Source organism: Corvus kubaryi, unplaced genomic scaffold (assembly GCF_017639235.1).
Source record: "Corvus kubaryi isolate FWS band 111438036 unplaced genomic scaffold, C.kubaryi_AGA036_p1.0 split3-73, whole genome shotgun sequence".
NCBI classification, from domain to species: domain Eukaryota; kingdom Metazoa; phylum Chordata; class Aves; order Passeriformes; family Corvidae; genus Corvus; species Corvus kubaryi.
Window position 1 is genome coordinate 29,102,316 of NW_024582091.1, and position 144,179 is coordinate 29,246,494.

The 144,179-nt window shown below is 40.5% G+C and overlaps 2 protein-coding genes across 2 annotated transcripts; one reads left to right on the forward strand and one right to left on the reverse strand.

The window, feature by feature from the left end:
* Positions 1-4,518: 4,518 nt before the first annotated feature.
* On the reverse strand, positions 4,519-76,412 carry ROS1 (ROS proto-oncogene 1, receptor tyrosine kinase). Its single transcript, XM_042017300.1, has 44 exons — positions 76,158-76,412; positions 74,432-74,485; positions 72,711-72,770; positions 71,990-72,016; positions 69,104-69,164; positions 68,351-68,499; positions 67,137-67,275; positions 66,455-66,656; positions 65,698-65,774; positions 63,223-63,345; positions 62,083-62,267; positions 60,888-60,985; positions 59,839-60,350; positions 59,012-59,224; positions 58,045-58,155; positions 57,364-57,545; positions 56,186-56,377; positions 50,850-50,950; positions 48,474-48,688; positions 47,956-48,117; positions 47,218-47,379; positions 46,130-46,392; positions 45,252-45,315; positions 44,386-44,585; positions 43,694-43,905; positions 42,901-43,187; positions 41,794-41,970; positions 39,749-39,966; positions 39,192-39,333; positions 34,999-35,231; positions 33,999-34,175; positions 32,811-32,985; positions 32,212-32,329; positions 29,996-30,183; positions 28,843-28,935; positions 28,027-28,162; positions 27,448-27,610; positions 27,114-27,178; positions 24,375-24,504; positions 23,272-23,369; positions 22,454-22,657; positions 21,179-21,313; positions 15,935-16,098; positions 4,519-5,880 (listed from the first exon to the last, which is right to left on the reverse strand). Exons 1-44 carry the CDS (start codon positions 76,275-76,277, stop codon positions 5,735-5,737), a joined length of 6,933 nt encoding a protein of 2,310 aa, XP_041873234.1. The 5' UTR covers positions 76,278-76,412; the 3' UTR covers positions 4,519-5,734.
* A 17,764-nt stretch (positions 76,413-94,176) lies between these two features.
* On the forward strand, positions 94,177-141,497 carry DCBLD1 (discoidin, CUB and LCCL domain containing 1). Its single transcript, XM_042017355.1, has 15 exons — positions 94,177-94,612; positions 109,830-110,042; positions 120,296-120,433; positions 120,997-121,048; positions 121,781-121,853; positions 123,523-123,656; positions 127,695-127,735; positions 128,999-129,214; positions 130,271-130,395; positions 131,963-132,110; positions 132,191-132,307; positions 133,780-133,870; positions 134,902-134,951; positions 136,482-136,601; positions 139,093-141,497. Exons 1-15 carry the CDS (start codon positions 94,192-94,194, stop codon positions 139,608-139,610), a joined length of 2,457 nt encoding a protein of 818 aa, XP_041873289.1. The 5' UTR covers positions 94,177-94,191; the 3' UTR covers positions 139,611-141,497.
* Positions 141,498-144,179: the final 2,682 nt, after the last annotated feature.

The window sequence follows — 144,179 nt, forward strand, 5'->3', positions numbered from 1 at the left end:
AAGGGCTGTCAAGCACTGGAGTGGATTGACAAGGTGGCAGAGTCACTATGCCTGGAAGTGTCCAAGAAATGACTGGACACAGCACTTAGTGCTATGATTTAATTGACAAAGTGGTGATTGTTCAAAAGTTGGACTCCATGATCTTGGAGGTCATTTCCAACCTTGATTCTGTGAATCTTTGAAGGGAATCAGAGCTGATGAAGGGTCTTGAGCACAATTAGCCTGGAGAAAAGGAGTCTCAAGGGTAACCTTATCACTCTCTACCATTACCTGAAGGGAGGTTGTAAGAAGGTGGGAGTCTGTTTCTTCTCTTAAGTAACAGGAGACAGAATGAGAGGAAATAGCCTCAAGTTGCACCAGGGGAGGTTTAGATTGGATTTTATGGGACATTTCTTCTCAAAAAGGGCTGTCAAGCATTGGAACAGGCTTCCCAGGGAAGTGGTGGTGTCACCATCCCAGGAGGTTTTTAAAGGACAAGTAGATGTGGTGCTTAGGGACATGGTTTAGTGGTGCACTTGGCAGTGCTGGGTTGATGGTTGAACTCAATGATCTTAGAAGTCTTTTCCAACCTAAATGATTCTATTCTATTCCAGAAAGAAACCCCAGCTATGTCAACAGAATTGCAAAAGAAATTATTATCCAAACAGGGAGTGGTTATTTTACAGCTCTGTTCTCACAGCAAAAGATAGAAGACAGCGATGAAAATCCTCCAAATGGAAGATGTCACACAAAAAAGTTAATGCATTATATAAAAGGTTATTTATACAGCAGTATCAGTTATGTCAGTGGAAATAATCACAATATTTTGGCATCTTCACTTGGCTTTGATGACTTGAGTTTCTGGCTATTTTTTAGAGTGAAAACATAGTATCAGTTAGATTTGCTAAGTGTCATTAAAAATAGAGCCATAATTGTTTGAAAAATCCAGCTGGTAAGCAAGCTTCTGCAACTCACTCCAGAGGGTGTAACAAAAAATTTCAAGAATGAATTAAAAGAAACAAAAGTGAGTTAGAATTTTTTAGTCACTAACAGACCTGCCAGGGCTATTTTACAGACATTCTTTTCTGTAACATCCTTTTTCAGGTCTGTTATTAATATCAGCTTTGTGTAGAAAGAGGTACATTTGAATCTAGAACAAAGCTTCCCTTCACAGTTACTATTAAAACACATAGTCCTAAACCCAGATTACAAAGGATCAATTTCACCTGATTATGCTCAGTAAAGCGACACCTGAGGACTCAAACCATCACAGACAGCATGCCACAGATGTCAAAAAAAAATTTTTAAAAGAGAAAATAACCTGGAGACATTAGTCAATTCAAATAGATGCTAAAAGTTTCTCTGCTGAAAACCGTCATGGAAGGCAAGGATGCAGTGACTCTGCCATCACGATCTTTGTGTCCTTCTGTACAAGCAGTGAGAGAAGCAAATTTTGAGGGACGTTGTGATCTAGAGGGTGTTAGTAGTCTCTGTTATCTAGGGTACCAGGAAAGCTGAGGAACAACAACTTTAGCCTCAATGCTGGACCCCAGCTTGAGGTTCTCAGATAAGTTAGGCTGAGGTGAACTTAGTTCTTGCTTTTCTTGTCCTCACCACTTCCTAGTTTCTGCAGGTAACAAAGACTAACAGAAAAAAACTTGAGTTAGTGTAGCTGTACAACCTTTTGCCTTTCTGGTGGTCATTTTTAAGTTTCTCAAATCTTCTGATGCTGCTATTGAATGACTGACAGTAAAGTCTCCCAGACCTGAATGTTAAATATAAAAAAGACAAAGAAATCATCTTGTTCCAAATCACCCCAAGTTTTTCTGTCCAACCTGATAAAACCAAAGACGTCTTTTGCCTTTCATATCTTGACAAATCATCCTTTCAAGATGTATAAATTTTCCCTTCAGGGCTCTTGACAGCCACATTCCCATAGCTTATGTCAAACTCCTGGGCACTCCCTCTGTGGCACATGGGGATAACAGAGTGATCCTGCTAGAGCCTGGCATATCTCTCAGCAGCAGCTACATGCACATTTCCATTATTTTATCTTTGATCTAATTATAATGTCATAAAACATTGGTTGTACTTTCATAGTATCCTGATCATGGTCCCAAATAGAAAGCATGAGGTACACAGATTTTGGATAGATCTGGTCATCAGTATGTGCCAGCTCAAAAGCCCTTGAAAGCAACCTTGAAAAACAGAAATGCACTGATGGCTGGGTGCTACCACCTGCTGTAGACCTGAAGATGGAAGACTTAGAATTGATGCCACTGAGAATGCTGATTTAGTTAACCAGTAACATCTGCCCTGGCCCTTCATATTTACAAAATAATTTACAAACATTAATTAATCACCACAGCATTTGTGTTGGTTTGTAGTAAATACTAATCACAGGTAGAAGTAGAACATTTGTCATCCATTCGTATGAATGTCAAGTCTGCAGTTGAAGGACTAGACAAACCAGCTACAGACACACAATATGTCCATGTCTATCCAAGCACAGCTCAGAGTTCAGCCATGGCCATTTGAGAGACCAGCACTTGTGGGTTGTGTGTGTGGCATCATGTGTGCAGTGTGTTCACCAGTGCTGCTCAGTGTCTGTGCTGGCAGCGAGGAACAAGGAAGAGCCTGAGACAGGAACTGGCTGTGGCCCAGAAACTCACCTGGGGCATCCCCTGATCAGCGCCTGGGGCACACCTCTCCTCTTCCCCAGCAGATTAGACACTGTACTGGGTTGGAGTGTATTTTCTTCACAGCAGCTTGTCTTGTGTTGTATTTTAGATTTGCAACCAAAACAGTACTGATAACACAATAATATTTTACTTATTGCTGAAAAGTGCCTGCACAGAATCAAAGCCACCTCTGCTTCTAACTCCGTGCCCCCTCCCCAGTGAATAGACTGAGAGTGCACAAGATATTGGGAGGGGACACAACCAGGCAGATGACTCAAATTAACCAAACAGATATTCCATGCCATGTAATGTCATGCTCAACAATAAAATGGAGAAAAGGAGACTTAAAGAGATTAGCCCTCCTTTTTCAGGAGCTGGGTGGGCATAGGTCTACCTGTCTCAGGACAAAATTCAAGCTAAACACTTGGAGACAGTTTTTATACTGCTGTACATCAGCTTAGCTTAACATATCTAGCCTGATTTACAGCAGTTGAAAATTGGGTCCACATGCCTTATACTACCCTTATCTCACATATAACCTTTCTGATATGTCAGGATTCTTTTCTCCCCTAAATATCTCTTTCCTTTAAATGACATTATCACCCTTAAATCCATCTATACTTATTTAAAATCTGTAGCCTTGAAAATCAAGACATTTGAACTCAAGGATTTCTTGACTCTTTCCCGTGATCTGCCATAGGAGGATGCAAAAACAGGCAAACACAGGCCAGGTTAGCACCCATTTCCCTGCCCAAGAGAGAATGTGCTTAAGAGGTCTTTCATTCACATCACCTCTTACAGATGTGTCTTCCCTACTGTGTCCAAAAGTAGCATGAAAATTGCCATCAGGCCCTGTCTGCTGGAAAGCAAGAGGTGACCCCCTGATAGTGAATAAGCATTGATGAGAAAAACACAAATCATCAAGAAGAGTTTGAATGAAGAGAGAAAGCAACACTTCAGTAAGGCAGAGATGAGTAGGGCCATGCTCAGAGCTCATACTGTATCACTGAGCATGACTCAGGTGACTGCAATTACTGGGGAGGTTTGGTATTGTGTCTTCCACTGAATTCAACAAGTTATAGATTAGGATCCTCAAATTTGGATCAGTAAGTTAATTTTTTATCCTGTCCAATACATTTTTCATACTATAAGGTACAAAAGGCATAGGTCACTGCTCAATATCCTAAGGTTTCATTTATTGGCAATGTATTAAACTTGACACTTTGTTCTCATCATGCTATGATAAATCTTTCATTAAAACTAGGCTCATCTTGCAACACTTACAAAAGGCAAACACAGCAAGAATTATCTTCCCTCTTTTCCTTTTGTGCTGCTTTGTATATTTGTGACTGTTTCAAGACCTGAAGGGCATTACTCCTGACTGCTCTCTGTCACTGATGCTCATCCTGCCCACTAACCCAGTTTACACATGTTGGTTAGGCTCCCACTATTCTTTTCCAATGCAGACCTACACAAAACTGAATTGACTTGGGATATAACATCACAGATGCTAGCAAGACCTGGGAAAGGTGTTGTCTTGGCAGAATTTTGGGAGGCTTCTCCTACTAAAGAAAAAGACTCATATGGAGTCCTGTGGTTGTTCAAAACCTTTGTCTGTGGCTTGCTGACTGAGCAAGCTTCTTTGACTTAAATGGAACTATGCACACAGAACACATTCAGGTGTGGTGCCTACAGAACTGGGATCCTCCTGGTTTCTGGCCAGCACATGACATAGGTTAGCAAACATTACTAATTTTTAAATTACTGAAATGGAAGGAATGGCTGTACAATCAATCAAGCAGCACTCGAAGAGGAAGGAAACATAATACAATATTTATTTGTTTATCTGTTGCTCAGAGTCTGGTAAGCACAGTGAAGTACTGCAATTGTTTTTATTAGCAAATCTGTCTTTTACACTGATCTGTAGATGGAGAAAAATATTTATATAATGATTGAATGGGCTTTTTCAGGGACTTTGAAGAATCCTAATTCAAAATATCTCAATTTCTATTTCATTTCAGTAAAATGTTCAGACTCCAAATTTCTTGTTCATCTGTGTTGAATCTCCATTTAAGAAACTTTTGAAGCTTGACTGCAGTGGAGTTGCTTCTTGTAAATGTATATGTTCTGACATCAGATAGAGCCTTTACTACTCTCCAGTGTGCCTCATTATCAAATATTTGCATAAAATTACAGAATGTTTCTAGCTTCCTGAAAGATGTCAGTGAATAACTCTGTATAATTTGCAAACTACTGCTCATGATGAAAGGCTAGAAAAAGCTTATTGCTGTCTTTTAGTCAATAATTATTTGTATAAAATTTTATTATATACTTCGAGTTGATCTGTAAACACACCAAGGAAGAGTTCCTCCATACACCCAGTCTGATAAAAAATAAACGAGGATGATGAACATTCAAAAAGTAAAGGGGAAGAAATGTAAGAAAACAGGACTGTCCAGACTCACAGATCAATTGCTGTGCAACTTAATATGCAAGGTGATTGCAAACATTTGTTTAAATTAAATAGGGAAACAGACCACCCGCAGCAGTGGAGAACCTGGTCACCCTTTTTCAATTGCTTTCTGATTAGGAGTCTGGTATTGATGTTGTTTTTTCAATTTGTAAAACCTTGTTTGTGCACAGTGAAGCTAGACTTCAGCTGTTTGGTTTTATTCATGAACAAGCTGGTCTGTCCTTTGAAGCAGCATACCAGCAATCCCTTTTTAGAAGGACTGCCTTGTGCCTGAGGCATATGTGATTGCATAAGTTTAATCAATACCACAGTAAAAATCCCTGACTGTCTGATACATGTTTTTTTACTTTAAACTATCTCCTGTGGTGCACCCAAACCATAACATGTAGAAAATCAAAGGATATGTAATCACTGTCTTGTCCTGACACACACCATTCAGAACCTTATTGTGTTTTCTGGTAGTTTTATTAAAGAGTTGGGTTTTTTTTTTAAGATACCTCTGTAAGTATGATGATGAGCAGAATATTTTCCTTGACTTATGTCTTCTTTGAAGAGTTTTTTCTCCTCTTTCACTGTCTCTTTTAAACGGTGGTAACCAGACTTAACTAATTTCGGCAGAATTGATGCATTCTTCATCTTGGTTGCCTTCTTTGACTACTACCAAATAATTTAAGCCCTCTTGATTCCTTGTTTCCATTAGTGTGGCTGAAAGAACACTGTCTGAATCTGCACATGGAATATCATTATCTGCATTAGAAGAAAAAGAAGGAAAAAGAAAAGGGGAAAAAAATTAAAAACTAAAATAAATTTAAAAAAAGAAAATACAACAGCCCAGTAATATACATGTAGTATTAGAAAGCAAACAAAATCAGACAACTGTTGGAGAAAGTTGGTCTAGTGACCTTGTAAGAATGACTGATGATTCAAATTTATTTTCTGCTATTGTCTGCATGGACCAAAACTTTAAGCAAATCACTTGGGGAAGGTTGCTTATCCGTCATATCTCCAGAAGCAGCAATACAGTCATGAATACATGACTTGCTTCTTTTCCTTGTAAAGAGGAGTAAAGCTAAAGTGATTTTACTCTGAACCTTTGCAGTAATCCTGCTAATAATACTGCTAAACAGTCCTGTAATATTGGCACATTTCTATCTACGAAACCATTATATACTCTCTCTCTAGAGGCCTAGTCTAGACTTCTGTCTCTCTAGTATTCTGTCCTTCTAGAAACTTAAATTTGGCAATTCATTCTGTTTTTCACTTTTTTAAAAACTTCTATTTTTCCCTAATTTGATGCATACATGTATACATAGTTTCTTGAAATCTATTGCAGGGGATATATATTTTTAAAAATATAAAAATTGTTAACTAAACGCTCAAGTTATAACTGCTACTATTTTTTGCGTTTGTTTTTGTAATGTATACCTTCTTTTATTACACTCCCTCCTTATTTTACTTCATAACTGAAAAATTAAGCATGTGACAGTCAGGGTTATCTGTTCAAAGGAATCACAAGCACTGTGCCGTTCCACCAGGCAACACATAATTTGTTATGTCACTATAATCACACATCTCCCCAAGCTATAAAGCCAGAAATTTATTCCACATGCTAGAGTCCATTAGGAAATTTTATCAGGAAAAGTCTGAAAGAAAATTTTGATTTTAGAAACCTGTTAGCAAGATGGGATTTGGGACACAGAGCAAACTGTGGTCACATACCACAGTGACTGACAGCAATGAAAAATCATTTGGTACTCACTATGTCAGTTCAGGGCTATTATGGTCATATTTAGTAATTCAGCTCCAACTAAGCCTTTACCAACCAATTCAGCTCTTCTTTGTAGTTGTTTTTTTGTTTAATTTAATGGCAACCTTCAGGGGCAAGTTGCTTTTGAAAAGGCACACAGGCAAATGCTGAGGGGATGTTTGCAGCAAACTCTTAAGAGGGAAACCTTAAAATAAGGACCCAAGTAAAACTGGGTATTTACAGACCAGACATATGCCGGCTGACCTGCCTAAGTATAGAACACTAGAGGAGCATTCAGATTTGTTTCCTGTATAAGTATCTGGAACTGATGAGGTGATGTTTACACAAATGTGAGTATGAGGTCACTGAGATATTTTTACCAGATATATAGATACATTACTAATTCTTTCCCCAACAGGTCTGAAGAACTACAGAACATATAAAATTTTATAATCCTTTTTCAGCTTATGCGCCACTGTGTTTCTCATTACAGAAAAAAAAAGCTAAAAAATCAAACACCTTGCCTTGGTTTTACTTTTTGAGCTTTGGGAACGCAATAAGGAAGAAATACTAGTTTTGCAGAATATTCTTATCATATCCAGTGATGGAGGAAGAATATAATAGAGATGACCTTTCTCCTATGACATGACGTGTAAGATACATGGCCACTTTCACAGTGACATTTTTGACTGTAAGTGCCCTTTCCTTCACTGTTGAGTCATCTCTTAGTGCAGTGTTCAGCGCTGATGAAAGTTTAGCACCATTCTGCTGTACGAGGCAAAGAAGCGACACAAAGATTTCAAGCTGTGTAGCACAATGCTTGACTGTTATGTAAGTCAGCAAAGCAAGCAAATAATTTTTGCTCATTTAGTTGGAGCAGAAGAATGGATAGAGACAGAAAATACTAAAAATGAGAAACTGAAGAGAAAAATCCATGATATGTTGTGAAATTCCCCCAGAAATGTGAGGACTAGAAGCACGACCAGCACTCTGAGAAGCCATAAGTCAATTCAGAGAATTATGAATAATCTTTGGAAGGCCCTCCCAAAAAAATGTTAAGAAAATGAAGGAAGACAGCAACCAGATTGGAGAGGCAGGTCAGTATATTTATGAGATATCATTATTTTCTTTTCAGTTTTAACATCGCTAAAATTAGTTGATTGATGTACAGTCATGCTGGGTTATACGTGAGTAAATGCAGGATAAACCATGTGATGTGACCCCCTCAGATTTCACAAGCAAAGCCGGGCTGAGTCAACAAAACACCTCAAGAGGAGACGTCCAAGGAACACCTTCATGAAATCTGAAGTCGTGCTGGAGAGTCAACTCTAAAGGCTTAAATTGTGAGGGGTTGTCTACACTGTGAGCTGCTGCATAGTGTAGAGTTACCCACATTTGCTTTAAACAGTCTGTCTCAGGGCACGAGGCAGGCTAGCTCTGTCAGTCCAGAGCTTTGTACACGCCTAGAGGAGTACCCCACTGAGAAGCAGGTTCCCACTGAGCTCTGTGCTGTCCCAGGTAGACTGCTTCCAATAGTTAAAATAGCAAGTTCAAAGCTCAGCATTGTGCTTGCACAGACACGTCTCAGGTCCTAAATTCATGCGGCTTTGACCTTGCTGGACACTTTTCCTAGTAGAGCTGTGCTTAAAGCTTGTGCTTAGAGCTTGTATGTAAAGCACATCTGAGCCAAACCGCAGGTAAATTAATTACACCTCTCTCCGGGGATAGGGAGAAGTTTACTCTAGAGGGCCCCACAGTAATTGACACAAGAAACAATGATCGCCTGACTCATACTAATGAGGAATAGGGTTTGCTTGCTTAGCCTCCTCTGAGAAGAGCAGCCCCGACCTGATAAAATCTGTGCTTCCCCCTTCCCAATCCCAGCATCTCAGTCGGCTGCTTCCTGCCGCAGGGCAGCCACAGTGCCGAGCCGGGCCATGGATCCTGCCTCACGATCACAGAGTGCCTTTCCTTGCCTTCTTCGTAAACTCTGGGGGCTCGCAACATGTTCTGAAGTCCTCCCTGGAAAGGTGCAAATTTTTGTGATGTCTTGATAAGCAGATGAGGGGTTTTTGGCGTTTAAATTCAAGAAGGTGACAACATTTAAGAAGAAAAAGAATGTCAGTAGAAAAGCTGATTGATTGAGACTGAATAAACTGATCTAGAGATGCTGATCTTATATTACAGCTATTTCAGGGCCAGATCCTCAGCTAGCATAAATTAATGAAGTTCCATTGAAACCAGTGGGGTGCCACCAATTTACACCAGCTAAGTAGCCAGCCTGAGACGTTACTAATTCTGGGTGACATAATCTCATATGATGCTTAGCACCTTCAGTATGGTAAGGTATTTAGAAGTCCAGCCACATTTGCTTTTTCTCAGTAATACCCTCCTGTTTTTCACATACGTACTCTGTCCTTTCTCACTGCTACACAATGTATGTGGCAGTAAACAAGAGACTGGCTGACTTACGGGCATGGAGGAAAGATATACCCCACAGCAAACACATTCGAGAGAAACACTTGATGACATGTCTTTGCTAAGGGTGAAAAAGGTGGCTACTGAACCTTGACTTTTTTACCTCAGCCACGTTGGTTAGCTCCACGTGATAGTTCCTGTGTAGAGAGTATTTTCCTGATATCTGATGGCCACCTGGAGCTGGAGGTGCTGTGTTTCTGTTTCTGCACATAGCCAGTAAGAATATAAATAGAACAAATATATATCCATTTTAAAAGTCCACTCTGTATTATGTATCAGTGGAGATATATCTGTGTTTCCTGCCTAATGAGCCATATGATCTTGCATGGTTTGAGGGTGACTCACTGAGCTTTGCTATTCTGTCAGACACTAAAGGCGCTAAAAGTGAGAATTTTGTTCACCCTACATTTCCCCTGCACTAATCTGCCTGAAGAATTGCCTTTCTTTTTATTTTAATATATTTTTTAGAGAACTGTGGACTGAAATCTCTATGTGCAAGAAGCTGTCCTCGTAATTACAGATATAAACTACTTCTTACCTAGTTTATTAAAATTTATAATATAAATGTACAAAAAAAAAAAATCAACAGTTCCATATTTGCTGTAATGCGGTAAGGCTATGTAAATAGGAAAGCACTCCCTTTCTCCAGATTACAAAACAGGATTAATTTTACCCAGTTTTAACCACCAAGGTCTTACATGTCCAATTTAAGCTCCTTGCCTAGGCTGTCTTTACAGTCAACAGAGAAAGGAGGAATGAATAGCTTTGTGGAGATGCTTAATCCACATCCTTGCCTTTACACATTAACATCCCCTGAATATGCCTACGAGTCTCTGGTGACTGTCAAACAGCCTAGACACCCAGTGTAAATGCAGTTTTTATGTTTTAGTTGCCTATATCTGTCCACATCTGTCTACACAAATGTCAGCTCTTACAGTCTTATACCATCTGATTTTTTCCCGTGGTCCACAGCAAAGTATTGGCATGAGTTCACTTGCAGAGTCTTACGGCTCATGTGAATTCTCTGGAATCAAACACCATTTGTCTGGAGTACAAATAAGAAATTGCTACACCACCAAGTTCCCCTTTGCTTGCAGTGTTGTAACCACTCACTCTTTTTTGGAAGAAGCCTTTCCTCTGACCTCTGCTGGCTTTGGGTCAGCCACTCACTAAGCTAAGTGGGGAAGGGGATTACTGAATTTCAGAAAAATACAAAGGAGACTAGATACAATGTTCTAAAAATGTCTCTTATCAACACATCTTCTTTAGAGAAGCTTCCGTTTGTCTAAGTGATTACGTTCAGAGAGGGGTCTGGAATAGTTTTTAAAAGGCAGTTGGGTTTAGGAAAATAAACTGATGACTCTTACACAGGGAACAGAAAACAGGTGCTCAGCCAGTAGAGAATGCAAACATAATTAATGATGAAGTCGCTGATTCTAGCTTTTAATATCAAGTCCTCTCTGTGCAAAATTTTGCACAGAGATTTAAAAAAAATACAAGTGACAGTTTTAGCAAGTACTTGAACTGCTAAGAAAATAAATACACTGGCTTTGGAAAGAAAAATGAAAAAAAGAAATATTACAAAATTCTAACTCTTGTATCTTCCCACATTTTTCAAGCAGTATCTCCAGTTTAGGGATTTAAAAATCATAGTTTTTAGACCAAATGTGTTTCCTTTCAGTCTTTAGTCTTTTATCCTGGATTTTCTCCAACTGCCTGGCATCTCCTCTTGCCAGAGGAGCCTCTTTTTCTGAGCAATTAGAGTTCTTTTCCATATGGGTCCAAAAGGCATTGTGAGGAACAGCCCTGATAAGAATAGTCCTTCTGGGTCATAAAGGCAAGAAGTTGCTCCAGCTGCTTAATGCCCAGTTGTCTGATGTCAGGAAAGGCGTTTGCCAAATCAAACAGGTGTTTCCATCTGTAAAGGGGCACTCATGGGACCTGAAAAGCTATAGTGCTGTCTTATATGTGCAAATGTAAAAACTGATGTCTGAAAATAGATGGTCCAGTTATTTTTGCAGCAATGCAGGGACGTCCTTCTAGCATGCTGCACTTCTCGGATCAGAGGGAAGAACAGACTACCTTTCAGCAATTAATGGGAACCCCAGTGACAGGGCCTGTGCTCAGTAAATTTCCATTGAATTCAAAACCCACTGGTGTCTCAGTCCTCCAGCTGGGTAGTGCTGCCCTCACTCAAATAAATATTGTTACTGCTACTTTAAGCCCACAAACAATGTCTTGGGAAAGCCTGTAAGACCAAGAAGGAAAAAACACTAAACTGGTAGACCCTGGTCCTGAGTTTGCTTCCCTCCCTTCCAACGCAGCAGTGCCAGGAGGTGCTGGTATTGCTCAGGCATGTTTATTGACACTTGATGCCTGCTTTAGAAGGGTAACTTGCAATAACACAGCATGTGCCCCTTTTGCCATCCCCATGCTACCCTGTTAGCATGCTGTCCCCTAACAGACTGTCTGTATTGGTTTACCCACACTTGCCATCTCTGTGTCATACTGCACTGGCGTTAAGATTATTGAGAAAATCTAAAGTTTTTCAGCTCTCCCACCTATGAAAGTCACCAACAGCATGTATGGACCTGCTAAAAGTGTGGCTACCCATAGGTAGGTAAGACTTAACAGAGTTTGGAAGATGTATGATTCCCTGAAAGGCTAAGTATCTTAGTTATTTTGAGGCATGTCATTTCACTTTGCTTGACATTTGTCTCTTTCTTTTGGAACTAGGTCACCTGGTGAGAGCAAGAATTTCTTGGCAGGAGGCTCATGACTGGAGTTTCATTACACACAAAGGCCAATGACCGTGTAGCATTTTTGGAAAATGTTGTCCAGGACAATCCATCATGGAACAGTCTTTTGGATTATTTGTTTTGGCTGTCATCTTTCTACTACTACTACGAACACAAGAAATACTTCACTTAGTCTCAGCTAGAAATGAATACACATTTTAAAAATCACTAACTTATTATACAATGTGTTACAAATTACAGACTGAGACATATTCCATGCCCCAAACTGTTTTCGACAGGGTCGTAGTGGAGCACATATTTTAGTCTGGAAACACAACTAGAACCTGAATGGCCTTTTCTTGCTTAAATCAATCTCACTTCTGGAGCCCACATTTCACTGAATTCCACTGCATGAGAATTACATGGCAGGCAGAAAAATTGTCAAATTAATTCAAGGCTGGAGAGCTACAGAAACCTGACATGCATGTGTCCCTGATCAGATAATCCAGCAACATTAAGACATCATGAGGACTCTAGGCCTTCAGTCAAATATACAGCATAACATTTTAATGGGCTTTTTAAGGCTGTGCTTGGGGAAAGAGGGAGATAACCTACAGGTGAGCTATAAACATACAGGAAAATAAGTATGTGCATTAAAGAGACATGTAAAGAGCTAATAAAGTGTTTAGTCTTTTAAGTACATTTAAATGGAAGGATGAAATGTAGATGAATAAAATTCAAGCTACCCTGTTTCCCAATGGGTATCTCCTATATGAGAATCATGAAATGAACCTGGGGAGAAGTTAAGGACTTTTGAGAATTGAAGCATGAAAACACTGAATGGAAACATGAAAATAGTTGCTTTGTCGTCTCCTCCCAATGCAGATCCAGCAATTGGTCTGTGGCAACACCAGCTGGGCAGAACCTATGGAAAGGGAAGAATGGGGGGAAGCCAGAAGAGGGAACATGGCAGCTGGTGGGGAAGGGTACAAGGCTCAGGAAGAGAGTGTGCCAAGCAGAAGCTCTGAGGGCCAAAGCTGTGCCTACACTGAATTGCCCTGCTTACCACAGTAGGCCAGATTTTACTAAGTTATTATAAACAGGTTTAATGGAGTCTGATTTTAAAAGTGACTGCCATCAACACATTCTCTGATTAAAATGTACATTATAGAGTACTGCTATTTTTAAGACCACCCTTAAAGTCCATTATACTACCACATTTTCTGCAGTAAATGGATTTTTTTCAAATTTTTATCCTTCAAACTGCCACTTTTCATGGAAGCTTCAATCCATGTTTTCCTTTTCAACTTGCTAATTTCCAATAAAGCAACTTTTGTTCCTGGCAAACAAACAAAACAATGGCTTTTTCTCTGTGACCTCTGCTGTGTGGCAGAACCTGAAATTTTGGCAAAATTTTGTTTCTTACATTAAGAATATGCATTTATCATCCCAGTGAAAGCAAATATTTGCTTAGATTGAGCAAGTTAGCAGCTGGAGAAAGACCAGGCTTATCTGACACATACTAAGCAGACACTTGCACTGAAACTAAAACTCTTTCATGTTACATCAGTGCCAGGCCTGCTCCACCACAAACACAGTAACCTATATTCCAGCCTCTTTTCCCAACTCCAAGCAGCAGAAGGGCAAACTTCTCTAGAAATTTCAGCCCTTATAAAGATTTGACAGATATTGATGTATTGGCTTCTTAACTCCATTAGTTTTCATGTCTCTATTGCCTCTGGAGTTAGGGACACAAAGAAGAGATGTCTAAGCTAGGAAACCAAACTAGTTCAGGAGTAGGTGCAAGCAGCTGAATCAGTAGAGACCTGTGTCAAGTGGATGTTGTGTTCCTGTAGTCATCTGAAAATTAAACATCTGAGATCCTATAGCTGAGATGTTGTATTTTGGACACTATACTGAGTAACGTGTTTGGGGGGCATCCTGCTTGAGCAGGGATGTTGGACTGGGTGACTTGCAGTGGCCCCTTCCAATCTCACCCACCCTGTGATTCTATGTGAACCAAATTAAATATGGAAAACCACCTAGATGCCAGCCATCATCAGTGAAGAGTAAAGCAAGAGGTGACTCCTTTCCTGCTATGAAACATGCCTAAAAACCAGGAGTTGTCACTTTCTGGAGGTGTCTGTTTCTGCTTCTGACTACAGAGCTACCTAGAAGAGTATCCTAGATGAGAGTCCTAGCTTGTAGACAGGTGCATGTAGGTGAGACAAAGTCCATCCAAAATGTAAGGCCTATTAGCTTGGGCATAATGCCTAATTAATTGGCTGTACTCCTTTCCTGAGCCAATGCCAGGCTTACATTTGTGCCAGACTAAGTATCTCTTTCCTGAATGTCATTATTGAGAGCTAAAATACCCTTAAAGAAACTAAGGAATTACACTGTATGCAAATAGCTTTTCATTATAGCATAAGGGTGAAAAGTCAGCTGTTAAGAAAGCATGAAATTAAGATTATCAATGCAGGTCCCATCATGTCTTTGTAAAGTTTTTAGTCTTATAATGACATGTAAACATGTAATGAACAGACTGGATTTGACATAAAGAAATAAACTGACATTTGTAAAGCTTCACAATGAATAAAGATTTGCAAAATATCAAATAGACTACTATCAAGTGACCATTGGACAATGCCAGTGAATTGAACATAGGTAGTATCCTGAAGAAAAATGTCTATGTAGGTGTGTAATTGAGTACTGTGTCATTCCTGGAATGGATTAGGAAGTTTTTAGGAAAACATGAAGTACTGAAGTATCAAAACTGTTTGTTAATCAGGGTGAGTTCCTAGTTCACCAACAATTTTTGAAGGGGAAAAAAAAAAAAAACCACAAAAAATCCCCACCAAAACTAAGCCTTTAGATATTTTAGAAACAGTCAGGTTTGGTTTTTCTAGAATGGAAAGTAGTTCTCTTACCATTCAATATTTTTCATTATGAAACCATAGCATGCAAACAGATTAAATGAAAAAATAAAACTGTGAAACAAAAGTGAAATATTTCAACTGAAAAAATATTTCTTTTTGTAGAATTCAGATCACATTGTGTACTAATATTGTTCACTTTTTCTCAATATTTAGTTAGTCAGGAATTACTGCAGGGTGCGAATAGATTGCTGTTCTGGCTCAGTCAGGATGTTCATTTCCATATTTAGATGATTTACACCACAGTTGCACAGACGACTTCAAATCTAGTATTACCTTTTTTCAATTCCTGTCTTCACAGCTTTAATCATGTCAACTGAGCTTTGTTGTGTCCCATATCTTAAGTATGTCTTCCCTAATATCACTTAGTTTATTCATTCACAGTGTGCAGAGCATAAGCAAGACCTGAATCTATCAGGGTTTGGGCTTGGATAAAGGCTACCTTAGTAGGGTGCCTAAATTATGCCTCACTTTCAGGGGTCAGTGCTGAATCAGTACTCCTATAAGAAATGTCCAATGGCCATGTTTAGCTCACGGAGAGGGCATAGATGTCTTTGAAATTGGAACAGACTTCCACATGGCTCTGCAAGGAATTTAGGCATCTATTTTAGTGTAACAGGGTTGTGAAGTACCAAGAGTTTAGAGGCAAGTTGGATGTCTCTGAGAGTCAGGCTTAATTACCTCATTAGGGCCTTTTTGCTTGGTAAACTTACACATCCTTTATCTAATGCATTGTACCTAGCAGACACATAACAAATCTTTACAAGTTCAGTACAACAGAGGTAAATCTTTGCTGTTTCCATTTAGCAGCCAGAGAATGTGAGGCAGTGACAAATGTAATGAAAAGCACTTTGCTTACCGGGAAGAGGCCACAAGAATAGCAGGTGCTGGCCCAGACTCACCTTCAAAAGCTTCATTGATGACTCCAGTTGATGCCTCTTTGTCTTCAAGGCAGTGGATGAAGGACAGTGGAGAGTGTCTTATCTCTTGCAGTTTGTCATGAATATAAGAGAAAGTAGGTCTGTTGTGAGGTTCTTGGGACCAGCATCTTGTCATTAAATCACATCTGGAAAAAAAAATTAAATTCAAACAGTAATGATAATAGAATAATTCATCTCAACACTTACCAATAAACATCTGAGAAGCAAGTTTGGCCTGAAAACTTTCTGTGTGGTACAAAGATTATCACCAGCTGCTGAGGGAAGGAAAAACAAATTGAAGATCAAATTAAAGTCAGGAAAAATCCCTGTGAAACATTTTAGTTTTTCAAAGATGGATATTTTTGAGATTGGGAGCAGATAGAACACTGAAAAAAAGAGACATATTTGCCATTAGCATCCACTCTCAGTGAAGAAGTCAGGAATACTTTCTAAGAAAGCAGACAAGAAGGAAATTCTGTCACAGAAAAAAAATTTTTTAAAAAGGAAGTGTAAAACCAGAAATGAACCTGAAGTTCTCAACTTATTTAAACCTCCTTCAACTCAAGCTACCTCAAATTTAGGGGAAGGTCAAGGCAAACCATCCAGCACAGGGAGGGTTAATTTAGACTTCTACCTCCAGACCAAAACAAATAGGAATAGGTTTTCCCATCAAAGGCAAAAATGGTATGAATTTCCTGTGGGAGCAGGGATTCCAGCCCACCCTGTACAGCACTATTGCTACCATTTAGTGGAAAACTTCACCTCCTGTTTGTCTAAATGATAGGGTTGGTTTTTATTCCTCGCTCAAGGTGAGTTTATGCTACACAAAACCAAATCCTACAAAAGCCAGGGGGAGACAGCTTGAAAACCAAAACACAGCCAACACCTGGACATGCTAAGTGTTGGGAGTGGAAAGAGGTCTTAGAGTCTCAAAACCAGAGAGCAGCCAGTGAAAGGCTGGTTCAGAAAGCTGCATCTGGAATGTGGAGCATTTACCTCTAAGCCTTAAGTTCAAACCCTCCCCTGACAAATATCTTCCCAGACCTGCTGCTACGCGATACCAGGCATTAATCTGCTATGGAAAATGAATTGGCTTGCTCAGATCCTTGCTTATCCATCCTAAAAAGATGACTGCTCTCCTTCACCACAACTGGGCATCTTAATTTTACAATCTTGATTTTACAATTATACTTTTCTTTAAAATATTAGTCACGTGAGAATGTGAGTAGAAAAATCGTTTCAAAACCACTTTTCATCAACCTGTATTCTTGTGGTTTTCAAGTTGAATAGAGTAATTTTTTTTTCAAAAAGATTCCATGAAATTTTGAAAATCCGTTTTAAGAATTTATAGAGTGGTAGTGGCTTCTTAACACTCTGGATCACTTCATCTGCTTACTTTCAGGTGTACTGGTTACTGATGACATTGGAAATACAGAAGGAAAAGGACTGAATAGGACTCAAGGTTAAATAATTGGTTTTCCTTCTGCTGCCAGAAAAGTGTCTGTCATGCTGAATTCCAGCCTTGGATGCTGGAAACCAAACAATCTGCTTTCTGGTCATGCTTGCTATCCAGACAAAAAACATGAGTTCAGGTGCTGTGCTTCATCAGGTTTGCACTTGGGCTCTCATGAACAGAGCCTTGTGGAAGAAACAACCAGTCACAGAGGAAGAAAAACCAGGAAATGATACATAAGTCACAGACTCATAGAATGTTTTGGGTTGGAAGGGACCTTCAAGGATCATCTAGTCCAACCCGCCAGCCATGCACAGGGACATCTTCCACTACATCAGGTTGCTCAAAGCCCCACACAACCTGGTCTTGAACAGTTCCAGGGATGGGGTATCCACAGCTTCTCTGGGCAATCTTTAGCAGTGTTTCACCACTCTTATTGTAAAAGAATTCTTTCTTATAAACAATCTAAATTTACCCTCTTTTCATTTATGAAACAAGAACATCGTGAGCGTGGATTATGAATATTTTTGTTTTGTTTCGTTTCCTATGACCAATCTCTTTCTAAATAACTATTTTTTTTTATTGGACAATCTGCTTTATACAGCCATTCAGTTTTGCTTTGGAGGAAGGCGATTTCTGCCAAAACTGTAATTCAGTACTGTAATTTTGTTATTTTAATTATATTCCATATTTTTATTGCCTAAATCAAGTTACTTGGTGATTGGCTTAAAATATCAGTACTGGTATTTTTCACTAAGTATTTAATTCAGATAGGCTTCAGGTTTCTAATGATAAAAACTTTCATGCTTTCTCAGAATACATCTGCAAATTTTACATGTACAGCTATTTGTGGCATGACATTTAGCTTTCGGGGCATCTGTGACATCCAAAGTTTTAAGTCATAAGGCACAAACTTTCACTAGCTCAGAAATGCGTGACTATGAGACAAGTCAAGAGGGTGAAAGCCAGCTTAACATGCCAAAATACATCTAAGTGACAGATTGAGCATATTCCTATGTTTTTGGGGAGCCAAACATGGGCTAGCAAATAGTGCATCACTTCAGCATGAGAAAGAGACCCAAAGGATTCCCCTACTTCATAGGGAAAGCCTTTCAGGAAAGAAATGAAAAATGACAATTCCAAACACATCATCAGCTAAAGGTTTGTGTTAGGTTTAAGAACTAACATTTACCCTAGATGTACACCTACACACCTACACTTCACACCTGAGTTTTTTCTGGGGGCAACAACCATATGTCCAACAGAGCTGCTTATGTGGGACTAGTTAGAATTTGAGAGCCTGGAAAAGTGAAGAACCAATATTCAGTATCTGATATTGCAGGCAGAAAGTGAACATTCCTGAAATGCACTGTAGTGCACAGAAGCTACAGGCATTACCAATTTTTTCTCGCATGAAAAGGAATATACAACTGATGTGTGATTTTCTTAGAAAAGGAGAAAATATATTGTGATGAAGAGCCCCTGATTTCATCTGATACATTCTGTGCAAGGCCGCCTTCTGTCTCACTCTCTTAATCCCTCCAAGGGATCACTCCCAGAAACAAATAGCAAAAAGCTTTTAGTTACCAAACTAAAATTTCTTCATCAAAGTCTGTTGTATAAGTTTGCATAGGACTGAGCATTTGATGAAACTGCAACTTCAAGTCAGCAAATGTCCTGGTCCTTGTACAAATTCTCTAGACTGTAATCTGTGGCCTTTGAGGATCTATATTAAATTAGCTCAGTTCAGTCCAAACCTTGGCATTCTCTTGTGTGAAAACCTCATACCCAGTTGGCTGTGCCAGATGTGGATTTCTGACTGCAAATATAGCTCCATTCATAGACCTACTTCATGTTTCAACAAATGTGTCTCATTTATACATACCCAAGCCCCTTCTTCAATTCATTACCAAGCTTTACTGAGCCACAGTTCTCTGTGGAAAAGTAGATGATTAGTCCCTGGAGTAACAACTTGTGGAGGCAAGGGGAAGAATTTCTCCCCCTGCAAACAAAAAAACCAAACCAACCAAACTAAACAAACAATCCCACTTCTTTCGTGCTTTTACACCCCAAGGTTTCTGTGCCAGCCCTACTTGCACTTGCAGTGTAAGCCTACCACAGATTCCTAAACACTTCTCAGCTGAAGTACTTTGGCCTTTGAACTCTCTTCCTATCAGTGATGGTTTGTTTTGTCAAATGACAATGAGCAAGCCAAAGTGCAGAGGAGACAATTACTGACTGCTGATGTCCTGATGCAGGTTCAAAACCACAAGGAGGGAAGCAGGAATGTCAAGAATCCCAGCATGCCATTAATGACCTAGCAAAGCAGCAAAAAGCTGTTTATGCTACTGACAGAAGCTGCATGCAGGTGCTGAGTGTTCACCAAATGAGATAAAAGATGGTACAAGAGTCTAAGCTCTTCAGCTCTTTGGCTGTCAAAAACTACTCTCAGGCACCGATCCTACAAGTTACAACAGGAAGACCAGTATTTAAGCTGTATCTGCTATGCTAAATTCAAGATCTGGGACCTTAAAATTATTTCAAGAAAAGTTTTCTTGATTTTTCTGATGATCTGATCACTCGTTTTAAGGCAATTTATGAGCCTTTGCTTAAGTTTGAATTTCAGAGTAGTACATGGATATAGCTTTCTCCTGTGCTTTTTTGTTCACAGGACAGCTGTCAGAAATTTTTTGAGGAAACCTTTCTCAGCAGAAAATATTGAAATTAAAATCTCTTTGGGCTTTCATTAGTTCTGTGACTTCGAGTTCTCCCTCTGTTATTAAATCAAAATTCTAATCTCTTCAGTTTTTCAGTTCCTTCAAGTGCTAAACCTTGTTTTGGGGGGTTTTGTGTTTCCTATTGCTAATATGGTATTTCAGCTATATCTACATAATGATAAATAATCACCTTCTCTTAAACTCCGAGCATGGTAATTGGTCTAACATCTATCACAGAGATATTAGCTTGCCGAACACAGAATTATTCTCAAGCCTTTTCCTCAGCCCCAGGAGTCAGAATTGTTCACTTTTAGTAGCCTCTCCCTCTATTTGCAGCTGTCATGTGCATTGCTGTGACTGCTTATGCAGAGTGGGGGATAAAGAAATTGAGACTTGAAATTAAACAATACTGAGTGATTGTTAAGCTCATGTTCTGGTTCCTCCTTTGTACACCTCTGGTCAGTATGGGTTTGATCCACTTGATGTATTTATTTTACTGTGCTAATTGCAAGAATTTTGCAATTAAACCTGAATTTTATGCTCAAGACACAAACAGGAATTGAAGGATTTACTTATCCAGTCTGGCTGAAGGCTAACCAGAAGTGCAGACTTCCCTTTTCCTGCACTGCTTCAGCTTTTCTTATTGGCTTTTTGGAGTTCTCTCTACAAAGGGCAGAGTTTATTTTTCACATAGGTTCTAATATTAGCCTAATTCCTGCAGCTACCATTGAGAAAGAGAGTTTTATCCACAATTGCAGACACATGGTGTACAGAGACTGGTAAAATCTTTCTCAGAGCCATCTTAACTTCTAACCAATACCTTCAGGTACTCTCAGTCTGTTGTCACAGGACTACCAGATCCATGCCTTAAATTCTTATTCATAGGCTGGACTACTGGATGAATTAGTAGCAGGTTGGCCAGTTTTATTGGAAACAAAAGTGGAGGATGTTGGGCTCTGCATGGGCATGATTAACCTTCAAAATTATGACAAACTAGCAAAAAGCCTCTTGCTTCTTATAAATATTATCAACAACATTTAAACAAAATTAACTTACAGGTCACCAGGACAATTGTTTGGAGATTCCAGCCTTCCCCCTGATCGTACATGGTGTACAACTTCTGTATTGGAGAAACCTGGATATGGCTGTTGACCCAAAGTTAATGTTTCCCACACTAGTACTCCAAAAGCCCTAAGAAACACCATGAAAAAAGAGAAAAATTAATAACCATAGTTATATAACCATAATGAAATCTCCCTATTAACAGTTAGATCATGCCTAACCAAAGAGTAAGACTCAGAAAAATTAGGAGTAAGAGGACTTAATTTGGTTTTGTCCCTAAGCCAGCCTCTGGAATAGCTAAAATAAATAATAGTGTGTAGAACTGAGACACTTTCCCAGACTCACTGAGATGCAGATCAGAAGACACTGAGTGTCCATATCTTCTCCGGGCAACACTCCAGCTGAGCATGTCCTCATATAAACAAGTGTTTAGAAATCTCTAGAGGTGTGGTTTAAAATGGAGAGAGACAAGTTCTGAGCACCACTTGTGGAGCAATCAGCACCTCATTTGGTTTGGCACAGAGTACTAAACTACTTTCTTAGATAAGTGCAAGAGTAGCAGTCAAATAGATGGGTGCAGGAGCTGGGGACTTGGAAAAGACCTGTGGGCTAAGTACCTGTGGCCACTAAAATCTAAACTTGTGTGAATATCCATGGACATTCATGGATCTGATTTAGTCTGGGGATTTTTTTCTATGTCTCCTGACAGCGGGTCTCTGCTTCTTCACCATAAACTCAAAGCCACTCAAATACACTTTTAGCAAACCTCCACAGCAAAGTATTGTGACCTTCCCCTGATGATGCTGCAAAGTCTGGTCTTTGAAGTAAAGAAGTCTCTAGAAGAGGGTGAAACTGCAAGGGCAAAGTATTTGGCTGTAGGAAGGAAATGTCAATAAGCCTAATGGAAAGCAACATGGAACAGCATGCAGGCAGTCAATTCACTGCCCAATCAAGCAAAAATCACATTGTGTGCCTGGTATAATTGTAAAATTGTTTGAGTGACACTACTTCCTTCCCGCCAGAATCCAAAGCTAGAGCTCAAAGCATAAAGAAATATATCTATGAAATATACTTTGTGGTATAAATAATTTGTGGTAATAAAATTTCTCATTAGATCCTTAAAATTTTGCTTAGGAGGAAATCTGCTCAAGCCTAAAAATTATTAGAGATGACAACATACAACCCTGTAATTTCTCCTATAAACCAATATTTTCTTGCTGTGGGATTTAGTATGGTTATCTCCACAGCTGTGTGGCTCCTGTAACTCACCAGACATCAGAGTGACTTGTAAAGACACCATCAATAAGGCTTTCAGGAGCCATCCATCTGACAGGGAGTAGACCCTCTCCTCTTTTCCTGTAATAATCATTTTTATAGATATCTCTGGCAAGTCCAAAATCACCGATCTTTACTATCCGGGATGAGCTCTCATATTCCTTCTCTGACACAAGGCAGTTGCGAGCAGCCAAGTCCCTGATTTGTAAGGCAGAGAAAAGAGGATGGAGTTACCATTGCAGAGTAATTCAGGTCTATATGTCACCTGGTTCAACACTCTCTTCAGAGCAGTGCCAACCCCAAATTTGGATCAAGTAATTTAGGGTCTCACCCAGTTAGGTTTGGCATATCTTCAAGACTGGAGATGACACAGCCCCTCTGGACAACCTGTTTCAGTGATTGATCTTGGATGTTGTGAACAATATTATCTAATTTCCTTTTCTGTAAGTTGTGCCTGTTGCTTCTCATCTTTTCCCTGTACCTCTCTGAGAAAAGTCTGGCTCTGTGTCCTCTAAAGCTACCCATTAGGCAGACAAAGACAGTACATGAATCTTGCCCTTCTCTCTGTTGCACAGGGTAAGATTCTTGTCTAGGGTGCAGTAAGTCCTTGGTTCAGATCTTAGAGTAGCCCACCATTTTGTGAGAGAACTGTGAGTGATATTTAGCAGAAAAGCATAGCATTAGATTTTACTCCAGTGCTCTCTCCTTTCTTGTTCCATTGTGACTTCTTTCTAGACATTTTTTCCTGGGTAAGATAATCAGTCCTGATACTGTGGGTAAACCTGGGAGGACTAAGGAAATAAGTTCTGTACCTGTGTATAAAATGCATTTTCTCTAAATAGACACAGCCTTTGCAAACATCCAAACATATATCCAAGAGGTCAGTGACTCTCAGTAAAGGGCTCTGGAGCTACAAGAAAGAAAGACAGAAGTTAGCTATGTCTTCCAACTTTACCAACTCAGAATGACAACCTCCCTATGCAAGATTTCCCCATCGAAATGTATACGATTTTTCCAAAACAGTCAAAGTACAGGTGCAAAATCTCTGTATGTCAATGGAGTGAATGCTAATTTGAAGCAGGGTAAATTGCCAAATCACTGCACTGTAAGGAATATGCAAATGATATCATCCTGCTTGATTTGCAGCTAAGAATACCCTAGGGTCTTCAGAATTGTGGAAGAAATGGGACCTTGAAAATTTCCTCCCACTATCAGATCAGGTTTGTTTGTTGCTATATAAATCAGTGTAATATGTTATTCTAGTAGAACACGTGTATATGCATTTCAGTAGGATTCAATACTGACTGTGGATTTGATCTGATTAAGTAAATGAACAATACAATTGCTATAATGCTATAAAATTTCATTGTTGAGTCCTTTTGACCTCCAGTCCTACCATCCATATTCCTAATCTGCACACTAACTAGAGAGAAATTTACTTGAAGTTGTTTATTCTTTGTTCTTTTCTCTTCTTTCCTTCTAAAGAATTCAAGGACACAGGCACAAGGATAGTAAATTCTTATATGCTTGGACTATGCTTCTCACATAAAGGATACTGTTGTTATTCAAAGACAAAAAAAGACCTCTATGATGCCTAGTAGACCACATACATGACCATCATTATTTATTATCACTTTCAAAGGGACAGTTTATGATTTTCACAGTGAGAAATCCAGCCGACATCTCATGACTGAAACCACAATTTTGGTCAGTGATCTAATGACATTCAATCTCCTTCACAGCATCACTGAATGCAAGTCAGCACCCAACACTGAGGTCCCAGGGTATTAAGGAAAATCCAGGTCAGACCTTGCAAGTACAGAAACAGCTGAACATCAGCATAGGCTTTTAGAAAGGGAAAAACTGAGAAATTGTGGGCAGTTAAGGTTAAAAATGTGAGTCTCATGTTCTTTACCTTTTTCTTCCTGGCTCCTCGTAAATAGCCAAGTAGATCCCCTCCTTCCATCAGCTCCAGTATAAGATACTGAGGTTCATTTAAAAGACACACACCAAGTAACTTCAGAATATGGGGATGATCAAATTTACTAAAGAGAAGGAAACAACTGTAAGATTACATATGAGAAATCCAGCTGGTTGATAGCTAATGGAGTGTTTATAGTTGCAAGCAATGAATGAGCAGTTTGGCCTTTACAATCCTGCCTCTATGAACAACATGATTCAGTAGCTCACAGTGCCTGGATTTGCTCAGTCATGGGGAGAGTTCAGGGACATCCTTCCAAAACACAGGCTTACACTGTCTTTGACAGGCACTTTAATGCATGCACACTTCATCATTTTTCCAGGAAGAAAAGAAACGTAGTCAAATGGCAATTTCTTCTAGGAATAAGAAGCTTCGTCACCTGTACATTGAAGGTGTCTATATTATTTTAATAGAGTATTTTTACTACTATATTCACAGTAGAATGGCTGATTCAGAGACATACACAAAGGCAAAAGCACAAGGTGCAATATACTATTTTCACAGTTCAGAGGGGAACAGTTTTTCACAGTACATTTTCAAAAGAAACAAAATACATATGAGGAATACTTCTAAGTATACTAGCAATTGTCTCTGTGTGTCTAAGACAGGGATTACCACAGAGAAATCGGTACTCTCAGTACTGCAAGTATTCTTTGAAGAATGAAGAATATTTATTGCCTCTGTCAGTGCCTGCATTTTTTCAATCACTTCACTTGTGTTAGAAAATGGTTTTCCCTTCTCACTGCTGTGTGAAAGCACTTGCACAAGCAGTCAGAGAAACTTAACTCTATTGGGAGAATTGATGGTGTCCAAAATGCTGTCAAATGCGGCAGTGTAAACAAACAAATAAGAGAGGGACAATTTCCTTCTAATCTCTTTCAGTTCACCTAATCTCATGTGTGGGCATAGACTCTTGCAAAAAGTGTGATTTAGAATTTGACAGTTCCCCCCTGGCCCCTAGCACACACCTCTCAATCAGACAAACTTTGGCACTTTCAGGAACAAAAAGAGGGGAAGGAGCACCTGGCACTTTCCTTGCACCCAGTGCAGACCTTTCTTCACTGAACTGTCATTCCTTACTTCCCAAGGGGAAGACACAAGAATTTCCTACATGTATTTGCACACAAATGACTCACCAATAACCAATATCAAATGACTTTTTGAAATAGAGGCAACTCAATTTTCCCTTTGCTGCATAGCAATAAGAAGGAACAAATAGTTCTGGCTTAACTGAGCCAGCATGCATAATATTACAATCCAAATTTTAATGAACATCCAAAAAGGTAAGCAAAATAAAAGTTGCTCTTATGTATCTTATCTGTTTGTAAGTACTCAGATGCAATTTTTCTCCTTTCTACCCTTTTTTTCATTTGTGAGACCTTATAGATGAACATCAAGTAAAATCATTAAACCCTCCATGAGGTAATTAAATAATTCTTTTTTTATATTAAAATATGAAATATTCAAATAATACAAAATATACATTGTTGTTGTTGTTGCTGTTTTTGCTGTTGTTTAATGACTACTGAGATTATAATACTGAAATTTTCTGTTCTCTTAATTTCTGATTCATTATATTGGTGTACATATGGGCCCATATCAGTGTTTACATTTAAATGCAAAAATATTTCAATTATGTACTCTTCCAAGATTTCTGGGTTTGGATTATTATCTGCAACAAGAATTGGGGGAGCTTCAGAAACTTTAACTATGGCTTCATATAATTTCCATACTACACAGGAAAAAAAAAGACTTTAACTGGGTTTATGACTGCTAGGTAGACTAAAGATAGATTATAAGGAGTTTACATACAACTCTTACTCTTTGTCATTAATTTGCATTTTAATGACATGGTTGAATTTTGGTTTTAACAAGCCTTTTACCTCATTCAGTTACAGTGTGTCAAAAAGGGCAAAAAATGCAAGATTTTTTTTTAATGTGTAACAAAAAAAAAGAATGCTGCAGAAATCAATTTCAAATTTAATAACACCATGTTTTCTGTGCAGAAATAAATCTTTCATTTTTAAAAAAATTGCTTCTACTTCTGCACTCATGAGATAAAGTCAAAGTGCAAAAGTGAATCTGAAAACTAAACTACGCTCTCAATCTTATGCCACCAGCTGAAAATTTCAGTTGAACTTCTACTTATTTCTGGGGACACTCTAGAAAACCAGATTTCTAGCTGAAACACAAACCTTATTATGTGAAATTCTTGCACTGGTGACAGATGCATAATTTAACACTACCTCAATAGAAGAGGCATGTGGCAGCCCCTAGTGGCACACTTTAAAAAATATTTTCCACTGTAAATTGTAACTTTAAAGCATCAGTTTGGTCTGATTTGTTTCTTTCAGTAAAACAGGATTAGCCAAATGATGTCCAACTGCCTTTAGTAACTAACTTGGTTTTAGAGGAGCAAAGATACTGAAACACACCGGTACAAACCCAAATAAATCCATGATATGAGCATACTGAACTTGCAGTCTATAGCTTAAATTTTGCTTATCAGATTTATGGCTTTAGTTCCATGATATTCATCAGTAGTGATTTACTGGTTTGGCAGATACACAAGGACACCCCAAAAATGCCAGGAAAGTGCTGCTTTCGTTCCTCTGGAAGGCCAGCACCCTCACACCAGCTTTGAAGGGTGCCCAGCGACAAAGCTGTCCCTACCTCATTAAGTGTGCCTCCTTCAAGAATTCACTCTTCTCATGGTCTGTCGCACCCTTCTTCAAAGTCTATTCAACAGAAAGCAGAAGTGTAGTAATACTTTGGCCATCATCACCATTATCACATGGCACTTAAGTAAAACAATCAGACATAGATGTGGCCTTAAATACATATTATTTTTTACAAATCACTACAAGGCTAAATGTTAAGAGATTTGCAAGAAACACTGCAAGGAAATACCCAGATCAGCCATTTATCATTTCTCAGGTAAAACCTCTGAGACAGATCTCTCTGCCCATCCCATTCTCTTGCCAAAGAAATACACAGCTGTGATTACCTTGACTGCTACTTTGGATTCTCCACTTCCATCTGCCAGGATATCTACTGCAGTCCCTTCATATACCTCTCCAAATGCTCCACTTCCTAACAATTTGTGTAAGTTGAGTTTGTCCCGAGGGAAAGCTGGCAGTGATTCAATTTCTGCTTGAGAAGGAAGAGTGCTACAAAACAGCAATACTAGTCACTTGTTCATACCTAAGGATGTCTGAAATTTTATTAAAATTCTTCTTCAAATGAAGCTGGTACTATTTGTCTCATCAGGTACATTTAAGGGGAGCTCAGGTGAGGCCTGGATGTTTTGGAAGTTATTGGAAAACACCAGGTCTTCTTCCTTCCCTGTGCACTTGTGTTTCTTGCCAGAGTGACATGAAGGATGGGCTGGGGGCGATCCAGGCAGGGCTGTGTGCCAGGGGGGCAACATGGCAAGGCATCCTTTGGAGCAGACCTGCCCTGCAGCACACATGCAGCCCTTAACTCTACCTTGAGGTTTTAGGGATGAGTGCCCTAAGGAAAACTGGTCCAGGGAAGACCTCTTAGATGTTTTTGTCCTGAAAATACATTTGCTCTGACGACATACCGTACAGCATAACAGGCATTGGCTAGTCCCACTGTCTCAGCCATCTCCCTGAGTCGAGCTAGTTCTTTATCTTCCTTGATAAACACTATTTGTCCAGGCAAGGCCCGTTTTCCAGATTTCAGTCTTCGCTTCCATGCTGGAATAGGAAAGGAGGCCATTAGCTGCTTCACTTTGAGAGCACCCCAGTGTGTGAGCAGGCTGAAAGGCTGCAGGTTTTATGTTATTCTGTTCAACATCACCTCCCAACAGCTCATGTAAGTAAGAAATTTTTATCTGGCCATTTTTTTCCCACAAAACACAGACAACTGTTCATTGAGCTGAGAACTCAGTCAGGTATCCATTTCTGTGTGTGACAAGACTCCAGGGAAAGGATGAGGAATGAGAGGATAGGACCATCACATGTGGGCATTTGCATCTCAGGGTAATCATTACAGCCTTTCTTCAGGGACAAAGCTTAAGTGAAAGAAAATGGGACCCTTTTGTGAATAAATGTAGTACCAAACTTGAGAATTGTAAGGTACAAGGATACACACAAGCATTAGAGTTCCTTAAGCACTCCGGTGCTCTCCCTGCACGTAACCAACAGCAAGAAATGCCTGAGGATGGAGTGAATTTCTATCCTGTCCTTGATACCAAAAATATAATCAGCCATCTCTAGAGCCTCAAAGAATGAGAATATACAAATTCCTGCCAGTTCCCATCCTAGGGGTTGTTCAGCATTTCCCTAAATCTGGAGGCCAACCATTTCCCACCTTCTGAACTGCCTTTCACTGAGGCCTGGCAAACCAAGGGTAAACAAAAAACTCAGTCACATACCAAAACCAAATAGCATGATCACAGCCAAACACAGCACAACAACTCCAATCACAGAAGCAATGGCAATGATGGTGCCCATGGAGATCATATTATCTGTTAAAGAGAAAGGGAGAATTGCTTAATTACTGTGTATGCCTGCAATGTCAATCCCACAGAGAGGAGCACACCTGAGACAACCCTTCAGCTACCTGCTATGTAAAAGCCTTCCACTGCACAAAGCTCTCTTGTAGGCTATATGTGGATGTGCATTTGGTCAGACTAATCCTTCTCCCCCAGACCTGGGCCATTCCTCTAGTAATGACCTAATGTATATGCAGAAATAGAAAATGCTGATCTGTTTGGCTGCTCAAGGTGGGATTTCCAAAAGCACCCACAAAGCGTAAGTCTAACACTCTGGCTGAAGGCAAGAAGTAATTCTGATATCTTTACCCAGTGTGTGAGCTTGCCTGTTTTCAAGAATCACATCATAAAGCAGAGTGGCAGAACCACAGAGACAAACTGGTATAAATGAGCAGAAGCATTTTTTCAGGCCCACTGTTCTGAGCAAAAGAGCCTGGATGACCACTACCAGCAGGAGTCACCATATAAACATCACCATTTATTACTCTACCTTTGGAGGAATATTGTTATTAAAATAGCCAGTTTCTGTTCATAAATTGGTATGACTATATAGAATAACAAGGAAAAGACTAACAGAATACAGAAGTGTGATGTTGTATTGTCCACTGATTCATTTATTAAATGCCCTTCACATTGTTCCCCCCTCACGTTCCCCTGCTCCTAGCCCTGGCCACTCCCTCGGGTCCTCCCTATTGGTTCCTGTTCCCCAACTCCGCCCATGTACCGCCCCTGAGATCTGACAAAACCCCCCTGCACCCAGATCACAAGGGCTCTCTGCCTCTGGGGATTGCTGGGACAAGATGTAAGATTAGAGATCTTCTTAAACCTTCATGGAGAGACCCTTCTCGCCTCCTTTGCCATCACTGGTTGTAGGGCTGATAGCTGCCAGAGCAAAAACCGCGGGGCCGTCCGAAATGGACTACGGGAGGGTGACCATGGTCATACTGCCCCTAAGCAGCCCCACTGAGCTCTCAGGAAAGCTGCAGCCTGCTAAACTAAACCTAGCATTACAACACAGAAGTACAAGACATACCTTCACTCAAAATTATATCCACACTGATGTCACTGTATTCACCAAGTCCTAGCACATTTGCAGCTGCTGCTCTGAACTGGAAAGTTCCTTTTACGTTCTTGGCCTTCCATGTGCAAATACTGCCACAAGAGCCATTGTAAACCACCTCCCACGTGGACTTCACATCGCTGCTGTTGCCAGACTGTTTCCTGCAACATGTGCAGCACGACACAGGAATGTCATTAATGCCACGAGGGTAGTTTGCTACTTTACCCTCCCTCCATTTTTTGCTTCAGTTCCATGGTTTTCACAGCATTTCTCTGCCTGCAGGAAAGCTCAATCTGGTCATGGGATTTTGGCTACAGAGAAGAAGATTGTGTCATGCCATTTCAGCAGTGCTAAGAATCAAACATCTTTATCTTGGCATTGTAAATGAAATACTAGAACATTTTAGACATGAAAACTGTTTGGTATATGCCTGATTCACCTGTTTCAGTATATGCCTCACAGCCAAGACTTCAAAACTTTCTTATTTAGCTTCCTGAAAATAAAAAAAACCCACCATTTATTTTTTTTTCTGCTGTGTTTGATCTTTTTGCTCTCCCAGACCCAGAGTAATTCAGTGTCTCTTGTGAATCAGGTTTCACAAGCTAAACAGGAAGCAAGTCATTGGCAGGGAAGATACCATTCTTTAGCTAGCCACTTTCCCATAGTATCTGCTGACTGCTGGGTATATTTCTTCATTTCCCCATTGGACTGAGATTGACTGCTCACAATAAATTCAGAGCTGATTATTCACCAACCAAAATAAGACCATGTACTTAAACTTGAAAGGCCGTATCTGAAATATCATTTCATGTCACACAACACCGTAATACATCATGTGAAATGACCTTCATGAGCATGTCACTCATTCTCCCAACACGCTATAATGAAGAAAAAAAGGCAAAAACTTTTAAAACAGAAAGACATGGGAAAACAATATGTTCATGTCCTTGGTGTGTCCATGTTGCCACTAGAGCTGTAGGGAAATGGAGGTTGCTTAAAAGGGTTAGGCAAACACTTTCTAGAATGCTGTACAACTGACCTAACATTTTTCTACCTGATGTGAAATTCAGTCAAAAATATCTGCATGTGTACATTCCAACTGCAAGAGAAAATCTTATTTCATTAAAAGACCACCTCAATGATGCATTATGATTCCAGAGACTAATAAGAAGCTAGAGTCTGGAGAACAGAGCAGCTAATGCACAGCCCTGGCACAGGCCAAGGGACTGACCTTTCCTTACCCATCTGCAAAACGCCAGGTACAGACTGTCTGTTGACATATCAAAATTATTGTTTTCTCAGAGCATGCGGGTCAGTGCTCCTGCATGCTCACAGAACTGTAGGAAGCTTACAGCACTGGGAAAATATGTCTGGGTGAAAACTTATACAGGTAAAGCATTTCCTGCTCCAGAGTGCTGTCGTCCTCAGCTTTCATAAGCAGAGAGAAAGACATAATGGCTGAGTTTAGAAAATTGCTTCCCTCCATCAGTAATGACTTCAAACAATCACTGGAATATCTCAGAAGATGGACTTTCCTAATTTTTAAATAATACATTAATTAAGCTTTGCACGGACTGCTTTAAAGAAATCTCTCCAGAGTCACGGTCAAAAAATTAGAATTTCAAAGTCACTGCCCACAGCAACATACTCTAACCTGCCCAGTCAGCCCTTCCAATGCCAGTGCAGAAATAAGTGTGAGCTGGCACTCTAGTGCGACATGTATAGCCCAGGCAATCAGTATGTGATGACAGAGCACTTTAAAAATTATACAGTCATCCCACGTGGAAGGGAATATTTTATTTCTGGCAAAGTTACAACACCTTCTTTGAGTCCTCTGAACACCAATATATTTATACATATATTTTAGCCAAAAATACATACTACATGTAAGCTGAGATTGGTGGTTTGAAATTATCTCTAGATCTTCTAATTCACTGACATATATCCAAATATATAATTGTATTTCAAGATGGCTCTGAAAATGTTGTTAGTGTATATTTCCTTCTATGTTTTCCCGGAATTTCTGGAAATTATGGGTACTTGATTTATCTAGGAAAGAGATCCCAATGGCAAGGGCCTTTTGCATCGTATATTTCATTCTTCCCATCGGAGCCAACCTGAAAACCCCTGCACAGCCGGGTTTTTTCTGGGCTGCTACCTATGGGAAGAGTGCATCATGCATTGCTTACCTGCTTTCTAAGACGTAGTAGTTCAGTTTGCTTCCATTGTCATCAGCCTTTTCCCACTGTAGAGAGTTTTTAGAGTCTTCTGCTTTTTTAGGAGCTCCTGGCTTACTGGGAACACCAGCTTAAGCCAAGCAGGGGAAGAAACAGAACCCTTAAAATGTATTTGTAGCATGACAAAGGGCTAACAGATACAGAGAAAAATCTGATGTGCACATGGGTGTTTACACATACAAAAGGGAGGAGGATCTACATTAACAATCCTCATAGAGAATGAATCCTTGGCCTTTTCTTTGTGATAGATAAATTCCAAAATTTTTACTCACATGCAGCTTTTCACCAGTAATGAGTTCATTTGCATTATAGGCGTTTCATTTCAATTCCCCTCACTCTTTCCTCTGCTCCACTTGGAAATGAACCCCATTTCTTTCCCCCTATTACTTTTGAAGGTATGGTATTGTGTTATCCATTTTTCAAACACACAGAACAGAACTATTGGGTCTTAGTGTAAGAAAGTTGCCTGCTAAATTCTAGAAAGTATTACATTTAATATTCACAACCTGAAAATAGTCTTAAAATCTTGTTATCCTGCATTAAGTTCTTACCTGTAGTTTTAAAGCTTGTTGAAGAGGAAGTGCTTTTCACTCCTGTAACATAAACTACTGTTACTCTTACAAAGTAGTTGGTCCAAGGAAGAGTTCCTGTGAGGTTGCACGTGTAAACAAGATTTCCTGTGCACAAAGTGTTTGCAGGAGAAAACCAGTCACTTTTTGTTGGCCACTAGGAAAATAAAATATCATTATGGTCAACTTTCTTGCTCTGCTGAAAGTGTGTCACAGTTCTGTTCCTGGGTGGATTAACTACTTTGCCACCTCTTAATATCATAGTGGAAATCTGACGCAGGTGCTGTTTCAACCATGGGACTTTGTCCTCTCAGAGACCAAGGACATAAACCCTAATTTTCTTCTTTGTTTTCAGGAGACCTACAAGCCTTGGCAGTAACAAAGAACAACAGATTAAGTGCCTGCTTTACGCAGCCAAAAGGAGCCTTCCCCTTATATTTCTGGATCATCATGACATGCCCATGAGTTCAGCTTGCCATGATGCAATTGAAAGGAGGTGGGTTAGTGGAATTGTGATGTGACATTTGTTTTAGGCCAGGGAAATGTTTGGTGTAGGCCTAATGAATCTGATTCTCTATAGTAAAGAATCTGCATGATCCAGTTTAGCTCATGACTTTTTGTGCGTCCAGTGGTTCAAGCGTTGAAGTCTGAAGTTTCCACGCATGCTGCTCTCACTGCAGCACTTACTTCCTACTCCTTGGATCCGGTCTTCTCTCCGACATTTTCTCCTAACCTCTATCACAGCAAAATAAAATCCAGATACTAGGCTGTATCTAATATTTATTGCTGAAAACCCTTTTCTTCTTTTTGTTGTGCAAGGCAGACATAGGATTTGCAACTGCAAACCCAGTTGGGGCAGGGCAGTGAGGAAACAGGGATAGGACTGCTGAAACAGGAGACTCAGGCGGAATTCTGGTGAGGTCATCCAGGATGTCCTTTGGCACTATGGAGTACTAAATGCTACAGCTGCACTCCTCCTTGTTCCTGGCAAACACTGACTCCATCCTGCCCCTGCTGAGCAGCTAAGACTGACATCACCATGCCCAAATTATCCACTGAGACTCTTCATGTACATCCTGCCACCCACCCTGTCCTGCTTACCAGGACAGGGTAGGTTAAAGTTTCTCTGATCTGAAAAAAACCCACCCCAAAATTTAGAGGTATTTTTACCTTACGCAGCTCAAACCAGAAGCTGGTTTCATTGACGTGCAGAGGAGCTCTCCATTCTAGCTGGAAACTGGTATTTCTGGGAATTATGTTGATAGGTGCAGGTGGAGTCTCAAAAGTTTTTGCAATGACAGGGACACTTTCAGAAAACCAGTTCTCATCAGGATGAAAAGCAAGAACCTAGTAAGGAACGGATGAACTGTACAACACCAGAGCAGTTGGAAAGGCAGCTTTGCTTTAGCAACACCACGTGTTTGGAAGACTAACTTTTCGAACAAGACAGTATTCAGGCAATACAGATATAGCTGTAGAAAGATTTTGAGCCTCATAGCTGCAGGGTTATACACCTTCAGGCTGAAAGTTTGTATCCAGGAGTACCCTTCATCAGAGACTCTTCTTAGTTTCTCATCTCAGCTTTCTACCAAGTCCCTTCTCTGTCTAGACCTTTTTAAAATGCCACACACTCTTACACAGACATGCAGATGTCACACCGCATGTTAGGCAGTGTTTTAGAACCACAGAAACACAAAGCCGAGAGGTGCCTCAGCACATTGCTTTTCACTAAGCCACAGGCAAATATAACCTGTGTTTGGGTATGCATACTTGCATACACACATACAGGTATTTAGGTATGTGTGTGTATATATGTTCCCCATTATACCATCCAAATCATTAACAAAAGCCCAAAGTCAAATTAATACCTACAGATCCCCTCCTGCCATCATCTGAATGTTCTCCCAACTGTGTAAATCACTTTATTTTTGATACCCAGTGCACATTCTGCAGACATGTTTACTTGGTTACTTTTGAAAATGTCACTCTGATCATAGACCTGCTGTCCAAATACATCATTTACTACTTTTTTTTAAGCCTTCATCTGTAAAGGGTGAAGCAGTACATTTTGTTCTTATGAATCCACATTGGACACTTTTGTCTGCTTTACAGAAGAGCAGTCTAAAGATTTTCAGGTTGAATAAACCAGTAAAACTACTTGCTATTATACCTTGAATAAATTATTTGTTCCAGGATGGAGCCCACTGACAGACCAGGCAAGCATCCCATTTGAAAATTCACTTTTTCGTAAAGGTGTTGCTGGGACAGGAGGCAATAAATTGACAGAGATTTGATAGCGGATGGATTCAAGAGGTCCATTTGGCTCCAGAGATTCACTCCAAGATATGTTGATGGTGGTGTCAGATAAAACTAATGTTTTAATAGTGTCAACTGCCTCTGGTACTGAAACAGAAGGAAAAATTAATTGCCCTCTTAGAGAAGTCAAAAAATGTAACCAAGGAAAGAAAAGAAGATTATAAATGTATGAATATTATTCATTTACAGGACTGAAACTCTACACATGTAAAACTCATGTTCTTGTATAGTCAGTCACCTGCAGAGAAGTTCAAAATATTTTTAGTATCTTCTTGGCTGTCCTACCACGCAAGCAGACAAAAAACCCCAACAACAACAGAAAAACAGCTGCTCTCATATACCTCTACATTTATAGTCATATCACTGAATTCCTGCATTCTCTTAGTTTCCTAATCAGGGTCTCAGATGTGAGTTTACTATGGTGCTTACTTGGATATACACACACACAAAAAATAATACCTGCACTATTCCAATTGGAAAGTCTTTTCTTGAACAGAAAAGTATGAAGGAAGAAAATCCAAAATTAAGCGTTATTTCCGATAATTTACAATTTTGCTTAGAAATACACAGTTTGGCTGAGCTGCATATGGAAGAAACTGGGTTGCTGGTCAGATGTCCATACCAGCTGATTATTCACTAGTTGTTCTGGAAAAATCAACCCTTCCTTTGAAGCTTTAAGATCACAGACTTTGTAATGGTATATGGTATGTCCCTACTCTGCATAAAAAAATTCTTTATTTCCTATGGAGCTGTCCAGACAGGTAAAAAGTTAACAAGTCATTACACTATTTATGTTCCAAACATATCAGAATGATGAGTCCGTATGTTCTAATTCATATCCTAGTAGAAAGACTACAGATTAATTAATGCAAAATACAGAAACTAGACTAGGAAAGAAGACAAATTTCTCATTTGTCTAGCTAAAATGTGTGGAGTAAGAGTGACACTCTGTGGCAAGAGCAATGCATTAATTGTCTTCCTCTTTTTTTCATTCCCTCTATCTTGCTATTTGATGGAAAGCACAAATTATTCCAAGCTTCTTTCACTTCATTAGAGAATGAGAGAAAGGCAGAGGGAATTCACACAGCTTCAGAGGTGTTAAATAGTGTACACACTTCAAGAGGCTCTAGCAGCATCTGATTACAATTTAAACTAGCAGTTACATTCATGAAATTGAGAACATAAGTGTCAGGACACACATACCTTCTATTTACAGCTGGCTGGAAGTTTTTCAACAAATTGTGTAAAGCTCTGAATGTTGATACAGACATTTATTCTCAGGGTTTGTAGGCTGGGGTGGGGTGAGGAGTTTTTTTGTTGGTTTGGTTTGCTTTTTGTCTAAGACTTGATTTTCATCCAGATTTTTTGTTTTGTCCCGACTAGAGAGGCCTGTTCTGAGTTTCGTGTTTCATTTTATCATGAGACTGAAAAATTCCATTTGACTGGAGCAATCCAGTCTCCCATTTCAGGTGCTCCCTTTATGTTTCATCACTGAAAGAGTGTTTGTTGCTGCACAGTTTACCTGACAAAGAAGTAATTGTGTCAATTCTTGCCACATCCCAATAGTATTTAATCATATTCAGTCAATGTGCCACACAAATTTTGTATTACAGATGTGGAATCCTGTGCAAAGAATTGAAATCTACTGATCGAAGGCTAGAGTTGTTGGGTGTTTTTTGGGGGTGGGTTTTTTTGTTTGTTTTTCTCCATAGAATCTGTAGGAAGGTAGAATCATCAAGGTCGGAAGAGACCTTTCAGATCATTAAGTCCAACCATCAAGCAGCACTACCACTGTAATCCCTAAACCACTAAACCACATCACCCAACATCAGGTGCCTCTTAAACACCTCCAGGGATGGTGACTCCACCACCTCTCTGGGAAACCTATTCCAGTGCCTGACCACTCAAAAGTGTAAACATTTTTTCTAATATCTAATCTGACTCTGCCATCTCAGCTAAAGCCCATTGCCTCCAGTCGTCTTACTGCAGGCATGGTAGAAGAGACCGGCTCACAATATTCAGAGATCCACATAGGATGGGAGCCTATTTGCTTGATGGTGCAGATGCTGAGATCTGACTGTTGAGAGAAAAAACCAGCATAGTTGAACCAGAGACCTTCCAAAGTATTGCATATCTGGATTCCACAAGAAGGCTGCCAATATGCCTGCACATCTTGTTTCACTTTCATTTGAAAGATGAAAAGAAGTTCACCTTAAACAGAGGGGTTTTAAGGAAAAAATGTGACTGTTTCCAGGACAAAAAATGGGGAATGATATGTGCATAAGAGAAGCCACTTGGCAGCATCACTGGTGATTCTCTCCTCTGGACAGTGGCAGCAAAAAGAGAAGCTGATTGTTCTGTGAATGAACCTTTAAAGAAACCACAGAGTGCATCCCTAAGGAAAGAAGAAAGGAAATCAGGACTCCTGGCACGTACTTGTTGCCAGGTATTCTGGATGAAGTGTTTTCTTGGGCACAGTTGATCACTAGGGGGAAAGGACATTGAGGAAAGTAAGAAAAACCCAGCGGTGGCTGTCCTTACTTCAATTCCAGTTATTTCACCACCTTCTGAAGCAGCTAAAAACCAAGGAGAGGTAAAAAGAGGTAAGGGAAAACCTTAGGAGTCCTGCTGTGGCTCCCTCACTGCATGTCACGGCAATATCTGCATGCACAGGTGTGCAGCGTGCAGTGCTCTGTGTCAGCCACAGCCAGCCCTGATGCAGCTGGGCTAGGGGAGCCAGTGTCCAAGGGCCAGGGGCTGCTGTGCCTCTCAGTTTCACTCCCTTACCCTCCTCTCAAAGAAGAACTGCTTCCACTCTGCAGGACAAGAGCCAGGCAGGAAAACTAGCGAGGACTGGGGCCATAGCATTCCCACATCCCAGTGAGTTCAACACCAAGTATCCCAAAGTACCACCTCCCCAGTCTTTCTGCAAAACACAGACATGCTGTCATGTAGACTTGGCTGTAATTCTGACTGCTGACTTAGGAATTAACAGAGGTGCCTTATGGCCTTGCAAGTAAAGAGTTTATGTGGATCTAGCTGATGCTGGCTGGTGACACCAGGCACAACAGAGAAATACTGACATGACAGAAGAGCAAGCACTATGTATACTATGGGGAATAGCTACCTCTTGTAATGGCTTCCCATGTTTTCAGCAAGTGAGTTAAGCAGAAGCACTGAGAAAATTATCTGAAGAAAAGCACAAGGGCAGCTCCTCGTGAAGACAAGTGTGCATGTACAAAAATACACATGCGAAACAAGAAAAAGCACTGAGCAAGGTAGTTCTATTGGGTTGGGTTGCAACACGTGCAAAAGCATAACATGCACCTTTTGCATGATCCTTTCCTTTCTGGAAGATGTCAAGAGCTTCAAGGAAGCTGGCACACTAGCTGCCCCACAGCTGCAAATGGGTAGAATGAAGCAGGGAATGAGTAGAAGCATCTTCCTGCCCTAATTGAGGTATTTACAAGCACAGGAGGCATCTAGCTCATTTAGCTCTGTAGTATTCTCAAAGAACAAGGACTGAAAGGGCACATCAAAATTCTTGAAATTAACTGAAAATGGGCTGTTGTCATTCAGGCCAAAAGTAAAAACAAAGCATTGTCTTTTCAGCCTGGTTCACAACAAAACAAATTTGCATTACCCTTAGAAACAGCAATTATGAAAATGACATCAAGCCAAGGGAAAAAAATCTGAATGCTGAATGAATACATAACACAGATATTTAAACATACAGAACCACATATACATTCAAATACAATTTATTTAAAGATGTGGTCCAAGGCAGAAACTGCAACTGTTTAGTCACTTTCAGCCATTATTTATCTTTCCTCAGGAAGCCAGTAAGCCAAAGCATTAAAGAATATATATATGTCTTATGAATCTTAGAAATTCATCAAGTCTGTTTGCCAAAACCTTGTGAAGATCTACACAGGTTACATTTTAAGCAGACTATTTGTCTGCTTTCTGATTTACAGCCCAAACTTGCACACACCTTTCTCTGAGATGAGAACTCTGTTCAAAATCAGAATAAAATATGAAACAAACCTCCGTATAGAGTTGTGCCAACTGTGCCTTCTCCCACAGGCAGTGCTTCCTCATCTGAATAGTAGTTTTTCACTGCAACTTGTATGGCATAACTCGAAAATGGCTGTAGGTTGCCTAAGACAGCAATAGGACCCTGATATTCCTGTAAGTCAAAATCAGATAATAAACATGCATTCTTAGAGAAGAGTCATATGGTAACCCAGAAACGTCAATGAAATGTGTGTTAAAAAAATAATATAGTAGTGTTTTTGCATTGTAATACACTTTAGTGTTTAAAAAGAGATCCTTAAAATCACAGTTTCAGTAATATGTCCCTACAGAAAAGAAAGCACATACTAAAAAACAAGCCAAAAAGTAGAGGGGTACTTGCACAAAGGAAAACTGAGGTATCTACCACTTAGCAAATACAAGAGAGAAAAGACAGTTACTTTTGGGATGTAGAAATGGAAAAACTCATGACAGAAAGCTACAAAATGGTTCATGAAATTACTAGAAGTGATATCCCATTCCCTGTTTATATATGATACCCCACGCGTTTCAGTGTGAAATAGCCATACCAATGTTTTTTGCTGTGGAGCAAACAAACAGTATCCTGAGTTCCTACAGTTGTTTGTCATTTGTCTGGAGAATACCAGGTGTGTCGGGGTAGGCTGGGATATGCCAGGGCATAGCTGCTGTGGTGTGACAGATGGCAAGCTTAATGTAAAACTGGTGTTAGTTGCAGCAAGGATAGTAGGTTTCTCAGTGGCTGGCAAGAGAATCAGGCATCTTTTATCTAGGAAAGACAACAAAAGATTAAAAAAAAGTTAATTATGGCTGGACCAATTCAAACTTGCTTGGGATTCTACCACCATTCTTATGAGAAAACATAGCTACAAAGTATTCTTTCTGCTTTCACAAAGAGAAACAGAAGAAAATCCCACCTGAAAGTACTTTATTTGATTACTTTCATGGACACAAAAATAGTGGCCCTCAAAGAAACTCTCATTTATCTTTGGTAAGATACAACTTTAATAAAGAAATTAGGTTCTTCTTGAAGTAGAAGATGGAAATGCAAATTGAAGTTGCTGTGTTGTAAAGGGCAGTACATACTGACGAGCCCAAACTTGCCTATTACAGAAAAGACAGATCTGTTGAATAGACAGTGCCTTTCTCTAGCAATTAAATGTTATCTGCTTTTTGCTCCAAAAAGGTTTCCATGTGTAACGTGGTAAGGAGAGATAAATTTGGGAGGTAGAAAAGGAGTCTGTAGGGAGAAAACAATGGAAAACTACACTAACAGTTACCAAAAAGTAACAAAAGAAAATTCCTCATCACTCGAAGTACTTCCAAAACCAAAATAAAAATATATTAAATAGACTTCCTGCTAAGAAGGAAGAAGTTTAGGCATGTGCACAGGGAAGAAGGTACAAGGATGAATGCTTGCCCTTAGGCCAGAACAACTGACCTCATAGTCAAGATCTTTTCTCCCAAAGTGAGAAACCCTGCCATTCCTACCAAAGTCAGGTTCATGCATATTCCTCCAAATATATTTGCAGCAGACAATGTAAATTAGAAAGTCTCTGTGGGGATCTCTGGGTAGAAATAATCCGTTTGGACTGAAATTTGGTTCTTCCCTTTCTGCACCAGCTAAACCTGCAGCTCTTGCAGGAAACCCTGTCCCTGGGGATAGGGATTGGCACATTCTGTACCAGGGCCAAACCAAGCTCCTGCATCAATGCCAAGCCCACACAGATCTCATGAGAACAAACATGCCCAAAGTGCTGGCAAGGATAGCCTGAGCACTGGTCAGAGCAGCTGCAGGCAGGCATGACTGTACCGGCTACTCGAAAGAATGTGAAATTTTTTTATTCCAAAGAAGTCCATCTTGTTAGAACATTCTCTTGTATATTTGCCAGTTCTTTTATGCAAAACTGGAGTTCAAGAATTATTTTGTATATATTCATCATGCTAGTAGCTGTTCTAAACCTCTGCATTTACAAAGATAATCCTTATAGGTACCATGAATCCTAATTTTCTATTAAAACTAATGTTTTATTTCTTTCATTATCATTCTACAATGGTTTGTTTAAAATATTATGAGTTCTAAGTGAAGCCTGGGTCTACTATAACATAACCTGTAATTGTCTCTTGAGTACTTCTTTATAAATCACTTTAATAAGCAGATTTCATATCTCTTTGTCTTTAGAAGGACAGATTTTTTTCAGTTTTATGTACTTGTGAACAAACTCAGAAATCTGTGTCATAACAGGGATCACTATCAAACTCTTGCTACAACGCTGTGGAACATATTTGCTCTTTTTCTGTGCTGTAATGTGCACCACCTTTTCCACATCTCCAGGTCTGACACAACTTTGAAAATAGGCATAGTCTGGCATTTAACAAACAGGGGCAATATTCATCATCATGGCCTTCCATTATATCCAACAGAAGGCCAGTCCTTATATTCATCCTTTTAAAAATGTGCAAATTGTTTCTCTGTAGAAGGTACCTGAATCCATGAAGCATGCTTTACACAAATACACGTAGCACAATCTGCAACGTAAATACATGCTCTGAAATAAATTGGTTACATTTACAAAACAAGCCAGATCCCCTCTACCTGGATATGATTGTGCTGCTGAGCTGTAAGCTAAGATTTTCAGTGCATGGTTTACTCTCTTGTGAAGAAAGTGTCTTCTACTTTCTTTATTTGCTAGCCAAATTTCAGTGTATTCCTTTGTTTCAGCAGTCCAGTATATAAATTTGTTATCTGCAGTCAAGCTGCCAATTTTATTACCTGTAGGAAAACATTGCACAGTTAAGTTTTAAAATCAACCCTGAGCAGATGATTTTACAAGAGCAGATGGGTGCTTGTATTCACAGTTTGTCAATATAGGTATCTTGGCCATACTGTATCCTCGAAGACCTCCCCTTGAGAAGAGACTTCTGATATTTTCCGGTGGGTCTCGTAAACCTGAGACACTGTTATTACAGTTTAGAAATGTAGATCTGAAGGCGTTTTATTTTCCATAACTATGAGAACTGCTATTCAATTAACAAACACAAGAAGTAAAACACAAAAGCAAGACCTGTTTAAAGAAACTTTGCTCTTTTGTCCAAGATGAAAACCACCATGATCTGTCGTCTCCAGAAACAATTAAGACAGCTCCTCTGGTAACAGAGCAGCTTTACCAGCACGCCTCCAGAACGGAGCTGAAAACCGAGTAACCAAGAGTGAATGTTATCATCACAAGAAGTGAAACATGGATAATTTGTCATATGAGACCCTACCTGCGTGACGGACCTTCCCCACATACTGAAGTCTGCAATGCCATTTTCAGGTGTAAGTCATTATTGTATCTTTTCATTGAGATAAACTGCAATAGGTGTAGCTAATACGAAACCCTAGCAAAATAATGTGTTAATATTCTAAGTGAAATCTATTGACAAGTAGCACTTGAGGTCGTAGCATCTCTTTTGATTTACATCTTACTAGAATACATACTTGCATCAGTAAATATCCTCACACTGCTCTTTCTCCTCATTTGTATAACAGGGTACACAACTGGAAACACAGAACACAAACATTTTGTCCAGATTGACTATAGAGGAATTAGTTTTATTTTAAAAAGTGCTTCATGAATGCTATTTTCAGAAATGAATGTTGTTTGAGGTAAGAGACAGCAAGAATCACAAACTACCTAGAAAAATAAAAGAGTTCTCAGACCTTGAATAGTTGGTATTTTGGTAATTCTCCAGCAGTGGCAACCATCCACATCTGAGGCCCATATTTCATCTCTCCCTCTGATAAAAAGCAGCTGGGGATTTTTGGAGTCAGACAAATCTATACTCAGAGGTCTTCCTAGCTCTGCTTCTGTGACATTACAGGTGCAGTAGTTCCTCATCTGTTTTTCTACCAACCCGTGCCCCAAGATGTGGTGCACGGTGTTATTCTGAGTATCATAATAAAGGATGCAGCTGCCATTATCAAGCTCTTCCATCCAGTACAAGCGGCTAGCAAAGAAAATGCATTGCTTTCAGTAGAAAAACTTCAACCCAACCAATCTAAATGCACTTCTAGTCTGAGTAACTAGTCACAAATCTCCCAAACATTTAAGATCAGGTAACTAGAGCAACATAATTGCAAAGTGATTTCAGATGCCAAATGATTCTTTTTGTATAGAAGGTCACAGTAACTGACTATTCTGGATAAAATGGTTACTGTAAAAAAAAATGTTGTCTGGTGCAGAGTTTCATTTGCATTACTTACATAGAAGAACCTATCAGTATTTAAGCATAATTTGAAATCTTTACTCAAACACAGACATCTTTTTGAAATTAGATATGCCAAGACCAATTAGCAGTACCAAAGTGGTACTACATCCAGAAATTTCTGAGTTTTACATAATGCCAAAACTCATCTACTTTGAAAGTCCTTTTTGGTCCTTAACAGTTCAAGTTTTGATGAAAATCATGTCTAAAATTTGCTTTAAAAGAGTTATTAGTAATATGCATCTTACCTTAAGAAAGGATAGGACAACAGAGATGATACAGTTGAATTACTTTTGCCCAGATGCACGTTCAAGGCTTTTAGAGATTTTTTCTTGAGCTCAAGATCAATAACAAATATTTGAGTTCTATTCTGTGGCGTTTTCAGGGCAACAAAGAGATGCCTTGCAATCCAGTCAACTGTGATGGCTGTGACATTGTGAAGATATGCATCTTTGAAAAACTTAAGAAAAAAAATAAAAAAGGACAGAACTTTCCAACCTGATATTAGGACATTATGAAGTTCAATTTGTTTCTGAAAGAAAAATTTCTGCTTGGGAAGTAGAAGTCAAAATATAAAGATGTGTCATGGATTGGCAATATTTTTAGACAAATCAAAACTATTGTTCCACAACATATCAATTGTTGCTTCCACATTCTTGAAATTAGAATGAAGTAACTTAAATTAAATTAAATTAAATTAAATGTGATACAAATATAAACTTCTTTTATTTACTAGTCTAAATTTCAAATTAAACATCTGATAAAATATCAGCAAGGAAGATGTCAGTATAAACGTTTATGATTGATAAGACTACTTTAACAATGGTATACTCTGGTCATTCTTACTTTTTCAAAAAACACAGTTGGCCATAAAATAATGACAATAATGGCCACGTACTTTCCTAGATTCTCTCAAGTAAGGGAGTGAATAAAGGAATACCTGAGACATTGAAGTATTCTGTATATTCAGAATAAAAAGAGAATCCTCAATGATATGGTATGCTTTGTCATCATTAGCAGTATAACAGATGCCCTTTACATTCTTTGCTGAAAGTTCCCATATTGTACGACCACTGTCTGTGTCAGTAAGAAACAACTTGTTGGCAGAAATAGTTATTAGAGTTGGGACAGGGAAAAGATCTGGAAGGAAAAGGGCACAGAAGAATTTACAAAAAACCTCCATCCTAGATAATCACAGTCAATGATAAGAAAAGCAAGTACAAGATACAAATAAATGTATTATAAATGTATACAAATAAATGTCTGAACTTACTGTATTTGGGTGTATGTCACAGTAAATAAATAAGGAGATGCCCTATTGTCATCACAGTCAAACTACTAAGATATTTTCAGTGGCATTATGAATGCTTACCTAACAGATTTAAGCATAGTAAAAGAGATTTGCTCATTTAATTACCTTTAACAGCCAAACTAGAAATAGCCTATGATCTCTAGTGAATCTCTAACTCTCTTGGTAAACTTTGACAGTCTAATTAGAAATATTTTATGATCTCTAGCAGTATGCAGGCTACAGGTGAAAACCTACTGTTCCATGCTAGCCTGAAGTTGCACAAAAAAGCTAATTAAGCATAGTTTTGAGGAAAGGCTTGACAATCCCAAAATTTAATCTAATGATAAGGAATGTGTTAATCCTTCATATCAGAGGATGTAACCATTTCCTCCATTGTGTCTGCTGTATGTCACATAAAATGTTGGAGGCTGTTTATCAGGTTGCCAAATTCTTGTACTGACGTTTTCACCAGCTATTGCACACAAACCATGAGATGGCAACTAAATCATCCATACCTGATGAATTCCTCTCTGCCACATCAGATAAGGGTCCTGGACCTACAGAGGTGAAGGCCTGCACCTGTGGGACAGGAGATTGATACTTATGTTAAATAACAGAATAAAGGACTGCATTTGAGAGCCTGTAGAGTCAATAGAGACACCACCCCTCTCTGTTCATCTTGGAACATAAGTGTGTGCTCTGTTTGACATAGGGCTGTGTTGGTCAGTTTAAGGTCTACATTCAGGTTGGGACTGTGGCTATGAAGAGCATTTTAAGCAGTGGCCCAGAGATTGACAATCCATGCTGCATCTAACAATTAGAGCTCAAAGGACTCCAGACAGTCTTTTGGTTTCCTTTCCCAGCCTGGAACAATTCCTACTATTTGTTGCCCTTGCAACCAACATGGTGTTCTCCCCTATTAGTATCTGGTCTATTACATGCTCTCATGCTTTTAATTTGTCTTTCAAGCACACTTTCTGTATGTTCCAAAACTTCTATCACAATGAAAATATGACTTCTTCACAAGTTTTGAACTGGAAGCCTCTTTCCATGGAAGGCATGTGAGTCCTTGCGTTTCTCAAACCGTGGCTCTGTTCAAAAGCCCTGTCATTCTCCACCAGATCAGTTGAATCTGTGTTCAACTTGCAGGTTTTAGCAGCGGCTTGGGGAAACCTCTAGAAAAGTTTCTTTTGGGCTTCTCCATTTAGTAAACAATATGATACAAAAAAGGTTAAGCCAGGTATCCACGGGTGAGTCAGCAAATCAGCAGTTCTACAAGCAGAAACCACAAGCTCTTGCCCCAAGCCAAAAAAACATCTCCCAGGCAAACATATCAGATGGCACAGATAGCATCTACCATCTAGCACGAGACAAGCTTAGTAATTTTTCATACCTGAAACCTTACTGTGAGGCTGGGAAGCACATCCTTGAGGGAAAACTGCATCTGGGTGGGTTTAACATGGCTTTCAGTCCACTCTGTGAAAGTGCCAGCAGTGCTGCTCTGATTCAACAGTTGGTAGTAAATCCTGAACTGAGTTAATATTCCATTGTCCCTCTCAGGTCTGTCCCACCTGAACTCCACAAGGACTTTCCCATCACTGTCATGTAGATTATTTTGTAACACATATATTCTAGGGTTCCTAGGTGCTGAAGGAACTGTATAAAAAAATAAAATCCACAGAACAAAATACTCCTATTAAAACACAAACTCTACCTCATAACTAACTCTTTTAGTTTTGAGCCTGAGCTTTACATCCCCAGTGATGACAGAGACATATAGCAATTGGTGACGTGTAAACTACAGAAGATTTTCTAAAACTTCATGGTAATTCCTTTCTATTTTTCATTGGTGTGTGGATATCTGATCTTAACTTGCCTAACCAAAAGAAAGAGCTGTATAAACAGAGAAAAAATGCACTCCTTTACTGAGATTGGGACATATCTATTTAGCCAAGTCCTGTATGTAACTATGGGGGTGTAAAAATTTTCACAACACAGACCATATTCTATGCCCTCTCCTATTCACTTTAAAATCTACTGCACCTCATAAACTTTCTCAGTGGTTGTCACTCAACACTATATTTTAGCTAACTTAATTTTGATGTGCATAAGAGCAAAAATACTGAAGCAAGAGTAAAATGTTCATAACATTTATTAAAAATCTAGTAAGTAGTTAAGATATTAAATGCAGCCTTTGGTGTTCATAGTAATGAATTCAGTTTCTCTTTCTTGCTTGTAGTCACAGGCACATGGGGGATATATTGTCCTGCATTTTCTGTTTTGAGTTCTATTACTTCAATTGTCTGCATTTGTGTTTGCAACAGATAATCGCCAAAGATTCTCAGAAACATGTCCTCGCAACTCTGCCTGCAGCTGACTAGCTCTGAAAGCTGCTCATCCCTCTCCAGGGTTTCACTTGCTGACATTGAGATGCTCCCAGTACCCATTACACGTGAGGAACAAGATTTAAAATTTCAGTACCTCCTTCAGGGGCTCGAAGGGCTACAGATGTCACTGGTGCCTTGCTCCAGTATGTGTATGGAGTGACAGAAAAAATAAAGAGTGTAAATGGTTCCAGCCAATCCACTCGGTAGGATGGCACTGTCAGGTTATGGGGATGGAGGCATCTTTCACTCTCCAGAGACTGCAAATGGAATAAAATAGAACAAAATAAAGAAAGACTCTTTTCCTGCTCAGAAAGGCCTTCAGTTTCCCAAAATTCCCTCATCAAACTGGTCAACTAAATCAAAACACAGCTTCTCTTCTGTGAATGGTCATTGTTTCACCAACTCCTGTGGCACTGTAGTGACGTGTAGCAATGTGCCAGCAATCTGCTCTTTGAATTTAAAGTAAAGCTTGCCAAATGCACTAAAGTTAAGGGTGGATGAAGGCTAGATTTCACATTCAGGCAAAGGCTATCCCACTGTAATCTCAGAGGACCCTTCTGTCTCTGAGTTACTGTGAGAGGCCTTCTCATGAATCTTTGATCACCGTGAACTCCTCGCCTGGTTCTTCATGCTCCAGCCGCTAGCCCAGAGCCACTGCTGGCTGCAGCGGTGGAGAAACTGGACAGCCTGCACTCTGTTTGCAATTTAGTTTGGTTCTTGACCAATTTGTAAATGCTGGAGAAGAAACAAACTCTATTTCTTTTTAAAAATAGATATATTAGCAAGTAGATGCAGTAATACATGCAGATAATAGGAAGAGATTGCATCAATGTCCTCACTTGCAGAGCCTTTGATCCCACGCAGTAAAAGACAGTTCCCCATTCCACCTTTGTGGGACTCCATGTGATGTGGAAACTAGAGGAATTTCCTTCAATTCTGAAAGAAGACTCTGGCACTGAATCCGGAATCACTTTTGGTGTAGAAGAAAAGTTTCCTGTCCATAAATGGAAGAAATAATAATAATCTAAAAATTTGAGGAATAGGTGGACTATTGAAATGTGACTTAAAACATTAAAGTAAATTCTGTAAACCGTCGTTAAATAGAAACAATAAATAACAACACCATGAATTCTTTTTATCCATATCCGTACCATCAGCTTTTATAATTGCACATTATGCTGATATATTTATCAGGTGATGTATGTATCTCAGGTGTATCCTGATATATTTATTAATAAGTTCCTCTTGTCCTCATCTTTTGTCAAATGACTAAAGAATTTCAAGAATGAAGAATTGCAGGCTGACAATGAATACCTTTATTGAGGAGTTTAGAAAAAGAAAATAATGTACCTGGCAACGGTTTAAGTGATGTGTGAACAAGGGTAAAGGCTGTAAACTCTGCTGGTTGTGAGAAGGGAATGCTAAGGCTCTGATTGACTTCCTGGGTTGTAATGAACCGAAGCCTATTAATCCAGAACAGACGACCGCTGTAGTATTCCAGTGCACCCTGAGATATTTCTGAAGTACTCCATGCTGCAAATTCTGTGACAATGGCATTACCACAACTGTGGAAACATGAAATTAGCAAAATGATCGCACACATGTAGGGAACAGATTTATGCAATGTTTGACATATTGGTAAGTTTCTTATAATTCAAATTCTTAGTACTCATGTACGGGGCAGGAAGACAAAGCAAAAAGTTTTCTTTATCCTCTTTAAAGCAGAACATTTTTCAGAATATGAAACATTGTAGAAAGGACAGAAAGGCCTTCATTCCCTTTATTTTATTGGTAAACAATTATAAAATAGTTTAGTATTCTGCTGCATAGATGCAGAAAAATGAGTATTTTGAAAAATCAGCCCACCTTCTCTCAGCAATTCCACTGAGACAGTGAAGTCTACTTCAGCGCATGAGATTCATTCTACTTCATTACATCAGGAATCCGGAGTTATTTGACCCTGCTAGTTTCCTTCCATTATTTATTAAGCTCTATTAACATTTTTCTTCACTGGGATCACTGGTGATTTAATCTGCCTTGTATATTGTATGTCAAAACTTACAGGCCTTTTTAGATCCCAATTTATTTTCTGGGTAGGAGATTAAGTATATTGTGAGAGGCATCATTTTGCCATCTCAGAAATGTCTTTGAGCTTAGACACATGCCATCCAAAACAAATTTGGAAAAGCTTTGACACACCATCAGGTTCATTAGGCTGGATTACTTCTAATCTCTGTATTGTGGCATGCCAGGGACAATGATTTATGGCTGCCAATTGGTTCACAATGGAGTTGTATGTTCCAGCTAAAACTAATCAACATATTTTGATTCTTTAAGTGTTTACTATTAGTCATAGCAAGTCTAAAATCAGTCAGAAAATTCAGCTGTTTCCACACAAATCCAGCCTGCCACATTATGTGCACATGTAAATACAGATGCTACTCAATTAAGTTTAAGAAGTTTAATCTGATGCTTGAAAAAAAAAAAGGCATTCTGCACATGGAAAGGAGCAAAAACATAATTTCACAAACTACTATGCATTGTACACTTTGCACTTAGAGAGCTGTCTTAGGGTGACTTTATGATGTGTATCCCATATCACTGCCCTATGCCCAGAAATTAATTTTTGTGCTTTTCTATGCCTTTAAACTAAGCCTGAGAGGGGGAAGGAAAATCTGAGCAAAACTTTTCCAAAGCAGTTTTCAGCTTGTTCAAGGTCACACAGAGATAGCGACCTTTTTTTTCCAGCTGTGGCAGGGGAGTGAGGAAGCACCCATCTTGCTGCTTCCTGGTCATCTTCTGGCCAGTTTCAGCTTCTTTTTCTCTGAAGAGAGACTGAGAGTTGAACTTTTTTCCCTTCCCTGGAATTTCGGATTTTCTCCCTTTTCCACTGGACTGCTTCAATATCAGAACACATTGGGAGAACTTTCCACTGAGCACAGAGGGCCTGGCCCTGGGCCAAGCCCCAGCTCCGAGGAGACCGAAGGGAGGACTCTGACACTTTCCCAGGTTTTTTCTCCACAGTGAAAGATTTTATTATTTAGCATTATTTTCTTTTTCCTGTGTGTTTGTTAAGTAGTTTTTATCTCCTTCACTTTCCTTTGAGGAAAATTTATTCTTTCCCGAACCTGGTGGGGGAGGGGTGGTGACCTGCCTTCTCTCAGAGGATATATTTCTAAATTTGGCCAAACTGGCACAAGAACAAAACATCATTTTTCTCAAGGTTTTAGTATATAATCAAGCACCATAAACATAATTTGTTACGTTTTGTCTTTTCAAACTTTGCCTTTCAGGAATAATGCAGCCATTTCATGTTCAGAATGATCAAGAGGAAAGCCTGCCCAGGTGAGAAAGTGGTGTCAGTTCAAGTCCTGAGCTTCATGAAAGATGAGCAAGTTACAGAGGTTCAGGCACTTGGAAGCTGTCAAGTGTTGTAAATCCCAAGATAAAATAGACAATAAGCAGTAATTATTCCCTAAAGCTAAGCCTAAAAATTGATGAGCACGACCTCAGTTCAGCTGAGGTTCCACACTATGTTTCTCTCACTGTAAAACTGTGTTACCAACCATCACAATGTGCAGTTTGTTATCAGCTAGCCATGATCATTAGCTCTTATTTTTGTTAAATTAGTAGATAGTGTGCCCAGTGCTGGACATTTTTTTCTTAAAGAATATTCCAAAACCTAGCAAATGCAGACTTCCTTACCTCTGCTATATATTTACTTACCCTTCTTTGCAGAGGGAAGTTCTGTATAGGTTTAGACATAGACCATCTTGCACAAGCCAGTAAAGAAAACCATAGGTGAGATCCAAAGTTACACCAACCACCTAGAAAAAAACGGTCCAAACAGCAATTTGAACACATCTTCACTTCTGAGGTAAGAGCCCTTAGGCATAACAGTTGTCTGGACAACATCAGAGTAGCTCATTATTGGCAAAAATAACATTACTACCATGAATGTTCATTCTAACACAAAAAGAGATAGCACTAGAAAATAATGAGGTACTTGGTGGACACCTATTTATAGCAGCTGATGATTTTCTAGATAGCATTTTATTAACACCTGTCACAGTGTTCAGCCCTGGAATATCTGAGTACCTCAGATATGATGGCAATAGTATATCAAGTGATTAGTGGAACTACTTATCAAAATCTCTGGAACACTCCTGGTATTTTAACATTCTTTATCTGAAACAGATGGGTGATACCCAGTCTGAAAGTCCTAATAACCTTTTGAAAAAAGTATTTCAAATCTTTTGTCTTTGTTTTCCAGCTTTGATTTTATACAAAAAGCATTTAATGTGTTGCATTACTTATGGAAAATAGATGCAAAATTTTAATTCATTTATTTGACTAAGCAGGAAATTTGAATATTTAAATTTTTGTAAATAATTTATCATTAAATAAAGGGGGCAGGAAATTAAACAATCTTCCTGCTCATTACTTCAATGTTTCATCTTCCTTTAAGTGAGGTGAAAGATTTGTTGTTTCTTTTTAATAGGATCTAATGTTCAAAATAGATTTTCCTTGTTTCTGCAGTAAACAACAGATTCAGTACCATATGCAACAGTAATAAAAATCAGACATTTAATAATCTGTTCTATGAATAAAAAAGAATTTGCTTCTATAAGTTAGTCGGCTAAATGTTATCAAGTTTAGTCTATTTTATATCATTAGCACAGCTTACAAGTTGTTTGGGGCCTCTCTGAACATGTTTTCCAGCAGCTCTCAAACTTCTCATGCAAACACTAGTCGTAACTATTCTTTTATAAGCTTAAATTTCCATTATGTATGTAAGTGGAACAGCCTCTTTTTTTCCTAGCTCTTCATTAATAAACTGCAGAAGATGATGACAGGAAAGCAAATGCTATATCACTTAGTTGTCTGTTGCTCCTTATGTAATCACATTCTTGACATATTTCTGTTGACATTGTATGTCAGAAAAGCAAGGTTTGAATGATTGCTCCTGTAGGTTGTCCTGTTAAAAATATCTCACAGCGTGTATGTGCCCAAGTGTATATTTAGTGAGCTGTACTATATTTTATCCCATTTACCTATTCTCCCTCCCATGCTCAACACCAAAAGACATCTTCCTGAATTTATGTTGCTTTTTTAAACATTTGGGTCCTTCTTCCTTGCCCCACTTTTTTTTCTGCATCTATTACATTGTCCTATAGATGTGCCCATCTTCTTTCTCCTGATCCCTGTATCACCATTATTAAAAGGCAAATAAATATTTGTACAATTCATTTTCAGGAGTTAGACAGAAATTTAACACCTCCCTTCTGTTATGCTTCAAAAACAGGCAAACATTTCCCAGTTCATGAGAGGTATTAGTCTCTGGGCACGACATGTATCTGTGATGGTGCAATGTAACTGAACATCATAAGATGCAGGATAAGCTTAGCTATTTGAAATACCTTTTGACTAGAGACAGAAACCACATCTAAAGGGTCCTGGCCCCACTTCCATATAATGCACTTTGCTGCTCCCCTATAAATTACTTTTTTTCTAGTCATATTGTACAGTGTAAACAACGTACTAAGGGCTTTGGAAATTCTATGCCAGATTCTAAGTCGGAATAAATCAGAGTAGCTCTGCTAAAATCAATCAAGCTCTGCCAATACACACCAGCTGAGCTAAACAACTGATCAGAAAATAAAATAATTGCCATAAAAGGATCTAGTTCCTGCCAAAGAAATTAGACTTTCAAAGCTCTGCCTTTGTATTTGTTTAGGAAACCTGCCATTTTCACAGTAGTCTCTTCTATTCCTATTCCTAGCATTCAGATTTCAAGCTAAAAGGAGGTACAGATACAAACTGCTGAAGATCCAGCTGAACAGCAATTCTTTATTAGAAAAACAGATGGTAAATACCAGTAAGAACCACTTATGTGGAGAACATGCTTTAACTGCTGGATAACAGCAATTAGCTATTACATCTGTGTTTTAATACAGAGGTAAGATGCATTCTTCTCAGGTAAAGGACTTCATTGTGCAAGGAAGATACATATTAGTACCTGTGCAAACATATTGCCTCTTGGTGTTGAGACAATAACGACCAGCTCAACAATTCCACCATTAAAGAACACTGTGCTGTCCTTTTTTTCTGATAGTTTTATTCTGGGTTTTATTTTAATAAAGAGACACCTGTCAGCTATAACTGGTCACTTCTCAATCTAGACATTTTTACTTGGCTTTTTGCCTGTGTGCATCACAGCAGGAGGCTGAGTTCAGGAAGTCAGTGCATAGATTAGGGCAGCAGAGAAGCAGGAGAGAAGATGTTTGTTTGTAGGAGGTGTGAATAAGTGAATGGTTGAAGGCTGGTATCACTGACATAGGGAAAGGTGCAGAAAAAAAATGACAGGACCAGACAAGCAGTCTTATTGCTGCCAAGGTTCTTGAAAGCAAGAACAAGAAATCTGAGGTTAGCATGAGGCGATCCAGAGAAGCAAGTAGTGAATCAAAAGACGAGGGCAAGGAAGTTGAGGTTTGCCACTTAAAATAAACTGGAACTTGTCAGTCCTTTGCAACAGATCATCCAGAAGATATATGCTGAGTCCAAGTGGGCCACTGAGCTTGGACAGCATATATCTTTCCATGGAGACGGTCCACACCAGCCAGCTTCCACAGAGGTAGGGAGACTAGTACTGGAAGATACACTGATCCTTTGCAACACATAGACTTCTCTCATGTACAAAAGTTTTATAGCTCTCTTCTGTATTCAGGTTTACAAGTACAGTAGGTACCACACCAGAACCTGCCCTCCTTCTTCCCAAGCCCTTATGAATGTAACATACTTGTGAGATTGATGCCTTTTCCTGGTCTTAAAATCAGGAGTCAAACACGGTTAGAAGGGAAAAAGGGATTTTACCTCGGTATTTATTTTAAGGATCCTTAGGTGCACCACATCCAGGTGGAACATGCCAAAATGCACACAATCCATTGGGTATAACATTATAGGTCTTACTAATTAACATATCTATCAAAGATTCTCCAATGAGAGGCTCAAGTGACCCCCCCTCCCCGAGGAACCCTCCCCTGGATGGTTCTATCTCAGTTTACAGAATGTGTTCTGGAGAGGACCTTGGGGTCTGGGGCATTCTGATCCCTAGCTACGAAGCTTCTAAAATGTTTAGTCTCCTAGCTTGACAAATAAGTCTAAGAATGTAGGCTAAAAAAAAATAAGAATACAAAAGTTATAAAAAGGTATATAAAAGGAGTATAAAAGAAAAGGCAAAAAATCATCATGGCATCAAGATTAGCTGGTCTGTCTGAACATTAATTCATTTTCATGTACTAAACTAGGCCTGGCTTTTTTTTTATAATCAGAGAAACACCAAATTCCTTTTTTCGGGAAAGGAAAGTGAAATGTTCTGGGGAATGATGCAAAGATAACCAAGAGAGATAGAATTCTAAAACTGGAAAAGGTCTTTAATAGAGAGGCTTCTGGTGAAATGGGAGCACAATTTGTATGACAGATGGAATAAAAACAAAGGCTTATTTAGCAAGAGCTGTGTTTTAAAGTAAGCTGTTGCAGGAAACAATTTACCTGTGCTGACCTTGTTCTGTGGCAGTCAAATTATGCCTCATTCCAGCACTTGGGACAGAGGGTACAACCCCACACAGGCTGTGCTTTGAGCTGTGGAGCATTCAGCTCTTCTTACAGAGAAACTCCATAGACTAAAAGCAGTCCAATGGATGTCATGGTCCCTCAGCCTGACCTGCTTAGGACACAGCCTGGAAAAAGTTCAGAGGGAGGGAAGGCAGGAAGGCAGAAAGGCAGGAAGGAAGGAAAGCAGGAAGGAAGGCAGGAAGGCAGGAAAGAAGGCAGGAAAGAAGGCAGGAAGGCAGGCATATGCTAAGACCCTGACAGATCTTTTCAGGAGGAGAATACTCAGTGTCAGAGTTCTTCCATTGTGTAGGTAACACCAAATTCCACCTACCAAGAATGAGGTCAAATCTCACATGGTGGCAGAGGCAGGATGGATTTGGAGAAGACAACAATGATCTATGAGGAGCCAGCAGTGAGCCAAGTTTTTAAAAGAGACTTGATAGGACCTCAGAAAGGGGTGAATGGAGAAGAAAGGCAGGGGAGAGGTCAGCAGAGATAGAGAGGTTGTCTGTGCACAACAAAAATGTCTCCAAGTAGGGAAAGGGAGCTAAAGAGCTTCCACATACTACAGGACCTCTGCTATAGGTGAGCCATAGATGGAAATAGCATCTCTATTTTCCCTCTCCTTTCTACTGCTGCATGGGACCCAGTCCCCACCCCAATACAGCTAAACCAATAACCCTCTGTCCATTTTTCCCTCTACACTGTCCAGTGTCTTTACTCACTCTTGCAAGAAGTCCCCTTCTACCTGAGGAGCCACCCTGCTCAGCACCAGCCTCTTCATAGCCTTCTGGAGCTCCCTGTGAGCCTGGAGCAAAGCAAGAGGGGCCAAGCTGGGACCAGGCCTGTGTCTGACTTGGGCGAAGGATAAAGAGAGGATGGGGAAAGGAAGGGGTAAGTTGGGGAAGGAGAGCCTTGACGATCCTCAAGGTGTGGGACTTGCTGTTCCTGCCACCACACGAGGGATAGGATCAGGCAAGATGGAGACGTTCAGTGGCAGATGTGGCACCCTCACCAGCACTGCAGCAGCGGCAGCAGCAACAAGCTGTGCCGGGCTGCAGGAGGGGCAGATGCCATGCCCCCTCTCTCATCACCACAGGTAAAGCCTGTTTCTGCAGCAGCACCTCTGCAACCTGAAGTGCAACTCTGGTGCCCTGGCAAGTGCTAAGCCTCAAAACTGGCCCTGTCAGGTCCTGCAAGCTGGGGAACATCAAAAAAGAGGCTATGAAGCTCTGGTTCCATATTTTGATGTGAAAGCCAGAAGTGACCATTAGACTTCAATCATTTGGAAAAAGGAAGTACCTTTCACGTGGGAGAAGGACCAGCCTTACAACCACAATTTTGTCAACTGTAAACACTGACTATATTCAAGAGATCTAATTACTAAAACACACACCATGTCTCCACCCCATCACTCCAAAAAGAAAGAAAAGTAAAAAATCAGTCACCTGTTTACCAGAAAACTGTAGCTGCTCTTGTAACATGAGATACTCCTCTCCATTCAATCTTGTGCTCTCCACTGAATACGTTGTGGCCCAGTACAAATAGCCATTTACTGAATCCACTGCTAAATCCTTCACTGGGAACACAACATGAGCCACAACATCTATATGGCCTCCCTGTAGTGATTTTCTGTAGATCTGGGGACAAAAGAATTGTTTTTAGCATCACATCTAAATCAGCAGCTATGATCAGCTGAGTGTACATTAGTGACTTCCACAGCTGTTTATCAAAAGACTGTGCAAGCCTTAGGCTTTCAAAGCCTAAACCTTTTGCATTCAAAGTAAAAGGATGAAGACTAATGCAAAATTATTAGTTCATTTTTGCCAGAAAGTAACAAAAGAAAAAAGCTGAAATAGCTTTTTCCCTTAGCTTTCCCAGTTTTGGCAGCCTTCTGTCTGACAGAATTTCTCACCCACTTCATATTCACTATTCACAAGTGTAAATGAGGGTGCAAGGCAGTGTGAAATCTGGCCTCCTAGCTCCAGTTTTTAAAACAGCTTCTGACTTTGCACTTACAAGAAATGAAAGGCATAATTTGACAGCGCTGCATAAATTAGCACTACAATTTTGAAGTCAGATACCTTTTAAATAATTCACATGTCAGTGTTCCTGATATGAGAGTGTACAAAGTGCAATTGTAATTATTTTTTAACTGCAGTGATCTGCAAAATATGACAGGACAGAGGTCAACCTCGAAAATCTCTGTGTAAACAAATAGTGCCAAATTTGATTAAAATAAAGTCCATCTACTTCTTGGCTGAGATCAACAGGCCAGCCTCCATTTTCATGATCTTCATTTATTTTACATAATGACATAATGAATTTTATTCATTATGTTGAATCCAACAAAACTGTTGATAGCAAGTTTGATTTGCCTGTTTTGCACCTGGTGAATTCAGTATCCCGCATTAGTGAATGTTAGTGAATATTTTACCCCAAACTTTTGTATAACTGTGGAAACTCACTTAAGGAAAAAAAGGGCTCTTTGTTCTACACTATAATAGCAAAGGTCCAAATGTATCTCAGGTTGCAAGAAGTAGGCATTATTTTCCCAAATACTGCCTTACAGTCTTTATTGTTGACTTATGGGATTTTTTCTTTTAAGAAGTGCAGCTATACCTACCGTATTTGCTTTACCAGCCCAATACAAGCATTGACCCAACCAATCAAAGGCCAACATCCTTGCATTTCTGATATCAGATACACAAGTGTTCTCAGTGGTGCCCTTTCTTTTGTTCAATGTCCAGGTCTGAACTTCCCCCAAGGAATTAATCCAATAAAGAGTGTTATTATACCAATCGAGGTCTTGAAGAAAAAAAGGAAGACGTTAAGCATTACACAAGCATGTACATTAAAAAAACATTTTTAAAAGAATAAAAAGCATCCAGGAACTTCAGCTTTTTAAAAAGCAATACAAATGCACAGTTAGGCTCAGCTAACGTGAGGGTAGATTGTTCTTCATAGGCAATAATGTACATGTATAGTACATATATAGCCCTGATTACTATAAATACATGACATATATTGAGATGCTGGAGACAGAACTATCTAGTTCAGAGAGTTGGTTTTAGTTTGCTTGACTGTGGTGATGCCAGAAGGGTTCCACTAAGGATTAATTTGACTCATAAAATAGAAGAAGGGGGATGAACCCAAAGGGTTGGCTCAGTGAAGCTGCTGCACTGCACTGCACGACATTGAAGTCTAGAGAACTCTTGTCTTTCAGTTCTGTTGGCGAAATTTATGGAGAGCTAATAAATGCCAAAAAAAGCCTGTAGGAACAGCATGCAATTTGTTTAGTGCATACCTGAAATGTTTCTTATATGAGGATAGAGAGGTTCTCCTGGCCCATAGCTGTCCACTTGCTGCTTCCAGAGACCTTTAGGCCCCACTGCCAACACGTATGGTTCTTCTTTGGCTGTAAAGGAAGAAAACTGCAGTTGTGCACACCAACAAGAAATTAATGTGTAATATTTGTGTTTCAGTAGCAGCAGTTCCTGTTTCTGGAAAGCTACAGAAGCACCTTTAAAACTGCCCTTGTCCTAAGGAATAAAGGACAAAGAAGAAATGCATGAAAATCTCATAATTTGAGAAACTCAGAGATTCAGGGCAGGTTCAGATCCAGAACAATAAGGCAATTTGGAATCCTATTAGATGTTTAAAAAACACTGTGGGTTTGGACCTGCCCTTACCAAAGTCAGGCAAAAGTCACCTCTAAGCCAGTCCAGCACCTTAAGCTGGAAGCTATTTTCCCCTCAGACATTGGTTAATTTAGGTGAATTAGGCTTCAGAAAACATTCCAAAGACATGCAAATCTCAGATGTTTTGCACACATCCATTTCCCCTTATTATCTATGCTCGAACCAAGGATTTTCAGCATTTGGTGAGCTTCACTTTTCCATGAGCTGTCATTAACCCCCAGGGCACTGCACAAACCTATTCATCATAGAAAGTTCTTTACAGAGCAATGGAAAGGGATAACACATCTTGTACTGTATCAAATAATGTTTTTGATAGAATATCTGCATTAGAAAAATGTAGATAAGTACCAATATTAATGCATAAATAATATTTAATGTCATTATTCTAGTTTGAGAATCCTACTACTTTAACTAAAACCAAATTTACTTATCCTGTATTCTTTAATATTTCTAAGAAAAACATGTTTGTGCCCCTTATTTTGCAGTCTTTGCCCAAAGTGTGTGCCTTACCAGGTGGAAAGATTTATACACAATTCATTCTTCATTTTTCCTGTGTGACAAAGCAATTCTCACCTTCTTCTAAAGTTGTACCTCTAAATGACTCTGACCATGGCCCTGCACCAGCTGGAGACACAGCTCTAACTGACACCTCATATGCTGTGAAGCTGGCCAGCCCATTCACTGTAAACCTTGTGTTACTAATATTTGAGACAATCCATTCCTCCTCAAATGGATGCTGAGGTGACACTTTCACATCGTAGGTCCAGTTCTGCCAAGCAGATAAACCTGTGCAAAGCAAATAATCGTGTTATTATGGAGTAGATGGTTGTAACTGGTGATACATATTCTTTGAGAAAGATGTATATTGGAGACTCCTTTCAAAAATGCCAGTGTCAGTGGAATTAGGAAAAAAAATGTACACTCTTCACCTCTGTGACCAACCAAGAGTAGTACTTCAATCCCCCAAGTAGATAATAGAAGAACAAAAATTTTCCCTGGCCAGGTAATTTTCTACTCTTCAAAGACACATGCACAGAGGATAGAAATCATAGCACAGTCACTGATAAAAAGTCATTACATCTCTGCCATGCATTTGTTGTGTGATATCGGCACCCAACACTACTGCTACTCCATACCGTACTCAAGATCAAGCTTTCCTTAAAATCCTTGCAGGGGATGTATGAGTTACCAATATGAACTTGCATTAATTTAGACAGAACATTTAGCTATTTTACTGGCAAACTATGGGCTAAATTTTTCAAACAGAGGGAAAATTCCATAGCTTCCATTAGGATCATCTATTAAAGTCCCTAAAGCCCAAATGAAGAAATGGGAAGTCAAAAAGTTACTTCTCTAGAAAGAAAAGAAGTGGACTTCCAGGGAGAATCAACTGAACTTACTGGTTCCAATAGTGCGTTCAGGTGGTCTCCAGCTGATCACAGCTCGGTCCAATCCAAACAGAGCCGTGACAAGACGAGGAGCAGTTGGTAAAGGAAAAGGCTGAGTTGATGCCCCATAGAAAACCAAGTTGCCAATGCCAAAGTATTCTGGGTACACCAAATTGCAGTCCACAATGTACTCATTGAAGCTAGAACTTCCCGCTGGAGAGACCTCCTCATGGAAAACTGCCGAGCCATCTGTGACTGTAAATGTGTTATCTTCATAAACGAAGCTCTCCATGTCATTAAATGGCACGTGTGATCGCAGCGTGTGAAACTCTGAACCATCAAAAAAACCTGACACAAAGGCCTGTTCTGTTTTGTTGAAGAAAATGAGTCTCTTAGATTGGAAGTTGATCATGAAGACACTCAGAGCACTGGATCTCACCACTGGTGAAGCTGTGGAGGCAGTGCCAGGAAAGAGTGGAAGGTTTGCTCTGTATATGCCATCCTCCAGGAGACAGAAAATATAACTGGCCATAGAGCAAAATAAACCCAAATAACTACAGTGCAAGAAGTCCGCAGATGAGCCACAAATATTTTAGCAGCTAAGAGATGTGCCTGTCTTTATGCACAATAGAAAAATGCTTTTGGCACTATTAATATATATACTGGGAGAAGTAGGCACATCAGTTTTTACCTTCTGGGAATTTGGATAGCAGATTATTGGAGAATATTCTTCCGTAATACTTTAAATGTTAAGCATGAAAATTTAAAATTCATAGAGCTTCCTGTTTATAAGAGCATGAAATTTCTGAAACCCAGATTTCTGTATTGAAAAAACTTTATCTCTTCTGCTAGCGCCCTAAAGAAGAAAATGCAGAAAACAACGCTGCATGGCACCACTTTTGTTCCAATTGTTTTGTAGTTTGTTACTTGTTGCCAATTGCACTTTTGTTTTGTTAACTTAAGTGCTTGAAACAGGAACCTAGATGACCAATGAACTGGAGAAAATTAGAGAGGAGCTTTATAGGACCTTTGACACCAGCTGCTCAAAGAAGTTCACTTACCCATTATAGGGATCAGCTATAACCTTCCTAGGGGATGTCACATAAAGAGGAGTGATGTCTTCAGCTACCGTGCAGTTCTCTAAATGGCAGACATGTATCTGGGGAATGAGAAAAAGGCGGGTGATGCATTCATAGGGTGCTTGCTAATGAGCAGACAAGCTGACCTGAAATTCTTTCAGGGGACTGACACAGTGAAATACCTCTCTCACAGTCCTAGGTCCTTCTGGGCTCCTGAGTTGTCAGTCAGCCAAGTATAACCCTCATACACAAAGCCATGACAGCTTACTCTGAAAGAGCCATCAGCCATACCTCTAAGCTGGAGGGAAAATTGTGTGTATCCAACTGCCTATACTCAGTTTGGAGGGTATAGGCAAACTGTACTTTGAAGATGATCTGGGAGGGAAGGGAAGTGCTTTTCTGGTCCTGGAAGTAATACCTTGGGATTCAGAAATCTCTGCCATCAGTCTGTTCATCTACAACTCATTTGTATCTTTTCATCACTACTGCTTTTCCTGTCCCCCTCTTCCCTGAGCAGTAAGTGAAAAATCAGACATGGCAAGAGAACTAAAGAAAAAAAAAATCCCCCACTAACCATTTAGGGCAAGTTTCTAGTCCTTTGTACATTAGAGGACTACATAGGCACATGCAAAGTCTGACCATTAGTGTAACTCATGTTTCATGAGTAGGAAATCCAGTGTAGGGTTGCCATCTCCATTTTTACTTCATACTGAAGCAGCTGTAATCTGAGATGTTGCCATTGTATGAAACACTTCACATATTTTGTCAATTAGGACAGACATTATAATCACTGTCTAGATATCTGACCACCTCCTGAGGCAGAGTAGGAAATGAACAGGCTAGATGGGTAACTAAGTGAGAAAAGCAGTGTGTCTGCACTGGGTATGAGGAGGGTGTGAAGTCAGTCTCAAAAACCAAAACATTTATGTACTAAGGAGAAAAATAAGGCAAGGAGCCAGAGTTCCATCTAGGGTGTTTACTTTAACTATGACATGATAGTCAAGCCTTCCTTCTTTTTAAAATGATGAAATATGTGAATATTAATTTTATATTAAAATATATTTTTGTAATTATATTTGTGCATACATATCTATACATAAATCATATATTCTCATGTAAAATTAATCACATGATGGTTCAAATGAAGTAAGAAATTAATTAAGCACTAGAGCATTACCTTTTCACTCATGACAAAGTATATCCTCTGGTAAAGCCAGTCTACTGAGATGGATGTAATATTCCCCCAGCCAGCATAAAAGAGCATTAGGTCAGATACATCAGACATATTTGCAACTCCTTTCACCCAGATAGAATTCCCTTCAGAAAAATAGACAACTTGCTGATAAATATTCACAGAAATTCCTAAAAATAGAAAGATATGTGCACACAGATAATAGAAGAAATGTTTCAGCTTTTCAGTTAATTTTTCTACTTGCCTTAAAAATATGTATTTTTCAGTCTGCAACCCATCATCGTCAGAGAAAAGTTAACTGTTTTTTCTCCTCACTTCTAGTCTTCTTTCAGATAATAAGGAAACATTCCCATTTGGTATGTAATTGACATTATTATAGAGAATTGCCCTTCAGAAAGGTAATCAGACAAAGAGAGGACATGTAATATGCAAACCGACACTGATTGCCCCTCTACAGGTCAAACAGATGCAATTGGCATCTCTTCACAAAGCACCATTCACTCTAGAATTCAAGCTTGAGATAATCTGTGCCACCTCTGCACTATCAAAGGCTATTTAGTCAGGGGCAATATTCATTCTCTGGAGTCTTTGTGGCTCCGTGAAATTTGGTAGATAAACTCAGATCTCCACACTGTCGTCAAGGACCAGTATAGATAAGAAACATTAGGGTGGTGAGTAATTCGAGATAACATGGTTGTCCGGTGACTTCAACTACTAAATGCCTCATTAGTATGCTGACATACTAGCACTGTCTTTTAACACATGGCATTATTTTATTCAGAAGTTTGAACCACTTTCCCCATATTCATGTTGAGAAAAAAAATGTATTAATCACAGGGAAACGTGGATTCATCTTACCTCAATTTAGATACCTCAAATGTAAGAGATGAACCAGCTGCCTAGATACAGTGAAGAAAAAGTTGCACTGGGGAGAATGATTAATCTCTTCCTAGTGCCTGTCACTTCAAATAGGTCAAATCATGTCCTGAAAGTTTCTATTTCTCCTGATCAGCTGTAAAGGGAGACTGGATACTGTCTCAAGCTATGTGAGGTACATTCTGTCCTTGGTGAAAAGAGGTCTTAGACACACTTGACAGGAAAGGGGAGAGCCCAATCTGATTTTACCTGTAATGTTGTGGTGTATTGTACCATTTGGCAGGCACTGAGCAGCTTCAAGGAAATGCTCTGTGTGTCTCTTCCTTAAAGACTCTTTTCTGGATAGAAAAAGCCATGCTGCTTTTTCCTTAACTGGGAAACAGAGAAATTCAGAATTTAGATGACCTCAACACGTTATGTTTCCTCAACTCAGATACATCATTAATAGACATGCACATGCGTGTGTACACAAACGTATGTATGCATGAGTATATTCTTACGTTAGCAGTTACAGACCAAAACTTAAAGTCTTTGAGTTTTGAAAGTGTATGGGGTTATTCACCATTACAGTTGATTCTGGCTCCTCCCACAGGGTGAAAACACACCATGTGAATTTCACACCATCATTTCCTGCAACAGTAGTCAGTTCCCTAGTGAGGGAAAGTAAGCTGGAGCACCAAAGCCCCACTCTGACTCAAGGAAATTAAGGCACTAAGATATCCATGTGATTTCAACATGCAGCAGAAATAGGATATTTAACCCCTCTGGACTTCTTTGAAAGCCCCAGTCAAACTAGAATATTATCCCACAGAGCTGGAGAAAAGCAATGCAAGTACGTTTATTCCATGTGTTTCGTTGTAATGCTTAGTGACTTATTCAAGAAACAAGTACCTTTCACAGGTAAAGATGATAATGGGATAATATAATCTGCTTCAAAGTTGATAAACTTAATAATTTTTTCCTCATAGAATTTAATTTCCTCATAGAATATAGTCATAGAATTTAAAGTCAACAAGGATAGTTTTGGTCACATGAATTGACTTCATGCTTATAAAGGCCCAAGCAATTTACATCAGAACCTCTGCAGTAAATCCGCACCTTCTGTCTGGGCTATGCATAGCTCTGGGAAAGATAGCTTGCCTCACTTCCGTATCTCAGGTCCTTGAAAATGCAGCACATGCCCTGCTAAATTGATTGTTACCTTCATTTTAAAGATGGTGTATTATTTCAAGTATGATTTTGACTAATTTCCATCAGCAAACAATCTTTTCCTTTTTTCTTCCACTCCAGTTTAAGCAGCTGTCTGCAATCAGATACCATTTCCTCATATGGGTATCACAAAACTGTGATCAAATGCTGTCTTAATTTATTCCCAGATAATCTGCATAGATTGAGCTGCATGTATTTCTCACATGATGCACACACTGTGAGTAATTTCAATAATGATGCCTTCAGAGCAGAGTACAAGAGGCCAATATTGCCTCTTTATCTCTTTTCAAGTAACATTTCTTGCAATCTACGGCAGCAATCGGATTCTTTCCCCAGCCCTTCTCAGGGCCCAGATCTACACATCTCAGTACCTGATGCAGTAACACCATTTCTGGACATGATAACATGAGGAAGGGTTGTTCCTGTTTGTGTCAGCACAGAGAGAAAACACAGTGCCTGTGCAATTCAGGGGGAAACAACTGAAATTTTAAGTGGTGACTAGTAAGGGGAGTGGGGTCGTTCCCCACCCCCATAAAGTGTGGGTCTTGGGGGCATAGGGTTTGTTTGTTTGTTTTCTACCTTAAATTAATTGCTTGGAAATTGGATTGACATAATTACCACAGTTCAGACTTTTCAAAAACGACACAAATATTTATGTCTCAGGGTCAGCCAACCCTAGAGCAAACCTCTGTGCAGTCATCAAGTAAGGACATGCCGGTTTGTCTGAGCTATTACACAAAATAAAAATTCATATTTTAAAAAGCACTAGAGAAGCAAGTTCAATTTCTTTAACCAATAGCAGAAAACTGGCAATTCAGTCTTGAAGTGTTTTCATAGAGCTGAAGCATTTCCAGGTGTTTGACAACTGAATCTTTTCATGAGAAGGGCAGAGTCTTTTATTTTCTTTTCTAAAAGAACATTTTGGTGACATTGATTTCACTCTTATTTGTGTTCTATCTCAATATGTATCTTTCTCTGCCAATTAATTAATAATTCTGCAATTCTTTGAATAATAGCTATAGTGCACCATTACTTTCAACATTAATTAGTTGATATGGTAAAATAAATACCTCCATGAAAGAGAAAAGAAATTGGTATGATTTCACAGAGTTGGCTTGAGATAACTGAGAATTTTTGACAAAAGAGTTTCATGTTAAGTATTTAATTATTAGAAGAAACACACTTGTTTGACTGCTGTTAAAATCTCATCTAGAAAATGGAATCAGGTTTTGTTCAGTCGCCACCTCAGACCACTGTGGTGTTTTTCATTTGTAATATAATTCAAATCTGTTTGGGCCTACCAGCTTCACAGGCCATTCCCATGCTGTGCAGCCGTATACTGTCTACAGCTGAAGTACAGGACCCTCTCTGATTTGCTGTTGACTCCTCAGCGTACAACTCCTTGACATGTTCAGAGCCTAAATATTCATCTCTTCTGCCAGGTATGGGGCAGGCCGAGGAACACGAGTTTGTCCCCAGGAACAGATGGTGATAAGGACTCTGCTACTCTTGTACCTTTGGATGCCAGGGTTGTGATGTTGGCCTCGGCAGGGGGTCCAGCACCAACCTCATTAACTGCCACAATACTGAACCTATGGGACAACAAAGAGACAGGTTTTGGTTGGCAGGTTTCTTTTGGAAGATTGCTTGAGTAAAATTTTATCAAATAAGGAAGCTGCTACAGAACTGCTTGACTTTCAGAAGATGCCCATTTAAATATAATGCTCTGGGAAAATTTAGAATAAAAACAAAACCAACCAAAGTCTGAATTGCCCAAAGGCAGAACAACAACAGAATCTTCTAAATTTAAATTCAAAATAAATTTTCAGACTCAGAAGAACAAGTCAACTTCATTTCAAAGGAAGATCTGTATTTACCAGTGCAAGCAGAATGCGGACCTTTGCGTTTAATAAAAATGAAGGAATTTTTCCAGATGCTTAAAGTACTAGAGAAGACTGCTCTATCTTTCTCCTGCTATACTAAAAACACAATGCCACACAAGCCAAAAAAAATTTAAAACAGCAGCTAAGAAAATGCAGCCTCCCAGCCCTATATCAAATTGCTTTTCCTTCCTCACCATCTGACTTCTGCAAAAGCAGCCAAATTACTTGGGATAACTCTGCTACTTCAAGGATGGTGCCCTTGCTTTTGGCAAGAACATAAGTAAATAGCATAATTGTGCAGAGGTCATGTTATAAGGCATACTCCATGCTATCTGGGCAAGAAGTGTGACTGCATACTTGGCCACATTGGCTATCTTTTCTTTTTGTACCTGTAAGTGGTGTTTGGGAAGGTAGAGTAGAACTGAAAGCTGTGCCCTCTTGAGGCTCTCAACAATTCGTGATTGTCACTGGTGAGGAGCAAGTTATATCCAATAATCAATCCATTTGGAAAAAGTGGTGGAGACCAACTAACTTCAACAGTGTTTGGACTTGAACTCTGAATATCATTAATGACAGGAGCTGTTGCAGGAACTACAAGACAGAAATATCTGACTCCAATATTTGATTAAAACATTAATTGTTTTTCATTTTAAAATACATTTTTAGGTTTCACACATGTTAATTCATTTATACACCAATAAATATTATTAGGGACAGTTAACATTTCAGCAACAATTCACTTTTTTTTTAATGTCCAGGAAAACGGAACTGTGTTTCAATCAACTACATGTATAATTATGTACAAAAGTATCCCATGTGCCCTCCCAATTTTGACCATGTACTTTTCTGTGCTTGCTTTTAAAACCAAAAGCAGGGAGAAGCCCTAAATCTTCTAGGTTAAACAAAAAGAACCTGTAGTTTGTTAGTTTGGTCTTCTGCAGCTACCCAAGAGACAAAATACACATGATTCTGAAGATTAGGGACCAGTGTTGTCTGCCAAAGAAACAGCAATTAAACCCAAATGTTTCTGTTAAGGTCCTGAAAGATGCAATTAATAGTGCAATTCCTTACCTCCAAAAGCATGTGTCCGATAGCTGGGACTAGGTGGAGAATGGAGCTCCAGCTGAGATGTAATGATCCAAACTACTTGAAACACGTATTCTGTGAAGGCTTGAAGGTCTTTGACTGTATATGCAGTTTCAGATACTACCTAGATAAATGCACAGACACAACTGGGTTTTTCCCTTACTCCAGCTGCAGCTGAAAGTTATTTTCAGCGTAGGCTTTGATTTTCTATCTTTTCAGAACATTTTCTCTTCTCTTTCCTTAGAACCTGGCACCAGATCTCAACAATGAGCAGGTGGATCAAAGGACTAATGCAATACAATAGTAAATTTTAAGAAAAAAGTAAAAAAAAAGCTAGAATAGTAGCATATTACAAGCAATGTATTTTAAACATATACCACAGCTTTAAGATACAAAGGATCCTTGTTACACTGTAATATTTATTGTCTGAAGTAATTGCTCCCTATTATTTCATCAATAATTCATTCAGAAGAACTTCCTGCTTAGCAAATTATCTTTACCTTTGATTTGTGGCACCAACTTGTCATGCCCTGTAAATTGGTCCAATAGAGATGATGGCAAGATAACAAGTGCGCAGCTGACGCAAAAGAACAAATTATGAGAACAACTCTACTGAGCCAGAACAAAGGTCTTTGTAGCTAAGTATTGTGCTTTGATGAGAACCAAAAAAATTTCTTCAAGGAAAGGTATTAAAAAAAAAAAGAAGAAAGCCTACAGCTGTACTTCTCCTGAACATTCTCATTGGCATTTCACAAGCATGGCTCAACATGAAACAATGGGAATATTTGCAATTAGTAGAACTCGAGTTTTTCTTCCACTAATTTTTCCAGTCACTTTTCAAACCCTATTTAGTAATTTTAGCAATTTTAGTATTCAGGAATTTAAATATAGCGATTTAACATCCACATGTGCCAGGAAGCAGATGAACATTTCGATTACCCATTCAGTGAGGAAATACATTTTGCTAGTTTTGAACCTGCTACCTGCTAGTTTTCACGAAGGTCCCTAGTTCCTATGTTGGAGGAAATGGGGAATAATCTACCATTTCTCAGCTTCTCCATGCCACTCATGATTTTGAAAATCTCTTTCATGTACCTAACATATTATCCAATATTTTTCTAAAAACAAAACAAAACAAAAAACTAAGAGCAGAGAAGAGCCAATTTCCTTGCAAAGTAAAAGGAAATGTCCTCCTTTACCTCTGTGTACCTCCAGTCACCAGGGAGCTGATTTAACTTCCACTGGATAATATATTTCACCCCAGAGATGTTAGCTGCCTTCCACCCTAGTGTGACCCTGTGGTTTCCAATGGCAGATGCAAATGGCGCACTAGGTTTGTTCAAGTAGTCTGAGGGGAAAATACAATCCAACAGTAAGAAAAAGTCTTTCATGGCAATCACTGCATCTCGAAGGTACAAACCTCTTGCCTCACACACCTGAAAGCCGTAAAGCCCATAAAAACACATAAAAGAGTATATTGAAAATGTTGCTGAGTAACTTGCATGGCATTTTGAAGACAGTTTGGTAAGTCAGACCGAAATGGGCCAGGTTCAAGTTGAGCAGTTGTGACTACAACTCCATACTTGTGTAAATGCATTTTTAGTTACAGCTACTTAGTAAAATTTTTCTGAATAGAAACATAGAGAAGGCGTGGGAGTCTTCTGAAAAGATTTTCAAGGGGACTATTTCAGTAGATAGTATTGGCCCAAGGTATCCTCTTAAACAGTTGAGACTGGATTCAAAAAGTCTCATGCCCATGAAAGGAAGGGAAAAATGTTTTACTCCAAGATAAATTTCAGTGTATTTGTTAAAAGAAAGAAGAAGGGTGGTAGTTTTCTGATTAATGAAAATCCTCAACGCATTCCTATTTTTTTTAAATAAATCCAGATCATAGAACAAGACTATGAATTTATCAGACTGTCAGTTGGACACAGGATTCTATTCAGACTTACTTAGTACTTCAATTCCATATGCATCCTCTGCACAGCTACAGCCAAACTTACAGGAAACTGTCTGTGTAAGGCACAGAAGTCACTGGTTAGCTTTGTGTAAAGGCAGACTTCCTTCCAGAATCATGCAGACACACTTTAAATACATGCAAACTCTGCGGACATTTTGCATACACATAAACCTTGTGGAAATAATTACATTAAATCTAAAAATTAGCAGTACCATGAATTCACTCCAAAGATTTTCTTGAGAGCTTTTTCATCAATTCACCAGGCCCTGAATTAAAGGTTTCCTCTTTATACACTGTCCCTTTGTGGAAAGCATGAATATGGGTCTACATTAAAGTTGGAAATAACTTCAGTGATGACCATGGAGTTAGGAAGACAAGGTTTTGGACTAGTTAGTAATATATTCCACATGTTACATTTCACCCTTTCCTGCTTCATGTACTCTCTATGAATGAGGCACATTCTTACAATGTATTTCCAGTAAATTTTCAAAATAGCTGAAATCCGCAATTTTCAAGAGCAGCCATGTCTAATTCACACTTCATTTTCAGCAGCTACTCCTTCTGTTACAGTTGTGCCTACAAGCTGCAAACATAACAAATACCCCAGGGCAGTGAGCTCCACACTCACGTCCTAAGAACAGAAAAATCCTGAATTTTCAGTTCGGGTAGGGAAGATAGGTATAGTGTCATCCTGCTTTTTATGTAGAGAACTTAAGAAGAAGCAGAAACATGTTCTAGGTGGGTCTCAGTAGCTTTACAATTACATGCAAGACCGAGTCTCCTGGAAATCCAAAACTTTTGAGAAGTGGTAATTTGAGCTTTTCAAAGTAGGACATTTATTTGGGCTCGTTTTATTCTGCAAGTTCATTAAGCCTTTAAAATCTTGACGTTTGCTCCATACAGCAGTAACTTTTAAAGGGATAATTAACCTTTAGATCATTCAGAAGCAATTCACTATGGCAAGTGAGTAAAGTTTTTTAATCACTCTTCCTATGATTTGAGGAAACACGCTTCCAGCACCCTATGGAAACTGGTAAGACAGGTTATTTCAGACAACACAGTTGCACCCGAGACAGATTTGAAAACTTGCTTAGCAGTGTATTCCTATATACATTATCTCACATCCAGACATCCAATGCCAAGTGCAAGCACTTAAAATTTTTTTCCAATATTTTCACATTCAGAGAAATAAAATACTTCCAGGTAAATTATCATAACTGTTAGCAGGCGAAGATTCAGGTATTAGTACACATAAGTTATCAACTGTACTATCAACTGGAGTTTTCATTTATGACTAACATTTATTTGTTTTAAGGGGTAGTGTCCTCAGATTACATGCTGATTCATAGTGCCTTCTGCCTCATTTAACACACGTATTTCTGAACACTTGGTTTTTGTTGCATTATTCTTTCCTCTGATTTTTATCTGAACCTGAACCATAAATCCAATTTTTGCTTGAGGTAAGAGGATTGTTAAAGCTCCTAGCTTTAAACTTTGAGGGAAATTTGCCATCTGCTCTACTTGGAAAGAATAAATCCTCATATTTTCTCCATTCATCAGCAACGTCCTTGTATAAGCCACGGTCTGACGTCTTTTCTTGTGAATATTCCCATGAAATTCAGTGGCAATCCCCTGTTCCTAGGTGGAAGGAGAAATACTACCAGATTTCAGTTCCAAGGGGTATTCACAAAAGAGAACTGAGCTAAGTCCCACTCTTATGCCCACTCTTTTGCTCTGCAGACTGCGATGAGCTGATCCTCTGCATGCAGTGACACACAGTGCGTGCCTGACATGCGGACAGTCAAATTGGTCAGCTGATCCAGTGGAAAGATAATCCCAAAAAAGACCTTGCAGAGTCAGCAAATTTAACTGGCATATTGAGTGGCCAGACAGGCAAAAAAACAGCTCAACCCAAACCCAAAAGCAATAAAACCCCCACACTAATTTCATATTTCTACAAAAGCAATTTGGTTATTTCTTGGACTGTTCCTACACTCCAAAACCACCATTTAGTGCATTAGTAAACCTTTGTCATCATCACAATTTGATCAACTAAAAAGCATTAAAAAAAAAAAGAAAGAAAATAACAACCCTTTTAATCAAATTCCCAGGCTGCCTATGGGTTTGCATTCTACTCGTAACTCTCTCCAACTCCTCCATCACTTCCTTGAAATATGTTGCCCCCATCTGGGAACAACCTTCATCCTGAGGTCTGAACAGTGCCAAACACAATCTTCCAATCATCTCATCCCCATCCTGTCCTATCCTGCACTCTATGTTCATCCTGAAAGGGGCCATCTCTTTACCAGCACTTTGTTGAACCCATACTCATCACTGTGAACACCAATCCATCCTCAGCACACACAGGCACACCCCACCTGACATCTCTTTCTAAAGGGCCACATGTTGCCCTTTACTGAATTGCATTTTATTTCATTTAGACTGTCTATCCAGTCAAGAGTTTTGTCCTCTAGCTCCCACTCTTTGTTCCACTTCTCGCCAAGCTGGCATAGTACCAGCCTTAACAAATATTCTCTCTGAATAATCTTTGACAGAATTAACTAAAAACTGGATGAACAACACTGTAGTGAGAGCCTAGAACATGGTTTACATAGGTCTGTCCTGTTTCATAATGTGAGATTAGTCTGTTTTCTTTACAGCAGTGTTCTTTGTCACACAGCAGTTTTTAATGCAAACTTGTCCTTAGTCACCATGCTAAAAAGGTACGTAACTCATTCTTCAGCTTTAGGGAGTACAAAACAATTAGACCTGAATTGATAAGTTTTTGTATCTACATCATATTTCTTAGCACTCTGTGGACATAGCAATCACTGAAATAGTGATTTTTTTTATATTGCTCTGATGGCATTCAACTTACCTCACATGCTCTATTGTATGTCTCGTTCTGCCAAGAAGCAAATTAATAAAATGTGGAGTTAGCATAAATATAACCACAGAGTATTTCGAACAGATAATACCAATTAATTAGAATTTCTTACGGTGAAAGTACATTACAAAACATTATCACTGGCAAAAATGAAAGAAGGAAAACCCACACTTGAAAAAACAGAAAGTTGACTTTAGAATGATTGATTTTCTAAAGTCAGCAATGGTTGAATGGCATTCAGGTGTTCAAGAGATGCAGAAAAATGAGCATTTTAAAAGCTATCATGGCAGTTGTCCCAGACCAATGCTAGTTCTCATCCACCTGGTTTAGTAAAAACAAGAAAGCAATCTGCTGAAGGCCATGTGCTTCATTTACATCTGCATGCATCTGAGACAGCCCCGGTAGAGTAAAATCCTGAAAAGCACTAGTGCATTCTCACTGTCTAAAAATCTGTGTTGAGCTTAATGAACTGTAAAATGCCCATACATTCTGACAAATGCAATGAAAACCTTTGATATTACAGGCAATTTGAATAGCAAGAGTTATTAACTTCCCAAAACAGAATTTATGAGGAACTGAGAGAAAATACAGACATTACATCTTTTCATAGAAACACTGCTCTGAGTGGATTTTGAACGTTTGCCATTGGATAAGGTCCTACCTCATGGACTGTAGACAAGCGCTATAGAGCCAAAGCTCAGGTAATACTCACACATTTTAGTGGACAGTGGGTTTGCAGGGCTGCATTCCAAAACTGACATCCCTGTGTACACTGCAAAGACAGAGGATGGCTTTAAAAATGCCTTTGAAAGCAGGGTTCTAGAGGGAAGGGATACTCCAGCACTAGAGCTACATTGTAGGTACATATGGGTATTATAGGTACTCAGATCCTACAGTAAGAGAGTTACCTTGTATAGTGCCCTTCTTAATGTAAAACCAAATAAAGAGCAAAATAAATTCAGTCTTGTTCTGGGAATGAGTTCACTCAGCCAGCTATGATGTGGCCAGCACTCCCACCCTCCCAGCTTTGTTTTACCACTTTTTCTCTGCAGAAGCAGCAATATGCAGTATGCAGGACAACTTTAGAAGCAGAAGACTCTGATACTGAGTTTTGCAAAGCCTAATGAAAAATATTTGAGGACTTGATAACACTGAGCAAAGATACACAGTAACCTTAACAGGTGAGTCAACCTGGCTATGTATTGTCATGACAACACAGACTTTTATGGTCCCAGCATCATAAATGGCCCAGCCTCTCTAGATACCAGGTGCTGAGGGGCTGCTTGCCACTAGTCTCTGTGGAAAATATTGAAGACTGAATTCTCCACCGCTTTTCAAAGAATATGTATAATTACTGATACAGAAATTATCAGGAACAAACTTTCCAACACAATTAGAAGCATTAGAAAGCAGGCATTCTTTATCTGTGCAGGACACACAGGAGGACATCTCCTTATTTTTGTGTATTGTGAGACTTTGCAACAAAGTGTTTATTCACTATAATCATACATATTCATTAAAATGTATTTCTTATCTAATACATAAACATCACCTTCCTATAACTAACTTCCATGTATCTGCCTCCTACTGGAAGTCCTGTTATGGTCCTGAAAGTTTATCAAGAGGGGTCTCTGGCGGCTCTATTCACTGAATGCTTCGATATTAAAGGTGACCTTTCCTTGAACTATTTCTTTGGGCATGTGCTGTTGCTTCTTGTTACATAACTTGCAAAAACCCCACCGTAGTCCTCTTGATATGTTTCTCCACTGGTTGCAGCCATGCTTATCATCCTGCATGCATACCTTTACATCCTTTCATCTTTTCTTTGCCAGTTAGTCTTTAAGCTCTATTCGGCAACTTCAGGGGAGCTGAAAATTTTTATTCACTGTGTTATTCATCACCACCAGCTTAAATTGCATTTGCAATCTGAACTAGGAAATCAGCTAAAGTCCTCCAAGAATGCTCCTATGGAAAGCTCAGGTTAAACCCCCATGACAGACACAACCATTTAAAGTCCTAGAGAACTCTAAATGTTCAACAGATATAAGTTTTCTTATGTTTAATCACTGAGAAAACAAAATAAACAGCTGTACAGAGGTAACTGAATAAGGCAGTCTTAATGATTTGCATGCTGGAGGGAACACTAGTTTTGACTTATTGTCTCAAAAATGAGATACTATGAACTTTGTAGATCACAAATATGAACATGACTCACAGCAGAGATCAACACCATTTCCATATTTTCTTTAAATAAAAAATATAACCATGTCTCTAATAATTTCAACCAAATGTACCCACTCAACTTAGTGACTTGCTAGACAGGTAACTGTGCACATTTACATGAAGTCTTTGAAAATCTGGTCGCTGTACCCATTGTATTCAAATAGCAGGAACATAAAACGTCAGTAATTAACAAAGGAAACCATTACTCACCGCTCCAGTGATGTCACTAACATTGCAAAATTTAGTAATTCCAAGTTCTCCTTCCTATAGGAGAAACACATCATTTTTTAAAAGAATAAAAATATTTCCCCAAAACTCTTTGATTAAAACACTTCTTTGGCTGATGTTTCTTCATCTGGAGAACTTTATTGTTGACATACCAGTAGCTTCTCATTTGAGATTAATTTCAGAGATACCATCAAACAAAGACATGGGCAGAATCAGTTGGTGTTAATCAAATTATCTGAGGTAGGAATTTGGCTCTTACCTCTCCATTCTGGTTCACTGAGTCAACAGCAAATGCTTCACAAATATGCTGGGCTTAAATGACAAAGCCAAGTGGCTTTGACCTCTTGGGAGAGGAAAGACCTTCCTTCAAGCTAAATGCCTTTTGTCTGGCCACCTTTTGAAGGAGTTTTAAGCAGCCATATGGTGATTGCCAGCACCCTTCCTCTTCTGCCAAAAGTGCTCTCCGGTGAACGTACCTGTTTTTTCACATCATTCAAAGTGTGCAAAACCTATCACTATCACTGAAGCATAAAAGATTTCAGGATGTATGCAACAATTTTAGAGAAGCTGAATAGCAGCTCTTAAATTTTTGACCTGAAAAGAGCAGCCTTAATAAAACAATTCTCAGGAAGAAATTTTCAGCACACAGGGCACACCGTGACAATAGTGAGAATCAAAGTTGTCACAAAAAAAAATTGAACACAACAAGGAGAAAAATAAGATTTACAACTCTCAGACTCAAAGATTACACTTTTCTCATCTGAATCAATATATTCAGTATATTCACTGAACATAGATGTGATTTTCCTGTCTTTTAAAGCTGAAAGGAAGAGCAACCTATTTCTTATTCTGAATTAATTTAAACTCAAATCAAAGGATCTCCATTAAGTTTATCATTGTATGATAGGCTTCCATCAGGGAAAGCAATTAACTCTTTCACTGGTGCAAGAGTTCCAAATACTTTTAAAGGAACTGTCAGGCAAGTGCGTGAAATAGAATAGAGCAGGTGAAAGTTCTCTGCAGCAGGTTTCCACAGTTAGCACCAAGACACAAAATGTCCTTTTTACAAAGCAAAGATACACAGTGCTCTAAACCACATCAACATTTCTGGCAAATAGAAGCAAGGAGGCAACTCCTGAAGGCAGAGTAATTGTCTAGATTTCAGAGGTTTTGCTTGTCTTTGTCTTGCACTCGTAGAACAAAAATAATAAATTCCACACACTATTCAAAAGAATATTAAGAAAGTATCAAACTAAGGATCTGACCACTAATTTTAATGCTTACATAAATACCCACAATTTAAACCAACTAACTTAATAATTAAGACACAAGTTCAGGACAACTGTGTGTGTCACAGATTCCCAGAAAATTTCTTGTGACTTTACAGTTTTCCTCAATTATGTAAGAAAAGCCCTGAACCAGAACAAAATTAATAAGTCAAGTGAATAAACGGAAAGAATAAAAGTTTATCTTACCCACCCTCCAGGGTCTTTAGCATTTATAGTAACTGCGTGCAGTCAGAGTAGTGGGATTTGTTCCTTACCCGATTCCACACATTCAAATGTTAAACATTGGTTCTCAAACTCTGATCTTAGTAAAACACATTCTTTAGAATAATTTTGAAAATGCTGATAAGTAATATGAAGTTCTTACAGTGCTAACAACAATCTGTATTTCAAAAGATCAGGTACAGTTTTTGAAAACTTACCAGGTTACTTGTACACAAGTTTTGACAATTCCTTGAGAAAGCAGAGTACACTGCAGAAATCCATAGACAGTAAAAAGTAAGCCTTTTTAGCGGGAAAACCCACAGGCAAACGTTCCCCATAACTTAAATAATTTCATCTGTTAATCTGACTCTTCCCTTGGCTTGCCCATACAAACTCCTTTTAGTCTAGGTGATGGAGATGCAACTGTGAAATTTCTGCATGTCGGATTATTAAAATATTTTTTGAACCCTTGTTTACACTCCACTCCTCCAACAACTTCTCAGCTTCCTGGAGCACTTGTCTCGAACTTACGCAACCCCTATTTCATAGTTTCTTATTAAGCCACTGAAACAAAAGAGCTGACCAATGAAAGTCAGTGTATCTACTTACACAAATATCATTAACGTAAAAAGGAAACTAAGTGCAATGCTCTTAATCAGGTGCTCCAAACAACATGGAAACAGGGAAATGGTGGGGAAAAAACGGCCTAATGTTAATTTTGACTAGATTAAGCTATTTCTAAATATTTTTACATGGATGCTGTGGGAAACACAGAAAGGTGAAAAGGCTCTTAGGTGTGAGAAAAAAGCAGGTTTTAAAAATAAAGAAATGCCTCAGCAATGGCATTGAAGCAATTGGATCAGGTAGGATGTTGGCTGAGTAAACAAACTAATGCCACATCCATTGCAATCAGCGATATGCTGGCTAATGTCAACAGTGTTAGACATGCTACCCTTCAAAATAGAGCAGCAATTGATTTCCTTTTACTGTCACATGGACATGGCTGTGAAGAATTTGAAAGATGATGCTGTATGAACTTGTCTGACCACTCTGAATCCATCCACAAAAGTATACAAAAGCTGTAAGATCTAACGTTTCAAATTCAAAAAGTCAGTGGATCATGGCTAGACAGTTTGTTTGAGGGATGGAGCTCTGCACCTTGGCTAAAGGAGCTTTGCAAGGCAGGTTTATATGTGTTGGTGATTGTAGTGGTGATATTGATAGTTGTGCCTTGTACACTTCAGTGTGTGTGACAAATGATAGCCAAAATTGTTAAGGAAGTTTTTGTCATACAAGAGAATGATGTAGGAAAAAGGGTCACAGAAAGTTCTCAGAATCTTACCCAGGCAGCTATAGATGAAGGCTTTGAATTAAGGCCTTGGAACAGACGAGACTTATTTGAATGGTACAAAACAACTAACGCTGGATTTGACCTTTATTCTTGAAATAGACCCGACCTTTCACAGCATTAAAATCGCCGTGGTGTAAAATAGCACTGCTTAGAGCAAGCAGAAGAAGTGCCCTGATGTAGAAGAGCTATGAAACGCAAGGCAGTCGATAAGCGACAAAGTTAAGAGAGTTTCTTTATGGTTGTACTGAGAGGGGGAATTTGTGGGAAACACAAAAAGGTGAAAAAGCTCTTAGGTGTGAGAAAAAAGCAGGTTTCAGAAATAAAGCAAAAGAATTTAGGAATCAGCTCTAGCTGTGAAAACTTGAAGACAGAAGAAGATACAATTATATAGCAAGCAAGGACATTGACACAATGATTAGAGTTTCCAGGTTTGGCTGAGATAGGTTTTGAAGCTGCAAAAAATATGCTTAGCAAGATAGATAAGTTTAAGCCTAATAATGGAATATTGTGCATTATTATATAAGGCATAACAAGCAAGTATTGTGGACAACAGATGTACATGCATTACTGAAGATTGGTTAAAACAGTTGTCTGTAAATTTTAGAAGCATGCTATTGGCTAAAAAGCTTTCAAGAATGCTTTGTAACAAGGAAGTCTTTGGATACCTGTGACGGCATGAGCTTTGTACCATCTCTGTCTCAACTCTGTATGTGAGACTGATAATGGAATAAAATAATAAAAGTCTCCTGGAACCCCTGTCCAGGCTCCCCGTCCCATTTGCTTGCTGAAAACGCTGACAGATGCAACTAAGAAAATTTGTTGGTGATGATGAATAACCCTGCTAGGGGCTCTCTAGATGAGGAGGCACAATTGTACTAGTAAGTTTGTACCCATATCATGGAAGAAAAATGAAGCTGATAGATAAATCATGTGCCTGATTTAAAGAGTGGTGAAGAGTCTTACATAAAGTTGAAGACTCACATTAAAGAGGTCGTGGAAAGTCAAGCTTAAGACACATCCAGGTCCTGGTCTGTGGCACATCTGTGCTGTACCAGCACAGCCATCCAAAGAGTAATTCCACAGTAGAAAATCAATCCAGCTTACACACACATACACATATATGTATATATAAACAAATGTTATGGCATTTTGTGCATGTGTATTACTTTTTATAAATCCAGTGTGCTACTTAATAAATAATATAGTATTTTGATGATCAGTTGAGGCTGGCACATCCTGTTATTGCTACTTAGAAAGGGTATCTGCTTTTCCACCATACGTTTCCAAGCCCCATTCATTTGTCAAGGTAATATTTCTGCAGTCATGCAGTAAAAGAGGCTGAGAACCTGCTTAGCACTAACCCAGCAACAGCAGAAGTGAATGATTGGCGTTAACCTGATGCTGGTTTTTTCTGGCTCAGGCACTAGTACCATCCCCTGTGCTGTTCTGTCCATTCAGTGAAAGGAGTAAATGCACTAAGGCAGGAAGAAAGGGAAAGCCAGGCTGGAGACAGACAATGAATATTGGGATGCATATGGCTCAAAGGTGGTCCGAGGAAGGAAAACGCTTTTAGGACCAGGTTCTTTCCTTTTCTTCCAGCTGCCCTGGGAAGCATTTGGGTGTTTCTTTGTGCATGATCTCAGTCTCCTTACCACTACTCAAGGAACAACCCAGATGAGAGTAAGGCTCATCTAGGATAAGATTTTCTTTCAACTAAGGGCTTTCAGCTACACAGGTGTGGGGGAATTACTGCCCAGTTTGCTTGTCACTTCTCACCTCCAGAGGAATGCTGCCCCCACTCCAGCCCATGAGCAAAGCTGTTTAAGAGGGAGCTCCTTAGATCCAGCCAAAATAAGCCAGTTTAGTCTGACTGCTTAAATAGTAGCTCTCTGCTAATCCAGCTCATCTTGGCTGAAGAAGTTACATCAGAGCTCACATGACCAGCAACACTGAAGAGGAAGCTGGTGACAAGCAGATGAAGGCTGTAATTTCTTCCTGAGGCAAAGAACTTTGGCTTTGGATAGTTAAGACATTTAGGACCTTTGGGATTTGGTCTCTAGTACTATTAGGTCTATACTACTAAATTCAATGTTCTCACCCCTATACCCAAGCAAGTGGTGCGGGATAACCCACATCCACACTTTAAAATCTCTCATAATCCAAGAGAGGATAGGCACAGCTGAAATACCTATGGGTAATGACTCTTAGATTTACTATATCCCAAACTGTTCCTGGGTATTGTTTGTGCTAGTGCTGATGTGGATCAAAATCAGACAGAGTTCAACCATTGATCTATGTGGTCACTCTGGATTAAGAATGATGGCTGTCATGGATTTAAATTACTAACTTAGATGTACTGCAGGTAAAAAAATATGCCTCAATTCAAACTTTTTGTAAAAAAATCTTTTAATGGCATTTTAATAGCCAACATTTTTTTAAATTTGTTTTGGGGTTTTTTTTAGGGACTGTTTGTTTGTTAGGATGTCTAGGGTCTTTTTTGAGGATGTATGGGGAGCACTGGGAGATGAGAAACACAGAATCATAGAATCATTATAGCTGGAAAAGACTTCCAAGATCACTGAGTTCAACCTTTGACCACACACCACCCACCATGCCAACTAAACCATAGCACTGAATGCCATGTCCTGTGGTTTCTTGAACGCTTCCAGGGACAGTGACTCCACTAGGTTAAGAACGTGGTGAGGAATGTAATCAAGGTGCATCTTAAAGTCTGAAGAAAAATTCCACAGCACCATAACAATAACGTAACAGTATTGGCTTTTTGGACAAGGAAATTTGGTTGCTATCAAATACACATAATGAACCCTGTGTAACTGGAAAGCTTGGCTATTACTGATGAGGATAATTCTTGTCAGTGAGCATTTGCACGCTCGTATAAGGGTTGTGCACACATGCCTCGCACAAATGGGCTCTAACTATTACAATCAGTTAATAAAATAGTAACGTTAAAGACGCTGTTCGAACGAACTACTCAAACGGTCCAGAAATTTTTCTTAAACTTCCAGCACTGCTTTCCACCAGGTGTCACTGTAACATCCCATAAACCACGACTTTCAAAGAAAAAAAGCACTGAAATATCTCCTTTCTTGTTCACCTTCCTTAGAACACATTGGGAGAACAAATACTAACAGTCACTTAAGTCTTTGTATTTTTAACCTGAATTTTAGGATTCTACATGAAGAGAGTACTTATGGGCTTTAGAAGCCGAACTTTAAAAGGACTGTTTGCATTATCTGTATTGATAATAATGACAAATCATTAAGTGTAATTTTTAAGTGTATCCCTTCCATAACACTGCATCCTGACACAGAACCAGGGATCCAAATTTTGTGAGATATCATTAATAAACTTTGTCCTTTATAATACAGATCTCCTTACAGAATATCATTTCCTTTATCCCAAAGACCAGCACAAGGAAGATGTGCCTGCAGACCAGCATATCTGCAAGGGAGAAGACTGTGAATGAGGAGAAAAATAGAGAAAAGAAAACTTGATCACAATTCCCTACCTGAACAGCGGTATATATCAGAGCTCTTTACAAACTATGGATTCATCTTTCAAGTTTGAGTCACTTTTAAGAGAAATAGAACTATGTACAGACATACCTTGAAGAGAAGCATAGACATTATTACTGCCAGTAAAGCAAGTAACCAACACCTTCTTTATACCTGAAATTTTCATCGTCCATAAAGATAAACCTTTCCTGTGTGTGAACATGCACACGACTGTGCATATGTATATATTAAAGGTATAATATAAACAGACTGAGGATGGAAGACACAGAGCTTTAGTGCTTTGCTGCACTTACAGCAGAAGATTAAAATTATTGGCTCAAGGTGAGTTGGCAGCCTCCTCTACCATTCACCCTAGTGCACAGACACAGGCTGTTGCACATACAGCCAGAAAGATCAGCTGGGAAATACCTTCTGGGCTGCCAAAAGGTTACAGCCCAACACATTAACATAAACTGATGGCGACTTCAGCTTATTTTAATAGTACAGGACAAAAGCTCTCGAATGATCAGCTCCCAGCTGACCCCGACCTGGGGGCATGCCATCATCCCTGCCCTTGTGGCAGCAACCTCCATCACAAAGGTAGGCCAGCAATCTAATTTTAATCTCCTCCCACATTCGAGTCAGGCACCTAAAATCTCATCAAATGAAACAATTGTCTACGTGCTGCCACTTAAACACATCTGTGCACAGTTGCACAAAACAGCACACAGCAGGAATCAGCAAGACAATGAAAACTGAACACGGGATGTCTGAGGAGGCAGGCAGGGGAATACCCAAAGCCCATATGTTTGTGTCTAATCTGGGCTGGTTTTGTCCCGGTTACAGAGCACTAAAATTCCTTGAAGATAGACCACCGTTCATGAGTCTTATCTTGACAGGAAGGAAAGTTGGGAGAGGTGAGAAAAGAGAGACTGTCAATCCCTCAACCAGCCTACAGGGCAGAGCAATGAAAAGGAAAATCTCAGCTTTTACTTATCAGTTTCTACCTCCTTTGTTTTGGGGAGGTCATCTTGAAAAGATATGCTGATGTGAATCACTCACTAGTGATGATGGATTTTCACTTTTTTCCAAAGATCATAGATTATTCTCATTTTTCCTGCAGCAATGGGCCCCCATTAGATTTTGAATTTCTTAGTAAAGTAAGTGAACAAGGACCCTAAGGGCAAAAAGCTTCCCTCCACTGCCCTGGCCTCCCTCCTTCCCCTTTATTTTGTTAGTGCAACTGCTAAGACAGCTGTTTGTCTGGCAATAGCATCCAGTCGGTCAGGGAGTGCTGTGCACAGAGGGAAGGCCACACAAGAGAAAGCCCCCAGAGTCTGGCTCAAGATTTATATCTATCTCTGCAGATTAGAGAAGTGGGGTTGGGGAGGGGGGAGAAACAGACTGTTAAACTGGATCAAATTGGAAAGACAGTCATGCATGAGATACTTAGCTGAACCTGTCAGGAGACAGGGATTTGCTTCTATTGATCTGCAGTAATGATGACTGGAGAAATGTCTCATTAAACGATGTACAATGACGGATTTCAGACCAGGCAAATTTGAGCTGTGGAGATTAACAGGAAGAGATGTAAAAGCTAGGCCAGGATGGAAAATATAAGGAATGCTAAAGGGCAACATGGATCTATAAATACATTGATAAAAGATTCAAATTCAAAAGAAAAATAATATATTAGGGCTTATTAAACTATGTTTGTGTAATCATCATACACAACATTGTACTTTTTTTTGTATTGCTTTAAAGAGGATAAGTTAGCAAGGTATTTGCAAAGCCTTTTAGTGATTTGTTCAACTGTGTTATCTATATCTCCTGATTATTACTAATCAAATGTGCTGTCTGAAATATGAAGAAAACTAAATTTCAACATACACAAGTAGCAGGCAGTGCAACAGTGTAAGCATAAAATGGCCTGATGCAGGATGTCTGAAGAGGATTATATGAAAAAGATGTCCAAAGGGTTTTAGAGGGAAACGGAAGGAAAGAAGATTGCATACCACAGAGGGAATGACTTATTGTTCTGAGCATGTAGATCAGTGTATAAGAAGATATTACATCAAGATTAGGAGAAAAAGACAAAAGGGGCAGAAGCAATAGCGCAGGTTACACAATCTTGGCAAAGATCTTCAGAACAGTCAGGTGTTCAGTTTGCATAAACATCTCCCGTAAGTCTCTACCTCTAACACCTCCTGGTTTCCATGGCATTTCCAAATACCTGAACATTTCATCTCCCAGTAGTTCCATAAAAAGAAATTGCTTATCCAGCAATCCAGAAGAGAGCTCATCTGCATGGAGTTTCTTACAGATTAAGAAGCTACAGTGCCCACTATGGAGACAGGAATTAACGGGGACTGGGTTTGACCGTTTCAATCACCAGCCTGGCAAAGTGTGTTGCTGGACTGCTGTACTGCTCGTTAACCTTTTGGTAGGTATCTAGGGTTATAGTCCTTCTCTCCCAGAAATTCCCATCCTGAGCACAGCTTCCTAGCCCCCAGATTCAGATCAACCTGATGAGGGCCAGCCTCTGCTGAGCTCCTCAACCGTGTGCCCAGTCCCCTGTTCTGGGGAACCTGGGTCTTGGTCCCATTCCCTAAATGCAGGTCCCTAGTGATACCCTCCCTGTTTCAGGGTGCCCCACATGTTCACCTGGGGCTGGCAGTGTTTAGGCACCATGGCAGGGGGCTCCCAGGGCAGCCCCCATCCCACCCCCAGACAAGAGCAGGGCAGTCAGGGCCATCACCAGGCACCTTCCTGGGGACAGAAAAGCCAAGTTTGGGATGTGGGCCCAGGGCTAGAGAGTGGCCCTGATGTTGCACCACTGGGGCAGGGGCTGATGTCTTCAGGGGCTGGCATGGGACCCTGGTCCCCGGGTGGATGGGGGAGCCCAGTGGGGCTGGGCAGAGACAGCCAATCCCAGGCATGTCCTCAGGGCCCATCTGGCAGGTGTCACCCCGGAGCAAGAGAGCTCCTGCCCTTCTGGACCAGTAGCTGAGAGCCAGAGGGATCATCCAAGCATCTCAAAACGCCACTGAACTGAGTCTGCCAACTCCACTGACTGCAGCAGCAGTCACTTGAATTTAGATGTATTGATTTTAAATTAATTGCAATGCTTTTAAACAGCCTAAGTATTGTGTGCCCACAGCCATATGTGCCGACCCTCGAGCTGGCACAGACATGCTGTCAGATTCACAGCAAGGTGATGGTTTGGGTGTTAAACCAGCTTTTCATTTTCTTTTGCTGAGGAAATTTCCTTGCAGCTGAGGGAAGTTTCCTTCCTGAGGAAGTTTTCTTCACCGAGAAGTCAGGCAGATGCCAGAGCAAGGAGGGGACAGGCACGCAGAGATACACCTGCACACTACCAGTGAGGGTGCACCCCGATGCCAAGAGGATTTATCACCTGTGAAGGACATCAGCCCTGACATTCCCTGTCATGTTCCCAGGCCTGTTTTCCTGCCCTGTCCTAACAGTGGGGTCACTCCCCCTTGCGCCAGCTCCAGTGCTGTTTTGATCCTCTACTGAGCTAATTCAGGTCCCCAGCACAACAGAAAGCCATTCACATTGTTGTCAAGAGAATGTTCTGCTACCTCAGCAAATTGAATTAGCTCAACACATCAGGTGAGCTCCACGAAGAGGGGAAGTAAGGCAAAGAAAAGAAACCTTTGACCCAGCTGGTTCGAGCCTTCATTCTAACAGCTGCTATTGTTAACTAAATTTAGGTGTGATACATCATTGTCCCTTAATAGAGGGAAGCCTGGGGAGCGGGGTCTGCTGCTCATGACACGTTTGAATGTGATCTTGCACAACAGAGCAGTGACCTCTCTCTGCATTATGATAACACAAATAGTAAGAGGTAGCCTTTAATTTTGAGCGCATCTGGACTCCTAAAAGATTTACAGAACAATGACATGCTTAAGCTGTAATGACAAACTCTACCTCAATGTAAACCAGGCTAAGATAGGAAAAACATTAAACAAGAGATGTCATACAGGTTCATATGCTTATGCTCCCAAGATTAAAGATATAAATTGGTTTATGAAAAGTACATTGTTATTTCCAGTATAACTTACATGCACAAACACAAATACGCCTTTTCTAAGGCTGAAAGGACTCAGTGGAGCTCAGAGAAGAAAGGGATGCACTAAAAAGAGGAAACCTCTATATCAAAATGGATATAAGAGAATTAATTTTAAAACAATAACTAAAGCAATGATTTCTGAGAAATTTTTCTGTCTTGGCTGGGGTTTTTTGTTTGTTTGTATTTTGAAAAATTTATTTTCCAGCCATATTTTGTATTTCTACTAAATTACAAACCAGAGAAAGACTATTCTCTGAACAAAGGTTAATGTGCACTTTTGCGGTAATCCACAGATTAAGTAAAGACTGTATCCTTCAACCTCCCTGGGCATTTGTGTTCTCAGTCCAGTGTACTGGTGGATACCCATCCTAACAGCAATTTAAGTGAAGTTTGAACAGCTGAGGTGCAGACACATGCTTTCTTCCATTGCTCTGAAAGCTGCAGAAGTTGAGGAGACTGAAGAGCTATGGATACATCAGTATCTTGAAATATTACGGCATCAGAATCTAGAAAGCATGGACCCAAAGGAGCACTTGGCCCTGCTGTCAACACAGGCTTCCCCAGTAAATTCAAGGTACTTTAGGCCCAAGAACTAATCTGAAGAGACTCTGCCCAAGAAGGACTACTAAGCAGTAATGTTTCATTTAGTGGAGTTTCCAGGTGCACAAAGAGTGTACTTCAGAGATGTACTTCAATGTCAGTTTATTGCATTTTTCACACAAGTTCTTCAGATAAATATAATACATATGAGAAATTGTCTATAATTGTGTTTTTATAAAACTAGTAAAACAAAACAGTTATAAATATTTCCTTTATGTATTAACAGGTTAACCTTCACTTGGTAGAAGGGCCGTCTGCAAATGTTCAAATGCTATCATTATTTTCTGAGGTATCTCTGTCGTGTTGTTTTTGTTTCCTTTGCTTCAGTGTTTGCTATTTTATTGCATTAATGTAATTCCACAGATCAAAGTAACAACAACAACAAAAAAATCCTCGGACAGTAACACAGAACAAGGAACATCAAGAAAAAATACTATGTGTAAGATGCAAGAAAGTAAGTGAAAGTTCATGGTCCACCCAATCCAGGCTGCAACCAGCAGAAGCCAATGTGAAATTACCTACATGTGCTCCAGAGTGGTTTGTAGCCGAGAGGAGGCTGAAGAGCAGCCAGGCTTCCCACTCCTGCTTGTTTAGAGAATAGGATTTACCTCTCTAGACCCCTAATAATAGGAGCATATTGGTGGGAGTGTGGGAGAGGAATCAGATAATGCCATGAGAATGAGTCAAAATCCATTAGATAGCTCTCTTTTCCATGTAAAAGCTACAGTCAGCCAGAAGGCAGTTGTACATGCTAACACAAATCCTGATGATTGATTAATATACCATGTTCATCTTTATTGAAACAATAAGTCAAATACCTATAAATGCCTAGATGGTACAGTATTCAAATGTGGACAGCAGAAGTCTGAGCCTCAAAGATTATGGTAACCCCTGAAGAGATGCGGAGTCCTCGTAAATCTCTCATGAGCAGGGTGCTGCATGAGAAAATCAGAAACTACAGGGACTCAGGTCTTCTCTCAAGAGAAGAGGTAACTGCAGAACTAGAGCAGGTAATTATCACCAGGGTTAGTTTTGGCCTGGTTGGAGCAGCCAACAGTCTTAGCTGTGGCTGACTGCACCATTACTGTGCTCACCATCTGGCATTCTGGGTGTGCATCCTGCATCCTTTTGTGTCAAAATAATCTGAACTGCCCCAAGGCATCTCCTCTGTGAGGCTGTTTGTTTCTCTGGGCACATGAGGAACTGTGGCTGGGTGCTGGGGATTGTTACAGGAACTTTGGCCACAAACAGGCGTTCTCTGCCATGGTTGGTTGTGCCAGATGAAGGTTTTCTTGTTCCAAGATGTGCAGGGCTGTTCATCCACTGGAGAATGAAGCCATGAAGGGGTCACTCACACTTTTTAAGCTATTGCAGACAAATGTGTATGAAGTAGATAACACAGTGTGGGAACTCAACATGCCCAGGCAGCAGGAGCTAAAATCTAAGGTTAGGCAGCAGAGCTGCTCACACAGCGAATGCTGGCCCTGGCCCTAACATCTCTCACCTGTGATGGTGAGCAGGCCACAGGAGGTGAATGCCTGGGCTGAATCCGCATGGACAACTGATGCCACCCTGCACCAAAAGCATCATCATGCTCAAGGGAAGGAGGGCAAAGAACACCTGATTTTGGTGAAAAGCTGCCATACAGGATATAGAGCAAAAAATTAAAATACAGGCTGAATTTAAGTCTTGGAGGCAGACCTAACTCAAGATCAACTACATATATATAATATCTGGAAAAAGGACTTTAAGACCATTTATGAAGCCCAGGGCCATGAACAACTACCAGTATGCATGTCTGACATAACTAAGAATACAATATCTTTAATGAAAAGAAGTAGACAGAAGAAAGCTAAAAGTTCTTGCTTTGGGAAGGAATATCTGGGAAATTATACCGTCCATACAAACCTAACTTTAGGTGATAATAAATCTCAATTATTGATCTTTTATTGTCTTATGAGGAAGGAATATTCAATATTGATTTGAGTGTTCACCAACATGCTCTATTTACTTTCTGTTCTGCAGTTATCTTTGACAAGGACCCTAAAGCAGGCTCTAATTTTTTGTATTTCGTAAACAGGAACAATAGTACATTAAAATTAATGTAATTAAAGTAATTGAAATATAATAAAATATTCACTCAACCCCACTTTTTATTTAAATTATTTGCAAAAAAAAAAAAAAAGGCAAAAAGGTTTTTACAAAGACAGATTACATTTGATCGGGCTTTTACATTTAATAAATAGCCTGGCTTCAAAAGCAGTTCATTGTGAATCCTTAAACTATATATACAGTTGTAATCCACAGCTGTGACAGTTATGAATTACAAGAATTTGACCTTGTGATTCATTGGTGTAGTGACCCAATGCTATGAAGAAAAGTTGCACAAGAAGCTTTTTCTCCATACACAGCGATTATTGCAGATTTATGAGCTATGCTTCCACTATGCATAACTGGCTTACGTCTGTGCAGACTTCCACAGGGCCTGAACAGAGCACAGGGAGTGGGGAGGAAGCACAGTCCCACACAGCATAATTGCTAAATTAATAAGCATGATTCCCATCCCTCTCTCTTGAAACAAATGAACTGAAGAGAAAGGAGGTCTTACTTTTCAACTCCTGAGACTTTCAGCCTGAGTTCATATCATACCCTGCAAGAAAACTGCAGCCTGCCATGAACACTTGAAATTAGGAAGATGAGCTAGATCTGGAGCAAACTGGAAGCTTTCTTTTAGATCAAGCAGTCGCTCAGCTCATGCTTATATTTGCTTTCAGCTTTCTTACTTATACAGCCAGGGATATAATGATCAATAAACCAGCACATAAACTGCCCTCTCCAGTGTATGTAAGTACCACACTGTCTATATCAGAAATGATCAAGCCCTGCTTACTTGCATTCATCTTCCATTACTCCACACCTTTTGGGAAAGAATATAACTAGATCAATTGCTAACTTTATTTAAAAGACATGTGTTCAAACATAATTGGTTATTCCTGGAAGTGACCACTGGATTGCTTCATATTTTGCACATGTAAGTTCTTAGCTCCTACTTGGATGCAACCTCAAAAACATGAGTAAATAATTAAGACTACTTGTTTCCCAAGGGAAAAAAAATGCAGATTGTGCAAATTGAGCTGTGAACTCCCTCTTGAAAATCCCAAACATGCTACTGTTAAAAATTACATACTACCTATGTATTAATGGACAAATTTTGAAATTTTTTAAAAGTATGGAGACTAATACCTTGCAGAAACATAAAAACTCTTTAAAACACACAAAAAACAATGAGAGCTTTGTCACTGACAATGATCAGGGATGCTGCCAACTAGTAAGTTATAAAACAGTAGGCTCTGTTTTGACAAAGAGTGTCATGAATCTCTAGATCATAATATTTTTCAAGGCAACCCTAAGACAATATGTTTAAATGAAAAGGAACATTCTGCCCTGTATTTCTTGACAGTAGCATAGCATGTTTGGTGGATTGTCTTCAAAATCTAGATGATTAGCAACTTTATTTCTTTCTCCTTGACAGTATGAAAAATTATGACCTAAGACTACCAAGCAGCTGTGAGAAATTGCAAAATAGGTGGCAGTGGGACAAATGATTAGTCTTCAACTTGATCTCATAATTACATCATAATAGGCGACATGATTGGATAGGTTACAGCAATTAAAGTGATGAAAAGTGCACATTCATCCCCTATATGACTCTCATTAGAGTTACACCTAACTGCTGTTGTTGCTGTGAATGAGGCTGCCTATCTCTTAGCATCCAATTATCCTATAGACATTCCCTACCAGTGCCGGCAAGCGACCTGCTATCACTCCCACCCAGACAAGACCTACAGTTCTCTGCTACTGAAAAGACAAAGTCTTGAAGCCTGCTGCAGTTTAGTTTTCTCTCCCAGAATTTATTGCCTGTAATTTCTTCTTCCATGTTCTTAAAGTCCAAGACTATTTATGGTCTCTCCCCCCTGGGGATTTTTGTTACCAGTGTAATTGCATAATGACACTCTATGGTTCCGACTCATCCATATGGGTGCGAGCGGTGACCTGTGCTAGTGCAAGTTAAACTGTTTCTTCTATCAGAAGATTTTTTTCTGCCCAATACTTGCCTCATGTTTATCTTAAAGTACTAAGGAAACACTCGGTCATGGTAGCCTCTCAGCTACTTGCTCAGAACTACTTGAAAACTGGAAAAGTTATTTTATTGACTCCTTCCCTCCTGGGCATTTTCACACCTGGAGAGGGATGCTTACATTAAGCACGAAGGGAAACTGCTAACATGAACTTCACCAGAACCCAGGCTGGCTCTGAGTAGGAGAGCAGAGTCCCACAATCTACTACAAATGGGTAAGGTCTTTTTTGCAACAGTAGTTAGGTGAATATCCAGAGGAGTCCTGGAGGTCAGTCCGTCTCCTGCCGGTTTAATGGTATGCAGACTTTAGTGGAGGGGGGTGTTATACAGGCTGACATGTCTTTGCTGCTCCATGGGCAAGGCCTTAGATTCCAATGATAAAAACAAAGCATACAGCACTGTATCCATAAAATACTCTACAACACAGAATAAGAAATGTGTACTCAAGGAATTTGCTAAACTTCCTCAGCCATGCCACAGCCTTGCGGCAGCACTGACTTTGCTGTAGTCTAATCAGTTTTAACAAAGAGAACTCCTCACATAGCATACACAAATGTTGCATCTAGACACACCTCAGGCTTTTACTTTATATGTTTTATTTTCTGAATTTTTTATATAATCAACACATACCCTTCTGGCAGAACACAGTCTCTGAATACACAGAGATCAGCAACCAGAGCGCTTTGTTCTCAGCTTTATCCTGTAAATCCACTATACCATTTGCTTTTGTCCTAGTGAAAATGCAAAACCTGGCCCATGTATAAAGACTGCTAAAAGGCCTCTCAATTTGCAAGCTATCCTTCTGCTAATGAAGAGATTAACATACCTCTCAATGTCTAGAATTGTTCTTGCGTTTTGCAATTTGTAACCTCGGGTCCTCTCCACCTCATTGTGTTTTCAATTCCTCCCCCTTCTTCTATGCAAAGAAAAAGCTTTCCACTTACTAAGAACGGGGACTTTCCTGTTAGCTGCACAAAAGCAAGACTGCTCCATTAAGATGAAACTTAAACCTCTTTGTATAAATTAAATTTTTGGTTTCTACTTTTTTTATCCTAGGACCCGTACAGAACAAGATGCTTCTGGAAGGAAGAATGTATACAGTGTCAAGCTTGCAAGATAAGCTTAGGTGAACTCTGCGATGTGTTTTTCCTTCCTCCTCTGCCCCTTGCCCCAGACAAACTACCAGTTTAATATCACATTAGGAACACAAGGACCCATCAGATGATCTATGTCTGCTTAGAAGCAGCTCTTTCTGTGTGTGTTATATACAATTATGCAACAGTATATAAAAAAGTACACGTCAAGAAAGTAAATCCATGAAGCTAGAGACTGTACAAGACTACAAATGAAACCTGGGTATGTCCCCATACTGACCCTGCACTTTCTAAAGTGTATTGAGCTGATTTTGGCCTGAAGTCCACTCTCACTATTTGTTCATCCTGAGATCAAAGATCTATGGAATAACAACTCAATCGCTCATTTGCAGGTGCTGCACAGTAAAGGTATCCATACAATGAATGATGAGACACATTGTCTAGCTGTAGGTGACTCAGTTAATACCATTTGCAATACACACACGAAATACTCCTAACTCATACCCTTGGAAAACTACCTGTAAAGGAAAGGCACATGCTTATGCTAAAAAGTAGCTATGTGTTTGGATGAATCAGGTCTCTTCAAAATTAAGTCAGTGTTAGTGACCAAAATCAGCTGCATTAAGCTGTCAGAAGTGGTTTGGCAGGGAGTTTTCCTGTTGTGAAGCTCCCACTGTGTGACAATTTATTGGTCAGGCTCAATGTATGCCTTCTTTCTGAACTAATCTTTCACCTTAAAGCACTTGCCTTTAAAACTATATTTATTGAAAAGCTGGTTTTAACTCTCCTCCTTATAAAGGTAAATTTGGAAAAGTACACATGAACCAGTGTAGCAACGTGACAAGGGTTACACAAGTCCTCCTTGTGAATAACAACTTTGAGAGCTATAAACTACTTCATTCATCTAAATGATTATTTAATCTTGGAAGCTGACAGTAAGTTCTTTGCCTACAGCATATTGAAAGCTGACAGAGAGAGGGCATAGTAATGAGAATTTAATAGCAAAATAAATAATACAGAAGCTACTTCACTGATTGCATTATTATTATCCTGTTGAAGTCAATAGAAAAGCTGTGCTCCCAACACCTGCAAGAGGAGCAGGGCTTCCCCCTGAGCACTACACGTTTGCAACAGGAAACACGTGGCCTTGGACAAGCGACCAGGCTGAACCCAGGGTGGTGAGAAGATTGAAAAGGCAGCCTGCACACCCTTCCCTCCACCAGTACTCTCGTGTACCAGCCATGAATGGAAAACAAATACCACTCCCAGACGTTTTACAGCCCCAGTCTCAAGGGTGTGACTTATCATTTCATTACGAATCATTGAAATAAAAATAACTGTGAATGGAATCATTATCTCTGTCCCAGAGGGCACTGCCAAGCCTCCAGCACCCAGGAGATGAAGAAAGCCTCCTTTCATGGTATCTGCCAACCTACCGTCCCTCTCGTTTTGAGCCTCCTAGAGGTGTGTGACAGGCAAAAACCGTTTTGGCCTTCCAAGGCTGCTAACTTGCCTCTACCAATTACCAACCACCCAAGTTCTGCAGAGAGCTCAGCACTAGTGACATGATCTGCAAGGTCCCTGGCAAAGTGTTTTGCATATTAAATTGCCCAAGGTTACTAAAGCCAGTTTATTGCAGCACTGCTTCCCTAAGATTAGTTGGGATTGACCTGCAGGACTGTTCTGTCAATACTTATGATAACAGTTAACAAATACATCTAGAGCCTCGCACTATTACTAGAGAATATATTCTAGATCTCAGGTGATGGAATATCAGTATAATTCCCAGTACCAACGGACCGGTTTTGATTGCCTGCTGAGACTAATAGACAACAATGCACACTCATATGTTGTTATATTGCTTTTCAACAACTACTACTCTTTCAAAGATGATACATGTTTTACAACATATGTATTGTCCTATTCATTTCTCTCCCTCATGTTTCCATTTATGTTGAGTCTCATTTGTAGGTTTTGAACCAGAATTTGGTATTGGAAAAACTGTATTCTGTGACCACAATATTTTCACCAATTCTGTGGTGTCTTTAAATCCAGTCTTGAGGCTGTTGCAATATTTGACTTTCTGGCTTCTTTGTCTCCATAATCACCCTAATTTGTATGGATTTGTTCCTGAGAGTCTGTGAGACAAGTACAGAAACAGGCCACTTTTATTCACATGGACACAGTCCACACTCCTCTTTAAAAGCCTCTTAGCCTTCAGAGCCTTGACAAGAGTGACCAATTTCAGCCTCCTTCAACCAGAAAGATGTTGGCATTTGTGGGCAAAATCCAGCGAGGATCAGTCTGACCACCAAACTGCTGCACTAACAAGCACTCTTTCTGCCTTACACCAGATCTAACATTCTAGTCTGGATTTCAAACTCTTCTTTGAAAAGAAGGGTAAGTCTCAAATACTAACAACGTGTGTTAAATACATATACCAAGAATATAATGTACTGGGTACATGGCAAAAAATATGCCTGATCACATATGGTGTCTGAAAAGTTAAAAAACAGACATTAACACTTACAAAACAAGAGCTCAATTAGAATAAAGGTTTACTAAACTCGACTTTTTCTAACATAATATAAAATCTAACAGTGTTGTCTCTGACATCCAAGTTAATTCTGTACTTCGTTTTAGCATAGCAGCACAGTGTTCCTGACCTGCTAGCAGTGTGAATCCACCTGCCTCACAGCAACCCATCCCCAAAAAGACTGTACAGAGTCAGACAGGCCACCTTCAATTCTACGGCGTACTTTTAAAAGGCAAATCATTGGGGCCTGCTTAACATGCAGGTCTCCTGCGGCTGCTGGCACTGTTTCCCTACCGTGCGACTGCGACCCTCCCTGTGGCACAAGTTTCTTCAGAGCCGGACAGTCAAGGACCCACCCAGACAGAGAGATGCCCACAGCATACTTTAGAAAAGTCCTGTTTAATTCAGCCCATAATTGTAACACACAAAAGCTGGCGCAGGTTAACCATGTGGTTTGCAACCCTGCTTGGAGATACCCCCTCAGAAGCGGGTTACAGGACCGAGAAGCCCAATCATGACCCCAGCTGTGCTGAAGGGGCTGGACGGGTCAAGCGGGAGTGCCCGGCCCCACTCGTGTCCGCCCCCGCGCAGACACCCTGCGGCGTCCCCGCGCCCCTTCCCGCTGTGGCAGCAGGAGCGACGCCGGGGAATTAGCCTGCAAACGGGAAAATAATCCTCGAGAACATACACGTATATACGAGTGTGTATATCTATATATGTGCGCATGTACACGCCTTGACAACTTCGGGGGCTCGCAGGCGATGCTGGGGGCTGCATGGGTTCGGGGAAATCCCACGACCCCGGTGCAGCACTCCAGAGCGGCGGTGGGTGAGAGAAGCAGCACTCGGCGAGGAGAGGGGGCGGCAGGGCCGCGCCGGCCCCTCGGTCCACGGCAGGAGGAGGAGATACCCCGAGCGGCAGCCCAATGGGAATAGTGGCGCTTCCCCTTCTCCCGTTTCCTCTCTCCACCCCCAGCCCCAGGCCGGGGAGGCGGGAGGCAGCAGCGCTGCAGCCCGGCCACCGGCGGGGCACGGGGCCAGAGGCAGCCCCGCACGGCCCCTTCTCCGCCTCCGCAGAAACACCTGCGGGGGGAAGGATGCCGGGAGGTGGCCGCCCTCCTCCGCGGGAGCGCGGGCTGGCTCCGGAGCCGCCCCAACGAGAAGGAGGAGGAGGAAGAGGAGAGGAAGAGAAAGGAGCAGGAGGGAAGTGGGGAAGTTGTGCCTTGCCCTCCCCGCCGAGAGCTGGAGCCATGGGCCCCGCCGGGGGGGCGCGGGCCGCCCCCTCGCTGCTGCTCTCGCTGCTGCTTGGAGCCTCGGCCCCGCTCTGGCTGCGGGCGGAGACGCTGGGTGAGTCCGGAGCCGGGCGGGGAGGGTCGGCAGCGCGGCCCCGGAGGCTCCCCACGCTGGGGACGAGCCGAGGGGTGCTGCGGGCTGACCCCGCCGGCCTCGCGAGCGTAGCCTGAGCTGCTCTGAGGACTGTATATAGCTGACCTGGTTAATCCTCGCCGGGTTTATCCCTGTGTCTGAGTAGCTGCGAGATTAAAGTGGTAACCAGCCTTACGGCAAATGTATACTATGACTTTCTTGATCTTTGTTAAATAGGAATTTTTTTTTTTTTTTTTTAATTAATAAGTCAGTTAAGCGGCGAAAAAGTCTCCGGCAAGTTGCGTGCAGCAGTCAGGGAGAGGCCACCTGGGCGCCCGGCTGCGGCCGCGCCTCGTCAGCCCCGGCGGGAGCCCCGGGTGCGGCGGGAGGCGCTCGGTCACCGGCAGCACCGCGTCTGCTCCGGCCAGGGCTGGGGCTGGGCCGGCAGCCCCTGTCCCACGGCTGCGTACAGGCAGCTCTGCTCTTCTACTGCCTCGGTGAGAAAGTGAAATGCCCATGCTCGTGCCTTGCCAAAATTTCGTAGGAATCTCAAGGAAATGTTACGAGCCTTTTTGTGATAGTGCAGTTTGTTGCAATTAGGGTGCGGGTATTATTCTCTTTACCCTGTGTTTTTAAGCTTCCTGTGTAAATTACCAGTACAGCTGACATCTCCGACCGCGGAGTTGCAACCTCTTGGCTGTTGCATTGCATGGCCTGATGCATCCGTCTTAGAAGACTTCACTAGCAGCTACAGATAAAATAGTTAATACTGGAAACTAAGTATCATAATGAGCTTGACAATGCATTCAGATAACTTAAAAGTCCCGTATTAATGTTCCGACTTGGCTGCAAATCCCAGAACCCAGTGCTGTGCATTAGCATTGTATACATGCATTGGCAGAAAGTACTTCGGCTGATTTATGCCTGTTCTTCGCATAACCTCCTATTAACAGAGATTTCTGATAAGCATCTCCACAAAAGGGAGAAGCTGGTATGGGTCGTGTTGCCACTTGCCAGCTTCATGGTAGCTTTGCTGTTCTGTCCTCAATGTGCTGGGATTCCAATTTGATGTGTTCCAGGAAACATATGTATCAAAGAAAAAACATTCCCTTAATCCCCTCTTTTCATCGGTATTTTGAGGGGGTTTTGTTTGATTTCTCTTTCACCAATGTTTGTCCCTCACTCAAGGACATCAGGGAGAAGAAAGTCATTTGGGGAATGAATAATAGTAAGTCTGCTGGGGATTTTGGGGGGTTTTGGTGAATACAGTAACACAGTAGTAGTAAGTATGAACATCCCTTCTTGTCTGTATTCCCAAATTAATTAGTAAAAGCCCATTTGTTGTATTCATGTTAAAAATGTTTCTACTATCACATCAACATAATGGAGATATATATATATATATTTTTTTTTTTTTTTTTCTGGTTCTCTTTGGACCAAACTCAGATTTACAAGATAATCTGTCTAGTGTCTAGAGAGAAGAAAAGATGTTGATGCCTTTCATTTCTCCACGGGGGATGTTCTGTGTTTGTTTATTACTGTTACCCTATAAATTAGGGGCTAAGTGTTCTAAAGTCACACCAGAGGAGAAAGGAGATAAGGATAAGTGGATACAAATTTCCTGTTACACAAGCTTCTTGACTTGATTTAAAAGTTGTAATGGAGCAGGAGAAGTGCCAGAGTGAATCAGGCTCGAGTTTCAGATAATTCTGTGTCACCACTGGTGTTTCCCACCAGCTGGTTCAAAGAAAGATGTACTGGTTTAAGTATATTGATTTGAAAATACCTATTTTAAAAAATGAAGCATTATATTTTTCTGACTTCTCGTGAGCTGACTGCACAACATGCAGCCTTTACCTTCCTCTTATCTTTTTCTTGAGGGGTGCTACAGAACAGGGATGAAGCAGCTGTTATAGCTTCTGTTATTTTACTTCAGTTCCGAATTAAGGAAAGACCCCTTTTTTCACTGTAGCTCGGTTATTTCAGAGAATGGCTCATATCTGAGTGTGAGGGTGTTAGGTCCAGGTATCAGCACTCTTTCTGTTCTTGAAAATATGTTAAATGGGTGTGTTGTCTGAGGCCTCTATGAAAATGGAATTTTTATTGTCCATAAAATGATAATAAGAAAAGCTGAGCATTAAGGGAAACTATTTTAATTAAAAAATATTTATAGGCTTAGTAGGTCTCACCTGGAAACAAATGCTACATCTATGACTGTCCATGAGTAATATATAGCCTTGAGATTTATAATAAAAGGTAGTTCTTTTCTCTTTTTATTCTGCTCTGCACTGATCTCTTGGGGTTTCAGTTGCCAGGTCTTTGCTGACAACTACAAAATATACCTTGTTCCCTGTCTGCCAGAGTCACACAGCCAACCCATATCCTGGTATCTCTTCTAAAAACCTCCTCCAGCAGTTAGAACCCAAGGTAGAAAGAAGGCAAACCAGAATGCATTATCTTTGCCTTTCACTATTCCCTGATTTCCATTCTGGTGTTGTTGAGCAAGACCTTGAACCATGTAGTTGTGGGCAGCAGAAATCAGAGTTGAATCTGAGTCTTTCAGGGTTTTGACTCATTTTCTATCAGATTTCTGGCCAGTAGGACTTAAAACTGACCCGAAGGTGGTTTGTTTGTAGAACAGCATAAGAGGAATGGGGATTTTAATCTATTAAGTACAAGACTTAAGCTACTGCTCTTGCTCTACCTCATTTATTTTCACTTCCAATAAAACACAGCTATGAAACTAGTTCATGTGGGATTTGCAGATCAGCATCCAGGAGTGAGCTTTGCTTGCTGTATTCCTGGATCTGTTGACAGTTTCACCCAATGCCCAGTTGGAAGAATCGATGGGGAGTAGACTTTCATATGTTTTGAGGAAAGGCTGTTATTCAATGTGGCAACAGTGTATCCAGTAATTATGAGAGATTATGCCTGCTCTCAGGGGCTTGCACAAAACCCTTGCTGAAGAACACTGGTGTGATCATGCTAATCCAGTTTGTATGCCCATTTCCAGCAGTTTGAAATGCAGATCAAGATTAATCTTTCTTGTACCCAAACCCCCCACCCCCCGCTTCAGTTTCTGAATATAAGTGATTGGTAAATTTTCAGTTTGTTTGCGTTTTGTCCTTATGTCTGTTTCCTTCCTTGGCTCCCTCTCTCTTGCCTTGGGAATGCTGACTAGAATTGGTAAAGAGGGAGGCAACAGTTTTCCAGTTGCAGCTCATAAGCAATGCGTGTACCCACCACAAGAAAACTGCAATGTTTTCAGTCACACAGACTTTGCTATAAATAGCTCTAAGCTCTTCATAAGTACTTCTCTTTAGGTTATCAGGGGATGTATTTCAAACGAAATCAAAGACGGGGAGGCCAGCAGGAGTCTCACTGACAATGCAGGGAGAAAAAATGCTTTGGCAAAGTTGTTACCTGCATGGCTGTTGAATCATATTTCATGAAAATTATTTGTTGATTTGCATATGCAAAAATATATTCATTTATATTTATCAAAACTTTGTCACCTTTAGTCCACCTAAGTTACATAGGTAGCACAGTAAAAATTAGTTGGAAAAAATACCAACTTTGAGGACGGTCATGCTACTGTATAGTGATGCCTAAGGTACCTTTTCAAAAGTAGCTTAGCTACCAGGACTAGTATAGTTTTGAAAACCCATCTGAGCTCTCACACCGTGCCAAGAAGTGTGGTCCTGTGTGGTGGCAGGCACTGAAGTCCTCAGCATAGACATCACTATAGTTCGGGGCTGGCTGCATTGGATCAGATGCTCTCCTGTGGCATGTACTCATCAACATATGGGTTTGCACCATCTGCTAAGAATAAAACAAGCCAGACAAAATCAAAATAAAATCCTTCTGAGTGGATTCAGTGGAATGGTGTTGGATCCCAACTAACTGCAATAAAAAATATTAATAGCAATGCATAAGAATGAGCACACAACTTCCCCAAAAGGTTTAATTAGTGTTACAGCTGGGAATGGGAAACTTCAAACTGGGACAAGCTAATAGTGATGTTTAAATAAAAAAGGATAGTGGTTTGACTAGTTTTAAGAGTATACAGATACCTTCATTTCTGCTTTCAAAATAAATTACAAACTATTTAATTAAACTGATTTTTGTCTGTGAAAATTGTGTGAGTGCTAAAGCCACATTTTTGAGGTTGGCTGTATGCTTGTACATAGAGAGAGGCTGCCAGTAGTTTTGGTTAGGGTTGTTGATCCTGTATAATTAAGCCTGGGAGCTGAGTGTTTTGAGGAGAGGAAGCATTTTGGTCTTTTGTTGCCTCTCTCCCTGTCTCTTCTTTTGACAGAGCCAGGACTTGCCTCTCAGGATTTTCCTCCCAAGTCATGAAGGCTAAGTTTGGTGGTGGTGGTGTTCTCACCCTCTTCAAGCAAGATTTCCAGTCCCAGTGTGAGCATATTCATTATCTCCTGTCTCCTGAGGGGACAGGATTGCTGTCTGGTGGCAGCTCCATTCTGCTCCTGCCCATAGGCACAGAGAAGGATAAGTGCACCCATGCTGAGCAGTATTTGCCCATCTCCAAACAGCTTCAGTAAAGGTGTTTTCAAGCACCATGATGAGGGACAGGAGAATAAATGGGGAAAGAAGAGCAGGGCAAGGCTAGAAACCCAGTCTCCAGGCCTCCTACACTACCAGGGTGTTAATTTTTATATTTAGTATCATGCATTTCAGCCCAAGACACTTCTGTAATTATATTACTGTTCATCAGGCATTTAGTTAAGTTCTAAAACATTGTTTCTTCCCTCAGTTGCTGCAGAAACCTCATATCCATCACAATTTTATTCCATAATGTTCAAGCATCTGGCATTTCCACCACAAATTGTTCAACAATATTGGATTTCAGTCTAATGCTTTGACATTACAGTTGAAGTCATGTTGATGTCATCTTCCAGATGTTCATGTCCTCTGAATAAAAATTTTGTTTGTTTGTTTTATTTCAAATTACAAAAACACATGGGGGATTCTGGATGCGATCCCTCATGCTATACAAAGGCCTGTGTGTGTCCTGTCAGAAATCAAACAAAACTTTTCTTCATGGAGTAGCAGCAGAGACTTCAAAAAGCTGGAAACATAGGTGGATTTCTTCACCCACCCGAACAGAATGGCTTTGTTACATGCCTGAGCCTTGTTGTTGCAGCTGCACTAGCGGTGCAGAAGGGAGATGTGTGGCTTCTGCCTGAAACTTCTTGTATTTTGCTCTGGTGCCATACCAGTTCTGTGTTGGTGTGTTGTTTTGGCTTAATAGTCAGCAGTGCCTCACTTGTAAAATGAACTCATAAAAACAACAAAAAAAGTCCACGCTTTGTCCTCCAGGTATGCAAAAATATATTTTAACTTGTAAAATAAATTCAGGTATCCTGTGGGTCTCCCTCTGCTGGGATGCTTTAGCAGCGAGGTCCATGGCTCCCATTCGAGCTGTTGCCTTCCCTGTTGTCTCAGCTTTCTCCTAAAGGCAGGGGTTTGCATTATCCCATGTTTTTTGTGTCAGCATGCTACTGGGGAATTGAAGTTCAAGTGCCTCTGAGCTACTGAAGGCTTTTTGGGTGGTCGTAAGTGCTAGCACTTTCAAACCCAACGAGTCAGCACTTACTGATCTTGTAGTATTTTAGCACAGACAGAAGAGACATGGTTAAACTCATGGTCCTTGCTAATGCTTGTGTTTTGAAAATTAATCCACTAATTTTTTTTAGATGAAACTTAGTTGCTGTGTTTTGTAGGTGGAAAGCAAAATGAAACTGTATCAAAGTAAATCAAGCAGTTACACTGAGGGACTCACTCTTGGGTTGAGTGAAAAACTGTTCAGACCTTTCTGCTGTATCCTGTTTCAAAAGTTGAGAATATGATTGCTTAATACTACTGCTAATCAAAAAAATCTGGTCAAAATGGAATAATGGAGTTTAATTAATGAAGTGGTATACACAGGGTGGCATAACATATACTCCTCTCTGCTGTTTTCCACATCCATCAGCAAGCACCTTTTATATGTCTCGTTAACGTGTCACAGAAATGATGCTGTGGGTCACATGTGGTGCCACAGCCAACACTGTAGTACTTAAGTAATGATGTAGCTCCTTTCCTTTCCTTTCCTTTCCTTTCCTTTCCTTTCCTTTCCTTTCCTTTCCTTTCCTTTCCTTTCCTTTCCTTTCCTTTCCTTTCCTTTCCTTTCCTTTCCTTTCCTTTCCTTTCCTTTCCTTTCCTTTCCTTTCCTTTCCTTTCCTTTCCTTTCCTTTCCTTTCCTTTCCTTTCCTTTCCTTTCCTTTCCTCTTTCACAGCAACAATATGTAACCACAATGAACTGGGAAGATCACAAAAGTTTATGGAGCTTCTGTACCTTTTTGGTTAGTACTTTGAGGATGAGTATCAAGCAGGCTGGTTGTGTGACAATACTGACAAAAGGCATTTCTTGCTTTCAGTGCATTAGGTCAGAGAAGTTCTTTGATTTTTTCTTCATCTTAGTTCAGTTAAATTTTGCTTCCATTTCTACCAGAGTTGCAAGAAACCATTTGTTGTTAGTTTGCAATAACCATGGAGGAAATAGTTTCTTAGACACTGAGTTCACTGAGTCAAAAGACATTAAAAAAATTTGTTGTGCTGACAAATGACAATTATTGTTTCCCTCACAAATTTGTTTTCTCTTGAGATATTTGTTGCTTTACACCTTGGGGATAATGGGGTGTTTGTATAATTCACTTTGAGAAAAGTAGCATCCTTTCTCTTGTCCTTTCTTATTAATAAATTACATATTCCATCTAGGCGTACAGACATAAAAGGTGGATGCATGATTTTTCAAGTCAGGACAAGTTTGATTTCTAGAAAAAAAGACCATCCTCCATCATTGATAACTGTCTATCTTGCTTGACTTTATCACACTAACAAGGTAATTGCATATTGAAATAAGTGGAGTGTGTTGTTTCATTCTATCATGTTCAGCCATTTCCTTTTGCCCAAATTAAAACTGTTTTGAAATCTTGCCTTCCCACCTGCTACTGTAACTGGAACAGCTCTGCTTCAGCCTCTCCTTACCCTGGTGTCTCCGAATTTCCTGTCCCTGTGGGTTTGTCAGCCCTTAGCACTGCTGTGAATATTCCTATTCCTGTGCAACCCAATATTCGAGTCTGGCCTTGAGCTTGCAGCATATGTTTCCCACACAGTCCAAATTTGGTGCAATATACTGTAAGTTAATCTCCAGTAAAGCATAGCGAAGAGAAAAACCTGGGAAGAAAACAGATGGAGAAAGTAGAGCAAACAATTTGCATATATATGATATGACTCTTAGTTAAGATTAGCATTTCCTACTTTGCCTGAAAAGTCCTTAATAAAAATCCAACTTCATGTTTGCCTCAAATCAGCAGAACTGGAGGAGATGCCCTAATGGCAAAATGTCCCCTCAACCCAGGGACAGCCCAGCACAGGGTGGGAGGGAGCTCTTCTGCTCCAGCCCTGTGTTTTGACATGTTTCTGAGATGCTGTAGGCAGAGGGGCAGGGAAGAAACTGCTATCTGTGGGATATTTGCTTCTCATAGCCTGCATAGCCCTGAACCATCACCAGGGTCCCAAATGTGACTATCTTCCTCTTTATTTGTAGTCCTTCATGGTTCCTTCTGAGCATGCAGTTACAAGAAGTGCTTGGGAATGGACTTGGTGCCTTCTCTGCACTTGAGGTCCATAATATGGACATAATATCTCATAGTAATCATTTATTTATTTAGACGACAAAAAATCAGTTTTTCTTTTGCAAAAATGGGACTCTATGTTTAAGATTCCTCTGGAATTTCCATACGTGTGTAGCTCCATTCTCATATCTGTCCAAACTCACAGAACATTAAGATGTCGAGGTGGTCAATCACAGCAATATGCCACCTTCATGAAAGGAAAGCATTGAAAAATATTTAAATGCAGCTATGCAGTAAATAAAGAAATTACAAATCTCTTTTGTTTCAGCAGTTAAAAAGGCATAGAAGTTTTCTCACACCCACAAGCTCAAGAGTGCTGTATTTAGAGTGCTGAAAAGCAAATTCCAGTACTGAAGCTTGCTTCTCTGGCAGGCTACATTTGGGTATACTGCCTAAGTCCTGGAAGCAGTGACTAAAACATACTTATTTTTGACATGTACTCTGGTACTGTCTGTCTTTTACAGATTGCAATGGAACTAGATGGTGGTTCACATTTGTGTTAGTGTAAGTAAGACTTTACTACTTGTTCAGGTTTCAAACCTGCATGCTGAGTGCAAAGTTCTCTCTTAGTGGACATGCCTTCCTGTTGATAGAAGAAGTTGCTTATAAGGAGATTTCTGCTTTCTCTTGACCTTTTAGCAGCTAAATAAATAAAATCACAGATCTTCTTAGGTTTTTGTCTTTGTGAACTTCTGCAAAGGTGAGAGAGGTTTCTGGGGTAGTAAAGGCTGCTCAGGTCAGTTGTAGAAATCCTGCAAAGTCACTGCCATGTAGGTCAGCACAGCTGGAAAGATTTCCCTGGCTACTCCCAGATGGTTGTGCTGCAATGGCTAAAAACCTCTAACTTTGAGAAATGGTAGTATGGGTGTAAGTTACGTTGCTAGATAAGACATTCAGAAGGGTTGTCAGAATTTTTTTCTATACTTGGTGATGGCAATCCAACTAGTTACCAAAATAACTTTTCGTATGTTTGAGGCAGAGCATCTCCTGAGGCTGGCTGCAGGGGACACCCTGAGGAAAGCCAGTTCCCAGCCACAGCCTGAATGGCTGCGGGGGTGATTGCAGCTGGGCATGTGGTGGGAATTTGTGGTTTATGGAACCACCGCAGAACCAATTGGAGATCATTTGCTTCTTTCTCATTTCTACTTTAAGAGGGACATTACAGTAAATAATGTCTGTGAAGAGGAGGGAAAAACATGCTGTGATTTGTTTGACCTTCTTCTGTTTTTGCATTCCTTTGAAGTTGGTAAGTAAATAATTTGGGCAACAAAATCAGCACTCCACAGTGTTCCTTTGTTTCTTCTGCTGCTCTACCTTCCCTTCCTGCTCTTGGACCTCCTGCCAGACACCACTTGGTTAGCTTGGGCAACAAAATAAGTGTCCTCAGGAACTGCAGCAGCACCGAGGATAAAATGTTTCCTGACTTCTTAATGGAGTTAAATTAAAATACAACTCAAAATGTTTATGTACTATTTGTTTTCCCTTTTGCAATAGGGCATACTGTGAAGTGGGGGACTTCTTCCCTTAAAAAGATATTAATAATAATTTAAAGGCCATGGAAGATGACAATTACTGCTTTTTTTTTTTTTTTTCAGATGATTATAGACTTGCCTTAATTTTTAATGGTTTCTTTCATTATTTGAAAATAGTTTTTTCTGTATCCACAAAATATTGTGAAGGATGTAAAGCTGGACTTCTGAAAAAGTCCTGCTGTGGATTTGTACACTTTTGAAGTGGGGCTCAGCCAGTTACTTGGCTGGTGTAAATGGCCTCTGCCCTGAATCCAGTGGCTTGTGAAATCCCCAAATGCATGGTTATTTCCCCCCTCTGCCTTCCCCGTGTGGCTTTGGGCTCCAGCACTGCTGGGGAGGAGGGCTGGGGGTTCTCACCTGCCCAGCAATGCCTCAGGTCTGTTCTATTGCCCTTTGTTTGAGCTCACTGGCAGGAAAAGCACAAAGTTCTGGCATCTGACATTCTCTGTGGAAGTGACGGGTTTATGTTCCAGTTGCAAGGAGGTGTCCCTTCTGTTATAATGGCACAGTAAAGAGCTGATGCTCTTGACCCAGGTTTGGCAGCAGAGAGGTTACAGATGAAGCACTTAACTCTGCATTTTACTCCATCACCTCAGAAAGCAGTGAAGGCACGAACAGCCCCCCCCCCCCCCAGTTGTGTTTGCAGCATGCATGATTCTGTTAGTGATGAAGGTTAAAGGAGCTGTATGAAAACCTAAAGTGTTTTCAGACCACATCAGTGGATTTGGATGGCACCTGGCAAGTAAACTTGGGTTTTCTCTGTCTTTTCTCCTATCCCATATGAGCAGAGAGGGCACAGGTTTGACTGGAAGGAGTTGATTTCTTTTTTAGATACATATCTTTTCTTATGCATAACTCAAATCTTATTTCAAACACAGATGCAAAACTCCTTGACTCAGTTATTATTGCAGCTTTTAATAAGCTGGAGTTATTACTTCAGTGAAAGCGATGTGGAAGATGAGACAAATCTCTTCTTCTTGTGGGGCTTCTCATCAGAGCTCTCAGAGCCATAGGCTCGACTCAGTGGTATTTTGTTCATTTTGACTGTGCCCATTTGCTGCAGTGGCTCTTCAGAAAATGCTAATTTTTTGGGCTGAATTCAGAATTAGGTATTCAAACTCAGTTTTCTGCTCTCTCCTTGCGAAAGAAGAAGGAATGGAAAGGAAGGACAGGCCACGAGCATCCAGCAGCTCTGCTTTCTGTCCTGCATGTGGAGTAGGGGGAGCTTGCCTCGTCCCAAGAACCCCCATGAAGGTGGCCTTCAAAGGGATGTCAAACTGGGAGAGAGGAGGCGGGGAGGAGAATAAGGGTGCTTTGGGGGACTTCATCCCAGCAGAAAGAGTGGGCAGCCGAGGGACATCAGGTAGCAATACTCTATAACCAGGGAGACCAAGTGGGAAATGCTGGGGCCCCACAGGCCTCACCCAATGGAATGGAAGAGGGCAGCCAGCCACAGGCCGAGTGCGTGATCGTGCCTAGGTATAACACGTATTTAGCACTGGAGTGAGTCCAAGGGTGTTAGAATTGCTTCGTGAGGGTGAATCAGAAGGATGAAAAAGGCAGCTGTTTGCTGCCAGGATATTGTAGCAATGCTTTTGAAAATGCTTTGATGTCATACTCTGTAACTGTTTTGTAGTTGGCCGAATCAACATGTTTCTGAAACTTTTTATATTACTTGTTTCAAAAACTGTAGCCTTTTCCCTATCGCAGAAGGGAATACGCTGAGTGGTTGGATGAAGGCACTGCATGCATCCACATGTGTGTGCAACCAAGGGGTGGAAAAGCCCAGGGAGCAGAGCAGTGAGACACCATGGCCCAGCTTGTGTGCTGGGCCTAGGAAGGGATGGAAGGACAGAGTCGGTCCAGTCAGGTGGTTCTGGGTGACAGTAGGGTACCTGAAGGAACCAGCATCATTTTCAGGGATCTCTGCGCTGCTTCTGGCACCACCACCATTTTGCTAAAGTCCCAGTATCTGTTAGGGGCTGTGTCCCAGGCAGCTCACAGGATGGGGCCAGAGCTTGTTTGTGGGCATTGATTTCATCACCTCTGTCTTTCCTGGGCAGGTTAGATCCTGGAGGGGGCCCTCCTCCCTGTGTGCCAGCAGCCATGGTCAGACCCAGCCCAGACACAGGGATACTTCTCCACCTTGTCCCACACGCATCCATCATACGTGTGTCTGAGCATGGGAATACCTGCCAGCCGCCAGGTATCTCCCCTTGCCCTCTCCACAGGCACATGTGCTGGTGTCTTCTGGTGGGGTCTCAGGTTTGGGTTTACAAACATGCACTGCTCTTGGCGAGCACCATGTGAGAGAGGGCAAGGCGTGAGTAGTGTGCCCACTGCTGTGGCAGAAGGTGCCAGTTGTGGTTCTTGCTTCCTGGGGAGCTGTTTCCATTGTCTGCCATAAGAGATTATTTTTATCTCTGGTAAACAGCCTTAATTCCAGTGCTGTGTGATCTTCGGTACAACCTGCATGTAGGCCTACAGGTGGTCACCCATGATTCAGAGATCATGATCTTGGTCTTGATTCAAATGCCCGTGGGAACTTGTTCTACAAAACATGTATGATGTGTTTTCAATAACTCCTGATGCTGAGGAGAGATTTTATTAAATCTAAGTAGGTTTAGATTCTCTGGTTGTTGAGTACCTTGGGCTCAAATATGTTGCTTTGCTTCTGTCCAGTGAGAAGTGATGAAACGTGGATATCTGAGGCAAGGCTGCCAGCTTCTTGCCAAATGGGGTGATAGAAAACAGTTCTCAGAAGTAATGATAAGTGACAATTTAGTGTCAGCAAGAAATTCTGTGTCAAACTGACTGGTTAAATAAACATGTTTCCATCCAGAAGATCTGTGCCTATAGAAAAGAGTGTGACATCAGGTGTTTAAACCATGGTTTTCATAAGGATGAGGAGTTGTGTTTTCAGCTCCCTGTATTTGAAGTTTGGCCAACACATTTCTACTGAAAATCAAATTTTCCCATGGAAAATAATAAGAACAAAACTAATGGCAGTATTGTTCACATTTTACATTTGAAAATGTGACTAAGGACATGCTTTGAATTCCTTACAAGTTGCCTCCATTTCTGAGCTCATTATATAGTGATATTTGTGAGTTTTTTACTAACATTTAGTCATTAATTCGCTCTTTGAATTGTCAGATCCTGAGCTTTATTCTACCTTCCCTCTATACCTTCTGACTCCTTCCCTAGGGTAAGTTTTCCAGCAAATTTCAGTGTACCAGAGCAAAGAAAAATCTTAATCTTGCTGAGAAACTCAGAATTCAGAGCTGCAGCCAGCCTTCTCTGTAAGAAACAATAGTTACTAGGACTTGGTCTGACTTCTTGGACATCACTTTGGTTCTTGTCGCAAACAAGCTTCTATCATTAGTTTTTCCTTTGTGGCAGGCAGGCAGAACTGAGGCAGCAAGGGATGTTATAGGTGTAGGCTGATACTGAGCATTCCTCTCACCAGCTGCAGTGTTTGGATGGCCATGCTCCACCAGTGAAAAGTCAGAAAATAGCATTTATGCTTTCTTAGCTCAAAAGATGTTCTGGTGTTAATGCTCTTGCTCAAAGACAGATTTAACAAAAAAAAAAAAAAAAAGGAGTTTCCCTGGGAACAAGACCTTGTATAACCTTGAAGGAGGAGGATGGCAGGCTGAGGTCTCAGGCACAGTTTTCCCTGTGCACTTTCTGCAGAAATATAAGGCTCTGTGACCTGGACAGTCATCAAGGTCTTATCATGATAACAGGGTCTTTACAGTTTTTTGAGCAGCATTTTGCACCACAAAAGATCCTTGGCATTGTACAAAGGTGACACAGGCCAGAACATAGCCCAGTAAGATGAAGTCTCTGTGAATACTAGACTTTCCATTTTAAGGAGTTCATCCCCATGTGGTTCTGTAACTTTCCCTTTGTTTTTCCTTTTCTTTCCTAATAAGGATAAGTTGCAAACCAAGCTCAATACCCAGCTAAAATAAATGCTCACAGTTAGAAACGTGCAGTTTAAATTAAAGGCCATGGGCAGTTCTTTTTTTACTGCACAGCAGTTGGCTACACAGGCATCAAGGCTGTCCTGTGTCCTGCTGGAAGTGATCTGGTTTTACACTGCCTGGACCTCTGTGGACCCCTCTCTGTTCAGAAAGTTGACAGCTCATTTACCATAATGTTCTTTATATTTTCATTCCTATTGCCAAAAGTTTCCATTAAAAGGTGATTTGCTGATGATGCCAGCTTGCCTTTCATCTTGAGTATTTTCCTAGGCATCCTAAAATCAAAAGTGCTTGGTTAAAAAACTTGAACAACTGGTGTTTTTTAAAGCATACGGAAAAGGAGATCTGAAGAGAACATATTAAATATGTTTTATGGTGATATGATTTTGGATCTATATCTCCTATTCACCTCTATTCCCAGCATGAACCTACAACAAAAATAAATAGCAGGCAACAAAGCTAGTAGTAATGCCAAAGCTTCAAAATAAATGTGGTTGCTTGTGAAAAAGCAGTTGAGTGAGTTGGATGAAATGGCAGTGTAATTATACGGTAGCAAGTCAAAGTTTGATAGCTTGGAGCTTATCTTAGCACAGCATGCCACTTTCCCCCCCAACCCTTGGTATGCCACATTTCTTTTTCAACACTTCATTTGTAGTTGTTCATTTTTAAATAATCCTATCAAACCTTAAATTTCTTTTTACTGATGATTTTGGAAGGAAATTCAGATAGTAATTAAAATGGTACAGAGCAAAACAGTTTAACCAAAATATCCCCAGAAGTAAAATTTTGGATAGTTAAAGTGTACATTGTGAATTCCCAGCTCTGCAGGGTTCTTTATTTTGTTAACACTTCTTGGATTAGCTTCAGTTTTGCCAAGATAAAGGGTAACAGTATACAAGACTCCTATGGAAAATGTGCCTATGCCCTAACTGACCTGAAAATTAGGACTGCCTGTTACATGTATGTGTATATGACACTAGTCCACCGTCACAAAAGTTTCCATTATTTGGAAGATTGAGCAGAACAAAATGGCTTAAGCTTTAATATAGAAAATTTAAGTTACTAGTACGCTTTTAAGTAGTTCAGTAAAAATTGCTTCCTTTTAGTAGTCAAGGTCATTTATCTGATACCTGCTTCCTTCCCCCTCTGGGGATGCTTCCTGTTTTCCATGTCAGTCCACACATCCGCCCATGTATTTCCATGTGCCTTTTCCTGTTGTCCTCTGATCTGCTGCAGCTGCTCCTCAGATGCCTCTCCACCAAGGAAAGGTTCCAAAGCCGAGCTGGCTCCTATACAGTGCCATGAAGACACACTCTGAGGACACCTGCCCTCAGCTCTTGAGCTAGGAGGCAGCAGCATGTGCATTTCTGGGCGTGCTGCTGCAAAGTGGCCTGTGTACCATTAACAGTGCACACCCCACTTTGGAAGTCCCTCTTGTGTCTTCACCTTGTCCCCTGTGCTGTTTGTATTGTGCGAGGGGCACAAGAAAAACAACAGGAAAATAAGATGTGTCAGGTCTCTGACAGTAAAATCATGTCTGTGTTTTCAGGTATGACTCTGTTACCCTCTGTGATGGCTACTGCTATGGAAATAAAATGCTGACTGATAACTGGGAGAAAATTATTTAAGGAAGGATCCTGCTTTTTACATGTGGAATTGCATCATCAGGGAGTCAGTGGGGTTTGGCTGTAAAGCAGAAAGCCAGAGAGACACTGTACTGTCTGTACATTGCTGTCAAATACACCCTAGCTCATGAGTGTTTCCAACCTTCCTTTCTACTGCTTTGCAGTAGAAATGTGACTATTTATTTCAGTTACCTGTGTTCCAACAATAGCAGAACTGAGGTGGAGTATTAAAAAATACTTACTTGAAAGGGAAAAGCGCATGAGACATGATTAGGTAGCCAGTATTTTCTTACATGTTTTTTATTGAGGAATACATTTTGTTTCTCTTCCTTTTTGTTCTCCTACTGCAGGGGACGGATGTGGGCACACAGTCATGTATCAAGACAGTGGGACGCTGGCATCCAAGAACTATCCTGGGACATACCCAAACTACACTCTTTGTGAAAAGAAAATCCAAGTGCCTCCAGGAAAACGCCTGATCTTGAAAATTGGAGACCTGGATATCGAATCACAGAAGTGCGAGTCCAGCTACCTTACCATTGAGAGCTCTTCAACATCACATGGTATGTAAGAGACAAGGCCATGGTAAAAGTGTGAGTAAAAGGCAGCTTAGCAAAACGCAAGAAATGTCAGTCCTCTCCTCCTCCTTTCTGTATTCAAGTGTGTCGCTCTCTGTGTGGGAAGCCATTGTCCCACTGTGTGCAGTTCTGCCGCTGTGCTGTGCTGCAGAGGGGCTGCTGGGGCTCTGGCACAGCCATCCTGAGGGCTCTGCCTTCAGACCTGCAGAGCTGGACCCATCACCGTTTTGGTACAGCAAGTCTATACATCTATATCAGCCCTGTTCCCTTCTTGTGTAGGGAAAGATATTCCTCACAAACTAGACAAAGATGAGAAACTGGAGTTGATGATCCTGTGTGTCTCTATTCCTAGGCAGTCCATGGCTCAGAGAGGAGATAACCTTTACTATTGCTAGCTGTTAGCCACCTTACTAATGTACAGGCTTTAATGCTTGCAGATACTAAATGCATTCAGCCAGACTGCACTCTTGTAAGAGATTTGCACAGGAAGATAAGTAAATAATCTGCTATAGCTGTGCACTTAAAACAGTCATAACAGCAACAGGATTAGAACCTGAGGTCTTCCTCAAAATGGTTTTCTGAACCAGTTGTCACTGAAACTTGTGATCTGCACTTTTTAGAAGAGTCAAACTGATTTTCAAGTCGTGTGCCCTTTTTCAGAAGTCCAATTTAAATTCAAACCTGCAAGGAGTTCTACAATGTAGGAATAAACTCCTGAATTGACAGTTCATAAAATTTTGCCTCCTGGGAGTGGGCTTTGTAGCCCTTCAGTCAGCTGAGGCTAAATGTGCTGTACTGGACTTAACAAGCAGAATGGATTCAAGGGAAAAATGTGATGAAGATATGAGCTGCACAGAGCCTCTGCAGGTTTTCCACCTCACCACTTGGCTCAGAAAAGTATGTGGTTCTCCAAAGATGAGATCTCATAGGATATCTTAGTAGTAAGGAGGGTTGATTGCCTTTCATTTATCAGCATGATAGGCTTATCACTCATTTGGTAAGAGAAGATCAAGTGAGGTATTAAAGGCTTGCTCACAAAGGGAGGTAAAGGTAATTATTGTTCTCGTGGGGGAGGTATTACGTTTTGAGACAAGCTTCACTAAGAGTGGGCAGTGACATGCTGATATCTAAGCCTGCACAGAGCTTGATTTGAGGCATAAGGAGCTTCATGTTCATGTGTGCTGGGATTTTTTTAATGTTATTTATTTATTTCTTCACTTTGAAAGTGGTGAGGCACTGGAAGAGGTTGCCCAGAGAAGTTGTGGGTGTACCATCCCTGGAAATGTTCAAGGCCAGGTTGGATGGGGACTTGACCAGCCTAATCTAATGGAAGGTCCCTGCCCATGTCAGGGGGGGTTGGAATTAGATGCTCTTTAAGATCCCTTACAACCGAAGCCATTCTATGATTCTGTGATCCGTTTCATAACTAAGTAATGAGTTGTGTTCACCTGAAGCAGTCTGTCTGTACTTGGCAGTAAGAAATAGGTGGTTAATAATGCATTAATGTATCTTTGTATAATTTTTATCGATACTGTCTTGACATTTCTCATCTAAGAATCTTCTCAGAAATAGGGATAAATCAATATATTGTTTTTGAAGTGAAAAATGAAGCTTGGATGTTGATTGAAATTCTGGCTCCTCACAGATCAGCCTGAAAGCATCTTCACATCATTTATCCTGCAGTTATTCAGCCTATAAGCGCAGAATAGCTGTGTATTATGCAATCAAGTCCACATAATTAATTTTTTTAGAGTATTCCCACACCCATTTTCAGATCTGGTTGGTAATGTCTGATGCATGTGGACTATAATTTGCATTCTCAGTAATGAACTGCACAATTAGCAGATTTTGGTCATATCTGATTAAACCAGTTTAATAGTTTAGGCAGACATACCATCTGTAATGATTTTTTGTGGTCTGCAGCTCACTGTAGACTTTCCTACCAGCATACCTACAGAGTCTCTATTCTACATTCAGGCAAATCCATGGAGAATGAATGTGGAAATAGTTCTATAGGCATAAATTCATGATGCTGCTTATGTTTTAAAAGACATATGAATTCTTAGATGAGATTAGATCTTCTCTAAGTCATTTTTTTCAACGGTCTTGCTGTAGCTTTGGGTTTCAATATGCATTTATGCAAGCAAAAGAAACCCTGTGAATAAGCACTGCTACATCTCTTCAGTCTGCTAAGTGTCCTTTTAGACAGCTGTTTCTGAACGCAGATCTCCTCTTTGCAACCCTTCCCTCTTCATGAACATCTACAGGCAGGTCGACATCTTCCCTCTGGCCAAGGAGGTACTGACCTTAGCCATCAAAATTTTTCTCATGGGATGATGGAGAGTTGAAAATATTTTGCAAGCACTGAAAACACCTGAGCAATTAAAAACTAATCTCTGTGTGTTTTCTGTATTTGACCTGGATTTAAAAAGGGAAACCTAAAAAGCAAAGTATGAAAGCTGGCAGTGTGAATACTGCTCATGTTTCAAATTAGGCTGAGCAGTCTTTGCTTTTATTTAGGAGGTTTGCAATTACAAGACAATAAGGTCCAAAGGGAAATATGTTTTAAATATCATGCTGATCTCTTCAGCTCTACAGAAGACAACAGCATGAATGTCAGTATGAGTACAAACATCTGTTGAGGACTACATCTGAAGCTTAGAAAATTGGTCAGAGGCAAAATACTAGATTATGCATACAAATAGAAAATTAGTCTGAAGAAGACTCCAGACGATAAAGTTTTGTTTTCCTTTCAGATTTCTTCCAGCCTTTGCTTTTAACTGTGATTCATTCATCATTATAACCATCTGCAGGGATTCTTGCAATACAGCAAGGGGTAACTCAATTTGTCTGTGGGGTATTTATGTTCCATGCAGTAAAGGGAAGCTGTTAAATACAAATGAACGGATTAATTGATTTATGTTACTTTTGTTAGTTGGTGACTACTTACATGCAAATTTTATTTAAGTTCAGGACATTCCTTGAATTCTGTAGATGGAGAAGAGTACGATTCATTCCTAGAAAAGCATGTAGTATTGTGTATGCTGATCTACTGAAACCTTTCTGAGTCTAAACTAAGACACAAATGTGACACTACAGTTCCTCTCACCTTTGGCACTTCTCAGCTTTGATGGACCTGTGATAGCAGCTATTGAATTTATATTTCTCCAATATTGCAATTAAAGATGATAATTAAATAATCTTAATGGAGCTCTAAAACTGGAGTCATACAGCATCTGAACACTGTATCTCTGAGTTATTACTCTGCAAATTATTTTCTTTAGTGTTCACTGGAGGAAAGAACCTGTAGCGAGCCTTTTCTTTCAAGCTGTTAGCTCTGTATCCAGACGTAGATGTGAAAATATTAATCATCAGTCAGCAAAGGGAGTCTAACACCCGTTTTGGTGAAACTGAGTCACCTTTGTCTGACAAACATTTTAATATTAGCACAGCTTTGCACGTGTTGTCTCTAGGAGAAATAAATAGGTGATCATGTTCTGTTTCAAAGGCACAGTTTTTCACTGGATTAAAATATGGTCGTTTTTGTTCCACAGAAAATTAATATGAACATAAGCTCACAGTGTAGACAAGGTGCAGCCTTTACTGAAATGCTTTTCTTCTCAAGTTAATTGCATTATCTGAGCATATTAAAAATACTGAGCTCTGAAGTAGAGCTTCTGATTTTTTAATTAGTTAAAGGGATATGTGAAAACAAGATTAACCATGTCAGCCCTGTAGTTCTCAAGAACAAAATTTGCACTACTTATGAAGGTGGATCATGTTTTAAAAGTTCAACAGGAACTGCTTTTAGTCTGCTTCTTCTCGTGTCTCTATCAGATTTCTGTACCTCTTTTGACCCCTTTTTCTTGCTTTTTTCTATCTCTTTCCCCATCTAATGGCTTAGTATTTTTTCCCTTAATTTTGTGAGATGATCATCAGTCTTGACTGGAGAGAAAGACGAAAGAAGAGATAAGTGCCTACTTACTTCCTCATTCACTTGCAGTCAGTAGGTGGTTGATGTGTTCCTCTGGGGTGGATGTCAGAGCTGCTGAGTGACTAGTAATAATTTGGAGAGTTAGTGCAGTTGACTTGTTCTTGCATAATTTACAGCTAGTAACTAATGTGAAATAGAGAATTTACTGAAAATGCTTTCTCCTCCCCACACCCCATCACTAAAGGTACAGAGTACCTTCCGATGCCTCCTACCTGTCATTATTACTTGAGGGGATTCATCAAACCAGTCACTCCTTATTATGTATTGAAATAAACATGTTGTTTGAATAAAGGGTGTGTCCAGGTTTCTTTTTCATCCCTCAAAGGAAACTTGTTATTACTGTATTGTTTCTGGTATTTCAGGAAACCCAGAGAAATGCCCAGACAAGTTCTTGCTGAAGATCAAGTTGAGCAGTTTCTTAACAGTCAAAACGCTTTTAGCAGTTGGGTTTCGCCTGAGTGGTTGCAGTATCCTGAATTTTCAGCTTTGGAAGGATTGATGTAACAAAGAATGTCAGCGTTTTGTTTTATCAAGTTGACCTTTTTTCCTGTTAGCTGCATACAGTGTATTCTCTGGTTTTTGTTAAACTACAGTTCTTCACTCATGATTCCTAGTTGTTGCTGTGCTTCTGTCTTTGGATTTGGCTAAAACCACAACAGCGTTAAAAGCGGGGATCTCATCTGAGGTCAAGCAGGCAGACCTACAGCCTGTGCAGGTGACCCAGATGCTCCATTTTTAAACTCTGATTACTTCCCCAGCCTAACTCAGACGTCTTTTTCTTTATTGCAGTCTTTTGCAACCCTTTGGAAATGTTAACTGAAAGTTATATTTGTTTTTCCTGAAACAAGAAGTGCTTACCACTCAGCCTGAGGTCAGACTGTGTTGCACAGAGTTAAGTGTTGAATAACCAGGCTGTCTCATCCTGACTACTCTGTCATCTCATATCTGCCAAGAATTAAACTCCACCTTCCCCGCACCCTGCAAGGAAGGAGCAGCACCTTTTGTCTCCTGGCATGTCCTTGCAGGGTCCTGCTGGTTCCCACTGCACATGTGCATGTCAGGGTTGGAACAAAGAGGACCTCTCTTGGTAAGGGGGAGAGGAATAGTTACTGCTCATCAAAGTACCTGTGTGAATGTGGGATGGAGATGAATTTTGAGAGTGCAGGTGTTTTCATACAACAGATCCTTGCTGGTTTTGTGAGCTGTTTGTGAAAGACTTGCACTCTGGATGAGTTTTTAGCTCTGAAGTGAAACAAGTATAATCTGTGTTCATCATACCCCTGTCTTTCCCCAGATACTGAGGTAATTCCAGATTGATTTATTTGAGAAAAGGCTACAATTTAAAACATTGTTTTCCCCAAACAAATGCATTAAGACATGATAATCCTTTAGAAGCACATTCATGGATTGTTGCTGTACCTTGCCTGCTAACCATGGCTTACTCTGCAAGTAAAGACTGACAAAAGGGAGAAGATTCTCTGTTGAACAGAGGCCATCATGATTTAATATCCGAACCAAGTTTCTTCAAGATCTCTGCAAATGTCAAGCTGCAGATTTCAAATAAAGTTGAGGAATTTGAAAGCAGAATGAGCAAGTGAACTGGCCATTCAATAGCTGAAGAGGGAAATAGTTGCTTCTGAAAGGAAGAAAAAGCCTTATAGAACAGGCAGAAAGTATCAAGAACTAGAGAAACAAACAGCATGTAGGCACTGCCAGCTGGTGTGAAAGAAAACTGTCCTCTGGGCACAGTACTTCTTAAGGGAAGTAGAAAAAATAATGGAACGTAATTCAACAAAGAAAGCTCAGGAGCTGTGCCAGAGCCTGGTTGACAGTAGAAGTAAACTAGACCTCATAAAACCAGACAATGCTGTAAAGATCATCAGATTTGCAAAGCAACACTATTATGAAAAGACAAAAGCAGTAGGCCATTGCTAACGTTTAAAAATAAACAACACGTAAAATAGTCTCTTTAGTCTCCAGAGGGGCCAGCCAAAGGATATCCATGAGACAATTTACTGTGTATCTTTATCTTGCAGGATGTTAATACTGCTTGGAGACAGTGATTCCAAAATAAAAGCGTTTTATTTAAGCCACCTAAACCATACCAACAGATAAAATGTTCTGGATGAAAGGCATTAAAAGTTAGTTTAATTATGGAGAATATTACATTTAGTATACTTGAAATCCTTAGATGCCTAATATCTCTCCTGCAGTATTTTATATATATATATATATATATATATATATATAAAAGGAATCTGGAGTGAACGGACAGAACTACAGTTGGGTCAACTTCTTGTGACAGGGAAAGAAGAAAAGGCCCTGGCATCTAGATATAGTGATGTTGAAATATGGAGAACACCTACTCAGTTTCATCACATGTAACACATCTGTTTATTAAATCAAACTCTTTGCTTTGTTCTTATAAACAAACCAAATAATCCTGACTACTTACCCCAGCAGAGCTCCAGCCAAGTCGCTTTAACAGGAAGCTGAGAGACATCAGCATTCATGACTCGTTTTTCAAGCCGAATATGCAAAACAACCCACCTCACAACTAACATTAGAAGATGAAAAACTGATAACGTGATCTGGCAGTTCTCAAAAGGGATCTTAAAAAACTTCTGGCTAAGTCCCAGGTTTAGGAATTAAATATTTATCCAGAGTCAAGTCCAAATGCTGCAGTAAAAATTAACAGCCTTATAAGCAAGTTTCTTATTCTCGTATGGGGGCTTTCTCCATCATCCCTCATCTTCACTCTGGTTGTACACTATTCATATAGACAGCCCAGGGAAATCAATAAATCCCACGTGGAATGGACAGACAAGATGGGGAGCACATATGAATGAGTTTTAAAAGCAAACAATGAAAGTATTTTTGTCACCTCAATTGCAAATGGAAAATACTGAGAAGTTTAAATGCAGTTTTCAGATGAAGTCTAACGTGCACAGATGCTGACTGGGCACTTAGTCTTCTATGTCTATAAACTCTCACAATATATGTATTTGAGGTAATAGTGGGTCAATGGAGAGCAAACTTACCAGGCACTACTGTGTCTGTAGCAAGGGCATCTAATCTGGCACCCCACAAGCCAAAATGCAGAAACCTTGGGAGACTGTCCTGTCTCTGGATTTACAACATGAAAGGAAATAGAGGACTGATGTGTCGAAGTGCAGGGGAAAGAGTACATAAACCCAAAGATTTTTCTAAAGAAAATTTAAAAACAGATGAAAACATAAAATTCTCTCATCTATCAAAACTGAACCCAAAGAATTGTCTTGACCCTGAATCAGTTTTATTTTCTAAGCATTACTAGTTGTCCCCTTAGTGAGTTTCCTGGAAGACCGTCAATGTAAAATAAATTGATTAGGGGAGAAATTGTAATTTGAAGTTAAAAAGGCCACTCTGCAACGACTTGGCAAAATGGAGAGAGGTGCTGCTTAACCAAACCCAACATTATTAGGTAAATCAAATCACAAATGACACTGGTCATTTTAAACACAGTAAGCACCAGAAAGGGGGGATTAACACCTTTTCCTAAAAACCAGACTGTACACATTTCTAATTCTTTCAGGGAGTAAAGAACCTCTGAGTCAAACTGGTGTCTGGTCAGTTTCCCTAAGAACAGCAATATAGGGGTGAGATAGTGCTTACACTTTTTCCTGAACCCTACCTCTCAGCACTTATTTCTCTGTTGGGTAACATGGAAATAAACTCTGCTAGATCCCAGGCAAGTCTGAGGACCTGACAGTGTAGTGCTGATATGGTCTTACCTGAATTATTGAGAAGAAATACATTGAAGTGTTTTGCAAGGCTTCCTCAGCCGGCAACAAAAGAACAAGTGAATGTTTTGTAGTATTAATGAATTCCACCCCCCAACACACCTTATTTTTTTCTTTCAAATCTTTGCAGAAGACTTATAAACTTTTGGAAAATATTCCTTCCTTGAGTATATACTCTTTCTTGCTTCTATATCCTTTAAGGAATTAATCCTAGGCTCCCTTTATTTTGAGCTACCCATAGGAATCTCTTGGTGCGCCAGAACGGCTCTTGGCAGAAAATAACCATAGCCTGGTAACCTTTTTGGATTTATTACTTAATAGCAGAAACTTGTCTTGAGATATTGAATGTTGGTTTCTTAAGCTGATTGCTTCTGAATTTCCTGCTTTAATTTGGATTATACAGCTCTATGTGTCTAGATTATTTTGTATTTTTTTTTATTTTATTGGTTTTGCCCATGAAGTATGATTTGTTTGTATAATTATCTGGAACGTATGTAGACTTGCTACTGGTGGAGTCACTCATCCCTGATCCAGCTGATGTGTGGTTGAGTGAATCAGCCATCTAAATTATACCTCCAGAGTAGATAGGTCACTGCCAATCGCTGCGAGGGAGAAAGCCAAAGAACACTTGTGAGAAAATATGTAGAGACAATCCTTGAGAGAAGAAAAGGACTAAAGCTTTCTCAGGTGTTCTGTTTTGAAGACGTGCAATGCTCCCTGTCTTTTCCCCCTCTTCTCTCTCTCTCTCAAAAAAAATCTAAGTTAGCACTTTATTTCTCCCACTGCAACCTGACACAAAAGACCTTCTCAAATAAATCACTCGTGCAGTTGTCTGGTATGACACAGTGTCAGATGCTGTCTTTTTGATAAGTTCATTTCCTAAGCAATTTGTTTAACCCTTTTTATAGACATTGTTTTCTCTGACTAAGTCGTGAGTCATTTTTCAACACATGAGTACTCCAGGGAAATGTCACACTCGTCGCTTGTTTCTCTGCCTGCCTGGCTTCACCATATGATTTTTATGAGCCAAAAGGACAAGAGTTCTTCCTTTTGTTTGTCCCATTCTGCTGACAGCTGGCTGTCATTGGCTCCAATTGGGCTACTCTATAGGCTGACCTTTTAGCTGTTATAGGGCAAATTAAGTATTTGGAAAAGAGCCCCTTCCCTAACCCAGAGTATCAAGCAAAATGAAGAAGCTTTTAGGAGCCTGTTACGATGGGTATCACTCATCAAATCTGTGTCATGATGTGAATGTAATTTTTTGTGTCTCAGAAGTCAGTTCCAAGTTGCCCTAAAGTAGCCACCACCACCAAGATGAGGCTGTCTAGGAAAAAGCAAAGTGATCATTTTTCATCCCAAAGACTTGCTTTAGGACACAAAAGCTGTCATTCACCTCAACAGAACAGATGGGCTGAGGGCTTGTAAAGGGTTATTTGTTTTTTTTTTCCTCTGGGGAAAAAAGTCTGTTTGCCATCTTACAAAAACCTCTTCTTTGCAGTTGATATTGTAAACATGCTCATAAATTTGAACAAGTATATCCAAACTGCCTTGAATTTTCTGTATTATCTGTGCCTGAGGGCAGCTAGGGACAAGTGTTTGCACCCAGGTACGGTGACAGAAGGCAAGCGCAAAGACTGTGGCAGTCTCAAAGGAACACTCCCCTTGGGAACTGAGTTTCTGAGGAAGCAAATGTAATTACTAGGAGTCCTGGGCACGCCTGCTGTCACAAGAAAGGCGTGTCCCAAAGACTTTTCCAAGATACTGCAGTTGGCAGCTATAAAACCCTTATCTAATTCACTGTAAGCACAAGGCTGTTGTCTCCCTGTCCCACTCCCTTCTTCTTCCCCTTTCTCTCCCTTTTTTTTGTTAAAAACTCTAGAGACTTGAACTGTACTCTTCTATGGTCTAATGGTGTTTTTAAATGGAAAAAGGTTAAGAAATGTTCTAAGGGAAGCGCTACTGCCTTGTAGTACAATTTGGCTTGTGCAGTGAAGGTCCTTGAAAACCAGGTGTTCTGTTTCTGATCTTAATCCTTCCCGACTGGCTGCTGTGCCACAATGGCATGAGCTGTGTGTGTTTGGAGGGTTTATCTCGGGGACCCTGCCTAGATCCCTTGGATTGCTTTTGAATGTAGTGTCATTTTCTCTAATGAGTTACTGCAGTTGTAAGCATGCTATACTTCAAGGGTCAAAGGGCATTAATCTTTCTCTTAAGGCTTATGCAATGAGAAACGTGGATGTTGGAATTGCTGCCATGGAGAGACAATTGGATCCTGGCCATTCCTTGTCAGGGTAACTTTAGAGCTCATACCCGTAAAGGACTGAAGCCAAAACCCTTTTGTCAACATTTGGATTGGTACTGAAAGAGAATGAGTGTGTTATGAAATTCTTTGCTAATCATGAGAATATTCCAGCCTAATTATGTCATCTAAACTTTTGAAATCTTCTTTGTTCTGTCTGTAGGGCCGTACTGTGGTAACGTGATGCCTGTCCCCAAAGAAATCATTCTAGATAGCAATGAGGCAACTATTCACTTTGAGAGTGGATCCCACGTGTCAGGACGAGGCTTTCTGTTGTCCTATGCCAGCAGTGATCATCCAGGTAAGGTGAAATCCAAAAGTAGTAGAAGATTAGTGGCATAATCCCCCCTATTTAATTATCATCTCTACACACATAGAGCCTTAGCCTAAATGTTTGTTCCTAAATATTTCCAGACTAGAATGAGCCATGGTATTTTTAATAGTACGTGTGCAAGAAACAGTTGTAACATTAACCAGATATAATAGCTGCTGAAATCCTACCTAGACCATTTGGAATACAGGCCCAGTGGAGGGGAAAACAGTGCCTTCTCCTTGAAGCTCTGCTGTGTTTTGAGCTCCAGCATCCATCACACTGTGAGAGAATGGAAGGGTAGGAGAGATTAAAGTTTTCATTCCCACATTTAATGTTCTGGAGGTCTGTTCAGTTTTTAAGGTGTAAAGCATAAGAAGAGTAGAAAAGGGAGTTGGAAAGAATGAGAGAAAACCATAGCTGTTGCTTCCAGTCCAGTAAAATTGCTTAAGTATTATACAGAGAGGTCCTTAAATGTAATTTCATGTTCTCCAAATATTTGTCTGTATTTTTACATCCTACAATGGGAATTGACATTTGCAAACTTTTCACAGATCTAATCACCTGTTTGGAACGAGCAAACCACTACACAAAGGCTGAATTCAGGTAAAGAGGGTTTGCAGCTCTGCATTCTGGTTTGCTCTGCTGTATCTGTCAACTGGTTCAATTGCTACAAAATGTTAAACAGTCTTGTTTTTCTGGAGAGGTGAATTTTTTTGATTTGCAATGCTGTAATGGTCTAATGCCTGGTTGTGAGAAGCAGTAGTGTAGAATGGAAGTCTGTGGCCCAGAAAAATGACGGAATGGAGTTGCAGAGCTCTCAGCAATTCTCATTAAGAGCATACATATACATGGTATATGTAAAAAGAGTTTCCACTTTGAAATTCAAAGTAGCCTCACATTCCAGTGCTTCCTCTGGGAGCAGATCACGTCCCAGCTGATCTAAGATTATCTGAGGACAAGCTATAATTTCTCGGTTCCTTGAACTTTGTGATAGGTTTGAAATGGTAATAAATCGTGCTCTTCTGCCTGCTGTCTGGATGTGCATATAGGCTTCTTATCTTACTCTGAAAACCTGTGTGGTAGCATTTCTAGAACAAGAGAATTAAACAGAAATAAATGCCCTTGAAAAACTGCTTTTCTAGTTCTTTGTGTGCTACTGTGTTCAGTCCACCTATGAACTCAAGGGTCCATTTATTTAGCTCCTAGACTCACAGAGCATCAGCCAGAAATCACGGCTAAAATATTTATTGGTTTGAGGGCATTTCTTTTACAGGAGTTTGTTTGTATTATCACTACAGTTCATGTCATAAACAAGCCTTTCTTCTCTCACTACAGCAGATACTGTCCTGCTGGCTGCAGAGACATAGCAGGTGACATTTCTGGGAACATTGGAGAAGGATACAGAGATGTAAGTACACAGGATAAAGAGGGGAAATTTATAAAGACAAAAGAAACAAGAATAGAAAAACTTGGTTTCAACTTTTGCTGCTTGACTTTTGTCAGTAATTCTTCTGGGCTGTTTTGCTATACCTTTTATTATCAGTATATAAGTAAGTTATCAGTATATAAGCACACAGAGACGCTTTTCAAACAGACAAATCAATTGTGTGAGAACAAAGTCCACTGACTGCCAAATATACCTACTGACCTGTGGTTTCTGGCTTTCTGGAAAAAGCATGCCTAGTGTTTGTCCTTCTTGAGGCAATGCTCATCCATGCATGAAATATTCCTATGATTTTAGCTTTTACTTGTTTGGTGTCCACATGTGAAAAAAATATATTTCAGTAACACATGGGTTTTCTTTAGGATTATGCCTGCACTATCCTAGCATCTGCACTGAAATGAAATAAATATTACACGTTGCCTAATCACATCCCACCGATAACTACCAACCTTTTGGGTTGTTTTAACTTCTTGTTCTTTAAACTCAAAAGTTGAAGTGGTTGCATTTATCCACAGCTCATATCACTCAGAGCTCTGCCCACTCTGTGCCCCTTGCCCTGGACTCTTCTCCTGTCATGCCTGTGAAATCTTTACCTTTCTCGAAGAGAAGTAAGCCTAATCATACCACTGAAGAAAAATGCCACCCTATCACAGTCGCTGAGTTCCCAAAAAGTCAGTGCTCACGTTTAACCTGTTCATCCAGTTATTCAAGTGTGCTGGCTCCAGCCTGGAAAGCAGCAGAGCTGAAGAAACAAAGAAATGCCGCATTACATTCTCATTAGTTGGAGTTATTCTGCCCTTGGTTCCAATGATTAGGGCAGAAAAGCAGCACATGGCATGACCTCATGCAGATTTTATCTGCACTGAGGAATTTGCAAAAGAAATTCTCCCCCCACCATTAAGGAGGATTTTCTGATGGGAAGAACCTGCAGGGCTCCCCTGGAGATGTGCTGCCTTTGTGCCACCACTTTCCCCACCCTTCCCTGGAGGAGACAGTCCAGCACTCCAGCTTGTCCAGTAGCACAGCCCAAACTGGGCCAGTGTGAACCTGACCATCCTGTGCCTGCAGCCCCTAGGACAGTCTCCTTTGTACCTTTCTCTGTCCCTTTCCTGCTTTGCCCTAGCCCAGTGGTGTGTTATTTCCACCTACTTGGCACACAAGTTCTCCTGCCTGTATTTTTCAGCAGTATCCCACCTGAGATACTGGGAAATGGGCTGCACTTAAAACCCAGAAGCAGCTAGGCAACACATAGACAAATCCCCGATGTACACCATGACTCAAACCCTAAGGTGCAGTGATAGATAGGTCTGCCTTCAGGTAAGAACACCAAGGAATTATTGATTTATCTTCCCAAAGAGGTGTTGCCTTGCCTTTGACTTTTTTCCTGAGGAGTGACAATCTTAAAGCATCTTCTCAGAAGCAGGTTATTTGTTTTTTCATTTGAAAAGAAAAATTACTTTGGGAAACATGTATTTGTCAAAGATTACTGCTCTTTCTCCCTTCCCTGACTCTTATTCCTCTTGAGCTTTTGCTGGATTTTATGAGCTGTAACACCTGTATACTGGTGGCTTGGAAGGGAAAGCATTAGCAGTTTGTCAGATTGATTTCCTGAGCCTTGGCTCCTGCCTTTCAGACCTCGCTGCTGTGCAAATCTGCGATCCATGCTGGTGTGGTGGCGGACGAGCTGGGCGGCCAGATCAGCGTCACCCAGCACAAGGGCATCAGCCGCTACGAGGGCGTCATCGCCAACGGTGTCCCCTCACTAGAGTGAGTACCACGGGTGGGGCTGGCACTGGGGCACACCCCGGCACACAGGGCACTGCCCACATCAGCACAAGCAGGTGGGGACACCATTTTGGGGAGCAAAAGATGTTAGGTGTGGGTCTAGGGCTTTATTAAAATAGTGTTGGCGTTGGAGATAGGAAGAGGTTCCAAGTTTTCAGTGGCTCTATACCATGTAGGGTGGTATTTTCTTTTTCCTTCTATTCCTTCCAAAACATACTTGCAAATTACTTTGTTAGCAGATACATGAGAGTACGATGCTCTGGAGCAAACAGCTTTAATCGATGTGCTAATAAATCATGGTAAATTCATGTTGAAGTTTAAAAAAAGCTAGGAAAAATGAGTAAGTAAAAAATGCCATTGAGCCATAGGGGATTTAATGAACAACTTCTTAAACATTGTGTTTTTGACATGTTCAGAGTTTTTCTCTTTTAGAATATTTATAACAAGGGTATTATATTTATTGCTTATCTTCTGACTTTTAATTGTACTGTTGTTGAAGTAGAAATAAATCCTCTAATCTCTATCCAGCACAGTAAGCCCTTCCAGCAACTGCTTCTGTCATTCCAGTTGGTTTATAGTTTTTAATTTTCAAATGTTATCTGGATTTTACATGAGGCCTTTTTTTTTCTTTTGTAAGAAGGGAAATTTCCATCCCATAGCCTATGAGAGCTAAGGCAATATGTATTTTTTATACTATTTTCCTGTTTTCTCCATGATTTCTCACACCTTCCTGACAATTTTACAATCATGGTTTCATTCATGAAAAAAAAAAGGCATTCATGTGTTTTGTTGCTGTGCTTAAACTTCAGCACAGACTGAAATGCTTTATGTGCAATGGCACTGGAGTGTACAAAGCTGGGTAGTGTGTAGATCATAGTCAAAGGATGGAACAGCCTAAATATTTTCTATTTTTCTTGAAAGTTAATTGCCAAAGAAAATTAATATAAACTTGTCTCAAAGCAAATCAAGACTGAGAACTCTGCTCAGGCACCAAGCCCCTCCATAAAACAAATAATACAAATTCTTTCCATCACACATGCCAGCTTAGTGAGACCCTAAATTAAATATTTTGTGCCTTATCTAAAGGTGTTACAGAGCTGTTCACATACATTCGTATGCTTGTGACCCTCAAGAATCCCAGTGGAGTAACTCGGACAGTGGCACATAAAATTTCATAATGAAAGGGAGTTGTGATTCCCGTTCGTATTTTTTTTCATGGTACGAGAGCTAGTGGGCAAAGAATGAAGTGTGTAAGACTGCAAGTGTACACGTGCTGGGGGATTTAGTCCATTTAATGTGAGGTGCCCTGAGAGAGCACCCTAAGGAGGAGCAGAGTCCCTGTAGCTCTCCTGCCTAGAGGGGCAGACAGAGGCACTCCTCGAGCATGATGCACATCTCCGAGGGACGGAGTTGCCCTGAGGAGACAACCTTGCTTTCTACAGGTTGTGCAGGAAGCCACAGGCTCACACTGGGCTGTATGCCTACAAACTAGATGGCATGTACTTTAAGAAAAATGGGAGTGTCAGCACAGCACTTCCCAGGATGCTTCTGCCACACCTGGCAGCTGCGACAGCCTCTAGAACAGACGAACTGTTGGTGTGAGCCCAGGAGAAGGAAATTGGAGCATGTAGGGAAATGCTTTTATTTCAAAACATGAAAAAGTGTTCCTAGAAACAGTAGGCTTGTTTACTAAGAAAAAGAACCAATGCATTTAGTGCTTTAAAAAAGCTTTTATAGGAGCTATCTACAAAGCTGCATGGCTTCCCTGTTCTGCAGTACCTACATGCTGAAAGAAAATCCTGCAGATGAGCCAGTGCCCACAAGAAAAAATTGGTGCTTGAGCACCAATGCCTTAAGAGCTTTTTAGATGCCCTTAAATAAGAGCTTGCACAAGCTTTTAAAATCTCATTTGTAGTGGATTTCAGTATTAAAGATTAAAATTATTTAGTGACTTGAGCTGAAATTGACCTCATCAAAAGCTGCTGCTGGAGTGCATCGAGCTGTTAAGTATCTGTGTTGTTAACGTGGAGTTATGTCTCGCTCACCCACCACCTTGCAAGAGCTGACCTTGGCCTCCCCACTCCATTTTTCAATGTGCTTCTTACACTCCAGCATCTTTGAGGTTTTCACTTCCCATGATCCATGTGCGGACCTGCACCCCCAGATGCTGTAATGAAGCCTGAGTGGCTGGATTTATTGAGCAGTTCTGATACCCCAGTGCAAATACACAGGATGTTGTAACATGGCCCGGCCTGTGACTTATACATCTGCACATGTGGAATCATTTGCCTTTGAAAATGCAAGATTGCATATTGACAAAATGCTTGTCAATAGTGAAAGATGAGATTCAGGGTTAACCTGCACTGCTTAGGAAAAGCTTGCTTGAGACCAGCTCTGGCAAAAAAATAAAAGGCAGGATTCTGAAGGTTGTCAGGCAAATGCGGAGCATGGAGCAATACCCTCCCTTAAAGGACAAAGTGGAACCTGTGTGAAAAATTCCAGCAGTCACATTAGGAAACTGATGAATTACCACTTACTGAATTAGCTTGTTCTCTTTAGTGAATTACAGCAGAAATTTATCAGCTTGATTTCATAGCTTCGTAGACCTTAGGAATGCCAACCTCCTCTATTTGCTAAATTTGCAGCCCTCTATTTGAAAGGGCTCTGGGTGACTTTTTTTCCTTAGCAGTCTTCAAGGAGCACTGTGATTGCTGTTTTGGGTAGGCTTTACTGATTACATAGTTATTTATATTCTACTTTTCTCTTGAAATGGATTGCTTTGCATTCACTAAGAAATCAAAAACTGTTTTGGCTGTGATGTCAAAGTGGTTTGAAGTGAGCAGAGTGCATCTGGTCGCCCCTGAGGATTGCCTGTGGGGAAGATGTGGGAGGGAGGGTTTGTGTTTCCCCTTCTAGCTACTCAGCCACCTACATGCCCAAATAAATCAGCTCCCACCCAGAGCTCTGAAGGGCTTCGTTTGCCTGTAGTCATTAGTTTTCAGTGACAAAAAAAGGCAGTGTTTTTATTGACCTTGACATGGGACTACTCTCCTCTTCCCTGTTTGCAGTGCTCTCAAAACATATAGCCCTACACACCATGGTAAGGCCACAGACAGTACCTCAGGGGAAATTTTCCTGGCCAACAACAAAGAAAGGGCAGCCTGAAAGGGAACTGTCTCCATGCTTAGTGCAGAAGTTGTTTTACTGCTTAGTCATGCTGGCCAAGGCTTTTCAAAAGGGGCCAGTGATGCGTGCAGCTAATCGAAGTGACAGCAGAGGGGGCAGATTTTCAAGAAATCCAAACTAATTTCATGTTAAAACCCTGGCCTTTCTTTTTGTTAGGCAGCCAGTTGGAGTCATTGCTTCTGGAATGAAACCTCAGGGGCATCTCCTTGGGAATTAGAAAGTGGCTCCCTGAAAGGCCAAGGAAAACTCAGCTTTCCCTTAGAGTGGTGATTTTATCTTGTCCTGCATTGTGCAGGGCTGTGTGGAGTGGCCCAAGAAATGGCTTTTCCCCTGGAGCAAAACAGTCTGTGTCAGAAGGAGTAAGAAAAAGGAAGCCATAGATGTGGTTAATGGAGCACAAAGAACCATTCTTGATGGGAGATGCTGACCGTGGCTATAACAGAACTGGTTCCCACCCAGATTAAAATAAGGAGTAGTTTTCATCCAGTTTTCATCCTATGACACACCTGTAGCCCAAGTAGGAATGGCCAGAGCTGGTGTGGTTTAGTCTCCATCAAGTGTAACTCTCACAAGCAGCAGGAGTAGCAGGGTGGTGCAACAGGGAGTCACTTTAAAGCTTTAAAAAATGCTCAAAACCATTAAAAAAATTACCCAAGTACAGTCACAGTAAGAGATGAGCTCGAGTGCTCTTATGGGGGTCGATAACCGGCCAGCGGAGAAAGTGGCTGTCTGGCCAGAGATGTTTTACTGGAAAAACAGTGATTTTGAAGCTTAACCTCAGCACTCCTGTGACCACCTCATGAAAGGCTGAGTTACCTTTTTCTTTTCTTACAGTGGTTCTCTGTCAGATAAGCGGTTTACATTTACTTCGAATGGTAAGAATAATTGCTTTGTTTTTAGCTATTTAAATATTTTCTGTAAAAGTTTTAAAAAATAATCAGGAGAATGTCAGGCTGTGTCTAGGAAGGATATTTTAGGACAGCAGTTTTTTAAAATTGTCAAGTAAATAAAAAAATTGAAGGGATGTGAAGTGAGCTAGAAAAAAAACACAGAATATGTGCGGTCATACGCACATAGACGGGAAACAGAAATAGTATTCTGCTGTTACATTTCTGGTGCCAGCATATGAAAAATGACAATCAGATAAACCCATTTTTATGTACTTTAGGCCACAGAAAATGAAAACAGTTTCTCCTCAGACATTTATAATTTCCATCTTCATCATAAAAGCGGAGAAAGAAAACATAGGAGAAATGAAAATATATTTATATTGCACTGATACAGAAGGAGTTTTTGTTTATGGCTTTCCAAGATGCAAAACCCTCTTTTAATCTGTCAAGACGTCCATTTGCATAAAACACAGCAAAGAGGGGGGGAAAGTTCGCATTCGTTCATTTGAATTATATTCCACTCATTTGAGATAAAGTCATTTACTATTCCACTGGAAACTGTAGAGCATGTATAGGCCTTTGAACCTGCCAAGGAATTATTTTTAACTTCATTGAACCATATTCCACTGGCCTGTTTTCTCTGAAGAACCTTGATGTGCAGAAATTTTGTGGGTTCTTTGGTGGAGTTTGTAATACTTACCTGCAGATATTATCTTCATGATATCACATCTTGGCAGCAGTATCAAGGAGCTTCTCTAACGAGTAACTTTCCTAGCCCTAATTGCAGGTGGGAATCATGAAATGTTTACAGTAAAGTATTCCTTTCAGTACAGTGCCTTCATCTGTGAAATGTTTTGCACAGCAGAATTAGTTAGTGCCAATCTCAAAACATAAATATTATGTTTCAGAAGGAAAAATTTAAAAATAAAAAATGTCTTCACAGGAATGAGACAAAAGTGCAGAGATTAAAAAACTAAATGGCAAAAATAGCAGATGTAGTCAGAAGGTGTCATGTACGTAGGAGTTAGACTGGTAAAGCATTGGGACTGCAGCACTCTGGTACTGGATCATACACTACAAATTGACTGGTAAACACCACAGCTAATGGAGAGCATCAGGCTAGCACTAGATTCAGCAATGTCTGACTTTGCTGTTGTGGGTGGTCTTCAAATGTTGCTAGCCTAATATAAAAATATCCTGTGAAAATGCAAAATAACTCCTTCTGCCTGTCTGTGTGGGGACTCCTAGGCTGCAACAAATCTCTCAGTCTGGAAGAGGGATTCCTCTCCAAGAGCCAGGTTACTGCATCTTCCTACTGGGAGGAGACCGATGAGTTTGGGCAACTACTCCTATGGTCCCCCGACAAGGTTTGGCTTCAAGTCCCGGGATGGTCTTGGGCCTCTAACCACAGCAGCAGCCGTGAATGGCTGGAGATAGACCTGGGGGAGAAGAAGAGAATAACAGGTATGTTGCTCTCTGGTTATTAGAAACGGGTGTTTCAGCTGGAGAAGAAACTGAATGCAGCTGGAAAGCTGATAGTGCACTAATGCAACATTTCTTTTGTTAAACATAATGAAATGTTCTGTGCTGATGAATATTATTTTCCTATTTAAAACATCATCGTTACTTACAAGACTTGTCTTCCCATGGGGATATAGGATTGAACTTAACTGTCATGCATATCTGATCTGTAAACATGCTGCTAGAACAAAATACTTGCAGAGGGATCAGTAGAGTCTAGATGGATGATCTGGAATCAATAAGAAACATGAAAGTCACAGCCTTTGAAACAAGGCCTAGGTGAAAGAAATTCCTGTTTTTACCTCCTGGTTTAGTTGTAAATTACAGTTGCTGCTAAAGATGTAAAGATGGCCGATACAGACCATAGTACCAAAAAGCAATTATCACAGAATCACAGAATGGGTAAAGTTGAAAGGCACCACAGGGGGTCATCTGGTCCAACCTCCCTGCTCAAGCAGGGTCATGCTACAGCACACAGCACAGGATTGTGTTCGGACAGTTCTTGAATATCTCCAGTGAGGGAGACTCCACAGCCTCTCTGGGCAACCTGGTCCTGTGCTCGGTCACCTGTACAGTAAAGAAGTTCTTCCTCATGTTCAGGTGGAACTTCCTGTGCATCAGTTTCTGCCCATTGCCTCTTGTCCCATTGCTTGGCACCACCAAGCAGAGCCTGGCTCCATCCTCTTGGCACTCCTCTTCAGATACTGGCAGACATTGATGAGGTCCCCTCTCAGCCATCTCTCCTCAAGGCTGAACAGGCCCAGCTCCCTAGGCCTTTTGTGCTCTGTTAAAAATATCCATTGCTCTAAATTCACAATTTAAAATGGATTTCCATTCTTCACCCAACTTTTAAACTTAATTTCAACACAGTTTGAAAAATAAACTAACACCTTGAAGACCAAAATTTCAGAATTGTTTTGGCTTCTGTGTTTGCATTTGAAAATGTTCCCTTAAAACAGTAACATAGCAAATGAAAATGTTTCTTGCATTTTTTGAAAGGGATTAAGACTACTGGTTCTGGATCCATGAATTTCAACTTTTATGTGAAGACATTTACAATGAATTATAAAAATAACAACTCAAAATGGAGAACTTACAAAGGGATTCTGAGCAATGAAGAAAAGGTAAGGGAAAGTGGGAAGGGTAGAAAAACACAAACCAATAACATGTATGCTGTCTTGAAATTGAAGGGCAGGCTTTCACTGTCAAGAAAGGTTGGAGTTTCAAACTTGTCTAGACTTGGGCTAGGTGTAATTTATGGCTACAGAGCAGATAGCGAGCTTGTCGAAACAGTGAAGTTATCCAGGGACTGGTGAAGCTGTGGGACACACACAGGGAGGCATGTGTATGTCTGCACCCTTTTTTTAAAAAAGTGGTGTAATTGTGGAGCTCAACAGCAGCTGTTGGGGCAAGTCCTTAGCTCAGCTCAGTGTTTGCCCATGCCAGGGCTGCTGTTGGTACGGCACCAGCAAAGCTGAGGGGTCAGCTCCAAGTGCATGGGGATGGTCAATCCACCTCCCCCTGCCAAATGAAACAACCCCTCAGGTGAAGGGCAGGGCTACTGGAGGAGTTTGTCTGAGAACCTTTTCCCCTCAAAAATCTCATGTTTCCTTTCAAACAAAAGAAATCCCAAAAGCCTTCCTCCCTGGCCCCACAGTGTTCAGTAAGACCTTCACTCATCATTCCTGAGGGAGCCCAGCTTGCCTCAGGAGAAGGCTCTACCTGGTCCTCAGGGCTGATGGCAGTTTTTGAAGAAAACTTGTTAGAGCTGAAGAGAGATTTCCTGCTAGCTCTGATTTTCTTGGCTTGCATGGCAAGGAATTTCACTGCCCAACATTAATGGGGTTGATATTTTTTTAAATGTTAAACTGAGGGGATGCTGGCCCAAAGAGTGACACATCAGCCTAGTAGTGGCTGAACTGCAAAGGCTAGTTATTTAAAATGTGCAGGCTTGCAGTTTCCCACAGTGACTTGTTATATACAAGTATCCTTTGAAAGTAGTATATACGGTCTTAGTTTCAGCTATGGTACATGACAGAACCTGTCCCATCAGAACCCCATGTGGCCTGGCATTTTATTTAAGATATGCTGAGCTCACTTCTCTATCTCATCAGGCTTTTAAGGTTTCCTAGGTCGTGATGAAGCATGTCCAAGAACTAATATTGCAAGGACTACTGTTCTGCACAAGGGACTGAGCTGATTCTGGGAAACACTGTATAAGTAGTATACAGCAGTATACAGTAGTATACAGTGCAGTAACAACTGCGTAGCTAATAGTCACTCTTCAAGCTTGATATAGAAAACTGACCATTTTACTAAAATGCCTAGAAATAGTTCACCTCAGTTTTTTTTCTTTTATCTTTCTATACCATATTTCCAAGAAAGTGTGCTGCAGCACTCTTAAATAAAAAATGATTGCATTATACCAGCATATATTAACTATAAATTATACAATATTGAAACGGTGATAATCTTTCTCCTCCAAGCTAACAGAAAAATGTGATCATCTGGCACAACTAAAAAGATTATTTCTTTCCGGAACTCTCAATTCCTAAAATCTTGTGGCTGAATCCCAGGTTATCAAGGTATTAGTTTTAGGATAATGAAAATCTTTGAAGTTGGATGTCAGGAGCACTTTGAAGAAAGAGACTTTTAAAACAGAGCAAACAATGTGTGCACATTTCATTGCAGGTATTCCAAGGCAACTCCAACTCTGGTGACATAGTGCGCAATAACTTCATCCCTCCAATAGTGGCCCGTTATGTGCGGATTATCCCTCAAACCTGGAACCAAAGAATAGCACTGAAGCTGGAGCTGATGGGATGTCGAATAATGCCAGGTATGGGGTAAGCAGTGCATGGTGCCTCTAAAGCCCACTGTGCTGCTCCAGTGCCACTGATGCCCCCTTCTCTCTTGCAGCTAACAGTTCATTTACACATTCAATGTGGCAGAAACCAAGTCAGAGCACAGAAACCTCCCTTGGAAAAGAAGACAGGACTGTTACAGAGCCCATCCCATCCGAAGAAACTAACTTGGGTAACACTACCTAGTGCCGCATTTTCTCTAGGATGCATCATGTCTTCAGCCGAGTCTGAGCAAACTTTAAACTTTATCACAAATCCTAACTTTTATTTTCCCTTCATACTTTATTTCATACTTTATTAATGACAGAGAGAAGAGGGAGGAGCAATGGGTTCTTTTCCTTAAGGCACAGAAAGAGATTGAAAGCCTTAATTTTCCTTGATGTGTTAAACACTGGGCTTTGGTTTCCCTGTCATATTGGTTGATCTGCCATGCTTGGTGGGTGGCTCAAGGGAATACAGTGAGCACTCAGCAGCAATTTTTGAAAGAGTTCTTTCTCACTCTTTTCCTGTATTTTGTAATTTTTTAATATGCAAGGTAGTCGTCTCACAAAAGTGTTATCTTCTCTCCACACAACCATGACGCCTTCCAGAGTGAGCTCCCAGCTGAAAGCAGCATACAGTTGTGCCTGATTGTGTAATTAAACATTCTTCCATAATGCCTGTGTTCATGGGGGCTCAGACAACCTTAATTTGCGTAATTCTCCCTGAATTTGCAGTCTTCATCCTTTAATGTTGTGGAGCTAACTTCTTAGACCTTAAAAAGGAAACAAACAAAATTTGGTGCTTATACTGACTGTTTGGTGGGCTCATAGCCAGGCAGGAATTGTCAGATCCACTGTACCAAATGCTACTACCCATTAGGTAGCTGATAGTTGTAGAAATGCCTCTGTGAAAAAACTGATTATAAGAAGCAATCACTGGAAGAAAAAAAAATTTCTGAATCTGCTTGCCAAGAGCCAGCAAGCTCAGTTCATCAGTGCAGCGGTATGAGTAAACCATATCCATGTTCACTGAAAATGAAATCTACTGAGATTTCATCTGCTAAATTGCAAATACTCTGTGGACGCTTCTACTGCCTTATTCTCACAGCTGGCAAGTGTCTGTAGAAACAGGGAACAGCACACTCCTGACACAAGAACCACCCCACTGCTAATTTTCAAATCCCTGCTCTAAAGTATGTTGTGTTAGAATTTACAGTGGCTAAACAGGTTTTTCCCTAGATTCCCTCATGGAAATTTTTGAACCATTTTGACTGAAATGTTTCAGCCACTTCAGCATGAGCCAGATACTTGGCATATAAAGTTGCAGTCTCCTTTGGCAGATTTATAAGCAACTGAAAACCGAGTGTGTATGAGTGGCTTTTTAAGTCATCTAGTGTGTAATAAAGAATTGCCCTTTGTAAGGATGCATATAGATGCCAAGTCAAGTGTCACCCTTGAGAAAGTATATTCAACTCTTTTGTTTCAACACTGTTCCACATAGGTACGTGGCTGAGGAGTGGCCTTTTAGTTTTATAGTTATACATTTCCATGTTCTCTTCAAGAAGCATTCCTGCAACTTTATCTACCTTTTGCTGTAGTAAAAATTACCAGCTTCAGAGTAATTTGCCTTTTAAACTTTTATCCCTTTCTTTTTCTCATGCAGGTTTAAAGCTTACAGCTATAATTGTCCCCATCCTCATCGTGCTGTGTCTATTCTTGTTCTCTGGAATTTGTATCTGCGCAGCCCTACGCAAGTAAGATACTGGTTTTTGTTAAAGGAGGCATTTGTGGGTACCTAGCTAGCATGTCCAACTCCATGCCCACTTTCCAGATCCTCTTTACCAGGGAGCTGGGAATTGATCCTGTTTCTCAGCCTTTCTTTTAAGTAGAACTCATGTTGTGTCTCTGTAAATTGTATTTCTTACTGTATGCCTCTCCTAGTCAGAAAAAAATGAAGGTAAAGCAGGTAAGGACTGTGCAGCCAGTCCAATGTAACCAGCTGTTCTCTTCACCCTACATATACCCACAAACACTGAGGTGTAAAGCAGCTGAAGACAGGATACTTTCCACACCAAAGCCAAATAAGAAATTCAGTGAAGGGAAGATTTGAGCTATCTATCTGGACCATTTTCTTTTACTTTCCTCCTGTTGTGTTTCTGTATCCCAGTCCCTTAAGTTAGAGCACTTAACCTAGCAGGCTGAAAGCAGAGCTGGGCTCCTTGGAGTTGCACACATACACTGGTGTAAGCAGCTAAAACTAACCTGTTTCATCTCACAAGTCCAAGTACTGGAAGGAGCACTGCTAACTGTGCTTCCTGCTAGATGCCCATTCCTATGAACCTGCACTTGCGTGTTGAGCCAGGAAATGCTTCTGTCAGCAGATGGGGATTTGGAAGTATAAGCAATGCTCTGGTGATGCTGCTTCATCACCAGTAATACTCAGGTCTGTCCTGGTTTCCCAGTAAATCTATAAAATAGCCAAAGAATTCAGCAGAGCACACCAAAACATAGCCTGGAGTGACACATATAAACAGAGACACATCAAATTGATGAGTGCCACCCCAGAAATCTGAACATCAGCACTCACAACTTGCACATAGATGGAGAAAAAGAAAATGTCAAAGTGCTGGTTTGCATGCCTGATGTTCTAGTAAACAGCAACCTCCAGGAACTCGAAGTGAAGCCTTGTCCTCAGCCACTAAATAAAAAGGCTCTGCTGGAGCTAAGGCATGAAGCTGAAATGCTGTGAGTATTGATGTTTATAAATCCTTTTCTCTCCTCACAGGCGAGAAGCCAAAGGACTTTCATATGGATTATCCAGTACTCAGAAATCAGGTGAGTGGAGAATCATGCGCTTTGTCCTGTCCTGTCCTGTCCACTGGGCTAGCAGGAAGGGGTTTATGCAGCTAAGCTTTTAATGCTTGTGAAACAGCATCCACATTTCCTCATTCAAATTCATGTCTTCATACAAGGGAAACGGCAAACGATAGTCCCACTTGTGTCATCCTAGCACAGTGCCCTGAGAAACAATATAATTTGGTTTCTATGACAGAAAGGCAATTAACAAAAGATCTATTATACAGAGTGCATAAATTAGCATGTAAGAGTGCTCCCAGGTGCCCTCCTTTTCCTTCCCACCTCCAAAATACCTATTTTGCAGAAAATCGCTGCTTTTCTTTTCTTTTCCCCACAGCAGAGGGGATTGCCTTTCTCCAAGAGAGCAAGGGATAATAATTTTTTATGGCTTTAATATTTTCTTCTCACTGCCCTCCCTGGCTGAAACTGTACTTATAAAGCCTAACAACACTGAACTGTATTGAATGAAGGATTGGCTTGAGCATACTGCTTTAGGACATGACTGCAAAACCCTGATGCAGTATTTTCTTTGTCTTGCTCAATAACATTTTCTAGATGGGGTTCCCATCAGCTTGGCAGTTGGGGTGTTTTTCCTGGCCAATCAATTCTGTAGAGGAATATCCTTCTGAAACTCAGCTTTCCATGAAAACCCCAAACCACTAAGCATTTCATATGTCTCTTGAAAAGTCTGTTGCAATAGCTCAGCTCCGAAATTTCATCCTTCAGCAGGTGCTGACGTCAGTGAAAGGAATGCTGTTACCCACTGCAGCTTGCCCTCATTAGAAAATTAATTTGTACTTAACATCATATTTGCTAATATGATTTTTCAAGGTCACATTATAATCCTGTCTCACTTGCTAATGAGGACAAATCCCAAGAAATTGGAGATAGCCTCTTACCCAGTCAGTTCATTTGTTGCATGTCTGCTTCATAAATCAAGCTCCTAAGCCCTTGTGAACCAGGCTTGTGGCTTAGAAAGCTGTGAGCCAAACTCACCTCTCCACAGACCTCCTGGCACAGGCTCCAGCAAGTCCCTGACACTGTGGATTTTTTTCTTTTCTGTCTTCTTACAAGGATGTTGTGAGAACAAGTTAATTGATGAGTGCAGGTGCTCCGATACCAACAAAATGGAAGCCACACTAATCTACTGAAAAAAAGAGAAATTTTAAGCATTATTTTTGCCAGATATTCAATGCCAAAACATAACTGACTTAAAGCTGGTATTTTATCAATATACTTTGTTAAGGCATCACTGTAAGCACCTACAGAGTTTGAGCCCTTCTTGCCAAAATATCTTATATAAACTTGGAAATCCCAGTTGATGATTCACTTCTTCCTTCACCCTCCATATTTAGGGGGCTTTTTTTAAACAAACAGCCCATTTTAGTCATATTTTGAACTATTTCAATCTATTGACAGCAATGAGTATACCAAAAATTAAACTTTCTGGTAAGCCTTTTAAGCATTTAACTTGCTGATAAGCCTTCTATTTTTATTTCTTTTTCATAGGTTGTTGGAAACAAATCAAGCAGCCCTTTACCAGACATCAGTCAACTGAATTTACCATCAGCTATAACAATGAGAAGGAGACACCACAAAAGCTGGATCTGGTCACCAGTGACATGGCAGGTAACAGTGGCTCCCCTTCAGATGCATTCCTTTTGCTCTGTGTGCAGAGCTGGTAACAGGGAGAGGGATGGCCCAGCGATGTTACAGGCTTCAGCTCTTATGCAAGCTGGGCCCAGAAATAGATTTATTCATGTTCATCCCAGATGTATAGTGAAGCAGCTAAATATATTAGGCAGGGAAAGCCCCACTATTGTGGAATTTTTTTCTTGGAGTTGTTGGAAAAATTTCCTGACTCTGAAATAGTTACAGTTGAAGGTAATGATGGAAGGCACTCAGGCGTGGATGGAGTGCAAGAATGTGCCTAGGATAGGATTGGTTCCTTTTGTTGACTAATTTTTGTGTTTCTATTTAAACACAAATGTCTCTGGGAATGGAACAAAATATGGTGCTCCTTGCTGCTGATCAAAGAGAAAAATTACTTAGTCGGTTTATGGTGGGATTTCATGGACAGCTGGAAGTTGTGCTGAGATCCCTGCGCAGCTTTCCTGGTGCCTGAACTCTCTGGGAGATGAGGCCTCCTGAAGTGGAAGCAGGTAGATGAGAGAGAAGAAAAAAGCCAGCCACAACGCTCCTCTCCTGTGCTACCTTGGCTCCAGGTCACTGTTTGGATAGAGAAAATCCCTGCATCAGTACTATTTGCATCCCAAAGGGATGATTTTTTAATGCACCCTCTTAGCACATCTTATCCCCACCTAGTCTAGTCTGTCTGGTATGGCTAGTGAGACCAGCTATTTCATGGGATCAGTGATCAGCACTCTTGAAGAAAGATTAGTTTGCTGCTTCCAGCCTCCAGAACTAGAAATTCCTTAGAATTTCTTCATTGTGCTTGGCAGAGAAATACATTTAAAAAACAAATGGATGGTTACTGTAATTCCATATGGTGCTGCTCTCAATATCTTTCAAAGACAGTTTCAATCCTTTATAGAAACTTTCAATATAAATATGCAGAGACCTATAAAGCAGTTTTTAGGAAAGAGAATGAATAAAGATTGCTCACAAGTGATGGTTATTTGGTTCCCTGGCCACATCTAGGAAGCCTTTACTCTCTCCACCATCCCCTCCTGCTGTGTTTGTGGGAAGTCTTAACTCTCAGCCTGGCTGAGGCACATTCCCAGCCTTAGCATTTCACCTGCAGTCTCCTTAAAAATAAAAAGCATGAAACAAAAATGCAAATGCAACCTAGAAATGTGCCGTTTAATAATTTAATTGCAGAAAGCACACAATTTGCATATAGGTTATCATGCTACATGAAATTCCCTCACTTCAGACCCCCAGCTGCCTGCCGGTTCCCAAAGGCAGCCAGGAGGAAGTTGAGATGCTTCATCCTGAGCGAGAGAGATTTCTGGGGATGGCGGCAGCGATGCTGGGGAGAGCTGCACCACTTACTTAGTGAAATATCATAACACCTTCACCCTACATGCTGAAGTTTGGGACACAGCCAGAAACTGCCAAAAAGATTCACAGGACATATGGGATCGAATTCGACGCTCATGTCAGATGAACCGCGATGCCAGAACAGAAACCGAGCTAACTTCTTCACGCCTGCATGAAAACACGATACTTTAGCAGTGTCATTTACTAGAGCTGTTCAGGCCACCGTATGTATCTGTAAGAGATTGTCACCAGCGCCAAAGCGAGAAAGTTAGAACGTTCACTTTTCTCATAATAGTATTACTGGTTTTTTCAGAAAACCTTCTAGTTCAGATCTCCTCACATGGCAGCCTGGCATCTACCTTAACTAGAGGTGCAAACATGCACTTCTTGAGGCCCTATTTCCTCCATCTCACTCCTTGCTCCTGCTCAGGCCGTTTGCCTTAGGCCAGGTCTATCCCTGCCATCCCCCTAGACCGGGTGACTGCCCAATTTCTGCGGCAGCACTGTTCCCACTTCTCCCCCCAAGCTCATCCCCCCTGGCATGCCCACAGCCGTGCTGAGCTGGCTTAGCACATTTCACACTTCCATTGACTCTCTTGGCTGCCGTTTTGCCTAACTTCATCCTTCTTGTCAGTCAGCTACTGTGAGATGCCTTTTAAATAAAGCCGGCTCGTTAAGAATCCTCTGGGCATTTTAATTATTCCAAAAGTGGAACACTCATTTTGGAGAACTTCTTGCTCGTGGATCTTCATGCAATGTCCTTTGTCCAGTTTGTTGCTAATATTTTGTTGACCTCACTTTTTTTTTAGGGATTTAAACTATACTCCAGAAATGTTGATTTATTTGGGAGGGTAGGTGGGGAAAGGGAGGGAGGGAGTAGGAAAAGAGGTGGCAGATTGGAGCTTCTCCATGGAAGAGCTTCTGCCATGTTCTGCAACTCTTACTCGCTGAAGGAGGCTACAGGATTGGTGTTGGGGAAAGGTTTCCTCACATCCCCAATAACCACACATTTGACGCAATAACAGAGTAGTTTTTCAGCATAAAATACCTACCTATGCATAAGTATTATATACATAACCAAACTATGCCTTACTGAACATTTCATACTTCTTTTTAGATTATCAGCAGCCTCTCATGATCGGGACTGGGACGGTAACACGTAAAGGATCTACTTTTCGCCCCATGGACACCAAAGAGGAGGGAAGAAGGGGGAGTTCTGAGTTTGAAAATCACTATCACTGCCCTCACAGAGCTAACAGGCACGAATATGCTCTGCCCCTGACCAGCCAAGAGCCCGAGTATGCCACCCCCATCATAGAGCGGCACACAGCAAGAGAAAATAATTTCCCCTCTGAGAACGGCTACAACGTTCCTGTCGCCTCATCTCAGATACATTCCCTTACTGCCGGCAGCTTCTCCACTTCATGTAAGACCGACACCAGGAATGGAGACTATCAGACACCCCAGAGTGTCATAAACTACGACAAACCCAAAGTTAATGGTGTTCTGACCTCCGTGAGCTACAGCACAGACTACCAGAAACCCCAGCAAACTGCTCTCGGGGGCGAGGGTTACTCCACGCCCAGGGACTGCCTAAAGCCCATAAGCCAGACAGCAATGACAGCTCTCTTGTGATTTGCCGAGCAGGAGCGGCGCGGTGCGCAGGAGCGTCACTGCACAGCTTTCTGAAGTGAAAACAGAGTTTGGAGGGACTCTGCTGTGGGAGGCAGAAGGCAAACAAGCCCTGTGTACATAATATTGCTGTCTTGCTGGGTTCTGACATCTGAAGAAAGCATATGCTGTTTATCACTGTTTATAGCAAGAGAGATGTTATCAGTGAAGACTGTACATCTTATTTTCTGTAACTGATCTCAGTGCTCCATTTGCAATGTGTGCAATTTGTACATAGCTTTTATTTAAGGAGAATTTCTTAAGTTTCCTTTTCACCTGGGGGTTTGAAAGGATTGCAGAAATGCCTATTTAAGAAAAACAGTCCTCTTTTTCTGTCTTTATCTTACCTGCTGCTGTACTGGCAGCTGTAAATGGTGTATCTTACGGTTGTGTTGATTCATCTCCTTTGCTGTGATAACTGAAGATAGGGCTGTAGTTCTTACTGGGAGAATAGAAGTTAAACTACTTGCTGCATAATGTGCATGAGACAAGGCAGCTGAGTATTTAAATACTGTGCTCAAACACAACTTCCCAGCTGCTTTTTTAGCAGCAATTCTCACACGCTTGAATTTGATCTAGCATACAAGCTGAGCCCATCTAACTTCCAATTCATGTTAGAAAAAAGGTAGAAAGGCTGAAACTAGTTTTGGGTTCAAGCCATGGTTATCACTCTATAACAGAAAAAAAAAACCAAACCAAAAAACCAAACGAAACCAAATGACACATCCAACACCAGATAACCTGGGGGAGTTCCTTCAATTTTATTTTACTTAGGAAGTGTGTGTGTAACCAAAATGTGAATTTACAGCTGAGAATTCAAGGCTGTTCAAGCCCTAGCTGATTCTTTTGCTGCTAAACTATAAGGAAATTTGTTCCTTGGCACAAAGCAGCATACTTCCTGAACTCTTCATTTCTCTACTAGGCATTTTTCTGTCTTACAAATTTAGCGTAACATTTCTGTTAGAAGTATTTCAACTAAGTAAAACACAGTGTGTGTATGGGTTACTGTTGCAGTTAATTTTGCAAGACAGCAGATCAGCACTGTTGTTTTCTAATAGTTTTTCTTTTGCAGCTAATGTTTCCCTTAGTTCCGTTTTCGGACAAACTTGAAAAAGCTTGGGATTGGGTGCAATGTATCGCACAGCAGCTGGCTCCTCTTTCAGCAGAGGCAGCTTTGGAGCAGAACAGCTTCTGGTCGTGACTGGGACCGTCCACTGCCCTTCTACCTCCAGTGCTTGGGGCATTTCTTTGAATTCGAAAGCTTGTCCTAAAATGCCAAGAAGCTATATACTTCTGTGATGAAAGAATGGTGCTATAGTTAAAGCACAAGGTTGGGAAACGAGACCAGTAAAACCTGAGCTCTGGGAAAGTCGCTCTTTGAAGGCCCTCCATTTTTTTCCTTGTATATAAACAAGGGATAATTTGCAAAGGATGCAACGAAGACTGATCAGTCTGTTCGCAGAGTGCTCTCAGATCTCTGGGTGCAAAGTGCTGTCAGAGGACAGACTGCAGTGGTACTGCTCACAAATACTGCTCACTCCAGCCATACCCGAACTTAAGGCAAGCTCTGAGTGGGTTCTTTGCATACCCTTGTTTTGCGGCCTCAGGTGGTGCCATTCCCCAGCGCTGCCGCACCATGCATGCGATTACCGTGCAAAGAAGAAAGAGTCAAGGTAACCTCGTAGCCTTCCTGTGTTTGCTGTCAATACAGTTTCTGTGAAATGTCTAAAACACCTCAGGTCCTGAAGTGAAACAGCAGCAGCCTGTTTGTTAGACCGAGCTGGGCGGTGTTGTTTACCTTCTGTTGTTTACATGTCTGTGTAAATAAAGAACACTGGTATTTGTAAATCAGCCACACAGGCCTGCCACTTCACTCGGTGACTCGATCATCACTGCACACCCACTCTCGCCACATACCCTGCAGGGTGAGAAGGAAGTGTTCCTTACGCCCTGCAGAAGTGCCAGTTGCGCTGCTGCAATTCATGGCCCCAGTGTGACAGGCTAAAAAAAGATTCTCTCAGTGCCCCATTTAGCCCAGATTTTCTGTCCATAAGCTCCAGAGAAGAGCCCACAAACAAACTCCTGTGCCAAACCCTGCTGCTGGATGTATATGATTGAGGAAAGCATGAGGATGCCCTCCTGATGAGCCTGAAACCAATCCTCTGCCCACACAACTAATTAGCCTGACTTGTCACTTGACAAACAAGTCAGTAATCAGGCCTACTCCCCATCTAATGAGGCAGCTAAATAACACAGCAATGCAAGGCGACCAGGCAGCAGATGACACTACTTATATTATAATGAACTTTTTGCATACTTCTGCCACATGCTTGGCACATCTGCAATATGGTACAAGTGTCAAAGGCTTCTTGGCAGCATCTGCCCATTTCTGCTGTCATACAAACCCATCTTAACACAGTTGATTTATCCTAATGGAAAGTTTGGTCTCAATTTGCACCTTGCCTTCACCCCCACCCCCCTCAAAAAAACAACCCAACAAACCTGCAAAGGTGGCTTAAAATATATCCACGATCATCTTGAGCTTCCCTTCACAATGCCTTGGTGCTGACAGGGACTGAGGCAGCACATCTCCTGGTCACTGCCATGGTGCTTCATGGTTCACATCTTAGTGACTGCTGAGCGTGGTTAACACGAAAAGCTTCGAGCCTCTCCACCTTGGCCTAGCAGCAGATATGCAAGGGAACTTCCTACCCTACGTCTCTGTATCCTAATGTGGTAGAAATGAAAGAGGAACTGGTGTAGGAATGAAAGAGGATCGCCTGAATCTTACCAGTGCTAGTGCTCATCCTCATGTCCATCCCCTGAATGGCTTTTTACATACTGATACATCAAACTCCAGCTTGTCTACATCAGCCTGTCCTCACTGACAAAGCCAGATGCAGGTTTAACACCAGCAGCCTTATAAAACATCACAGGTTTAAAAACATTTGTTCCACAGTGAAGGTTAGAGTATGCACCATTTTGGGTTATTTCTACGCTCAGAAGGCCTGTTAGCTCTGGATCTCTCTCCAGCATCTCGAAGAGATTGTGTGAGAGCAGAGTCTGATCCTCTGGTCAATGGAGACTTTCAGTGGTGTTTTGGTCCCAAACTTCTTCCTTGAGCAGGCACTCCCAGTGGTTTGGAACAGTAAAGCCAAGTCAGAGTCCATAGGAAAGTTAAATATTAACTGCTCCTGGAACTAAGGACCTGCCTGTCCCATTGCTATTGACAGCAAGTCTGACTTTGCTGGGAACAGGGGCAGCACTGTAACTGCATATGTCTGACCAAGGGAAAGGAAGGAGGTGGCTCTTGAGGTAAGAAAGTGTAAAAAATGTTGTCAGCTACCTATAACTGAAACCAAAAAATGACAGCATGCATTTCCAGCTGGTGCCTTATATTTAAAACAGAAATTTTAAAAAGCAACTACAACAAAGGTTCCAAAAATACCACAGGAAAAACACAAATTTTCTTTGCTCTCACCTCCTTAGACTGGCAAGTAGATAGCAAATTCTTATTTCTTTTATCAAGTACCTTTCTAATGCTCAATACAAAATCATTTTTTCCTACCAATTGTAATTCTAGAGTATTTCTTTTAGCTGATAAGCATCAGATATTAAACCCTACCCTAGTACCTACCACGATCTTTACATCCAACAGGCAATAAATTAAAATTAGCCCTAGACTGGAATTAGGATTTCCTGGCTCAGGGTGTGTCCTGCTTAGAGCATCACCTGCTCTCCTTTTATGGTCTTTCCCTGGATCAACGGCCTGGCCTCACCTCCCTCTCCAGACACCAACCACAGAATGGGTTCAACCAGCTTAGTAGCCCACTCATTTCAGCAGTCTGCAGAGATGGGGGCAGGCAGGGAAAGCCCTGAGGCTGATCTGCACCCCTGGCATCTGAGAGTATTGTGAGCACTGAGCTAAAACAGCAGCAGTCACAGCAGTGTCTCTCAACACCTGTGTGTAAATGACAGATCCCTCCCTGCCTCCTTATTTTAAAAAAACAAAGGAGGTTGGATTCCAATCATTAGAAGCAGCTTGTGAATCCCGTGGCTGGCCTGCATTATTGGCATGGCTAAAACCTGGGAAGATGAAGTTTTTAATACAGACATCCTTCAGATTTTTCCCACTGACTGCCAAAGAGCTGGCAGTTCTTCACTCCATGGGCAGATCTTAGTGGCACCCTGTCTGAGGCACAAAATATTCTCTACACAGGATGTGAATATCAGGCTATAGGTCCCACAGGAGCAGATGCCTAACTGTCCTTACCTGTTTGGTGGATCACTATGATTAAAACAAAAAGTGAAAAAATGAAGAGAGTTCTAAGAAGGGAGTCTGTGGTCTCATAGCAGTCCTGCAGGATCAGATGCCCACTGAAAAGCAAACTTGCAGAAACACATCTGTATTCTTCTGTCCCCCCTCTCTCCAAAACTAGGTACGCTTTGCTCAGCAAGTGGACATCTTAAAGGCTCCTCAGCCTGTAACCAGGCCAGACCCAAGGAATGACAAGGTTATGTTGTTGCATTCCT

Excerpts from the sequence above, each read along its gene's own strand:
- ROS1 (XM_042017300.1), bottom strand. The coding sequence starts at position 76,277 with ATGGGGAACGTTTGCCTGTGGGTTTTCCCGCTAAAAAGGCTTACTTTT. Across the intron at positions 32,986-33,998 it reads TCTGGTTTGAGCTGCGTAAG|TGGCCAACAAAAAGTGACTG; the intron begins GTAAAAATACCT and ends TTATTTTCCTAG. Across the intron at positions 32,330-32,810 it reads AACAAGCTTTAAAACTACAG|CTGGTGTTCCCAGTAAGCCA; the intron begins GTAAGAACTTAA and ends GCTTGGCTTAAG.
- DCBLD1 (XM_042017355.1), top strand. The coding sequence starts at position 94,192 with ATGGGAATAGTGGCGCTTCCCCTTCTCCCGTTTCCTCTCTCCACCCCC. Across the intron at positions 94,613-109,829 it reads GCTGCGGGCGGAGACGCTGG|GGGACGGATGTGGGCACACA; the intron begins GTGAGTCCGGAG and ends CTCCTACTGCAG. Across the intron at positions 132,111-132,190 it reads GGGATGTCGAATAATGCCAG|CTAACAGTTCATTTACACAT; the intron begins GTATGGGGTAAG and ends TCTCTCTTGCAG.